The sequence below is a fragment of the Chelon labrosus genome, assembly GCF_963514085.1.
Source record: "Chelon labrosus genome assembly, chromosome: 24".
In the NCBI taxonomy this organism is placed as follows: domain Eukaryota; kingdom Metazoa; phylum Chordata; class Actinopteri; order Mugiliformes; family Mugilidae; genus Chelon; species Chelon labrosus.
Window position 1 is genome coordinate 13,910,354 of NC_140357.1, and position 144,179 is coordinate 14,054,532.

The 144,179-nt window shown below is 44.1% G+C and overlaps 3 protein-coding genes across 5 annotated transcripts in view; all 3 read left to right on the forward strand.

The window, feature by feature from the left end:
* Positions 1 to 5,331: 5,331 nt before the first annotated feature.
* Positions 5,332 to 72,891, forward strand: LOC311509578 (NACHT, LRR and PYD domains-containing protein 14-like; the record flags this gene model as incomplete). The annotated part of the gene is made up of 10 exons (XM_084574810.1): positions 5,332 to 5,461; positions 14,222 to 14,302; positions 14,395 to 14,679; positions 14,885 to 16,682; positions 16,764 to 16,937; positions 32,699 to 32,867; positions 34,026 to 35,117; positions 40,162 to 40,325; positions 68,451 to 68,627; positions 72,714 to 72,891. 10 exons carry the CDS (start codon positions 5,332 to 5,334, stop codon positions 72,889 to 72,891), a joined length of 4,248 nt encoding a protein of 1,415 aa, XP_084430936.1.
* A 9,080-nt stretch (positions 72,892 to 81,971) lies between these two features.
* Positions 81,972 to 141,113, forward strand: LOC311509579 (NACHT, LRR and PYD domains-containing protein 12-like). Its single transcript, XM_084574811.1, has 12 exons — positions 81,972 to 82,291; positions 83,395 to 83,480; positions 85,906 to 86,243; positions 86,398 to 88,196; positions 88,278 to 88,451; positions 105,986 to 106,159; positions 106,418 to 106,594; positions 108,653 to 108,826; positions 111,355 to 111,531; positions 113,899 to 114,075; positions 139,793 to 139,966; positions 140,425 to 141,113. The coding sequence occupies exons 1-12, from the start codon at positions 82,218 to 82,220 to the stop codon at positions 140,432 to 140,434; spliced, it is 3,534 nt and encodes a 1,177-aa protein (XP_084430937.1). The 5' UTR covers positions 81,972 to 82,217; the 3' UTR covers positions 140,435 to 141,113.
* Positions 141,114 to 143,885: 2,772 nt separating this feature from the next.
* Positions 143,886 to 144,179, forward strand: part of fbxo3 (F-box protein 3) — a 5,546-nt gene continuing 5,252 nt past the window's right edge. For all 3 annotated transcript variants that reach the window (XR_014699826.1, XM_084574545.1, XM_084574546.1), the window contains exon 1: positions 143,886 to 144,179. This exon is cut by the window's right edge and continues 111 nt beyond it. The gene's annotated coding sequence lies outside the window, so the exon portion shown is untranslated.

The following is a 144,179-nucleotide window of genomic DNA, read 5'->3' on the forward strand; positions in this document are numbered from 1 at the left end:
TTCATTGTGTCGGCTAAGAGACTGAAATGAGAGCTGAGAAAGACGGAGATAAAGAAGCTCAGGGAGACGGACACATTTAGTTTGAGTATGGATTAAAGGAGCAGTTTCTCTTTTAAAATTAAAAATTATTTAAAATAAATAATGTACTCAAAAAGTGATGTCATTGATTAAAAAGAAATTAGACTCAATTTGCAGACGTCTCACACTTTATTTTAATTTGTAGATGGCTAAATACTTGTATTTTAGATTAGATTGGATTAATTTGAATTCCAGTTTCTTCATCCCAACTGGGTCTTAAAGATAAAAGAAAAAGTCATAACATGACACTTTATTGATCTCTACATTAGCAGAGATGGATAAAGAATTAGAGGTACAGATACAATAAAACAATAAAAGCATGATACTGAATATTTGAATATACAAATGATCAGAAATAACTATACATGAAAGATAAGTACAAAAAGGTATGATGTTGAGCAGAATACATAATCAAAAACAGCTCCAGGTTTTACTCTAAAGATGTAAACATAATTCAGAATGGCATGAGTAGCAGTGATTGCATGACCAAATAACATCAGGTAGCATTGAGAAGATGGCATAAATATGATCAAATATATTTAGATGTAGAAAAATCACGATGACGAAAAAACAAAATGTCATAGTATAGTATGTCTAAAAATTAAAGTCATATTTTATTGAAATATTTAATTGGCAGGAAAATTATGTGTGTTTTAATATTTACAGATAGACAGGCCATTCAATATTTACTGTTTTTTTTAGTGTTCATAGTATAGTAAAAAAAGCCATGTTGAAAAATTGAAAAAAATGTCACAATAAAAAAACATAGTATTGTATGTCAAATGTTCTTTAAAAAAGTCATATTTTATGATTTAAGTATTGAAGTAGAAAATTATGTGTGGTTTGATATTAGCAGATAGACAGGCCATTAAATATTTGCATATTTTTCTGTCGATAGTATAGAATGTTCAAAAACTCATTTTTTTTTAAATTTTTTTTTTTTTTTAAAGTCATAGGATAGTATGTCCAGGGGAAAAGAGTCATAGTATAGTATGTCGAAAAATGAAGTAAAAAGTCATCGTATTGTATGTTGAAAATTTTGAAAAAAAAAAAATCATGGTATAGTATGTCGGAAAATTTTAATAAAAGTCATAGTATAGTATGTTGAAAAATTTGAAAAAAAAAATCATAGAATATTATGTGGGAAGAAAACAAAAACTCAAAGTATATGTCAGAAAGTGGATAAAGAAATAGTATAGTACGTTGACAAATTTAAATATATCATAGTATAGTATGTCAAAAAATTAAATAAAAAGTCATAGTATAGTATGTTGAAAAACTAGAAAAAAGTCGTATAGTATTTCGAAAACTTAAAGAAATGGTTATACTATGTCGAAAAGTTTGAAAAAAAAATCATAGTATAGTATGTAGGAAGATTTTAATAAAAGTCATAGTGTAGTATGTCAAAAACTCTGAAAAAAGTCATAGTATAGTATGTCGAACAAAACGTCATGGTATAGTATGTCGAAAAAAGTCATAAAAAATGTCAGTGTAGTATGTTGAAAAAAGTCATGAAAAATGTCATAGTATAGTATGTCTAAAAAAAAACAACTAAAAAAGTCATAGTATAGTATGTCGAAAAAACGTCATAGTATAGTATGTCGAACAAAACGTCATGGTATAGTATGTCGAAAAAAGTCATAAAAAATGTCAGTATAGTATGTTGAAAAAAGTCATGAAAAATGTCATAGTATAGTATGTCTAAAAAACAACAACTAAAAAAGTCATAGTATAGTATGTCGAAAAAAATGTCATAGTATAGTATGTTAAAAAAGTCATAGCATAGTATTTCAATAGAACTCAGAAAAACAAGTCATACTATAGCATGTCGAAAAAATCACATAGTCGAAAAAATGTATGTCGAAAAATTAAATGAAAAGTCATAGTAAAGTATGTTGAAAAATTTAGAAAAAAGGTCATCGTATAGTATGTAGAAAATTAAAATGAATGCCATCGTATAGTATGTCGAACAATTTGAAAAAAAAAATTGAAAAATCATAGTATACTATGTCAAAAAATCTGTACAGTATGTCAAAAAAAAGTCATAGTATATTATGTTGAAAATTGAAATAAAAGTCATTGTATAGTATGTCAAGAAATTTGAAAAAAAAAATCATAGTATAGTATGTTGAAAAATTAAATAAAAAGTCATAGTATAGTCCGTCGAAAAATTTAAATAAAAGTCATAGTATAGCATGTCGAAAAATTTAAACAAGTCATAGTAGAAAAACAACAACACCGTATAGTATATCCAAAAAAGGCAACTGGACTTGTAGAGTTTTTTGAGAAGACGTTTCACCACTCATCCGAGTAGCTTCTTCAGTTCTAGGGGACTGGTGGGTAGTCTGAGGTTTAAATAGGAACTCCTCCTGAAACTTGGTCCTATTTAAACCTCAGACTTCCCACCAGTCCCCGAGAACTGAAGAAGCTACTCGGATGAGTGGAACAATGAAAAAGTCATAGTATAGTATAGTATGTCATATAGTTATAGTATTACTAGTATAACTATAGTTATTGAAGACAATGTCATCTGAGTTGAGTTGAGTCTCTAACGTGTTTGTTCTGAGAATTTTATTGAACGAAACTGGGTCTGATTATTTTTCTGAGCTGGTGTCTCAGTAATGAACAGAAGAGATGAACTCGTGTTACGTGGATGTTAACTTGGATGTTAATGAGGCCGCTGAGCTCTGGATTCAGAGAAGTCAACAGCCACGTTAACCCCTGGACGTAGAGACGTTTGATGGAGCGCCTAGCGCCGGCCTCCCCTCGCCGTGGATCCAACATCATTAGCCAGGAGAGAGACAGTATGCTACGGCCCACACCGCCGCTAATGAGCCCTTCCCCATCATCCCTCACACCGTAATTAGCAGTGGGGCCCGGCACTTGGGTCCTCTGCTCCCCGCTCCTCTGCTCCCCGCTCCCCTGCTCCTCTGCTCCCCGCTCCTCAGCTCCCCTGCTCCTCCGCTCCCCTGCTCCCCGCTCCTCACTAATGGAGTGAACAAGGCAGAAAACGAGCGCTATTAAGGCTGGACCCTTGGAACATAATCGTCTTCTTCCTCTGGACTGCTGCCTCTCGTCTCAAACCAGGACGGATTGACATCTGGGAGACTTCAAACCTAAATCGCTTCACAGAGGATGACATCTGATCATCTGTTGTATTTATTTTTAAAATAATTTAATTATGCTTCATCCTCCAGCTGATGTAGAGGTCAGAGGTCAGAGCTGGAAACGACGGGGGCATGCTGGGAACGCCAGTAACGGCAGCGAGCTGTTTGATTTGTCCACGGGTGTCGCCTGTGTGATGAGCGACGGGGGGGCGGGGACGTGTAATGGCAGCAGGTTGGCAAGGTCAGGGAGGCGATTGGTCACATGATCAGAGGGTGGGGTGGGTCAAGGCCGGCGCTGATGATGATGAAGATGATGGAGAGTTGCTGGCGTATATGTTTACATATAAAAATAAAACTAGTCTATTTTCCTTTAACATCTGGATCAATTAGTGAGTGTGTGGGGGGCGGGGGGTGTCAGCAATTAGCCAGCTGGCTTTTATGAAACAAGAGTAATTAATATTTTGGTAAGTCGGATTTTGAGCGATTCTGGATTTAATTAATGAGACTGTAGAGCTTTAACAAATGTTTTTTGGATTAAATCGATATTTAAAGCAGATGAAATAAATAATTCATTAATGTTGAGCGCTATTTTCTTATTATGGTCATTTATGCTGCCTCCCTCTGGGGGTCAACCAGAGTCAGTATCTTGTTCTTTTCCCTGGAGTCAGATTGTTGTTAATCTGGAAGAAATAAAAGACAAAATGTAAAAACATGTACACATTAAGTCAGAGGCTCCGGGGCTGAGCCTTGAGGAACTCCACCATTTCTGGTTCAAAGCAGGAGAGGAGCTAAAGGTGAACTGGGTCTGGAAACAGGTGAAGGTGCCATTAAACGGCAGCTGTTGCCCCCCTCCTCAATTACAGCGTGGCCGGCGAAGGTCAGGGCATGCGGGGGCTAATCACAGACGTTGTTTATGACCTCCTCTGAAAACAGAAGCCCACAGAGCTGCCTTCACTACTCATCTTCACGTTCATCTAAAAATATTTAAACATCCTGTTGAAATAGCTTCTTGTTAGCAGCTCAGTTGAGGATTTTTGAGAAGTCGCCTAATTTCAATGGCAACAATCTGACAGAAGCTGAAGTTCAGTGAGCAAACTGCCTTTAGCAGCTCAGTTGAGGATTTTTGAGAAGTCGCCTAATTTCAATGGCAACAATCTGACAGAAGCTGAAGTTCAGTGAGCAAACTGCCTTTCTGCTCAATCAATGAAGAAGAAGAAGATCAACGTTAGAAGACGTTTCCAGCTGCTCGTCTCTGAGTAGATCTGTGACAGGTCAGTGCGTTCAGAGTCGACAGTAGATTCCTCTGAGGGTTCGTCCCCGAGGACTAGGACGGCCCTGGCTCTGAGGAATGTATAATCAGAGCGTTAAACCGTCGACCTGTTACAGAAACCTCCTTCAGCCTGAATCTGGAAAGAGTTTCCCTTCAGGGGTCAATAACGTTTCCCTGACACAGATACATACATGTTTGCTGCAGCTAATTATCACTTCATTTGTCTTGGTGCGTGTCCTCTGGGAACACGAGCCCAGCGCCGTCTTCTTGCTGACGGGCGTCTTCTTTCTTGGTGGAGGAAGGCGGCAGCCTGGACACTTTGGGAATTAATTGGATTAACGGCGAGGAGCAGAGGAGGTGACGGCAGCGTTTGTTCCGCTGTGTGGGTCCACCTGGACTGAGCTTCCACGCCGTTTATTCTGTAAACCAAGGATTCAGACAGAAAGTCAAACGAGACATTAAATAAAAACAGTCTTTCTTGCTCTGATAGAACAGGAGGGATGTGTGCTGTGGTGCGTTCACTTACTCTCACACTGTTTGTAGTACATCTGAAATGGTGACGCATTCATGTGTCGCAGGTGAATTTAAACCTGTTAATGCCGTCTTTCAGTAGTGATGCGTTCGCTTGTTGTCTTTCAGTAGTTCATATAGTGTTGAGACACATATATACAGTATATGTAGAGGCAGATCGCCCTCCAGTGGTTGTAGATATAAATGACAGTGATTGTTTTTCTTCACAAATGTTTGAGCTGAAGCAATTTGAAGACCATCAGGAGGTGAGTCATTCATCCATTCATCAGTCACACATTAGAAGAGGAAGTGAAACCTTTGAGTGACTGTGATGCGTTCCCTTGTTGTTGTCGTCCTTCAGTAGTGATGCTATCACCAGCTGAGGGACGCTGCCCCTGCCCTCCTTGGTACTCTCAGTGTCTGGCTCCTGAAGATGCTGCCCCGGGACCCCTGATCCACCCAACCACAGAGTCCATCTCCTGCCAAGACTGGCCTGGTAAACGATTAATATCAGTCTATTTCCCATGCTACCTATAAAGGTGTGTCCTAAATAATAATAATAATAATAATAATAATACATTATATTTGTGGGAACCTTTCAGACACTCAGGTAAGTGTTTCAGGTAGGTGTCATAAAAACTATGATTCAAAATGGCCACTTCCTCTTCCTGTTTTTCCTTGGATATGTTGTGTCTCCTCCTCCAGCAGCTCTCAGACTGTTTCCTGGTTTCACCTGGATCTTGTCCCAGGTGATTTTCTCTGTCAACCTCCATCTGAAGGTAATGAAGTAGTTTTTAATGTTTTCTTCTTTAAGAGTCAGAGCTGAACGTGAAAATATTTTGATGGTGAAGAGGTGAAGGTGTGTTCTGTCACTAGTTGTAGCTCCACAGTCTGTTTCCCTGAGTCGGAGCTCAGAGTCGTCTGGATGAAGGAGGTTAATGATTAATAAGCAGCAGTGCTTGTTTCTGACAGAGGTGTATAAAGTACTTGAAAAAACTAACTAAGTAAAAGTACAAATACCATAACTAAAAATGACTTGACGGTAAAAGTTAGTCATCCATAAGAAAATCACTTGAGTAAAAGTCTTAAAGTAGCTCAAAACAACCAAAAATGGTTCTCCCCTTGTTCTCTTTATTTCACTTTCAGTTGAATGAAATAGATGTGGTATTATAAAACTAAAACTAAAAAACACCTGTAGAGTGAATCAAGTGTCTCGTGTCTGCCTGAGAACACAATAAAATGCCTCCTACCTCCTCGTCACAGGTGACTGTCGTCTTTTACTGAAGGAGATGCTGTGAGTGTGGTAACGTCCTCTGTGTCTTCCTCATCAGCGTTAACTGCAGAGGTAGCCATTTTGATGTCCTCACCCCGCACATCCCGTCCTGGCCTCTAAACCTCGTGACAGTACCGTACGTTGTTCCTCTCGCCCTCTCTGACACGCCCATTCCAATAATCCTTCAATGATTAATTATATTTCTATTTTAATTTGTAACAAGGTGGCAAACGTCACAGTAACAGAGTAAAAGTATATTTTTTACTTTTCAATGTAGTAGAGTAAAAGTAAAAGTCCTGATTTGAAAAAAAACTCAAGGAAAGCACAGATCCTCAAAAAAACTACTTCAGTAGTGTAACGAAGTACATCTACTTTGTTACTATACACCTCTGGTTTCTGATAACTGAGGCCTGAGCTCTGACTGTCTGTGTCTTTATGTGGACAGCAGCTTCATTAAATACACATGGAGACAGACTGAGGGTCAGTGAAGGCATCATGTGTGTCCTCCATGGCTCCATCTAGTGGACTGATAGTAGAAGCTTCAAGCAGAGAAGAGGAGCAGCTGAGATGGTTTCAGTGGATGTTCAGATGAATGATGTGTGTTTCCTCTGCAGGTGAGGACAAAGTGTGAGCTGATGTGAATTCAGCAGCATGGACCGGAGTGAGGACAGACAGGAGGGAGTCCGTCCCTCTACAACCACTCTGAACCAGAGCAAAGCTCAGAGGTGAGAGGACCATCTCTAAGTGTTGTGAGTTAAAGACGTCACTCCAAGACACCAGGACACTGGACAGAAAGGTTAAGAGTCCAGGACTATATTCAAGCTTCATAAGCCTTGAGCAGCAGCCTGATGTTGAACTGTGAGCAGTGACATCCAGCTGAATAACCACAGCCTGCTCACACCAGGATTATCTTTCTGTGCATGGTGTAGTTACAGCTCAGTGTTTGAGGATTTCATTCATAGTCCACTAGTTTGACTTCTTCTACAGCACATTCAAGTCCATTCAAGTCCTGTTTATTGTCACTTCCACAAGATGTTGATGAAAACATGCAGAGGTGTCAGATCCTGTTTGTCCTGGTCCCACTGTGCGACATACACAATAACTACTAGAAGAGCAACTACTGCTGCTCTACTGCAACATGTTGCCACTAAACAGAAGATCAACACAATCTACAAGTGGAACGTTGAACTAACCAGTGAATGTCCACTGTTACTGAGATCTACAACTACACAGGATAGCTGCAAGTCAAATGAATGAGCAGCGCTACTGATAGGTGTACAGGCTAACTGTAGCTACTAGATTTAACTAGAGTACTGAGCCTTCTTGACAGCGCTGCTACTCAGCCATACTTTTTAATACTTTGGTACTGTACGTACTTAATGTCTGCTCTGATCCTGTGTGCTACTGTTCTATCCACTGTGGATCAATAACGGACCATCTCATCTGAAACTAACTCTGAAGAAGATCACTCTGTCTATAAAGTCTGTTTCAGCTGAGAGAACGTCAGAGATGAGACCAACAACAGAAACTAGAGAGCATGTTGTGATGGGACGTTGATCTCAAACAGTTTCATGTGAGGTTAAAGGTCAGCCGCTCCCTGCAGAAGTAACCAGCTGCTTATCATGAACATAGATCATTGTCCAAGGTTCAAGGGCCCAACAAGCTGTTCTAAGAGCCTCCATAAGCACAAAGTACCTGAGAATGAAACGTCTGTGGCTTCAGACAGCGTGCTCACATTATGTCAGAGTTTATGATGACTGAGTTCTCAGAAACCTCTACACAGACCTGTCAGTCATTCATCAGTAAAACCATCTCCCCCATCTCTCTGCAGCCTTCAGCCCCTCAGACCTGCCCATGTGGTCTCTGGGGACCAGGCTGAACTCCCACCATTGGACAATGAAGCCGTCGTTACAGCAGGTATGTTTTTACTGTGTTACCTTGAGTTGAACCTGAAGCTCAGGTGAGATGTAGAGATGGTTCACAGCAGATGGTTGGATGAACTGATTAAAATAAAATGTTCCAACGAGGAACCGGAAAACAAGAACTGTTTGTACATCAGTTAGTATTCAGGGGTGGGATGAAAAGGGTCAGAAAGGATGGGATGAAAAGGGTCGGAGGGGTGGGATCAAAAAGGTTGAGGGAATGGGAACAAAAGGGTCAGAGGGGAAGGGATGACAAGCATTGAGAATATGGGATGAAAAGAGTTAAGGTGATTAAAATGGTCAGAAGAGATGGGATCACAAGGGTCAGAGGGGATGGGATGAAAAGGGCAGAGGAATGGGATGAAAAGGGTCGGAGAGAATGGGATGAAAACAGTTGGAGATGGGATGAAAAGAGTCTGAGAGGATGTAATGAAAAGGTTTGGAGCAAAGACATGAAAAGGAAGGAATGTGTAGATGGATGATGGTAGAGGAACCTGAAGGACCAGGGAGTGTGAGGGTGGGGGATCATCTCAGGAAGCTCTTTGTTCCAGTAATGAAAGATGGAAGAGGAAGAAACGAAAAAAGAGGGATGGGGAGGGTGGGGGTTGAGAACTGAGACGAACAGACAAAGAAAGGTTTAGGACACACCTTTATCCACCTTATTCCTGGGGGCGCTGATGTAGAAACGATTATGGGTCCAACTTCCGGTGACACACCGGAAGTAGCAGTGAGCCATTGGTTGCTAGCGGTTTTCGTTTCCCATAGCGGTTTATTTGGAAATTTACTGGTCTTTACTGTTATTTACTAAACGATTATCAGCTGTTCGCGGTTGTACTAATAACCAGGCGAAGTTGAATCTGTGGCAACAAGAGCAGTGTTTTGAACATGCACCCCAGACGAAGAGGGAATGTTGTTGTGAGAATCGGTACAGTTTCCACCGCCTACCGAGGGATGAGGAACTCAGAAGGATGTGGCTGAAACAACTCAACTTGAAAAAAAAGAAAAAACACCGAAAACATTGTATGTGTGCTCGTTTCATTTTATTGACGAAACACCCGTACTCTACTTGTGGTTGGGAGAGACCACCGGAGAAGAGACGCCGGGTGCTAAAGAGGACTGACAGCAGTGTCACAAGAATAACAGTGTATAATATATACAGTACCAGTCAAAGGTTTGGACACACCCTCTCATTTAATAGTTTTTTTTTATTTTCATGATTATTTACATTGTAGATTCTCACTGAAGACGTCAAAACTATGAATGAACACATATGGAATTATGTAGTAAACAAAAAATTGTAAAATAACTCCAAATATGATTCTTGAAAATAGCCACCCTTGATTACTGCTTTACACACTCTTGGCTTTCTCTGGATGAGCTTCATGAGGTTGTCACCTGAAATGGTTTTCCAACAGTCTTAAGAATAATAATAATAAGAATAAGAAAACCTTTATTAGTCCCGCAATGGGGAAATTGCAGTTCACAACAGCTTACAGAAACAATAAAAGAATAGCAAGAGCAAAAAAAAAAAGGGTAGCTATAAAGATAAGGATAAATAGTGGAACAGATATTGCACTGGAATATTGCACAGATTGAGTTGTAAAAATGTTTTTATACTTATGGTGTAATACTATTGCACATATTAAGAGTGTTCGTTGTGGAGCCTAACAGCAGCAGGAAGGAAAGACCTTCTGTATCTTTCCTTCACACATCGAGGGTGAAGCAGTCTGTCACTGAAGCTGCTCCTCAGTCCTGTCAGATCACCATGCAGGGGGTGGGACTCATTGTCCAGCATGGAGGACAGTTTAGCCAGGACTCTCCTGTCACCCACCTCCCTCACTGAGTCCAGAGGGCAGCCCAGGACAGAGCTGGACTTCCTGATGATCTTATCCAGCTTCTTCCTCTCCCTCTCTGTGATGCCACTGTTCCAGCAGACCACTCCGTACAGGATGGCTGATGCCACTACTGGGTCAAAGAAGGTCTTCAGGAGTGCCCCTTTCACTCCAAAAGACCTCAGTCTCCTCAGAAGGTAGAGCCTGCTCTGTCCCTTCCTGTAGAGTGTGTCAGTGTGGTGAGTCCAGTCCAGTTTGGTGTTGAGGTGAACACCCAGGTACTTATAAGAGTCCACTTGCTCAGTGTCCATTTCCTGGATGTTCACTGGTGAGGGGAGGGCAGAACGTCGTCTACGAAAATCCACCACCATCTCCTTGGTCTTCCCCGCGTTGATCAGGAGGTGGTTTCGTTGACACCATTCTACAAAGTTCCCCGTCAGTCCTCTGTACTCTGCGTCATCATCATCTCTGATGAGGCCTACCATCGCAGAGTCATCAGAGAACTTCTGCAGTACACAGCTGTCTGTGTTGTGTCTGAAGTCTGCTGTGTAGAGGGTGAAAAGAAAGGGGCCCAGGACAGTCCCCTGGGGGACACCCATGCTACTGGTGAGCAGGTCAGACACACAGTTCCTGTTTCTCACAAACTGTGGTCGGTCTGTGAGGTAGTCCAGGATCCATGTAGACAGCTGGTGGTCCACACCCATCCTCTCCAGTTTGTCCCTCAGAATCAGCGGCTGCATGGTGTTGAACGCACTGGAGAAATCAAAAGGTGATTCTCACAGTGCTGCCGGGCTCTTCTAGGTGAGAGAGAGCTCGGTGTAGCAGGAAGATAACGGCGTTCTCCACTCCAACATTAGGACGGTAGGCAAACTGTAGTGGGTCCATGGAGGGGCCCACCTTAGAGCGGAGATGTCCCAGTATCAGTCTGTCCAGTGTCTTCATCAGGTGGGATGTTAGAGCCACTGGTATGTAGCTGCTGAGGTCTTTAGGGTGCAATGTTTTGGGCAGCGGTACCACACACGAGGTCTTCCAAATCTGTGGTACCACTCTCAGCTCAAGGCTCAGGTTGAAGACGTGCTCCATAACTCCACACAGTTCGTTTGCACAGGACTTAAGGAGCCTGGAGCTGATACCATCCGGTCCAGCTGCTTTCCTCGCTTTTATCTTCCTGAGCTCTTTTCTCACCTGGTCTGCTGTGAAGGACAAGGGTGGGGGATGAGTGGCTCCATCTTGGTGTGAAGTGGTTGTATTGTCCGATGAGCCAGAGGTGTGAGGGGCTGGGTGAGGAGGGCATAAGCCAGGTGACAGCAAGTGAGGGAGCGGCTGCATGGGGGGAGGAGTGGGTGCTTGATCAAACCTGTTGAAATGTAGATTTAGATCATTGACCCACTGCTGATCCCCCTCAACCTGTGCATGGGGTGTTCTGTAGCCTGAGGTGGTTTCCAGGCTTCTCCACACCCCTCTGATGTTCTTCCTCTGCAGCTGCTCCTCCATCTTCCTCCTGTAGCTGGCCTTTCCCTCCCTGATCTTCTTTCTCAGCTCCTTCTGCACAGTCCTCAGCTCCTCCTTATTCCCTGATCTGAAAGCTCTCTTCTTCTCCTTCAGCAGAGCTTTAATATCAGGGTTAATCCACGGCTTGTTATTTGAGAAGCACCGTACCACCCTGGAGGGAACAGTGTTCTCAAAGCAGAAGTTAATGTTGTCTGTAATGCAGTCTGTCATGGCTTTGATGTCCTCCCCATGTGGATCACAGAGTTCTGTCCACACAGTGGTGTTGAAGCAGTCCCTGAGAGCTGCCTCGCTCTCCACAGTCCACCTCTTCACCGTGCATCGGACCACAGGCTGCAGGTGAACAATGTTGTGGTCAGCTCTTCCTAGGGGAGGGAGGGGGGATGCAGAATATGCCTCTTTGGTGTTGGCATAAAACCAGTCCAGTGTCTTCTTGTCTCTTGTGGGGCAGGTGACATACTGAGTGTATGTGGGCAGAACAGATGAGGGAGAAGCGTGGTTGAAGTCTCCAGAGATGAGGAAGAGGACCTGTGGGTGCTGTGTCTGCAGCTTGTTGGTTACTGAGAGCAGGGCATCAGAAGCTGTCTCTGTCTTAGCAGATGGGGGAACATACACTGCTATCACAATAACATGTGAAAACTCCCGTGGCAGATAGTATGGCCTCATGCTAACTGCTAACAGTTCAATGTCCTTACTACACAGTTGTGCTTTAACAGAGCAGTGTGTAGATTTACACCACCTCTCGTTCAGGAACACAGCCAGGCCTCCTCCTTTCCCCTTACCACTGTCAGCTGTCCTGTCCACCCTCAGAAGGTGAAAGTTGTCCATCATAACAGTGGCGTCCGGGATGCTCGGTGTAAGCCAGGTCTCCGTGAAAAGAAGGACGCTGCTCTCTCTGTACTCCCGCTGGTATCGTGTCAGAGCTTCCAGCTCGTCCGTCTTGTTGGGTAGAGATCTCACGTTTCCATGGTGACGGAGGGAAGAACAGGTCTGAAGCGTCTCTTCTTTTCGCGACGCTGTTTTCCTGCACGGCATTCGCGGCGGGTCTTACGGAGTAGCTCCAGGGGAATCTCGTGTCTGTCCCGAGGGAACACTACAGCGCTACGCAGCGCGATCAGCTGTTCCCTCCTGTAAACAAAGCACACGCCGGCCGCTTCGTGCATTGTTACACCGGCCAGTCTGAAAGTTGTTAAAATACTCCGAAAAGACTCAAAAAAGTCAAAAAGTGCAGAGCTGTCTTAAAAGTATATACAAAGTAAAAAGCTAAGCAAAAAGTGAAATACATTAGAGAAAAAAATGAGGAAAAAGAGAGAACGAGTAAGAGCTGTTGCAAGCAGCTGCCGGCTTCGACCTGCGCCGGAAGTTACATTGAAGGAGTTCCCAGAGATGAAGAGCATTTCTCATTACTTAGCTGATTGATTCTTGCCATAATGTGAATTCTACCAGTTGTCAAATAGAGCTGTCAGCTGTGTACCAACCTGACTTCTGTACAACACAACTGATGGTCCCAACCCCATTAAGAAGGCAAGAAATTCCACAAATGAACCCTGACAAGGCACACCTGTGAAGTGAAAACCATTTCAGGTGACTACATCATGAAGCTAATTGGGTTTGCAGTGCTGTCAACAAAGCAAAGGGTGGCTACTTTGAGGAATTTAAAATATGAATCATATTTAGTTATTTCACACTTTTTTGTTTACTACATAATTCCATATGTGTTCATTCATAGTTTTGACGTCTTCAGTAAGAATCTACAATGTAAACAATCGTGAAAATAAATAAAAATGACAGGGTGTGTCCGAACTTTTGACTGGTAGTGTAATATTTTGTTCAATAATATAATATAATATAATAATTCCACTTTCTCTGTGCATCAGTGCATGATGTCCCTGTCTTTCCTGTCTCACAGCATTCTCAATCTGATTTGAAAATAAGTTAAAGATTCATTCGTTCATTCATATCTATTTATTCTATTCATAGATTTAATACATTATATTGCTTCCCCGTCCAAAGCGGCACAGTTAAAGTGGCTAACTATGCCACTGTATGTTATTTTAGGCCACTTCTTCATGTCATCCTCCCACCCCTCTATATTATTAGGCAGCAGGATTGTAATGTCTTGTTTGAGCTGTGACAGCTGGTGTTTCCATATGGTTTACGTGTCGAAGTAGTCGGAGAAAGTGGATTCGCGCTGACAGCTAGTAAGTAAAAACGTGGCTTCCGGTTCGTACCGGAAGTCTCACCCATAATTCACGCAAGGGCTCATGGGAGCTAGGAATAAGGTGGATAGGTAAGCATGACAACTGGAATGATAGTGGGTGTGGTCAAGTCCTAAAACTTAAGTTATAGTAACTTAGTTTCTCTGACAAAGACCAGGCATTAATTGATGCAAATAAGTTTATTAATAGACAGGTCATGAGAGAAATGGATGTAGGGATGAGAAGGGTCAAAGGAGATGAGATTAAAGAGTTGGAGGGGAAGGGATGAAATAGGTCACAGGAAAAGAGATAAAAAGGGGTCAGGGGAATGTGATGAAAAGAGGGGATGGGATGAAAACAATTGGAGGAGGTGGGATGAAAATAGTCGGGGGATGGGATGAAAACTGACAAAGTGAAGACATGAAAATGAAGAATGTGCAGATAGATGATGGTAGAGGAACCCAGGGAGTGGGAGGGTGGGGGCTCATCTCAGGAAGCTTTACATCCTTGTTCCTCCAAAAGAGTTTCAAATTGATTCCATCAAAACCAAGCGCCTGCTCTTCAGATTACCATCTTTAGATATCTGTAGACTTCACGTGGCAGGTAAGACTGAGGGATCCCTGCAGGGAACAGAGGAAATATGACTTCTCTGAAAGTGACAGAATGTCTGAATGGACGTGTCCTTGTTCCTGTAGAGGAGTTGGTTGCCAGCGTGCGGAGTGACTTGGTGGAAAGGGTGACGATAGAAGTCCTTACACAGCTCCTTGAGGCCCTCGTAACAGACGGTGTCTTGACTGAGTTGGAGAAAGAATCGATATCAGAGAAGAACCCAGTCAGAGCAGACAAGGTACGCCACTTCATTGACACTGTGAAGAAAAAGGGAGAGAAGGCCTGCAGGAAGATGATCCAACGTCTTCAGTCCATAGATCCTGCCCTTTCCGGTCACCTGAAATTGTCCTGTGATCAACCTGCTCAGAAAGGTGAGGCCACGTGTTTCTCTGGTGATGGTTGTGTTAACGTTTGCTTGAGCAGAGTAACTCAGAAGATCTGACCAGATGTGAGGATACGTTTATGTATAAATGCAGATAGTTCCAAAGAGTCCAGTTAGTCTTTCTTGATGCCCTATACAGTAAACTGATCTACAACACATCAGATGATCTGATTGTCTGTTGTTTTATCATTCAGAGGCTCTTGACAGGTGTCAACGTGAACTTAAATCTACTCTGAAGGAGAAGTTCCAGTCTGTGTTTAAGGGGATTGCTAAAGCAGGAAACTCAACTCTTCTGAATGAGATCTACACAGAGCTCTACATCACAGAGGGAGGGACTGCAGGGGTCAATGATGAACATGAGGTCAGACAGATTGAAACAGCATCCAGGAAACCACACAGACCAGAAACAAGCATCAGACAAGAAGACCTCTTTAAAGCCTCACCTGGAAGACATAAACCAATCAGAAGAGTGTTGACAAAGGGAGTGGCTGGCATTGGGAAAACAGTCTTAACACAGAAGTTCACTCTGGACTGGGCTGAAGACAAAGCCAACCAGGACATCCTCTTCATGTTTCCATTCACTTTCAGACAGCTGAATGTGGTGAAAGAGAGAAAGTTCAGCTTGGTGGAACTTGTTCATCACTTCTTTACTGAAACCAAAGAAGCAGGAATCTGCAGCTTTGGAAAGTTCCAGGTTGTGTTCATCTTTGACGGTCTGGATGAGTGTCGACTTCCTCTGGACTTCCACAACACTGAGACCCTGACTGATGTTACAGAGTCCACCTCAGTGGATGTGCTGCTGACAAACCTCATCAGGGGGAAACTGCTTCCCTCTGCTCGCCTCTGGATAACCACACGACCTGCAGCAGCCAATCAGATCCCTCCTGAGTGTGTTGACATGGTGACAGAGGTCAGAGGGTTCACTGACCCCCAGAAGGAGGAGTACTTCAGGAAGAGATTCAGAGATGAGGAGCAGGCCAGCAGGATCATCTCCCACATCAAGACATCACAAAGCCTCAACATCATGTGTCACATCCCAGTCTTCTGCTGGATCACTGCTGCAGTTCTGGAGGATGTGTTGAAAACCAGAGAGGGAGGAGAGCTGCCCAAGACCCTGACTGAGATGTACATCCACTTCCTGGTGGTTCAGACCAACGTGAAGAAGGTCAAGTATGATGGAGGAGCTGAGACAGATCCACACTGGAGTCCAGAGAGCAGGAAGATGATTGAGTCTCTGGGAAAACTGGCTTTTGATCAGCTGCAGAAAGGAAACCTGATCTTCTATGAATCAGACCTGGAAGACAGTAGCATTGATATCAGAGCAGCCTCAATGTACTCAGGAGTGTTGACAAAGACCTTTATAGTGAAGAAAAGGATGTACATTATCGAGGTGTTCAGTTTCATCCATCTGAGCGTTCAGGAGTTTCTGGCTGCTCTTCATGTCCATCAGACCTTCTCCAACTCTGATGTCAACCTGCTGGAAGAGAAAAAAAAAAATCTGTTGTCTAAACTCTTTAGTATCAAACCTAAACTAACACATTTCTACCAGAGTGCTGTGGACAAGGCCTTACAGAGTCCAAATGGACACCTGGACTTGGTCCTCCGCTTCCTCCTGGGTCTTTCACTGGAGACCAATCAGACTTGTCTACGATGCCTGCTTCCACAGACAGGAAGTAGCTCAGAGACCAATCAGGAAACAGTCCAGTACATCAAGAAGAAGATCAGAGGGAATCTTTCTGCAGAGAGAAGCATCAATCTGTTCCACTGTCTGAATGAAATGAATGATGGTTCTCTAGTGGAGGAGATCCAACAGACTCTGAGATCAGGAGGTCTCTCCACAGCTAAACTGTCTCCTGCTCAGTGGTCAGCTCTGGGCTTCATCGTACTGTCATCAGGAGAAGATCTGGACGTGTTTAACCTGAAGAAATACTCTGCTTCAGAGGAGGTTCTTCTGAGGCTGCTGCCAGTGGTCAAAGCCTCCAACATAGCTCTGTAAGTACATCATCAATAAATACACAGCAACCTGTCAGCTGGTCACAAAAGTTAAAGTCTTTTCTGTCATTGTCTTTTCAGACTGAATAACTGTAGACTCTCAGAGAGAAGCTGTGAAGCTCTGTCTTCAGTTCTCAGCTCCCAGTCCTCTAATCTGAAATATCTGGACCTCAGTGACAACAAACTGAAGGATTCAGGAGTGAAGCATCTGTCTGCTGGACTGAAGAGTCCAAACTGTAAACTGGAGACTCTGAGGTCAGTTTTCATTTATTTTCTTATCAGGCTTCTGAAGAATGGAGATCCAGTTTAAATGAGGTCTCTTGTCAGGACTGTCAGATAGAAAAGGAGTTGTTGGAAGACACACTTGAACATGTCAGCTTCTCCTTTAACATTTGAATGACACAAACCTCCTGAGACACCAAATCCAGGAAGAAGAAGGTCCTGGAATCAAAGAACTAATCAACAGTTTGTAGTCCAACATGTGTGAGGAGGAGATATTGATCCTGTAATGAGGTCAGCAGCATCTTATTTATTTATTTATTTATTTATGTATTTGATAGGGACAGTGAACATTAATGAACATCTATTTAGACAGCAATAGACGTAAATATGCCGGTTTATAGCAACAATGCTAATTTGCATCCACAGTCCCTAGGCAGGTAACACAAAAACATGGTAAGACATAGGACAGGACAATAGATGACAATAAGAGGACATCACAAGACAGTACATTAGTAAGAAGATAAAAGTCAATGGTTTCAAGACTGGTTTAATTTCAACCACTGCTTGAGGTGAGTTTTGAAGGTTTGTAATGTGGGACACTCCCTTATGGACAGTGGAAGACTGTTCCAGATCTTACTGGTCTTTACAGAAAGAGCATTTTGTCCAAAGGCTGTTTTTCTGTGTGGGACCTCACAGTCCCCTCTAGAGGAGGCCCTGGTCCTGAGACCACTGTGAGACCTTTTTTAACAAAGTCACACATGGGAGGTGGGGCAAGTCCGTGAACCACCTTGTACTTCAAACAAGCAAATTTAAGATTTTTAAAATTCTCAAGGCTCAGTAAGTTGTGCTTTTTTTTAAAGACATTACAAACATGAAATGACATTTAAAGACTTTTAAAGATTTTTTATAGAGTGATTCAATGATTTTGCATGTATTTACACCTGCCAGCAACCAACATGTAATACAATATTTAATGTGTGACAGAATCATTGAATTTAAAAACATTGTAGCAGCATGAAAGGGCATATTTGTTTAAAATTTTTCAAGTTGAATTTCACTCTATTAGATATTCTTTTAATGTGGCTCCAGAAACATAGTGTGGAATCAAGGGTCACACCAAGGTACTTGAATTCGGAAACAATTTCTACTTCCAAATTGCATTGGATGCAAAGGAGAGTGGCCTTTATTTAAATGTTCATTCATAATTTTTGCTACCTACCTCTCAGCAACTTTAGAAACTACAGGGAGGATACTGATTGGCCGATAGTTGACTATATTTGAACTGTCACCAGATGTAAAGATTGGGGTGACTGTAGCCGTTTTCCAAGACGATGGGACAACTTTTTGTTTAAATGATAAGTTGACCATACATGTTATTGGTGATAGAAGGGATTCTCTGCATAATTTGAGGACATCTGTATCCAGCCCATGAACATCCTTGGCTTTAGAAGTGTTTAGTGAGCCAATGATGTTAGTGACTTCCACCTCTGTTATTTCTCGTAGAGAAAAAACAGGCTGTGCAGGATTAATAAGAATAAGAAAAACCTTTATTAGTCCCGTGATGGAGAAATTGCTGTTCACAACAGCTTACAGAGTAAAAAAAAAAATAAAAAAAAAATAACGAGAGCAAAAAGAGTAGCTATAAAAGATAAATAATGAAATAGAATCGGATAGAAATATTGCACGGGTTGAATTTTAAAATATTGCATAGACTGGTGTCAAGCTGTTGTTTGGAGTTTTTACACTTATGGTGTAATACTATTGCACATATGATGGAGTAATACTGCACATATATCAGGTGTGTTGGTTGTGGAGCCTAACAGCAGCAGGAAGGAAAGACCTTCTGTATCTTTCCTTCACACATCGAGGGTGAAGCAGTCTGTCACTGAAGCTGCTCCTCACTCCTGTCAGGTCTCCATGCAGGGAGTGGGACTCATTGTCCAGCATGGATAACAGTTTAGCCAGGACTCTCCTGTCACCCACCTCCCCCACTGAGTCCAGAGGGCAGCCCAGGACAGAGCTGGACTTCCTGATGATCTTATCCAGCTTCTTCCTGTCCCTCTCTGTGATGCCACTGTTCCAGCAGACCACTCCGTACAGGATGGCTGATGCCACTACAGAGTCCTAGAAGATCTTCAGGAGTGCCCCTTTCACTCCAAAAGACCTCAGTCTCCTCAGAAGGTAGAGTCTGCTCTGTCCCTTCCTGTAGACTGGCTCAGTGTGGTGAGACCAGTCCAGTTTGGTGTTGAGGTGAACACCCAGGTACTTATAAGAGTCCACTTGCTCAATGTCCATTCCCTGGATGTTCACTGGTGAGGGGAGGGCAGAACGACGTCTACGGAAATCCACCACCATCTCCTTGGTTTTCCCCGCGTTGATCAGGAGGTGGTTTCACTGACACCAGTCCACAAAGTTCCCCGTCAGTCCTCTGTACTCTGCATCGTCATCATTATCTCTGATGAGGCCGACAATCGCAGAGTCATCAGAGAACTTCAGCAGTACACAGCTGTCTGTGTTGTGTCTGAAGTCTGCTGTCCCCTGTCCCCTGGGGGACACCTGTGCTGCTGATGAGTCAAAAGTCAATGTCAAGTCAAAGTCAGCTTTATTGTCAATTCTGACATGTGCAACACATAACAGGATTGAAATTTCTTTCCTCAAAGTTCCTACGGTGCAGCAACTTAAACACAAAATGTACAAATATGAAATGTAAAAATATAAGATATATATATATCTATGTATCTATATATACATACATATACATATACACATATATATACTACTACTACAGGTCAGACACACAGTTCCTGTTTCTCACAAACTGGTCTAATAGTTCTGGCAGCAAGAATAGATGGTGGGAACATTTCTGTTATCTCCCTGACTGAGTTAAGTTAAAAATGTTAAATTCATTAGCTATGACGGTTGGATTACTTACCATTGCATTGTTAAATTTCAGCTCAATATTTTTGTTTGAGTCTTTCATTTCTTTGCCAATTAATTGGTTAAGATTTTGCCAGATCTTTTTAGCATTTCCCTTTGCTTCGACAATTATATCCAAGAAGAATTTTGCTTTAGCCTTTCACAGACTTTGAGTGACTTTATTTCTTAATGTGAACTTTTGTCTGTCTATAGTGAGACCAGTTTTCAATGATTTTTTAAGTTGTTCATCTCGGTCATTATTTTCCTGCATTCATCATTTAACTAAGGTAATGAATTTCCTTTTTTCTTATGTTGGTTACCCTTTCTGGTGAAGTTTAACATTACTTCATTAATTTTTGTAAAGAACAAATTGCTAGAAATCTCTATGTCCTTGTTTTCTAATGTTTCACTCCAGTCAGTCCTTTGTAGAGCTGCTTCCAGATTTTGCATTTGATTTTTTGGAAAACAACACAACTGTGGGTCTATGTGAGTCATGAAGACTTTTTTTTTTTTCATACTTTTATTTATTGTTTTTTGCTTTTATATGAACATAAAAGAGGGATGAGGTCTGGCATTTATACATATACAGAGCAAGGGCAGGTACAAGTGCAGGTCACTGAAAAGTCTAGTTACAAAAGTAAAGATAAAAGGATTACAGTATACATATACATTATAAATCCACATGGTTATAACAGTCCCATTTTTTCCAATATTTGTCTCCCTTCTGCTTTTGTAAGCGAATAGTGAAGGTCATTTTCTCCATAATGCATATAGAGTTGATTATGTTGATAAGAAGGATGATGGTCGGAGGGTTCCTCTGGAGCCAACATTTTGTATGTATGAGTCACTCTTACTGTCCAAGGTACATTGAGGTAAAAGAAAAGTCAAGTCTCAGATCCAGGACCTCTGAAACCAATCGGCCCACTGCTTTCCAAAAAGGCACAATATAAGGGCATGACCAAAAAATGTGAGCATGATCTGCTGGAACCGACCCACACCCCCCCTAGCAGGAGCACTGAGACTCACTCAGTTTAGATTTTTGGTTAGGGGTAATAAAAGTACGTCGTCCGCGTATAAGCAGATTTTGTTTTCTATTCCCTTTATAGAAATACCCTCCAGGGCTGACTCCTCCCTGATAGCCTGGGCCAGAGGTTTGATAAAGAAGTTGAAAAGTGATGGGCTGAGCGGGCAGCCCTGTCTACATCCTTGTTGTAGCATTATCGGGTTTGAGAGACTCTCATTAATTTTTATCCTTGCTGATGGGGAGGAGTAAAGTGTTTTTATACTTTGTATAAAAAATTCACAGCAGCCAAATCTTCTCATAACTTGGAAAATGAAGTCCCATCCAACCGAATCAAAGGCCTTCTCTGCGTCAAGGCTGAGAAGAACCGCACTCAATTTTGTATCAGAGATGTGGTTAATAATATGGAGGACTCTCCTTATTAGGGTTCAAGCAGCGAATCGCCTTAATCGGGACAAGTGTGCTATGACTTTTCTAAGCGATTCTTCCAACGGGGCGAGAATAATCGGCAAAAAGCGGGCGTTTCGGCCCATTGAAACGAATGGAGAAGCCCGAAAAAATCGCCAACATTCCAAAAATTGCTTGGAAGTTTGTACGAGGCACGGGAAGTGTAGCTTTCTCTTCCTGAAAATGGCGTTTCGATACCTTTTGGTCAGGGTTTGGTCAGGGTCGCAGTTTACGTTTTGGGGAAATTTTGGAAAAAAAATTAAAAATCAGCGTTTATAATGGATCTCTATGAGCACACTCTAGCGCTCACTCTAACTTCAGAGTTTCGTCGAAATTCTGAAAAAAAAAAGGTTCAATCTTATTTGTGTGGGACGTACGGTTTGGGCTCGAGGCTCCTCCGAGCGAGGAGTGCGCCGATCAGTTTTCGATTTTTCCCCAGTTTTTTTGGACCTCCTTCTCACTCAGGCAGAGGTGAGAGGCAGAAGGAGACTCCAGCAGCAGGTGGCCCTGGTAGCCATGACAACCGGACCCTAACGAGCTTACACACGCAGCAGAAGAGGAGCACATTCACACAGACACAGAGTGCCAAAACATTATGACCAATCCTGACGAGCAGACTCAGCACAGGTGCACACAGATAGTGGAGGGAAAAGGGTTCTGAGTGGATAACAGGATCTGCCACAACATTAAAACCCCTCAAACCATTACTGCAGTACTGTAGGGGGCCAGAACCTGACACTATGACCCCCCCCACTCCAACCCCCCCATCTCCCCTCCCACTATAGCATTACAGACACAGACTGACAAAACATTAGGGACTCTCAGACTGTTACAGTAGGGAGGCAGAACACTCCATGCCCCCCTCTCCTTCCCTCCCTCCCCCTCCCCCCTCTCCCTCCCCCTCCCTCCAGTCCTCTCTATCCCTCCCTCCCCCCCTCCTACCTCCCCTCTCCTTCCCTACCCCCCACGCCCCCCCCCCAACATGCATGACATCAAACTCACACCCATCCAGTCACTTTGTTGCCGAGTGAAGTGATATACTACGATGATTTACCACGCACACTTGAAACTGGCAGTATCATCGGCACAGTCAAAATTTCCACAGGGATTTTCTAGTAATAATTAAAGCTATAAGCAGCATTGAAGGGGCCAAGCAGAAAGTTCAGCAGTCCAGATTTGCCATGTAACTCAATGCAGTTGCATCAGACACATAGCATTAGTCACAGCAGGTTTCAAGGCAAAAAACCCAGGATTGGTTGAGATATAAGGTCACTGCCTGTTTGACGGCTTTGCCGCCGATTTCGATAGGCTGTTACGGGTGAACGCTTTTGCCAATTGTCCCAGAAAGCAATGCATCGATAAGGCATGGTCTGAAGATGGCCTGTGCCAATTTTGATGAAGATCTGATGAAATTTGTGACCTGTGAAAATGTTTTGATGTTTCTGATTAAATCCAATATGGCGGCCGAATCAATTACGATGACATCACAAGTTGGCGTGGGTCGGCCTAAGGACGTCTAACAGTATTACCAGACACCATTAGTACATTTTAATTCCAAACACATCAACAGCAACAGGCCAAAAGGCATCTTACTTAATTCCAGCGCCCCCTAGAGGTCAAAGGTCGCCAAAATTTCTTGAGCGTCCCCCTGATCGGGTCCTGAGTCCATGCACCAAGTTTGGCTTTGATACATGCAAGGGTTGCTGAGATATGAGCTCACTTCCTGTTAGGGGCTTTGCCGCAAATTTTGATTGGCTGTTACGGGCGAACGGTTTTAGTTCCGAAGACAAAAAGTAATACATTAATGAAGCACGGTCCGTAGATGACGTGTGTGAAGTTTGGTGTCGATCGGACAAAATTTGTGACCTGTGAAAACTTTTAAGTGTTTTTGATAAAATCCAAAATGGCGGAGAATCCAATAGGGCGAAATTAACATCATAGGTATCGTTGATCTCGGCATGATCCAAGGAGTCCAACAGTACCAAGTTTTTGAATATCAGGCATACGGGTCAAGAGTTATAAGCAAAAACGCAATTTCGCTAATTACAGCGCCCCCTAGTGGCCGAATGACACCAAATTTTTATTACGCACTTCTAATGGAGTGTCGAAGCGCGTGACCAAGTTTGGTCTTCGGAAGTCAAAAGCGTCACCGAGATATAAGAAAACATCCTGTTTGGCGGCTTTGCCGCCGACTGCGATTGGCTAGCATGAAAAGTTGGCATGAACTGTCACTGGGGCAACCCACGGTATCTGCGGATATCACAATTTCATTTCAAATAAAAACGCGTCAAGAGGTATGAGCAAAAACAATGTTTTGCTAAGTATAGCGCCCCCTAGTGGCCACAAGACACCAGATTTTTGTCGTGCACTTGGGACAACATCTGGAAGGGTGGTACCAAATTTGGTTTCATTGCACCAAAGCGTTGCCGAGATACGAGCTCAAATGGAAAACAGTGCCGTCGCCGCAAATTTTGGTTGGCTGTTACGGGCGAACGGTTTTAGTTCCGAAGAATAAAAATACTATTTTAATGAAGGATGGTCTGTAGATGAGGTGCGCGAAGTTTGGCGTCGATCAGACAAAATTTGTGACCTGTGAAAACTTTTAAAGGTTTTTGATGAAATCCAAAATGGCGGAAAATCCATCATGGCGGAAATTGACGCCATATGGTGCGTTGAACCCGGCGTGGTCCAAGGATGCCGAGGATAACTTGTTTTCAAAAATCGGACATACGGTTCAAAAGTTACATGCACAAATGTACTTTAAACTTTGACCCGTTGGTGGCGCTAGAGCGTGGTTAGTGCTTACATGAAACTCTGTCAAAGTAATGTTGAGACTGTCCTTAATGGGCTGCCATAGACTCCCATGGCGGAATAATAATAATAGGGAAGAAAACGTACAATCACAATAGGTGTCCTACGCAGCTTCGCTGCTTGGCCACCAACTAGAAAATTCCCGCAGGAAATTTTGAGAGTGACTCGAGGGCTGCTGCCGGGGTTATTAAAAAAAGAAAAGGAAAAAGATGTTAGCATTACCATTACTAATGTTGGCATTACCATTACTGTTGCTGACGCACTAAACTAGGCTAAGGCTAGAGATTAGCACAGTCCACACACACAATAGAAAACATTCAGCTCAGATGTACACACAGAGCAAGCAGAGTGACAGTCACCTCAAAAAATGTCTTGCTTTACCTCTCTGTTACTGCCTGTCTGTCTTTTACCCTCTCTCTGTCTCTTTCTTTGTTATTTACTTAAATAAACTGAAATTAACTGCCAAGGACTACAAAAATGGCTGCAGCTGTGGCCCTGTCCCGAGGCTGCCATGGTGACTCTGCTGGTTGCCATGACTACTCACAGACACAGGGGAGGAGAAGGAAGAAATTTAGATTTTTTGCCCTCTGACAGTCCTCGCATTTGGGCTCACTGAGGCAAAACCAAAGCTCACATCAGAAAAAAAAACAGACAGTGATTGGCAGGAGAAGTTCCCGAACACACTGATGTAATTTTGGTGTCTCTGGAGTAAATATTGTGGAAACTGTGGCGAGTATAAGAAGAGGGTGGATTCAGCTTTCCTCGAAAATCAGCTTCAAATTTTGAATGGGAGTTCATGGGCAGTTGGAGCGGGACACTCCTCACTCTGGGGCACGCCATTCAAATTCAGAAAATGTCTCGAGACACGACTCCCCATATAGCTTAGCTATATGGGGAGTCGTGTCTCGTGCGTAGCCTCGAGTCACTAATAAAACTGCAAAGAAACACGCAGAAGATTAATAGCGCCTTGTGCCATAGGCTCCCATAGCTGCTAGCAGCGTGTCATAGGCACTCGGCACTAACTAGAAAATTCCCGCGGAAATTTTTGAAGTGCCTGTATTGATTCTGTATTGAAAAAGCACACCTCAAATGTATATGTATATTTGTGTAAATATATATTTTTTGTGTAAATGTATATTTTACACACATGAGCCACTAATTCTAGCATTAGCTGTTACTGTTAGCAATTAGCATGATGCGCTAGCCACTAATTTTAGCATTGGCTTAGTGTGGTATAGCTTCAAAATAACCACAAAATACATTCTGTACAACAAGTAAAATCAAATGGCTTCAACTGAAATAACGAGCATATCATAATAACTGATCATTAAACATAATCATTTTAATAATAAAAGTCATTGCTGCCATCTTAGTCCAGCTCTTCCGTCTGTCTGGATCAGCTGGTGGAAAACTATACACAGACAAATAGACATGTCAAATAATGTTATGTAATATCCATAATATAATTCTTATGAGTGTTCAACAGCTCATTATTTATTTAATTAAAAACATATTATATTAAATTACTCCAATTATATATATATATATATATATATATATATATATATATATACTGTCATTAATGTTGTTAGAAGCCATAAACATTTCCTAATTTATGTGGTTTGATGACTGTGATAAGCTCCCGCTAGCAACGCGGCGAATTAGCCGGCGGCTAACCCCACTAGCCTCCGCGTTAGCTCGCGGCTAACTTCGCGGTTGAGTCCGCTGCGGTTAGCTCGCGGCTAACATCCGTGTTAGCCGCTGCTAGCTCGCGTCTAACCTCCGTGTTAGCCGCCGCTAGCTCGCTAACATACATGAGCTATGCTGGAAGGCTAGTCGTCAGCTAAATCACTGGGCGGCTAGTAGTTAGCGTCTGTTAGCAGTTGAGCTATTCACTGACCTAATAAGGTGAAGGAAACGGGTCAGGGAGAGAGGGAGGGAGGGGGGGTTCATGGGGTGTTCTGCCTCCCTACTGTAGTGAATGTAATGCTGTGAGAGTCCCTAATGTTTTGTCAGTCTGTGTCTGTAATGCTATAGTGGGAGGGGAGGTGGGAGGTTTGGAGTGGGGGGGTCATAATGTCAGGTTCTGGCCCCCTACAGTACTGCAGTAATGGTTTGGGGGGGTTTTAATGTTTTGGCAGATACTGTTTTCCACTGAGAGCTCTTTTCCCGCCTCTGGTCCCCTTCTGCTGCGTGTGTAAGCTGGTTGGGGTCTGGTTGTCATGGCTACCAGGGTCAACTGCTGCTGAAGTCTCCCTCTCACCTCTGCCTGAGTCAGAGGGAAAGTGCAAACTAGGATTTGCCCTCCGAACAAATGCTTGTATCTCAAGAACTACAAGTGCTATCGAGAAAACAAACACATCGTTAGCGTCAGCCAAGGGTTTTCTACAATTTAGTGTTGTTGCCACGCGCGTACTGCCAAAATTGGGGCCGCAGTCGCTTTGGAAAGAAAGTATGCGACACGAAAAATCGTCGAGAAATCCCTCTCGATTTCCACATACACACACATGGGGAAAAATTCGAAAAGCTGTCGCCGCACTCCTCGCTCAGAGGAGCCTCCAGTCCAAACCGTACGTCCCACACAAATCAAACCAACACCATCTTAAAGCCAACAAAAATCCCTACGTTTTTATGTATTTTTTATCTCTGTACCTCAAAAACTGTGGCCACAGGATCAGAGAGAACCTTTTTTTTTTAGAAAATCTGAAGTTAGTGTCGGTTAGAGTGTGCCCATAGAGCCCCATTATAAACGCTGATTTTTAATCTTTTTCCCCAAATTTCACCAAACGTAAACTGCGACCCTGACCAAACCGTAAAAGGTATCGAAACGCCGTTTTCAGGAAGAGAAAGCTACACTTCCCGTGCCTCGTACAAACTTCCAAGCAAGTTTCTACTACAAAGCATGGCTGAGTAATCGCTCGACAAAGCCAAGCTGGACATTTTGGAATGTTGCCACTTTTTTCGGGCTTCTCCATTCATTTCAATGAGAAATGTTTCGCATTTTTTCGTGAAAAATTCGTGGATTCCTTATAAAAGTAATAGCACACCGATCCCGATAAAGGCGCACGTTTTGATGTAATTTTTGTCGGTGTCGCCCCAAAATTGCGGGGCGAGTTTGAAATCGAAAAAAGGTACGGAAGATGAATAATAATATAGAAGCTTAGAGCTGTATGGGGAGTCGTGTCTCGTGCGTAGCCTTAAGTCAATAATAAAACTGCAAAGAAACACGCAGAAGATCAATAGTGCCTCGTGCCTATGTTACTGGTCCATAGTTACTGGTGGCACATTCTCAGCCACTGGTGAGGGCAAGCTCAGTGGAAGTGCCTCAACATCTCCTCGCCATTCTCTGATACCAGCTCTTCCATCAGTCCATACGCAGAGAACAGGTGTGTCAGCACTTCAGTGGTATTGTGAGAGGTGATGGAAGACATGGGAAAAACTTCCAACCACTTTGAATGGTTATCGATGACCACCAGGAAATACTGCTTGTCCTTCCCCAAATCAATGTGAATTCTCTGCCACACTCTTTCCGGCCATCTCCAGGGGTGCAGCGCTGCGACTGCTGGCATTTTCTGGACAGCTTGGCAGATAGAGCAACCTTTCACCAGCTCTTCAATGTCCCCATCACAGCCAGGCCACCACATGTAGCTGCGGGCGAGAGCTTTCATGCGGCAGATACCTGGGTGCACATGATGAAGGTCTTCCAGTAATCGTTGTTGATAACCTGGGGGTATGATGACTCGCTGGCCCCAAAGACAGTGGCGGTTCTAGACCAGTTTCACTGAGGGGGCCTGGCTGGGGCCAGGGGTTTTGTCAGAGGGGCCCATTCAACCCGGGACAAAAAAAAAGACAAAGATTCAAAATCTTATTTAATTTATTTTTATTTTATAAAAGTAGTGATTAACCATTGTAACCAATAGTTCCAATAGAATAATTCAAATCAAACATAACATTTGAGACACAAGTATAGAAAAAATGATAATAACATATCATAGAATGTATTGACTGATGAACTGATAATGAAAATTACTGTTAGCCTTGTTTCAGTTTCTCAGTTAATTATAATCAATTATATGCAGTTATCAATTATATATACAAAGAACTATAGACATAAGTGGAGAGAAATACACAATAGGGTTGCCAACCGTCCCTTGAAAAACGGAATCGTCCCGTATTTAGAAACAAAAGCACGCATCCCGTATTGAGCTGAAACAGGACGCACTTTGTCCCGTATTACCGTGAGATTCAAAAATAGTGAGTGTCAGTGAAAGTAATAAATAACAGGGCGCTTTATATTAACATTTACGGTAAACTTATCCCAGTCCATCTCCAATGAGCTGACAGCGGGAATACCGCTCGGTACTGTCGCTTGCGAAGAAGAAACAACTTTTCCTCACACTTTCTGTTTGCACTTTTTTTAGCACTATGACAAGAAGAATGTTCTGCTTTCTATTGTTTTATATTAATTTATACAGTTTTAAGTTAAGCAGGACAGGTTTCTGTTGAAGAAATATTTATTTTATTCTGTAAATTTTGTTATTTTATAAACTGTTGAATAATAATTTGTTTTTCATGATTAATTAAATTCAGGTTTGAGTCAAATAGTTAAAAAAATAAATAAAAATCGTTTCACACACAAATAAGGGCTGAAACAATCCACCACGCCGGGAAGGGTGAAGGCATTCGGGTCGGCCGGCCCTGCCAATGAGGTGTCCCTTATTTATTTTTCAGGGAGTTGGTAACCCTTTACACAACACTTCAACAGCCCAGTATATAAATAACATTTATTACAATAGGCTACTGTTGCGAGCTTGTTTTTTGTTGTTGTGGTAAGGTTTAACTAACGTTATAAGCATGCAATCAACTCAAGCTGACATTAACACCTGGTCTGACAGGCTGGTATAATTCATAAAGTTAGCCAACAACATTTCTTGACCAGAAGTCTTACCTTATAACAACACAATATTGTAATCGTTTCACTGCCTCTCGTCGGGTTGATGGTATCGAAACTGACCGCCGTTTTCGGTGGTGTAACGCACTAAAGGATCCGACTAGAATGTTGACCCACGCGCATTAGTTCCGCTTTTTGCGTCGGGGCAATATCACAATTTTACTGTATAATCTTTGTTCGGAGGGGGGGCCACAGGGGGGTCCAGACTCAGTGTTACGGGGGCACTGGCCCCTGTTGGCCCCCCCTTAAAACCGCCACTGCCCAAAGAATGCAGCCTTGTTCCGCTGACAACTCCTGCCTACGTATGAAATGAGGCCGCAGTGCTTCATCGTGCACATAACTGGGCCATCCATTCATTGTGTAGCTCCACACCTTGTTCAGTGTAGAATCTTTTAAAGTGGCTCTCTCACTGTGTTTTGCACACACTGGTAGTTCCTCCAAGTGTGAGAAGTAAAATATACCTCCCTGTTCTCCTGTGTTGTCAACTGAGGCTCTGGGTAGGCGAGAAAAAGCATCAGCGTTTGCATGATCAGCTGATCTCCTGTACTCAATATCGTAGCTATACGCCATGAGGATGAGAGCCTAGCGTTGCATCCTTAATGCTGCTAAAGTTGGAACAGCTGACTTTGGTCCCAGGATAGTTAACAGCGGTTTGTGATCTGTGTGAATTCCCTCCCATACAAATACTTATGGAATTTCTTTACTCCAAAGATGATGGCGAGTGCCTTCTTTTCTATTTGGGCGTATTTTTTTTCAGCCTCAGTTAAAGTCCTTAAAGATGCAAAAGCCACGGGCCGTTCCTCTCCATTTTCCATGACATGAGAAATTACAGCCCCTACTCCATAACACCTTATTCTGCTTTAATAGCTGCTGCATCTTCAAATGCCTTAGCACACTCAGAAGTCCAAACCCACTTAGCCTCTTTTCTCAACAGGTTGTGTAGAGGGTGGAGGATGGTGGAGGAGTTTTGCAGGAAACGGCTGTAGTAATTAAGAAGACCGAAGAAGGACTTCAGCTCTGTGACATTTGTTGGCTCGGGCGCCTTGTTTATGGCTGCAACCTTTCCATCGGTGGGATGTAGGTCATCCCGGTCAATGCGATGTCCCAGATACTCCAAACTGCTCTGAAAAAACTGACATTTAGACAGTTTCACTCGGACACCATGTTTTTCCAGCCGTGTGAGCACTTCATCCAGTCTTTTTAAGTGCTTCTCCTCCGATGAAGCAGTGATGAGAATATCATCCAAGAAACATGTCACATGGTCCAGTCCTTGTAGAATCTGGTCCATAACAGACTGAAAAATTGCAGGTGCGCTGGAAACACCATAGCTGAGACGATGAAATTTGTACAGGCCCTTATGAGTGTTGATCGTCAAGTAGTTCTCTGACTCCTCATCTAAAAGCAGCTGCTGGTAGGCATGAGAGAGGTCAAGCTTACTGAATGATGTTCCTCCTGCTAAGGTAGCGAACAAATCTTCTGTGTTAGGTAATGGGTATGTCTGCTCTTCCATACACTGATTTATACTGACCTTGTTGTCACCACAAATCCTAATTGTTTTATCTGCTTTTGGCACGGTGACTATTGGAGAGGCCCACTCACTTTTCTCAGTCTTTGAAATCACTTTCATTTTTTCCAACCTGTCCAGCTCCTTCTCTGCTGCTTTCTTTAATGCGTAAGGGACTGGGCGAGCTTTGCAGAGGATCGGTGTGGTGCCTGGTTTTACGGGGATGTTGGCTTTAAAACCCTCTATGCAGCCTTGGTTCTCTGAGAACACTGCCTAGTGGCGCTGTAAGACCTCGTTGACTCTTGGGGTCCACTCTGCCTGTGTTAGCACCCGGTGTACAGTGAAAATCTGTTTCCAGTTCAGTTGTAGTTCCTTTAGCCAGTTCCGACCAATCAGAGCTGGTGTACTTCCTTTCACAGTGACAAGAGGTAGAGTGACTTTCTGTGTCTCGTACTGTACTGGTATCACGATGTATCCTTGAACAGCGATACTTTGGCCTGAATATGATTTCAGCTTTAACCTAGGGGCTGGTTTTAAAAGATAACTGTACAGATTTTTCTGGTAATAATCCTCAGATACCACTGACACAGCTGACCCTGTGTCCAGTAGCATTGTTGTGCTCTTATCACAGAGTGCGACATCAACTGTGTACCCCTTCTCACAGCTTGAGGTGCAGTATATTGCATACACTCCAAAAAGTTCAGTTTCTTCATCTCTTCTGGATGTACTTCCCTCAGCTTCTACATACTGAGTTTGAGAAGTGGCTTTTCCCTTTCTACATGCACAGGCTATGTGTCCAATTTTGGAGCAGGTATGACACTTTTCATTTTTAAATCTGCAGTTACGTGCTGAGTGTCTTCCCCCACGTCTGTAGCATGTCTGTTGTGTCCCAAAGTTATTTTTTACTCCCTTTGGCCTTTGTTTTGTGCTTTGTTATTGTTCTCTCGTCTAAGCTTGTAATGCGTGATCAGTACTCTCACCAGATCAGGATACTGCATACTACTCGGGACTGTCGGCGACACCAGATTCTTCAGCAGCTTATAAGCATCAGCCCCAATCACCGAGAGAAACACGCACACCTTTTCATCCTTGATCTCATTTGCCAAAATCCACTGCTCCAAACGTTCCAGATATGACTCAAAATCCTCCTTTGCGTCATTGTATTCATCCACACGACCGATTTGCAGAGCCATGGCAGATTTTTCTGATGCTAACTGCTAGTCCAACTCGTGCCTGGTTCCTCCACGAAAAAAAAAAAGATACTCCGTTTCCTGGACTACGACCAGCTGGCAGATGATGTGATCCAGCTAGCAGTGGAGGTGGTCCAGCTAGCAGCTGATGTGATCCAGCTAGCAATGGTGTTAGCCCAGCTAGCAGTGGAGGTGGTCCAGTTAGCAGTGGTGTTAGTCCAGTTAGCAATGGTGGTGACCTCGTTAGCTGTAGTTGTAGTCCATCATGGTATGTAGCCCAGTTAGCTGCAGTTGTAGCCAAGACTGGTGTGGATGCAGCCCAGCTAGCTGTAGGCCCAGTTTTAATCCAGATAGCTGTGATTGTAAAGCATCCAGGGAATTTGTGTTTACAGATTGAGGACCAGGGTTTAGTTCAACATCACCGACCAGGACCAGTATAAGCAAGAGATTAAGATGGTCAGTAATGGTCGATTTGTAACAGACATTTCGGGTTTACCTGGGGGTGGCCTGGCATGGCCATAGTTCAGTACTCTTGTGAATAGGAGGTGCTGACTCTATTTGGCTGGATACAGGGTTAGATTATCCCTTTGTCTGAGACATGTTGAACTCAATAGAAGATAGAAAGTTATACAGACAATAGAGAAGTATGTTGATAGCATAATCTGCAGTCTTTTCTCTCTTTAAATGACTTTTAGAGCAAACACACAGGACCTGGCAAACTGTGTGACCACACCTCGGCGGCCATCTTGATGTGTGTTGACATGAATAGTTGTCTGAATGTTGTGCTGACGTTTGGATGATGTCTGTAGAAGGCTGACATGATGAAGATCCACAATAACACAAGGACAAAGTCACTCTACTCATTTTAGAGAACAGCTGATTGATCAGGACACATTTCAGACCTCAACACATCTGATTGATCATCAATCATTTCATCTTTTATTCTGTATTCAGGTTGATGAACTGCAGTTTGTCAGAGATCAGCTGTGATTCTCTGGGACCAGCTCTGAAGTCCAACCCCTCCCATCTGAAACATCTGGACCTGAGTAACAACAAAGACCTGAAGGATTCAGGAGTGAAGCAGCTGTGTGGTTTTCTGGAGAGTCCAGACTGTAGACTGGAGACTCTGAGGTCAGTTCACTGTCTGTTACTGTTGTAGATATGTTTAATCACCAACTGAATCAACTCAACTTTATTCATAGAGCACTTTAAAAACAACCACAGCTGAAACAAAGTGCTGTACATAGGTAAGAATAAGAACAGAAGACATAAGACAAACAATTAAAAACAATAAAAACACTAAAAGCACTAAACTAGAGCAGGGTCTCGTGCTGGGTTGAAAGCCAAGGAATAAAAATGGGTTTTAAGACAAGTTTTAAAAATGGACAGTGAGGGGTCTTGTCTGATGTGCAGTGGTAGATGGTTCTATAGTTTGGGAGCAGCAACAGAAAAAGCTCTGTCCCCTCTGAGCTTAGACCTCAGTACCTCTAGGAGCAGCTGAGCAGCTGACCTGAGACATCCAGCAGAAGTGTAAGGATGGAGAAGCTCAGAGAGGTAAGGTGGAGCCAGACCATTTAAAGATTTAAAGGCAAATAAAAGAATCTTCAAATGAACTCTAAAATGAACAGGCAGCCAGTGGAGGGAGGCCAGAATGGGAGTTATGTGCTCCCTCTTACGTCCTCCAGTTAAGAGACCAGCAGCAGCATTCTGGACCAACTGGAGACGTACGAGGGACGACTGGCTGAGCCCAAAATAAAGAAGGTTACAGTAATCCAGCTGAGATGTGATGAAGGCATGGATTACTGTCTCAAAGTGCTGATGAGTCAGAAAGGGCTTCACCTTTACCAGCCTCCTAAGGTGAAAAAAGCTGGACTTAACCACTGCACCAATTCGTTGATCCACTTTAAAATCACTGTCCATCTTAAAACCCAAGTTTGAGACTGCTGGCTTTACATAAGATGACAAGGGGCCCAAATCAACAGGGAGGGGTTCACAAAAGCCACTGGGACCAAACACCATCACCATACTTCCGGCGCCAGCGCGAGCAGGACGCCGATCCAGTAGCTCCGTCCGTGTCGTGTCGTTTTTAGTGCTTAAAGTGTGTTTTTTTTCAACTTTTTTTCTTTTTTTAACTACACGTGCTGTGTAACTTATATATCCTATGGATACAATGTCTTTTTACCGGCAACACAGCGGTGGACAACTTGTTTATTCAAGGGAGAAGCTGCTTTTACTCCAAACAACGGGACGAGCCGGCATTGTTCACCCCATACCTGAGGAGCTGAGGAGGAGGCGACGAGGCCGCAGAGCCGGGGCGAAGGTGAAGGCTAGGCTAGAGGCTAAGCGGTGGAAGTACAAGCCCTCGGTTCCTTCGATCATCATGGGGAATGTTAACTGTCTCACCAACAAGACGGACGAGCTGGCGGCCCTTGTGAGGACCGACAGGACATTCAGGGAGAGCAGTTTACTGTGTCTCTCTGAAACTTGGCTCACTCAGAACACACCGGACGCTAATGTGGATGTACCTGGATTCACGACGGTGAGAGCGGACAGGGACTGCAGGCGCAGCGGCAAACGCAAAGGTGGAGGACTCGGACTGTTTATTAACATCAGGTGGTGCAACCCGGGGCATGTTACGGTGAAGGAGATTGTGTGCAACAGAGACATCGAGTTGCTGGCGGTAGGTCTCAGACCGTATTACATGCCCAGAGAGTTCTCCCACGCCATTGTTGTTTGTGTTTACATCCCTCCGCGTGCACACGCCGAGACCGCGTGTGACGTCATCCACTCCACCGTAGCGGGACTGCAAACGCAACACCCAGACGCCTTCATCGCCATCTCTGGGGATTTTAACCATGTCACACTGGACTCCACACTACCAGACTTTCACCAGTTTGTAAGCTGCCCCACCAGGAAGAACAGGACGTTAGACCTCCTGTATGCCAACGTGAAGGAAGCTTACACTGCCACTCCTCTGCCACCACTGGGAAAGTCTGACCATAACCTGGTCCTGCTCACACCACACTACAAGGCAAAGATCCAGAGACAGTCCACAACCACACGCTCCTTCAGGAAGTGGTCTCCTGAGGCAGTGGAGGCTCTGAGGGACTGCTTTGAATCTACTGACTGGAACGTCCTGCAGGACGCACATGGTGAGGACATCGAGGGGGTCACCCACTGCACTACTGACTACCTGAACTTCTGTATGGATGTTGTGGTCCCCATTAGGACTGTACGCTGCTTCCCGAACAACAAGCCCTGGATCACCAGTGATGTCAAGGACATCCTTAACAGGAAGAAGAGGGCATTCAAGGATGGTGACCGAGACGAGCTGAAGCGTGTACAGGGGGAACTCAAGGTCCAGCTGAGAGAGGCAAAGGAGGAGTACAGAAGGAAGGTGGAACAGAAGCTGCAGCACAACAACATGAGGGAGGTCTGGGATGGCATGAAAACCATCACAGGCTGCAAGAAGAAGGGCAGCAGCACAGAAGAGGGGGATGCTGAGAGAGCAAACCAGCTGAACCTGTTTTTTAACAGATTTGATACTCCAGCTCCCACAGACAGTGACTGCCCACTCCACACCCCCATCACGTCCATCATCACCTCGGACTGCAGAGCTCTCCCACCTACCTCCCCCACAGACAGTTCAAACCACCTCCCCCTCCCCACCACCACCCCCACAGACAGTTCAAACCACCTCCCCCTCCCCACCACCACCACGGACAGTTCAACCCCCCTCCCCACCACCCCTACAGACAGTTCAACCCACCTCCCCCTCCCCACCACCACCACGGACAGTTCAACCCCCCTCCCCTTCACCATCACCAAGGATCAGGTGAGCAGAGAGCTGAGGAGGCTGCGCCCAAGGAAAGCAGCGGGCCCAGACAAAGTGTGTCCAAGGATGCTCAAGGCCTGCTCTGCTGAATTGGGGGAGCCGCTTCAGCATGTCTTCAACCTGAGCCTGCAGCTGGGGAGGGTCCCCGTGCTCTGGAAGACTTCATGTCTCATCCCAGTTCCCAAAACAAAACACCCCAGGGAGCCAGGTGACTTCAGACCAGTTGCATTAACATCCCACATCATGAAGACTTTTGAACGGCTGCTGCTCCATCTCCTCAGACCCCAGGTCCACCACGCACAGGATCCACTGCAGTTTGGATACCAGGAGAAGGTGGGCGTGGAGGATGCCATCCTCTATCTGTTACACAGGGCTTATTCTCATCTGGACAAGGAGAGCGGCGCTGTGAGAATCATGTTTTTTGATTTTTCCAGCGCCTTCAACACCATCCGGCCCTTCCTGCTGAGAGACAAGCTGACAGAGATGAGGGTGGACTCACACCTGGTGAGATGGATTACAGACTACCTCACAGAGAGACCACAGTATGTCAGACTGAAGGACTGCACGTCGGACACTGTGGTCAGCAGCACCGGAGCACCACAGGGGACCGTGCTCTCTCCCGTCCTCTTCACCTTGTACACATCTGACTTCCAGTACAACTCTGAGCTCTGCCACATGCAGAAATACTCAGATGACACTGCGATAGTTGGCTGTATCAAGGATGGACGGGTGGAGGAGTACAGGAGCCTGGTCGCGGACTTCATGAGGTGGTGCAGGTCCAACCATCTGCAGCTGAACACCTCCAAGACCAAGGAGATGGTGGTGGACTTCAGAAGGAAGAAATCACATCTCCAACCTGTGTCCATCAACGGGGTCGATGTGGAGGTGGTCCGGACTTACAAATATCTGGGGCTGCAGCTGGACGACAGGCTGGACTGGACTACAAACATGGACACACTCCACAGGAAAGGACAGAGCCGTCTGTACTTCCTGAGAAGGCTGGGGTCCTTCAACGTCTGCAAAAAACTGCTGCAGATGTTTTACCAGTCTGTGGTGGCCAGCGTCCTCTTCTATGCTGTGGTTTGCTGGGGAGGAAGCAGCAAGAAGAGGGACGCTGCTCGACTGGACAGACTGGTGAGGAGGGCTGGCTCAGTGGTGGGCACAGAGCTGGACTCTCTGGTGACAGTGGCAGAGAGAAGGACCCTGGACAAACTGCTGTCCATACTGGACAACGCCCACCACCCTCTGCACAACACCTTCATCAGGCAGAGGAGTGTGTTCAGTGGCAGGCTGCTGTCTCAGTCCTGCTCCACCAACAGACTGAAAAACTCTTTCGTCCCCCTGGCCATCAGGCTGTACAACAGCTCTCAGTGATGGCAGGAGACACAATAGACAATGGACAAATCTTTTGCACCTACTTACTGGACACTCTGTCATTTACCATGTCTGTCTACCTCTGCTACATCTGGTGACTGTGATTTTCATTCATTTTCTCCCATTTGTAGCTCTCATATTTATAAAAAAAAAAAAAAAAAACCCTTCTACTTCTACTGGTCACTTTATATTTATATTTCTAACAGGTCACTTTATATTTATATTTCTAACAGGTCACTTTATATTTTTAACATAGTTTATAGTTGTATAAACATTTTATTTCTAGTCACTTTCTATTTTTTATATAGCTTTTGTATTTTATGTTCAATGTTTGTAACTGCTATTTTATGTTCAATGTTTGTAACTGCTACTGGATGCTTGAATTTCCCTTGGGATTAATAAAGTATCTATCTATCTCTATCTATCTATCTATCACTTCTGTTTTATTTTCATTAACATTTAAAAAGTTCAAGACCATCCAGGTTTCAATGTCTTCAAGACACAACAGGAGTGGTTTGAGTGAGAAGGCATCCTTCTTCTTTAGTGGCACATATATCTGACTATCGTCAGCATAACAGTGAAAGGAGATACCATGCTTTCTAAAGATGGAACCCAGAGGCAGTAGATGCAGTGAAAAAAGCAGGGGCCCTAAAACTGAACCCTGTGGAACCCCATATGACAGCGGAGCAGAGCAGGACTCAGAACCACCAAGGCTGACACACATAGTCCTGTCTGCCAGATAAGACCTGAGCCAATCCAGAGCACTACCACAAATGTCCAATAGGTGTTGTAACTGAGCCACTAAGATGTTATGGTCCACAGGGTCAAAGGCTGCTGTCAGGTCCAGCAGGACAAGAATAACAAAGTCACCAGAGTCATTTACCAGGAGGATGTCATTAAAAACTCTTAACAAAGCTGACTCAGTGCTATGCAGTGTTTAAAACCAGACTGAAAGACCTCCAAGACATCATGCTCATCCAGAAAGGATTTGAACTGAGCATCAACAACTTTCTCCAAGATATTTGAGATAAAAGGCAGCTTGGAGATGGGTCTGAAATTGACCAGCACACTGAGATGGAGGCCAGGTTTCTTAATCAGGGGTTGAACCACTGCATGTTTAAAACTAAGGGGAACAACACCAGAGGACAGACTGCTGTTAATAATGGACAGAACTGACTGCCCTATACTTGGAAAGACCTCTTTAAAAAGTGAGGAGGGACAGTGTCACAGGGAGATCCTGATGGCTTAATATGGGCAACCACATCTTCTAAAAACAACAGAGACACCAACTCAAACTTCTCAAACACAGCAGAGCAAGGAACAGGGTCAGAAGGGTCAGATGTAGGAGCTGAGATGAGAGACCTCACAGTAGCAACCTTATCAGTGAAAAAGTTCAGGAAGCTATTGAACATTTCAGGGGATGTCTCAGTGCAAACAGGCTGTGGGGCATTAAGAACAGTGTCAATGGTTTTAAATAACACACCTGGGTTGTGATGGTTGGACTCCATCAGTTTTACCAAGTGTTCCCTTTTGGCCTCTTTAACAGTGTTCTGGTAATGGCTCCAACAGTCCTTCAGGATCTGGAAAGAAACCTGCAGAAAGACCATGAGAGAGAACAAGGTCTAATGTGGGACCAGACACACACTGCACCAAATTAAAAGAGTCAATAATGTTTAAAAAGTCCTTCACCAACGGCTTATCAGGACAAACACGAATATTAAAATCTCCAATAAAAAGGACACCATCATACTTAGGCATCATTTCAGACAGAAGATCAGAAAAGTCATTAATGAAGTCCTTATTGTATTTGGGGGGTCGGTAAATGACAGCGTACAGCACCGGGTCAGAGCGACCCACCTCAAATAAGGTGGCTTCAAAGCTGGAGATTGAAGATGAGACAGAACGCTGTTTCCATTTAAAAGCATTGATGTAAACAGTAGCTGTTCCTCCACCACGACCCCATGTCTATGGGGAGTTGAAATAAGAACAACCTGTCGCTAAAAGTTCAACCGAGCGCTGCAGTCACCGGCACCCATCCAAGTCCCTGTCACACAGAGGAAATCCAGGCCATGGGAGCTGTAGAAATCCATCAGGATAAAGGTTTGGTTCACCAGTCATCTGGGCCTCATCTACTAAGAGTTGCGTAGATTTCCTTCTAAATCGTTACGTAAGTTCAGATTTAGAAGCATTTCGAAGCACATTTCCTTTGTACATCCCGATTGAGCGTACCCGACTCCTCCCTGTCCACGCCCCTTTTAAATATGCAACTCCCCATCCACGCCCATTTTAAATAAGCAAATTATATTTAAATTGACCCTGCACCTGAGATTCCCCTCTCTGGAGACGCTACTCACTGGAGTGGAGATGTGCAACAATGTCCTCTTTGGCACGCTGCCACAATGTTGGTTACTTGCATTTGCGAATCACGTATGATCTGTACACTGATTGAATGAAAATGTTTCGTGTTGACATTTACAAATTCATGCGATGGCGCTTTTATAGCAATGTGTGTGCAGTCGATAGCTCCGATTACATTCAGAAAACCGTCTCTATCTGCAAATTGCTCTTTAATGTTGACCTGTTCAGATGCATTGTATGGGAATCTGATATACCTGGCTGACATACGGATAACTCCGTCCCACACTGCTAGCATGGCTCTGCCTAGGGTCGACCAGCACAGTCCCGATCGGTCGGAGTAATAGTTTTCACATTGATGACAGTTTCCCGGCATCACCTCTAAGTGTCGCCAAAGGATCGACATCTGTAGAATCCAGCGTACGCCAGCCACGTCGTTGGCGTAGGGACGTACAAAATTCCCGGACATTTCACTCTTGATACATCTGAACTTTTACGTGAGCGAGTACTTACGTAACATTTTTGTACTTAAGCAACGTTCGTACATGAGGCCCCTGGTGTTCACCAGGTCAGTCCTGGCAGGAGCTGGAGTCTGTGGTTCAGTGGATCAGGGGTCCTGGGACAGCGTCTTATTGATGTGTGTTGACATGAATAGTTGTCTGAATGTTGTGCTGACGTTTGGATGATGTCTGTAGAAGGCTGACATGATGAAGATCCACAATAACACAAGGACAAAGTCACTCTACTCAGTTTAGAGAACAGCTGATTGATCAGGACACATTTCAGACCTCAACACATCTGATTGATCATCAATCATTTCATCTTTTATTCTTTATTCAGATTGGAAAGCTGCAGTTTGTCAGAGATCTGCTGTGATTCTCTGGTCTCAGCTCTGAAGTCCAACCCCTCCCATCTGAAACATCTGGACCTGAGTGGAAACTACAACCTGCAGGATTCAGGAGTGAAGCAGCTGTGTGGTTTTCTGGAGAGTCCAGACTGTAGACTGGAGACTCTGAGGTCAGTTCACTGTCTGTTACTGTTGTAGATCTGATATGTTTAATCACTAACTGAATCAACTCAGCTCAACTTTATTTATAGAGCACTTTAAAAACAACCACAGCTGAAACAAAGTGCTGTACATAGGTAAGAATAAGAACAGAAGACATAAGACAAACAATTAAAAACAATAAAAACACTAAAAGCACTAAACTAGAGCAGGGTCTCATGCTGGGTTGAAAGGCAAGGAATAAAAATGGGTCTTAAGACAAGTTTTAAAAATGGACAGTGAGGGGTCTTGTCAGATGTGCAGTGGTAGATGGTTCTATAGTTTGGGAGCAGCAACAGAAAAAGCTCTGTCCCCTCTGAGCTTAGACCTCAGTACCTCTAGGAGCAGCTGATCAGCTGACCTGAGACACCCAGCAGAAGTGTAAGGATGGAGAAGCTCAGAGAGGTAAGGTGGAGCCAGACCATTTAAAGATTTAAAGGCAAATAAAAGAATCTTCAAATGAACTGTAAAATGCACAGGCAGCCAGTGGAGGGAGGCCAGAATGGGAGTTATGTGGTCCCTCTTACGTCCTCCAGTTAAGAGACCAGCAGCAGCAATCTGGACCAACTGGAGACGTACGAGGGACGACTGGCTGAGCCCAAAATAAAGAGGGTTACAGTAATCCAGCTGAGATGTGATGAAGGCATGGATTACTGTCTCAAAGTGCTGATGAGTCAGAAAGGGCTTCACCTTTACCAGCCTCCTAAGGTGAAAAAAGCTGGACTTAACCACTGCACCAATTTGTTGATCCACTTTAAAATCACTGTCCATCTTAAAACCCAAGTTTGAGACTGCTGGCTTTACATAAGATGACACGGGGCCCAAATCAACAGGGAGGGGTTCACAAAAGCCACTGGGACCAAACACCATCACTTCTGTTTTATTTTCATTAACATTTAAAAAGTTCAAGACCATCCAGGTTTTAATGTCTTCAAGACACAAAAGGAGTGGTTTGAGTGAGAAGGCATCCTTCTTCTTTCGTGGCATATATATCTGACTATCGTCAGCATAACAGTGAAAGGAGATACCATGCTTTCTAAAGATGGAACCCAGAGGCAGTAGATACAATGAAAAAAAGCAGGGGCCCTAAAACTGAACCGTGTGGAACCCCATATGACAGCGGAGCAGAGCAGGACTCAGAACCACCAAGGCTGACACACATAGTCCTGTCTGCCAGATAAGACCTGAGCCAATCCAGAGCACTACCTCAAATGTCCACGAGGTATTGTAACTGAGCCACTAAGATGTTATGGTCCACATGGTCAAAGGCTGCTGTCAGGTCCAGCAGGACAAGAATAACAAAGTCACCAGAGTCATTTACCATGAGGATGTCATTTAAAAACTCTTAACAAAGCTGACTCAGTGCCAAAGCAGTGTTTAAAACCAGACTGAAAGACCTCCAAGACATCATGCTCATCCAGAAAAGATTTGAACTGAGCATCAACAACTTTCTCCAAGATATTTGAGATAAAAAGCAGTTTGGAAATGGGTCTGAAATTGGCCAGGACACTGAGATGGAGGCCAGGTTTCTTAATCAGGGGTTGTACCACTGCATGTTTAAAACTAAGGGGAACAACACCAGAGGACAGACTGCTGTTAATAATGGACACAACTGACTGCCCTATACTTGGAAAGACCTCTTTAAAAAGTGAGGAGGGACAGTGTCACAGGGAGATCCTGATGGCTTAATATGGGCAACCACATCTTCTAAAAACAACAGAGACACAGACTCAAACTTCTCAAACACAGCAGAGCAAGGAACAGGATCAGAAGGGTCAGATGTAGGAGCTGAGATGAGAGACCTCACAGTAGCAACCATATCAATAAAAAAGTTCAGGAAGCTATTGAACATTTCAGGGGATGTCTCAGTGCAAACAGGCTGTGGGGCATTAAGAACAGTGTCAATGGTTTTAAATAACACACCTGGGTTGTGATGGTTGGACTCCATCAGTTTTACCAAGTGTTCCCTTTTGGCCTCTTTAACAGTGTTCTGGTAATGGCTCCAACAGTCCTTCAGGATCTGGAAAGAAACCTGCAGAAAGACCGTGAGAGAGAACAAGGTCTAATGTGGGACCAGACACACACTGCACCAACTTAAAAGAGTCAATAATGTTTAAAAAGTCCTCCACCAACGGCTTATCAGGACAACACACATGAATATTAAAATCTCCAATAAAAAGGACACCATCATACTTAGGCATCATTTCAGCCAGAAGATCAGAAAAGTCATTAATGAAGTCCTTATTGTATTTGGGGGGTCGGTAAATGACAGCGTACAGCACCGGGTCAGAGCGACCCACCTCAAATAAGGTGGCTTCAAAGCTGGAGATTGAAGATGAGACAGAACGCTGCTTCCATTTAAAAGCATTGATGTAAACAGTAGCTGTTCCTCCACCACGACCCCATGTCTGTGGGGAGTTGAAATAAGAACAACCTGTCGCTAAAAGTTCAACCAGAGCGCTGCAGTCACCGGCACCCATCCAAGTCTCTGTCACACAGAGGAAATCCAGGCCACGGGAGCTGTAGAAATCCATCAGGATAAAGGTTTTGTTCACCAGTCATCTGGTGTTCACCAGGTCAATCCTGGCAGGAGCTGGAGTCTATGGTTCAGTGGATCAGGGGTCCTGGGACAGCGTCTTATTGATGTGTGTTGACATGAATAGTTGTCTGAATGTTGTTCTGACGTTTGGATGATGTCTGTAGAAGGCTGACATGATGAAGATCCACAATAACACAAGGACAAAGTCACTCTACTCATTTTAGAGAACAGCTGATTGATCAGGACACATTTCAGACCTCAACACATCTGATTGATCATCAATCATTTCATCTTTTATTCTTTCTTCAGGTTGAGGAGCTGGAGTTTCTTAGAGATCAGCTGTGATTCTCTGGTCTCAGCTCTGAAGTCCAACCCCTCCCATCTGAAACATCTGGACCTGAGTATGAACACCCTAAAGGATTCAGGAGTGAAGCAGCTGTGTGGTTTTTTAGAGAGTCGAGACTGTAGACTGGAGACTCTGGGGTCAGTTCACTGTCTGTTACTGTTGTAGATCTGATATGTTTAATCACCAGCTGAATCTAATTCATGTTCATCCAGAACTTTCCTCCATAAATCTGTAAATGACCTTTAGTTCAAGACGAGTGTTTGTATGAGAAACTGTAGAAAATGTCCACTGTTAGTTGTTAAAGTCAATGAATGTTTCTGATTAGAACTGAAGAGTCACATATGGATCCAGAAGATCCTCTGAACTCACATTTGTTTCAACTGATAATCTGATTGATCATCAATCATTTCATCTTTTATTCTTTATTCAGACTGAGTTTGTGCAGGTTGTCAGAGATCAGCTGTGATTCTCTGGGACCAGCTCTGAAGTCCAACCCCTCCCATCTGAAACATCTGGACCTGAGTATGAACGACCCGAAGGATTCAGGAGTGAAGCATCTGTGTGGTTTTCTGGAGAGTCCAGACTGTAGACTGGAGACTCTGGAGTGAGTTCACTGTCTGTTACTGTTGTAGATTTGATATGTTTAATCCCCAACTGAATCAACTCAACTCAACTTTATTTGTAGAGCACTTTAAAAACCACAGCTGAAACAAAGTGCTGTACATAGGGAAGAATAAGAACAGAATACATAAGACAAACAATTAAAAACAATAAAAACACTAAAAGCACTAAACTAGAGCAGGGTCTCATGCTGGGTTTTAAGACAAGTTTTAAAAATGGACAGTGAGGGGTCTTGTCTGATGTGCAGTGGTAGATGGTTCTATAGTTTGGGAGCAGCAACAGAAAAAGCTCTGTCCCCTCTGAGCTTAGACCTCAGTACCTCTAGGAGCAGCTGATCAGCTGACCTGAGACACCCAGCAGAAGTGTAAGGATGGAGAAGCTCAGAGAGGTAAGGTGGAGCCAGACCATTTAAAGATTTAAAGGCAAATAAAAGAATCTTCAAATGAACTCTAAAATGCACAGGCAGCCAGTGGAGGGAGGCCAGAATGGGAGTTATGTGCTCCCTCTTACGTCCTCCAGTTAAGAGACCAGCAGCAGCATTCTGGACCAAGTAGAGACGTACGAGGGACGACTGGCTGAGCCCAAAATAAAGAGGGTTACAGTAATCTAGCTGAGATGTGATGAAGGCATGGATTACTGTCTCAAAGTGATGATGAGTCAGAAAGGGCTTCACCTTTACCAGCCTCCTAAGGTGAAAAAAGCTGGACTTAACCACTGCACCAATTTGTTGATCTACTTTAAAATCACTGTCCATCTTAAAACCCAAGTTTGAGACTGCTGGCTTTACATAAGATGACAAGGTGCCCAAATCAACAGGGAGGGGTTCACAAAAGCCACTGGGACCAAACACCATCACTTCTGTTTTAGTTTCATTAACATTTAAAAAGTTCAAGACCATCCAGGTTTTGCTTCAACAACTTTCTCCAAGATATTTGAGATAAAAGGCAGCTTGGAGATGGGTCTGAAATTGACCAGCACACTGAGATGGAGGCCAGGTTTCTTAATCAGGGGTTGAACCACTGCATGTTTAAAACTAAGGGGAATAATGTTGTGGCCTAGATATAAATATCCATCCATCCATCCATCCATCTTCTAAACCCGTTTAGTCCTGTTAAGGGTCACGGGGGTCTGCTGGAGCCTATCCCAGCTGTCATCGGGCGAGAGGCAGGGGTACACCCTGGACAGGTCGCCAGTCCATCGCAGGGCCACACACAGAGACAGACAACCATTCACACTCACATTCACACCTACGGCCACTGTGCCGCCCTAGATATAAATATTTTTATTTAAGGCAGTTTGTTATTTCAGTTGTATTTTAATTTTATTAGTGTGTTACATGACTTGGACTGAGGTCAGTGGTCAGGTGATGTCATCACCCGGAGGAGAGTAGGAGGGACAGTTTTTCATTTCTTTTATGTTTGTTTGTTTTACAAGCCTGTGTTTGCTAAAAAAGAAACGGATGTAGAACCAGGAAAAATAAAGTTACAGAAGTGTGAGACGATGTCTCTACTTGAGAGTGCAACATGAACTTGGTGTTTCCACCCGGTCCAAGTTTTTCTTCAGCGTGAAGCTAGCTGCTAACCAAGCCTGCGGACTTCAAAAGCCACAGACGGTGAAGGTCAACGTTTTCTATCATGTCAGAACTACAACAGATGTCACCTGAGTGGGAAAGTATCGTGGCAGAGGTAGAAGAAAAGTTACTGGATCTGACTGATGTGTGAGCAGCACTTAGCCTTACAGTGGATGAACGTGACAAAGACTTACCTCACCAGTTGAGAAGGCTCATTGTTCATTATATAGAAGGAGAAGATATTATCTCAAGGGAGGATGAAGGAATGTCTGTTTTGTTGAGGATAGCAATAAATCCCTGCCTCCAAGCGCAGTCCAAGAGCACAACCTGCTGGACAAAAATGAAACAGCATCTGATAATACAGATGCAAAGAGAAGGCGGTTCAAACCTGAATTCAACAGCTGCTGTAGATAGTCACAATATGTTTTTTGTCCCTCAGCTGTACAGGACTGTTGAAGGAGGAACTGTTCCCTCTCCTTCAGTCCAGGTTCTTTCTACCTATTGGAAAGGTTAGTCTGACTATGAATAGACCACCTGACAACTTCTCTCCAACTGACAGTTTATTTAGCAGCAGAGAATAGGTCCAGAGTCAGCGCTGAGACTTCAGCTTAACCACCTTATGGGTAGAAAAGGAGAAGCCCCCAACTATGTGTGCACACAAGTTTGATTCTATCTGGGCTCCACCCGAGGACAATAGGAGGAGCGCCGCCTTTAGTGGATCAGTAGTTTCCCATGTGTAGCTGAGGCCGGCTCTAACTGGTTTCTACAAGGTGAAATATTAGAGTGTGGTGCATCTTATCTAGTGAGCAAAGCTGCAGCAAAGTGGTCAACAAGCCCGTATCTGGTATGATAGAAGAAGAAGACTTCTTTCTGGTTCTGACCTCACATAACTCTTTAATATCCAACAGGACAGAGTTAAAAATAACTGGACAAATTGGGGAATCAGGGTTAGGTTTGGGGACAAAGAAGTAATCCTACTCATAAAGAGAAAGGTTACTATGCACAGGCACAGGTTGTATGTTTATGCAAGTTAAAGCAGGGTTAAATGTGCTCCTTTAACGGTGGGGTAAAATTAAAAGAATTTTAACAATATAGATCAGAATGAAAAATATGACAAATACAAATCCCAAATTATATTAAATATAGGGACCCTCAGGAAGAGTCAACATTAGGGTTAGGGTTAGAGACAATTTCAAAGGGCACTAAAGGAAGGATATGAGGAGGGAGAAGTTGTCGAAGCTGTTCTTCAAGCAATAACCCCAGGAACAAAACTCAAAAGTTATGTGAAGAGTAGAATAGATTCGACACTGTAAGCCTTCAGGCAAATTCTACGGAACAGACATAAAGCTATACTTACAAAAAACGCAAATTGAAGATGATGTCAATTAAAATGACAGCAACAACAATAAAACCACGTCGGATCACAGATCCCGTTTTCGCCGTTTTAACTGTGTTTTTAGTCTAAGATTCAATGGATCTTACTCTCTATTGTAGTTTCACTATCGCAGCTCTGCTGTATTCATAGAAATCGGTGCTTGTTAACTTATTTTCGTACGTTGTTTGATAAGGCCTGCACCGCCTGTGACCGGTGGCTCAACCAACTTAGCTGCGCCGACTCAGCTAAACACTACTAGTGCTCCGACCAGCTGACGACACCTCGCGAAGTTGCACCATCAAACTTCACCATCGGCTGGTGGAACAACAACTATAACCATCCGATCCACTTACCGAAGCAGAATCAACGCAGCAGGCCCAGAAATGGGCCAGAATCTACTAACCTCTGGACGAAGCATTATGCCGCCACTCACCTCATCTCCAGGATGCGATGGCTGTCTACACAAATCGCAGATCATCTCTGAGCTGGAAGGCAGAATCTCTGTTCTACATCAGATCATAAACGAAGAAGAATTCATGGACTCCATGTATGCTGGCGCAACTGCAATAACATCAAATGACTCTGTTGTCATCGTGGGCAAGAAGTCTGTTCCTGTTTCCACCGAGGAAGATAGATAGATAGAGTCTTTATTGTCCTATAAAGGATATTCTTCTTCACACATCATTTCATTCCATAAAAGAAAGACAGCAGCATTTGATGTTAACATCACAGTCTCATACAAAAAATCACACATCACATATAACATATGACATATAAAATGACACACCATACCCCCCCTCCCCTCTAGTTACCCTCCCTCCTCAACACAGTGCAAGCAAAAGTGGACAGTGCAGACAACATAAACACAAAAGAATAGAGGGGATGGATTATTGTCACTGGAGTTTGTTTAATGCAGTGATGGCTGAGTGTACAACTTGAAAAGACTGTCCCCGCCGCTGCCAATGGTGTACCTGCTGACCACTGGGATTACCTAGGAGCCAAGCCGAAGGTCCTTCTGGGACCTACCTCTACCCCTGGCGAATGGACCGTTGCCGGCAGGGGTAGACACGGTGGAAAACTCCTTAACCCCCCCCCAACCACCTAAAGCCTGAAGGTTGTCCACGTCCAACATGTTTTCCAGCCTAGAAGAGCAGGAGCCACCTCTGTCCCCATCATCTATGACCCTAGAATCTGCTGGTACTTCTGCGGCGCTTCCATTCCCCTCGGTCAGTCCCGGGTTTTCCCATCTCTCCTGCTGTCCGTTCTCGATGACGCTCCTCAGCAATAATATACTTTACTCCTTGCCCCAAAACTGTCTAAGCCTTTGTCATCTGAACGTGCAAAACCGCCCTCACAAAATCACCCACTGTCGGACATTAAACGCTCTTTTTCCCACGCCACTTTTCCTCCAGCGGCTGCCCCAACTCCTCTTTTCCCTCCTACGGCGCTGATTCTCGGCGACTCGCTGGTGAGAAACATCCGTTTCTTCAATGCCATTACCCACTGCATTCCCGGGGCCACAACTGTTGATATCCTGGACAAACTTCCCAGTCTCTTAACGTCACTTCCATCGTCCATCACAAAGATAATTGTTCATATTGACACATGTGACACAAATCGCCAGCACTCGGAGTTTACAAAAGCCAATTTTATCGGCCTGTTTGATCTCCTCATCAGCAGCGGAAAATCCATTTTCATTTCCGGCCCTATCCCCACGTCGGGCCGCAGCTCAGAGCGTTTCAGCCACCTTCTTTATCTTCACACCTGGCTGCAGTCAATGTGCGGCTCACTCAAGATGAACTTTATCCACAACTTCGACTCTTTTTGGTGCCGCCCCTCTCTTTTCTCACCTGACGGCCTCCACCTAAACAAGTCCGGAAGCCACTTGCTTGCAGCTAACACAGCATGCCGTCTCATACCAGCTACACCTCCGTGTGTGACCATTAACATCATTAGCATTAGGGATGCACCGATCCGACTTTTTCAGTCCCGATACCGATACCGATGCTTGGGCTTTGTATATCTGTCGTATTTGTTTTCATGCATTTGTTTTGTTAGTCAAATGTGACCAGTTTTCTTGCACACCGCTAATTAGCGTATAACGCTAGCCTTCGGGGCACACCTACACATAAAAAGAAATCGCTATTTCTATACCACTAACAAGGCTCACAATATCACCACACTTACACGGTAGCATAACTAGGGTCTCTACATGTAAACCCAAGCATTGAGAACTTTGCAAGTATACAGTCAGTTTATTAAAAAAGGAACACAGTACCGTTCATGTCTGGCTCGCATATCCAGGCGGGCGCCATCTTGGGGAAACTGAACTGTCTGTTGCCGGAAGAAAGCACTGAGAGCATAGGAAAGAGAGTTCAGTTTATCGGTTTGCAAGAAAACTGGTCACATTTGACTAACAAAACAAATGCATGAAAACAAATACCAGGGAATGGTCGAACTCGGTACACATGTGTTATTAACCCCAGGTTCATTTTGCGCTGGAGTTCCCCTTTAAATGCTCCAACTCGTTCTTCTTCTTCTTCTTCTGTTTAATGGCGGATCATATCTTCACGACATATACCGCCACCTACTGGACTACTACACAGGATCTCCAACTCGTTCCAGCATGCGACACACGTGCTGCTAACGAATGACGTAGGATCTGCTGCGACGGAGGAAAAAAAAAAAAAAAACTGCATCGGCCCGTGGATCTGTTAATTTTTCCGATCCCCGATCCAGCTATTTTGTCAATATCGGGGCCGATATCCGATCCCAATATCGGATCGGTGCACCCCTAATTATCATCACCTGGCCTTTCAGCGCTCCTACCCCAGTCCACACAATACAATCTAGCACTTTCAATTAGCGCTGATACCCTCTCGCGGAAAGGTGTTGGAACTACTCATCCTCCGTTCTTTCCTGGCTACTCTTCCTCACCCTCCTCTTTGTGTGAGTCAGCAGTTGCCACTGATCTCACCAGCTCCCCCCGTAGGCCATCCTGGTGCAGTCGCCAATCTCCACTCAGAGGCTCTGGTCGTATGTTCAACTACAACTTTTCAACTCCTGACTCTACCGCAAACCGCAACTTCCTCATTACATCATCACAACAAACGACATGTGCACCTATCAAATCTCCGCCCCCTTCCTCAGTCCTCACAACCTATCATGAAGCAACGTCACCTGAAACTGGCTCTGCTCAACACCCGCTCACTTAACAATAAAGGTCTCATTCTGAATGAATTTATAACTGACAATAACCTGGATTTCCTCTGCATCACTGAAACTTGGCACAAACCTCTGGACTACTTTTCTCTCAACCAGACCACACCGACCGGATACATCTATATGGACAAACCCCGATCTGAGGGGCGGGGAGGTGGTGTAGCAGCATTTTACAGGAAGGACATTAAAACATCCACCATCTCCATCCCTGCTGCTCGCTCCTTTGAACACCTCACATTCAAACTCTCTGGTCCCACTCCTCTGGTCACTGCCATCATCTACCGCCCTCCCAAACCAAACCCCTCCTTCCTCTCAGACTTTTCTGACTTCCTCACCCAGTTATCTGCCATCTCACCTTCCGTTCTTCTTCTGGGGGACTTCAACATCCACATTGACACTGACTGCAAATCTGCCACTGAATTCCTGGAACTGCTACACTGCTTCAACTTCACTCAACACGTCAACTTTCCCACCCACAGCCGTGGTCACATCCTGGACCTGGTCTGCTCCACTGGTCTCACCTTACATCACGTCTCCAGCTTCAACCTCAACATCTCTGACCACTTGGCAATCATCATGGACATCGACATCCCCATTCCCACCGCTAAGGATAAATGGACAATATCTTTCAGAAACCTCAAATCCATCTCCCCTTCAGCCCTTTCTGCCTCTCTTGCTAGTAAAATATTTGCCTCCCCCCTCCGTTAACTGACAATCCCTACGACCTCACCAAATTCTACAACGAAATACTCTCCTCCTGTCTCAATCAGCTAGCCCACATCAAAACTAAAACTGTCTCCTTCACCCATTCTGCCCCCTGGTACACTCCTGAACTACACAAAATGAAATCAGCTTGAAAGACTCCACAAGAAAACCGGTTTAACTGTCTATCTACAAGCCTATACAGATTACCTTCAGCAGTACAAGGATGCTCTCAGTACTGCCCGATCCACCTACTACTCTCACCTCATTCACTCTGGCTCCACCAACCCCAAGGCTCTGTTTTCTACAGTAAATAAACTCCTCAAGCCCAGCGACAATACCTCCAACTCATTCACCACTGACAAATGCAACTCCTTTCTCTCATTCCTCCAAACAAAAATCAACACCATTTATAACAACTTGTCCTCCTCTCCTGCCCCCACGGCCTGCACTCCCACTCCCTCACCTGCTCCTCCCCTCCTCACCTCTCCAGCCCAAAATCATGATAGGCATGAAAACCTCTTCATGTGTTCTGGATCCCATCCCGTCTCACCTCATTAAGGACTCTTTACCAGCCATCTCCACACTCATCACAGAAATCATCAACTCCTCCCTCAGGTCTGGCTCAGTCCCCCGTTCACTCAAACTGGCTGCTATCACCCCATCCTCAAAAAACCTGGACTCAACCCTGACATCTTGTTGAACTTCCGGCCCATCTCCAATCTCCCCTTTCTGTCCAAAATACTGGAGCGTATTGTCGCCACACAACTCAAAGCCCACCTCTGCTCAAATGACCTGTTCGAACCATTTCAATCTGGTTTCCGTTCCCAACACAGCACCGAAACAGCCCTCCTGAAAGTCACCAATGACATCCTCCTCTCCACAGACTCCGGCCACCTCACCATCCTAGAATAGAAGAAGAAATACAAATAGAAAACCTTTATTGTCATTATACACAGTACAATGAGATTTAAGCAGCTCCTTAAAAGTGCACCCAGCGCAATATAAATACGTAAATATAAAAATATAAAAAGAAACTATAACTATCAAACACTACTAAAGTACCCAGACAGACAAATAAAACAGAGGTAGTATAGAGGCAATTTCAGTGCAAATAATTATGTCAGATTTCAGTGTAAGTTTGAATTCAGAATGGTGACAGCTTTGGGGAAGAAACTGTCCCTGAGTCTGTTTGTTCTGGCAGATATGGACCTGTAACGCATGCCAGAAGGCAACAGGTTGAAGAGATAGAAACCGGGGTGAGTATTGTCCTTTAGAATGTTCCTGGCCCTGCTGAGACAGCGGGAGTTGTAGATGGAGGTTACGGAAGGCAAGGGGCAGCCGATGATTTTTTGTGCTGTGTTTGTCACCCTCTGCAGCCTCTTCCTGTCAGCCTCTGTGCAGCTGGAGTGCCACACTGACACAGCGTAGGTCAGCAGGCTCTCAATGGTGGCACGATAGAAGGTCACCAGCAGGCTTGTATGTAGTTGCTGCTTCCTGAGCACCCTCAGGAAGTGTAGTCATTGCTGGGCCTTTTTGACCAGAGCTGAGGTGTTGACTGACCAGGAGAGGTCTGCAGAGATGTGGACCCCGAGGAATTTGAAGGACTCCACTCGCTCCACACGTTCGCCGTTGATGTACAGGGGGGCAGGGGCGGCTCTGTTCCTCCGGAAGTCCAGGATGAGTTCCTTAGTCTTGGTGATATTCAGTGCCAGGTTGTTAGTTGCACACCATTCACCAAGTTTCAGGACCTCATCTCTGTAGGCCGCCTCGTTCCCCCCTGTTATCAGCCCCACCACCGTTGTGTCATCCTCCTGGACCTCACTGCAGCTTTCGACACCATAAATCACACCATTCTCCTCTTCCGCCTTGAGTCCTCCCTCGGCATCACTGGCACTGCACTCTCCTGGCTCAAATCATACCTCTCAGACCGACAACAATTCATCCACATCAACAACTGCACCTCCTCCACTGTTCCTCTGTCCCAAGGCGTCCCCCAGGGTTCGGTGCTTGGTCCTCTCCTCTTCATACTTTACCTGCTCCCCCTTGGCAACATCGTTCGCCACCACGGTCTCCATTTCCACTGTTATGCTGATGACGTCCAGCTTTATATCTCCACCAACTCCATCACTCCCGCCACTCTTTCCACTCTCTCCAATTGCCTCACTGACATCAAATCCTGGATGCAGATCAACCTCCTCAAACTAAATTGTGACAAGTCAGACCTAATCATTATCGGCCCCAAATCCCTCAACAACACCACAGACAGTTTCCGCCTCACCATCGACAACTCCACCCTGTCTCCATCCCCCTACAGTCGCAACCTCGGAGTCATCTTTGACAGTAACCTCTCCTTTGATCATCACATCAATCAAATCACCAGAACTGCCTTCTTCCACCTCAAGAACATTGCCCGACTCTGTCCATCACTCTCCTTCTCTGCTGCTGAAACCCTCATCCATGTCTTCATCACTTCCAGAATTGACTACTGCAACAGCATCCTCTATGGCACACCATCCAAAACTTTAAATAAACTACAGTAAATCCAAAATTCTGCTGCATGTCTCCTCACCCGCACCTGTGATCACATCACTCCTGTCCTCCAGAAACTCCACTGGCTCCCAGTTCCACAGCGTATTCAGTTCAAAATCCTCCTCTCCTATCTCACTGACCTGCTCCATCAACATAATCCATCCCGCAGCCTCCGTTCATCTGACGCAAACCTCCTTACTCCACCACTCAGGACCAAGCACCGAACCTGGGGCGACAGAGCCTTCTCTGCAGCTGCCCCCTCCCTCTGGAACTCTCTCCCCAAATACATCCGTGACTGTACCGACCTTCCTACCTTCAAATCTCTGTCAAAAACACACCTTTTTAAAATTGCTTTTAATGTTTAGCTCAGTCTATTGTGTTTTTAGTGTTCTATTTCACATTGTTTTACTGATTTGATGTTCTTTTTATGTAAAGTGTCTTTGAGTATCTTGAAAAGCGCTTTTTTTAAATAAAATGTATTATTATTATTATTATTATTATTATTAAGTCCTTCTGGAGAACATGACGGCTGTATACAGTCTGGAAATGGAAAGAAAGAGCAACCTTTCAACCACACCAAAAGCAAAAATGATCAGAGTGGAGGCAATTGGTGAAGAGAATGAACAAACTGAACATGCCTAACACGGCCTAAGACTGTCAATAGCAGACAATGTTAGAAATGTCAACAGTCCAAGTTGAAGTCCTGCAATGTCCCACTGAAAACAGAGAGAAAGCAGAGCTTTTCAGTCTAAGAGCACCTCTCACTGGTAAACAGCTGCAAACGGTGAAGCTGGTAGGAAAGAGACGTCTAGTTTGAGCCTCTTCAGGAGGAGTTGACACCATGATACTGTGGGACACTGGTTCATAGGTATCAATTGTGGGAACTAACAGGAAAACAAAGTACCTACCAGACGCTGAAGTGAGACCAGTGACTGAGCTGCTTGAAAATGGATCATTAGAGCTTTCAGCTGCAAATGGAACTGACATTCCATATAAGGGATGGATGGAAACTGATGTCACCTTATCCAAAGATGCTGTAGCTGGAATGAGTGACAAACCTGTCCTGGTAGCCATCCTGGTGGCCAACAGTGACACCGAACACCCGATCATCGATACTGAACAGAATTGTAGATCAGCCAACAAATCCACCAGTCATGACATACCCTGACCTAGAGAAACCCTTTGTGCTTCATGTGGATGCCTCTGAAGATGGTCTAGGTGCAGTTTTATACCAGTTTCAGGACTTTCTTTTCCACTCATCTCACTTTATAGTTTACAGTGACAATAATCCCCTGACTTATGTCACAAAACTGAATACAGCTGGACACCACTAGGTGGCAGAGTTAGCAGATTATAGGTTCACATTGAAATACAGGCCTGGAACAGCAAATAGAGATGCAGACTTCCTGTCACGCAGATCAAAACCCATTGAGGAGGTCATCCAAGAATGCTCTGAGGAATGCCAGCAGGAAACCGTCAAATGCATCGGGAAAGCCCTGGACGTAGACAAGACAGGAGAAGTGAACTGAATCTCTGCTGTTACCTGTAATGAAGATGTGCTGCCAGAAGGGCACAACATCTCAGAGCCAGTTCAGCCTCTTGCAGCAGATGACATAAAACCAGCCTAAAATACAGACCTGGTCATAAACACGAGTTCTCAATCACAACCATCTCAGAACTGGAAAGGAGAGTCTGCCGCTACCTAAGGAGATGGCTGGGACTCCCGCGGAGCTTAAGCAGCATCGCCCTTTACGGAAACACCTGCAAGTTGCAGCTCCCTCTAAAATCCACTGAAGAGGAGTTCAAGGTCCTGCGAGCAAGAGAGGTGCTGCAGCTCTGTGAGTCAGGGGACCCTAAAGTCTCCGGGGCAGGGGTAGAGGTCAAGACTGGCAGGAAATGGAGGGCAGAGGCAGCAGTAGACCAGGTAGAGTCACGGCTGCATCATTGTGTTCTGGTGGGAGCAGTGGCCAGAGGTAGGACTGGGCTAGGAACCTTTCAAGGGCCCCGGTTTGACAAGGCTTGGGGGAAGGAGCGGAGGCAGCTAGTTCAAGGCGAGGTGAGGGCAGCGGTGGAGGAGGAAAGGTCCACCAAAGCAGTGGCAATGTCACGTCAGGGTACCTGGACTAGATGGGAACAAGCTGTGGAGAGGAAGATCACTTGGGCGGACCTCTGGCGGGCAGAGCCACACCGCATCAAGTTCCTGGTGCAGGCAGTCTATGATGTCCTCCCCAGCCCATCCAACCTGCACACCTGGGGTTTGGCCGATACACCAGAATGTGCCCTGTGTAAGAGAAAGGGAACTCTTGAGCACATCTTGAGCTGTTGCCCAAGAGCTTTGGGGGAAGGCCGGTATCGCTGGCAGCATGACCAGGTGCTCAAAACAATTGCGGAGAGCATCCAGAATAACATCAGCAGCTGCCGGAGGTCAAAGCCCTCCAAGCTAACCATCAGCTTCATCAGGGCCGGAGAGAAGCCAGAAAGATCCTCCAGAGTAGCATTAGGGCTTCTGAACACCGCACAGGATTGGCAGCTGAAAGTGGACTTGGATAAACAGCTTAAGTTCCCCCAGCATGTCGTCAATACCACCCTGAGACCTGACATTGTCCTGGTATCTGAGGCAACGAAGAACCTGGTCATGTTGGAGCTCACTGTGCCATGGGAAGACCGAATGGAGGAAGCGTTTGAGCGGAAGAGGGAGAAATATGAATGCCTCGTCAGCAACTGCCACAACCGAGGCTGGAAGGCAAGGTGCTTACCGGTGGAGGTGGGGTGCAGAGGCTTTGCAGGGCAGTCCCTCTACAGGGCCTACACTGTACTCGGCATCACGGGTGAGAAAAGAAAAAGGGCTATCGGCAACAGCACAGAGGCTGCAGAGAAGGCTTCGAGGTGGCTCTGGATCAAAAGAGCGGATCCGTGGACAAATGCTGCTAGGGCACAAGCTGAGGCTTGTTCAACCTCAGCTGGGTCACCTGAAGGAGGGTGTCTGATGTTTCGAAAGACCCGAAACACCCAATGAGATCAGGAACATCACTGATGATGTGCCCTAGCTTAGCATCAGAAGATGTATCATTACAACTTCATTCATTCATCTTCTGTAACCTCTTGTCCTGTTAAGGGTCATGGGGGATCTGGAGCCTATCCCAGCTGTCATTGGTCTAGAGGGGGGTCCACCCTGGACAGGTCTCCAGTCTATCCCAGCTGTCATTGGTCTAGAAGGGGGTCCACCCTGGACAGGTCTCCAGTCTATCCCAGCTGTCATTGGTCTAGAGGGGGGGGTCCACCCTGGACAGGTCTCCAGTCTATCACAGGGCTAACACAGAGAGACACTCACACCTTCGGCCAATTTAGAATCACCAATGAACCTAACCAGCATGTCTTTGGACGGTGGGAGGAAGCTGGAGAACCTGGAGAGAACCCACGCAGACACAGGACGGGGCCACTCCCTGAGAAGTTGTCAAACTACACACAGAAAGGAACCAGTCGACCTGGATTAAAACCCAGAACCTTCTGGCTGTGAGGCATCAGTGCTGACCACCACACCACTGTGCCGCCCCATAAACAGAATTGTCCACCTGAAACATAAAGACAAGTTGACGAGACCAAAGGCGTCCGACAACTTCTCAGGGAGTGGCCCTGTCTACACATAGATGGTGATGGCATCCTCCAAAGAGAGACTAGTTGTTCCTGAGTCTCTGAAACACCTACATGAGGAAATGGGACACTTAGGTGCAGATAGAATAGTGGCTCCAGCAGGAGAATCCTTCTTTTGGCCTAAGATGAGACAAGAGATGGAACATTATGTTACCAAAGTGTGTCGCTGCATCAAGAGGAAGAAACCACAGAGTATAGAGACTTCTGCACTGTTTGAGATGATTTCCATTGATTACTTACATCTGGACAAGTGTAAGGGAGGTGAGGAATACATACTTGTAGTTGTTGATCATTTTACTAAATATACACAGGCATATGCAACAAGAGACAAGTCTGGGAAGACAGCAGCCTGAAAGCTTTTTGATGATTTATCATGTGTTTTGGTTTCCCATCCAAAACACCACGACCAGGGAAAGAGTTTGAAAACACTCTCTTCCACAAGCTCCAAGATTTACTGTGGTATTCGTCACTCCCACACTTCCCCATATCACCCTCAAGCTAATCCGGCAGAGCGCTTCAATAGAACACTGCCCACATAGCAAAACTGGTGTGGCCCACCTCTGGGCCACACCTCCCACTTGCACTCGGCCCACATGCCTGAAAGAATTCCGGCCCTTATGTAGCCCACATCCGGCATCCAACACGTGGGCCACATAAGGCCCACATCTCAGCCACACTGCAACCAGAGCTGGCCCTAATCTGGCCCTAAGGTGGGCCAAACCATTTTCGGAAGTGGTTCCTGATGTCAGCCAGGGGCGATTCTAGGGTCAGAGCTTTAGGGGTGCTGAGCACCCCCCACCAAAGATTGGAAAGACAACAATAAATGGGAGAACACATCGTCCTCTAATGTCAAACAAAACTGTGTCACAAAGCTATCATTTGCTTTAAAAAATAAAGAAAAGAAATTGCATTTAAATGATGAGGTAGGAACAATCTTAGGCAGTATTAGTCTTAAACCTCTTAAACCTAAGTCTGGTTAAGGCTTAGAGTTGAGCAGGCTGATGTCATGTGGATAGAAACCATTCTTCAGCCTTTCAGTCTTTGTCCTCAGGCATCGGAAACGCAGACCTGATGGCAGCAGGGGGAAAACTGGACTCTCCCCACTCTCAGCACGAGTTTAAGATATGGTGCTGTCCATTTCTTGCTTTCTCTTCATCCTCTTCAGTCTGCCACCATCTCTACCTGGAGAGAGATGTAAACATATTTTGATGGTCCAGTCTATTTCCTGGTCTGTGGCCCCAGATGTTAGTCAGTTACGCCAACAGCAGCTGAAACATACACACAAAGCACAAATGATTGGAAATTAACATTTATGTATCATTAGGTAATATGGCTACTGTAATTATATTAAAACTGATAGTGATGACAATATTCAGATAAGTGTTTTCCTACATCTACTTGGTTTAATTTATGTACAAAACAAGGACTTAGTGTTACACAAACTGGGAGTAGTCAGTATCAGTATGTAATCAATAAAAATAACTCTAAGATTCTTGAAAATAGAGTCCGTAGGTTTGTAAACACAACATTCAAACCGACCCGTTTTATGGTTGTTAACAAACAATAGTTTCAGTCTAAGTTCCTAAACCTCAAACTTCCCACCAGTCCCCTAGAACTGAAGAAGCTACTCGGATGAGTTGTGAAGCGTCTTCTCAAAAAAATAAAATAAAAACACATAACACATACATATATGAAACTCTACGAGTCTACAGTTGCCTTTTTAAACGCTATTTTTGTGTTGAAGCACGATGTATCTGCAATTGCCAGGCCAGAGGGAAAAAAAATGCCAACGGTCAGCTAGCAGAAGCTATGGTAGTAGCACTAATGTTTAACTAGCTGGAAAAAACGTGAAAAAAGAAAACGACCCCTTCGGCAAAATATCCGCTGTGTTAAGTTCGTCTATATCATTTATTCAAAACGAATAAACAAGTTTAACAGCAAAACAGAGCAGTTCATCCTTTCCTGAGCCGCATTTTAGGCTAACGGTAATCATTAGCTAACGCTAACGACGCGTTAGCCACATAGCTAACCGTTAGCCACATAGCTAACCGTTAGCGCCCCTTGTTAACATTCAGGCTAGACTCTAGACAGGAATTGTCTTTGTATACCAACTGCTAACACATTGTCTCAAAAACACATGTTGTCGTAAACATAAACTGATGCATTTCACTCACCACGTTTTTGTTGTCCGTCTCACCGGAGTGCACGAGCAGCCATTAGCTCTGGCCACATTGACGTTGGTCGCGTGAGTCACCTGGACGGTTACGTTACTTCCGTTGAGTTGCTGATGAATTTAAAACGTGGATAGCTGGCTGACCGTTGAAAGGCCGCTGTTGCAAGGTTTAACTTTAAAATTTCAGATCAACTGTGATATCTGTCCTGTTTCGACAAGAACGATATTGTGATAGTTGACATTGATTGACATCGACAATATATCATAATAATATTTTATTTATTTATTTATTTTTATTAAATCTGTGATGTTAAACAACAACTCACTCAAAAATATCGAAAAATAACTTTAAGGGTGGCATGAGTCCGGCCTCACATATGTGGCCCAGAGGTCTAAGCTGGTATGTGGGCCGAACTCGGCACTCCACAAGTGGCCCACATCTGTCTGCCGGAGTCAAGACAGTGCCGCCTTTGCCGCATCTGGGCCATGTCTGGCTCACATGCCGTATGCCAGTGCCGAGTGAACGCCACCTGTGCCGGCTTCAAGCCAGATCTGGCCCACATGTCTCTGCTATGTGGGTGCTGGGAATGCTGCAACGCTGGAGGAGTCTCAGAATTCAACGTGGAAAGACAAAGTGGTCCATGCCTATAACTCAACTGAGCATGAAGCAACAGGATTTTCTCCATTCTTCCTTCTCTTTGGCCGTGAACCAACACTACCAGTAGACCTAATGTTCCCCAGGAAATGAGGAGAGAAACCAGTCACAGACTGGCCATGCAGAGAAGTGGAGAGAAGTCATGTAAGAAGTCTGTGTCATTGTAAGGCAGGATGTGAAGAAAAGTGTGTGAAGAGGACAGAGAAACTACTATCAGCGTGCATGGAGATCCACCCTTGAGTCAGGTGATCACAAACCTCACCCAGAGGCAGCACCAGAAAACTGTGCAGTTACTGGGAGAATCAGACCACGTCATGATCCACCTGATTCCAGCTAACAGGTAGAAACTTAAACTCTGTAAACCTGCTGTGAGGACATCAAAGATGTGGACCAGTGAAGACATGTTTGGACTGCCCTGACTGGGACACTTTCAAGGAGGCGACAAACAGTTTGGATGAGTACACAGAAGCAGTGACGTCATACACTACCGGTCATAAGTTTTAGAACACCAGGCTTTTTCCATTTTTTTTACTGAAAATTATTCAGTTCAGTGTCTCATTACACTCTGAAATGAAAGCATAGAACAAATAAACAATTTGAGTGGAAAAAGAAATCATGGAATCAATTTATAGACCAAAAGGTTTTCTAAACCTTGGACTCATCAGAGCAGCCACCTTTGGCAGATATAACAGCTGAAAACAATCGTGGCTTTCTTTCTCCAATAGAAATCAAATATTCTTCAGAAAGTTCTTCCCAAGTCTGTTGCAGAAGTTCCCATAAATGTTTGGCACTTGTAGGTTGCTTGGCTTTCACTCTTTTGTCCAGTTCATCCCAAACCAGCTCCATGGGGTTTAAGTCTGGAGACTGTGCTGGTCACTCCATGTTTTCAAGCTGACCATCTGGTTCTTTTCTCCTGAGGTAGTTCTGGCATAGCTTGGACTTGTGTGTTGGGTCATTATCTTGATGTAGGATGAACCTCTGACCAACTAGGCTCATACCAGAGGGTACTGCATGGCGCTGCAGAATGCTGTGGTAGCCATTTTGGTTCAGGGTGCCTCTCACTCTGTACAAGTCACTGACCCTGGATCCAGCAGAACAGCCCCAGACCATCACACTTCCTCCTCCATGTTTGACAGTTGATGTCACACACTGTGGAACCATCCTCTCACCTACTCGACAGCGTACAAAGATCCTGCATGATGAACTGAAGATTAGAAATGTTGATTCATCAGTCCATAATACCTTCTTCCAGTCTTCAGTAGTCCAGTGGTGGTGTTTCATGGCCCAGACAAGCCTCTTTGTCTTAGTCTGACATCTTAGCAACAGCTTTCTTGCTGCAACTCGTTCTGTCAAACCTGCAGCTCCAAGTCTTCTCTTCACAGTTGAAACTGAGACTTGTTTACTACGACCACTATTAAGCTGAGCTTGAAGCTGTTGTCCTGTGAGCCGCCTATCAAGCTGTTACCTCTCAGAAACCTGTCCTCTGATTCAGTTGTGTCTTTGGGTCTGTTAAACCTCTTCCTGTCAGAGTTTCCTCCAGTTCCTGTAGGACAGACCTACATTTAGTGTTATGATGGTCTGTCTCTCTTCATTGTTAATTGCCTTTTTCTCTCCATCTTTGTAGCAACACACTACTTTCTGCAGTGCAATACTGTTCACCTGATGCTCTGATGAGGGTCCGGTACCACAGTGTGTTCCAACACTGCTTTCATGCAGACAGAGGAGGTTGTAAGGAACCAAGAAAAGTTGGAACACCTGTAGGAATTAGTAGCACCAGCTTTCAAGGCTGATTCAACCTTCATTGCTGCAGAACAGCTTTAAATTGTTAACCCACTTCATGTTCCCTGAAAGAGGCCTGTTTGTATAATTCTGAAATGTACATTATTTTTCAGTTTTGGGTAACCAAACCTTTTTTTTTTGTTTAACCTCTGGCTGTTCACGCCTGGCCAACAACCTGAATGAATACTTCTGCCACTTTGAAAGACAATGGGACAGTATGACGACCACCACCCCCCACGATGACGCCTCTCCCACCAGCACTGGTATCTGTGAAACCTCACAGGCCCTCACACTAGTGCCCCCCTCCTCCCCGACAACAACAATGGCCAAGGCTCCTTCACAGCCGGTGGACTCAGAGCCTCCCTCCTCCATCTCACCTCTCACCATCCTGGAGAAGGACGTGAAGAGGCTGTTTACGAGGCAGAACCCCCGCAAGGCTGCTGGACCAGACACTGTGGCCTCGTCCACACGTACGAAAACGATCCCTCTCCGTTTTCGATCATCGTTTCAAGAAATATCCGCGTCCACACGGATCCGTTTCAGCACGACCGAAAACGCTACTTCATATTCCAGGCCTATAGATGGCGCTTTTTCAGTTTCAGAAATTTACCAAAAACGGAGAGGAAGAGGCGGAGCATGCGCACAAATCTTGAGCGCTGTTTACAAATTGCCTTTTTTGCTCAGCGTGGTGGCACAGGAGCATGATATTTTGCCCTAGTAACCCTAACAGGCTCAATATCGTCTCCAGCATGAAAACTAGCATGTAGTCCGCCATTGTTGTTGATGTTGTTACGAGACGTCTCGCGGGATGTGGAAGGCTGCTCGGGAGTGTGGCGATGACGTCATTGTTTTCCCTGTTTTCGCCGTCCACATGAAAACGCAAGAGCTGCGTTTTCGAATTTCTCCACCCTGGGAACCATGTTCAGAAAAGTGTGTTTTAGGGCTATGCGTTTACAGGATACATGTGGACGAAAGGCCAAAACGATGAAAAACTTCTGCGTTTTTGCGTTTCCGTGTGGACGGGCCCTGTGTCTCCATCCACCTTGAAGCACTGTGCTGATCAAATGTCTTCAGTGTTCACGGATATATTCAACATCTCACTGAAGTCATGACACGTGCCAGCTTGCTTCAAGGCCTCCACCATCATCCCAGTCCCCAAAAAGCCAAGGACGACTGGTCTCCATGACGACCGCCCTGTTGCCCTGACATCGGTTGTGATGAAGTCTTTTGAGCGCCTTGTGCTTTCTCACCTCAAGGATTTAACAGACCCATTCCTGGACCCCCTGCAGTTCGCCTACAGATCAAACAGATCTGTGGATGACGCCGTCAACCTGTCCCTCCACCTCATCCTCCAGCACCTGGACTCCCCCAGATCATATGCCAGGGTCCTGTTTGTGGATTTCAGCTCAGCCTTCAACACGGTCGTTCCGTCTGTGCTACAGGACAAACTCTCCCAGCTGACCGTGCCTGACTCCATCTGCAGGTGGATCACAGACTTCCTGTCTGACAGGAGGCAGCTTGTGAGGCTGGAAAACACATCTCAGACTCCCGTACCATCAGCACGGGTTCCCCTCAAGGCTGTGTCCTTTCTCCTCTGCTCTTCTCCCTGTACACCAACAGCTGCACCTCCAGTCACGAGTCTGTCAAGCTCCTGAAGTTTGCGGATGACACCACCCTCATTGGGCTCATCTCAGGTGGAGATGAGAGCGCCTACAGATTGGAGATTGACTGTTTGGTGACTTGGTGCAGCTGCCACAACCTGGAGCTGAACGCCTCCAAGACAGTGGAGATGATCGTGGACTACAGGAAGAACACAGCCCCACACCTCCCCATCATCCTCTCTGACTCTACAGTCAACACTGTGGACTCCTTCTGTTTCCTGGGCACCATCATGTCCCAGGACCTCAAATGGGAGCTGAACATCAGCGCCCTAATTAAAAAAGCACAGCAGAGGATGTACTTCCTGCAGCAGCTGAAGAAATTCAACCTGCCAAAAACAATGATGGTTGACTTGTCCACTGCCATCATTGAGTCCATCACCAACTCCATCACCACCTGGTACGCTGCAGCCTCTGCTAAGGACAAGAGCAGACTGCAGCGTGTCATTCACTCTGCAGAGAAGGTGATTGGCTGCAGTCTGACGTCTCTAGACCAGCTGTACGCTTCCAGGACTCTGAAGCAGCTAAGATTGTGTCTGATCCCTCTCACCCTGGACACAGACTATTTAACAGACTCTCCTCTGGCAGACGGCTGAGATCCATCGAGTGTAGGACCACTCACATGACATTATTTTTTTATTTTATGCGTAATGGGTGCAACAGCAGCAAAACAAATTCCTTGTATGTACAAACATGCTTGGCAATAAAGTCTTTTCTGATTCTGAATTAGTACTGTGTACAGTTACAGAATAGACTTACTGGGAACATGGCTATCAAATGTGTTGACACACAGTTCTGGGTGTAGATGGAAATTTCCTTGTCTCATTTGTGAAGATTTGGGGGGCCCAGCAATGCTTCTATGGACTATACACCCTTCAATACTTATGGACTGTGGACATTTGATCCTGTACTGTGGCCATGAGAGACTTTAGTAAAGAAAGAAACAGAATAGATTATCAAGATAGTACAACCTCATCATCCTGTAAAATAACTAAATGTGATGTGTGTCATACATAGCTGTTTACTTAGCCTTTCATCAAGTGTTCAACAGTTGAGAGTAAGAAAATGTTTGGCAACATTTCTTTTAGTGTGGGAGGGTCTTGGCCTAGATATAAATATTGTTATTTCATTTACATCTTAATAGTTTTCATTTTCATTTAGAAGCCAGAGAGCCAAGGCAGTATGTTATTTAAGTTGTATTTTAATTTTATTTATATTTTGCGTGACTTGGATTGAGGTCAGAGGTCAGGTGATGTCACTGCCAGGCAGAGAGTAGAAGGGGCAGATATTTGTTTGTTTTATGTTTGTGTGCTTCACAAGAATGTGTATGGTAAAAAAAGAAACGGATGTAGAGCCAGGAAAAATAAAGTTACAGAACAGAGACGATATCTCTACTTGAGAGTGAGACAACAACACCAGAGGACAGACTGCTGTTAATAATGGACAGAATTGACTGCCCTATACTTGGAAAGACCTCTTTAAAAAGTGAGGAGGGACAGCGTCACAGGGAGATCCTGATGGCTTAATATGGGCAACCACATCTTCTAAAAACAACAGAGACACCGACTCAAACTTCTCAAACACAGCAGAGCAAGGAACAGGGTCAGAAGGGTCAGATGTAGGAGCTGAGATGAGAGACCTCACAGTAGCAACCTTATCAGTGAAAAAGTTCAGTTCAAGTTTGCTATTGAACATTTCAGGGGATGTCTCAGTGCAAACAGGCTGTGGGCCATTAAGAACAGTGTTAATGGTTTTAAATAACACACCTGGGTTGTGATGGTTGGACTCCATCAGTTTTACCAAGTGTTCCCTTTTGGCCTCTTTAACAGTGTTCTGGTAATGTCTCCAACAGTCCTTCAGGATCTGGAAAGAAACCTGCAGAAAGACCGTGAGAGAGAGCAAGGTCTAATGTGGGACCAGACACACCTGTCGCTAAAAGTTCAACCAGAGCGCTGCAGTCACCGGCACCCATCCAAGTCTCTGTCACACAGAGGAAATCCAGGCCACGGGAGCTGTAGAAATCCATCAGGATAAAGGTTTTGTTCACCAGTCATCTGGTGTTCACCAGGTCAATCCTGGCAGGAGCTGGAGTCTGTGGTTCAGTGGATCAGGGGTCCTGGGACAGCGTCTTATTGATGTGTGTTGACATGAATAGTTGTCTGAATGTTGTGCTGACGTTTGGATGATGTCTGTAGAAGGCTGACATGATGAAGATCCACAATAACACAAGGACAAAGTCACTCTACTCATTTTAGAGAACAGCTGATTGATCAGGACACATTTCAGACCTCAACACATCTGATTGATCATCAATCATTTCATCTTTTATTCTTTATTCAGATTGAGTCACTGCAGTTTGTCAGAGATCAGCTGTGATTATCTGGTCCCAGCTCTGAAGTCCAACCCCTCCCATCTGAAACATCTGGACCTGAGTGGAAACAAAGACCTGAAGGATTCAGGAGTGAAACAGCTGTGTGGTTTTCTGGAGAGTCCAGTCTGTAGACTGGAGACTCTGAGGTCAGTTCACTGTCTGTTACTGTTGTAGATCTGGTATGTTTAATCACCAACTGAATCAACTCAACTCAACTTTATTTATAGAGCACTTTAAAAACAACCACAGCTGAAACAAAGTGCTGTACATAGGTAAGAATAAGAACAGAAGACATAAGACAAACAATTAAAAACAATAAAAACACTAAAAGCACTAAACTAGAGCAGGGTCTCATGCTGGGTTGAAAGACAACGAATAAAAATGGGTTTTTAGACAAGTTTTAAAAATGGACAGTGAGGGGTCTTGTCTGATGTGCAGTGGTAGATGGTTCTATAGTTTGGGAGCAGCAACAGAAAAAGCTCTGTCCCCTCTGAGCTTAGACCTCAGTACCTCTAGGAGCAGCTGATCAGCTGACCTGAGACACCCAGCAGAAGTGTAAGGATGGAGAAGCTCAGAGAGGTAAGGTGGAGCCAGACCATTTAAAGATTCAAAGGCAAATAAAAGAATCTTCAAATGAACTCTAAAATGCACAGGCAGCCAGTGGAGGGAGGCCAGAATGGGAGTTATGTGCTCCCTCTTACGTCCTCCAGTTAAGAGACCAGCAGCAGCATTCTGGACCAACTGGAGACGTACGAGGGACGACTGGCTGAGCCCAAAATAAAGAAGGTTACAGTAATCCAGCTGAGATGTGATGAAGGCATGGATTACTGTCTCAAAGTGCTGATGAGTCAGAAAGGGCTTCACCTTTACCAGCCTCCTAAGGTGAAAAAAGCTGGACTTAACCACTGCACCAATTTGTTGATCCACTTTAAAATCACTGTCCATCTTAAAACCCAAGTTTGAGACTGCTGGCTTTACATAAGATGACAAGGGGCCCAAATCAACAGGGAGGGGTTCACAAAAGCCACTGGGACCAAACACCATCACTTCTGTTTTATTTTCATTAACATTTAAAAAGTTCAAGACCATCCAGGTTTTAATGTCTTCAAGACACAACAGGAGTGGTTTGAGTGAGAAGGCATCCTTCTTCTTTAGTGGCACATATATCTGACTATCGTCAGCATAACAGTGAAAGGAAATACCATGCTTTCTAAAGATGGAACCCAGAGGCAGTAGATACAATGAAAAAAGCAGGGGCCCTAAAACTGAACCCTGTGGAACCCCATATGACAGCGGAGCAGAGCAGGAATCAGAACCACCAAGGCTGACACACATAGTCCTGTCTGCCAGATAAGACCTGAGCCAATCCAGAGCACTACCACAAATGTCCACTAGGTGTTGTAACTGAGCCACTAAGATGTTATGGTCCACAGGGTCAAAGGCTGCTGTCAGGTCCAGCAGGACAAGAATAACAAAGTCACCAGAGTCATTTACCAGGAGGATGTCATTAAAAACTCTTAACAAAGCTGACTCTGTGCTATGCAGTGTTTAAAACCAGACTGAAAGACCTCCAAGACATCATGCTCATCCAGAAAAGATTTGAACTGAGCATCAACAACTTTCTCCAAGATATTTGAGATAAAAGGCAGCTTGGAGATGGGTCTGAAATTGACCAGCACACTGAGATGGAGGCCAGGTTTCTTAATCAGGGGTTGAACCACTGCATGTTTAAAACTGAGGGGAACAACACCAGAGGACAGACTGCTGTTAATAATGGACTGAACTGACTGCCCTATACTTGGAAAGACCTCTTTAAGAAGTGAGGAGGGACAGCGTCACAGGGAGATCCTGATGGCTTAATATGGGCAACCGCATCTTCTAAAAACAACAGAGACACAGACTCAAACTTCTCAAACACAGCAGAGCAAGGAACAGGGTCAGAAGGGTCAGATGTAGGAGCTGAGATGAGAGACCTCACAGTAGCAACCTTATCAATAAAAAAGTTCAGGAAGCTATTGAACATTTCAGGGGATGTCTCAGTGCAAACAGGCTGTGGGGCATTAAGAACAGTGTCAATGGTTTTAAATAACACACCTGGGTTGTGATGGTTGGACTCCATCAGTTTTACCAAGTGTTCCCTTTTGGCCTCTTTAACAGTGTTCTGGTAATGTCTCCAACAGTCCTTCAGGATCTGGAAAGAAACCTGCAGAAAGACCGTGAGAGAGAACAAGGTCTAATGTGGGACCAGACACACGCTGCACCAAATTAAAAGAGTCAATAATGTTTAAAAAGTCCTTCACCAACGGCTTATCAGGACAACACACATGAATATTAAAATCTCCAATAAAAAGGACACCATCATACTTAGGCATCATTTCAGCCAGAAGATCAGAAAAGTCATTAATGAAGTCCTTATTGTATTTGGGGGGTCGGTAAATGACAGCGTACAGCACCGGGTCAGAGCGACCCACCTCAAATAAGGTGGCTTCAAAGCTGGAGATTGAAGATGAGACAGAACGCTGCTTCCATTTAAAAGCATTGATGTAAACAGTAGCTGTTCCTCCACCACGACCCCATGTCTATGGGGAGTTGAAATAAGAACAACCTGTCGCTAAAAGTTCAACCAGAGCGCTGCAGTCACCGGCACCCATCCAAGTCTCTGTCACACAGAGGAAATCCAGGCCACGGGAGCTGTAGAAATCCATCAGGATAAATGTTTTGTTCACCAGTCATCTGGTGTTCACCAGGTCAATCCTGGCAGGAGCTGGAGTCTGTGGTTCAGTGGATCAGGGGTCCTGGGACAGCGTCTTATTGATGTGTGTTGACATGAATAGTTGTCTGAATGTTGTGCTGACGTTTGGATGATGTCTGTAGAAGGCTGACATCTTTTATTCTTTATTCAGGTTGGGTTACTGCAGTTTCTCAGAGATCAGCTGTGATTCTCTGGGACCAGCTCTGAAGTCCAACCCCTCCCATCTGAAAAACCTGGACCTCAGTAGCAACTACGACCTGAAGGATTCAGGAGTGAAGCAGCTGTGTGGTTTTCTGGAGAGTCCAGACTGTAGACTGGAGATTCTGAGGTCAGTTCACTGTCTGTTACTGTTGTAGATCTGATATGTTTAATCACCAACTGAATCAACTCAGCTCAACTTTATTTATAGAGCACTTTAAAAACAACCACAGCTGAAACAAAGTACTGTACATAGGTAAGAATAAGAACAGAAGACATAAGACAAACAATTAAAAACAATAAAAACACTAAAAGCACTAAACTAGAGCAGGGTCTCTTGCTGGGTTGAAAGCCAAGGAATAAAAATGGGTTTTAAGAAAAGTTTTAAAAATGGACAGTGAGGGGCCTTGTCTGATGTGCAGTGGTAGATGGTTCTATATCAACTTTATTGCCAAGCATGTTGTACATACAGGTGCTGGTCATATAATTAGAATATCATGAAAAAGTTGATTTATTTCAGTAATTCCATTCAAAAAGTGAAACTTGTACAATGTATACATTCATTTCACACAGACTGATATATTTCAAGTGTTTATTTCTTTCAATTTTGATGATTATAAGTGACAACTAATGAAAACCCCAAATTCAGTATCTCAGAAAATTAGAATATTGTGAAAAGGTTCAATATTGAAGACACCTGGTGCCACACTCTAATCAGCTAATTAACTCAAAACACCTGCAAAGGCCTTTAAATGGTCTCTCAGTCTAGTTCTGCAGGCTACACAATCATGGGGAAGACTGCTGACTTGACAGTTGTCCAAAAGACGACCATTGACACTTTGCACAAGGAGGGCAAGACACAAAAGGTCATTGCTAAAGAGGCTGGCTGTTCACAGAGCTCTGTGTCCAAGCACATTAATAGACAGGCGAAGGGAAGGAAAAGATGTGGTAGAAAAAAGTGTACAAGCAATAGGGATAACCGCACCCTGGAGAGGATTGTGAAACAAAACCCATTCAAAAATGTGGGGGAGATTCACAAAGAGTGGACTGCAGCTGGAGTCAGTGCTTCAAGAACCACCACGCACAGACGTATGCAAGACATGGGTTTCAGCTGTCGCATTCCTTGTGTCAAGCCACTCTTGAACAAGACACAGCATCAGAAGCGTCTCGCCTGGGCTAAAGACAAAAAGGACTGGACTGCTGCTGACTGGTCCAAAGTTATGTTCTCCGATGAAAGTAAATTTTTGCATTTCTTTTGGAAATCAAGGTCCCAGAGTCTGGAGGAAGAGAGGAGAGGCACAGAATTCACGTTGCTTGAAGTCCAGTGTAAAGTATCCACAGTCAGTGATGGTTTGGGGTGCCATGTCATCTGCTGGTGTTGGTCCACTTTGTTTTCTGAGGTCCAAGGTCAACGCAGCCGTCTACCAGGAAGTTTTAGAGCACTTCATGCTTCCTGCTGCTGACCAACTTTATGGAGATGCAGATTTCATTTTCCAACAGGACTTGGCACCTGCACACAGTGCCAAAGCTACCAGTACCTGGTTTAAGGACCGTGGTATCCCTGTTCTTGATTGGCCAGCAAACTCGCCTGACCTTAACCCTATAGAAAATCTATGGGGTATTGTGAAGAGGAAGATGCGATATGCCAGACCCAACAATGCAGAAGAGCTGAAGGCCACTATCAGGGCAACCTGGGCACTCATAACACCTGAGCAGTGCCACAGACTGATCGACTCCATGCCACGCCGCATTGCTGCAGTAATTCAGGCAAAAGGAGCCCCAACTAAGTATTGAGTGCTGTACATGCTCATACTTTTCATGTTCATACTTTTCAGTTGGCCAACATTTCTAAAAATCCTTTTTTTGTATTGGTCTTAAGTAATATTCTAATTTTCTGAGATACTGAATTTGGGATTTTCATTAGTTGTCAGTTATAATCATCAAAATTAAAAGAAATAAACACTTGAAATATATCAGTCTGTGTGAAATGAATGTATACATTATACAAGTTTCACTTTTTGAATGGAATTACTGAATGGAATTACTGAAATAAATCAACAAGGAATTTGCTTTGGTCCTACAGAAAAGACCCTGTCACCATTATCGACAGGGTCTCTTGTTGATCCACTTTAAAATCACTGTCCATCTTAAAATCCAAGTTTGAGACTACTGGCTTTGCATAAGATGACAAGGGGGCCAAATCATCAGGGAGGGGTTCACAAAAGCCACTGGGACCAAACACCATCACTTCTGTTTTATTTTCATTAACATTTAAAAAGTTCAAGACCATCCAGGTTTTAATGTCTTCAAGACACAACAGGAGTGGTTTGAGTGAGAAGGCATCCTTCTTCTTTAGTGGCACATATATCTATCGTCAGCATAACAGTGAAAGGAGATACCATGCTTTCTAAAGATGGAACCCAGAGGCAGTAGATACAATGAAAAAAGCAGGGGCCCTAAAACTGAACCCTGTGGAACCCCATATGGCAGTGGAGCGGAACAGGACTCAGAACCACCAAGGCTGACACACATAGTCCTGTCTGCCAGATAAGACCTGAGCCAATCCAGAGCACTACCACAAATGTCCACTAGGTGTTGTAGCTGAGCCACTGAGATGTTATGGTCCACAGGGTCAAAGGCTGCTGTCAGGTCCAGCAGGACAAGAATAACAAAGTCACCAGAGTCATTTACCAGGAGGATGTCATTAAAAACTCTTAACAAAGCTGACTCTGTGCTATGCAGTGTTTAAAACCAGACTGAAAGACCTCCAAGACATCATGCTCATCCAGAAAAGATTTGAACTGAGCATCAACAACTTTCTCCAAGATATTTGAGATAAAAGGCAGCTTGGAGATGGGTCTGAAATTGACCAGCACACTGAGATGGAGGCCAGGTTTCTTAATCAGGGGTTGAACCACTGCATGTTTAAAACTAAGGGGAACAACACCAGAGGACAGACTGCTGTTAATAATGGACAGAACTGACTGCCCTATACTTGGAAAGACCTCTTTAAAAAGTGAGGAGGGACAGCGTCACAGGGAGATCCTGATGGCTTAATATGGGCAACCACATCTTCTAAAAACAACAGAGACACCGACTCAAACTTCTCAAACACAGCAGAGCAAGGAACAGGGTCAGAAGGGTCAGATGTAGGAGCTGAGATGAGAGACCTCACAGTAGCAACCTTATCAGTGAAAAAGTTCAGGAAGCTATTGAACATTTCAGGGGATGTCTCAGTGCAAACAGGCTGTGGGGCATTAAGAACAGTGTCAATGGTTTTAAATAACACACCTGGGTTGTGATGGTTGGACTCCATCAGTTTTACCAAGTGTTCCCTTTTGGCCTCTTTAACAGTGTTCTGGTAATGTCTCCAACAGTCCTTCAGGATCTGGAAAGAAACCTGCAGAAAGACCATGAGAGAGAACAAGGTCTAATGTGGGACCAGACACACACTGCACCAAATTAAAAGAGTCAATAATGTTTAAAAAGTCCTTCACCAACGGCTTATCAGGACAATACACATGAATATTAAAATCTCCAATAAAAAGGACACCATCATACTTAGGCATCATTTCAGCCAGAAGATCAGAAAAGTCATTAATGAAGTCCTTATTGTATTTGGGGGGTTGGTAAATGACAGCGTACAGCACCGGGTCAGAGCGACCCACCTCAAATAAGGTGGCTTCAAAGCTGGAGATTGAAGATGAGACAGTACGCTGCTTCCATTTAAAAGCATTGATGTAAACAGTAGCTGTTCCTCCACCACAACCCCATGTCTGTGGGGAGTTGAAATAAGAACAACCTGTCGCTAAAAGTTCAACCAGAGCGCTGCAGTCACCGGCACCCATCCAAGTCTCTGTCACACAGAGGAAATCCAGGCCACGGGAGCTGTAGAAATCCATCAGGATAAAGGTTTGGTTCACCAGTCATCTGGTGTTCACCAGGTCAATCCTGGCAGGAGCTGGAGTCTGTGGTTCAGTGGATCAGGGGTCCTGGGACAGCGTCTTATTGATGTGTGTTGACATGAATAGTTGTCTGAATGTTGTGCTGACGTTTGGATGATGTCTGTAGAAGGCTGACATGATGAAGATCCACAATAACACAAGGACAAAGTCACTCTACTCATTTTAGAGAACAGCTGATTGATCAGGACACATTTCAGACCTCAACACATCTGATTGATCATCAATCATTTCATCTTTTATTCTTTATTCAGGTTGACTTGGTGCGGTCTGTCAAAGATCAGCTGTGATTATCTGGTCTCAGCTCTGAAGTCCAACCCCTCCCATCTGAAACATCTGGACCTGATTGGAAACAACCTGAAGGATTCAGGAGTGAAGCAGCTTCTTGATCTTGTGAAGAGTCCAGACTATAAACTGGAGACTCTGGAGTGAGTAGAGGGTTCCAGTCAGTCCATGCTGCTTTCATCAGTATTGTCCTAAACACAGTTAGTATCAAAGATCCAGTGTTTCCTGTAAACCTGCAGCTTCTCAGTGAAGCTGTGAGAGGAGAATGGAGACAGGCTTCAGGATTGGACAGAAAGACAGAGAGAGAGACAACAGTCAGCCAATCAGATGAGCCAGAAGCTTGTTGTGATCATGTGTTTGAGTTGATGTGAAGACGACTGTTGTTGTTGTGTTGATGTGTCCAGGAAATAAAGCTGGATTCCAGCTGACAGCCTTCCAAGATGTATAGAGACAGTGGTGGTCATTCATCAGATCTGATCAACAACTGATCACAGCTCTGAGATCAGTCTGACTGAAGCCTGCACATCACAGAACCAGCATTACATTTAGTAACCATGAGCAGAGTCATCACATGTGTCATTAGTTTGATCAGATCTCTTCAATGACAGCCTCCATGTTTATTAGTCAGCTGATCTTTGTTTAAATGGAGCAGCAGTAAATCCATCACTAAAGTGTTGGTGCAGTAATGAAGCGTTCAGGACTCTCAGCAGTTTATTAGTCAAATCTGCAGAGGAAACAGACTTGATGCTAAAAGTCTCTGCAGGTCTGTGTGTGTTCACTCCAACACGTTAACATGAAGCTGAAAGGAAGCTGGCTGAGCTCCACAGCTGCTCCACTGCTGCTCTGAACAGGACTGAAGTCCCTGCTGCTCTTTCTACTGGATGTGATGATGAAGGGAGACTCTGGAAACACTCCTTCACCTCCTCTCTTCTTTCTCCTCCTCTCTACAGGTGGAGGTTATAACACTAAACAGGGCAGTGTGTGTTGTGAGAGGATGAGCTGTGTCCTGGTGAAGCAGCAGCAGCAGCTTCTGTGTTCAGAGAGGATGAGAATCAGACCCATGAACAACTCTGCAAGCAAAATTCTTTCATTTGGTACAGCAACGTGGGGCTGGATTATTCTGGACAATATTTGTCATCATGTTGCTGTTATATTTCTTCACTACCATGCTGAGCAGTGTCCTTAAAACTTTAAATTTAAAATGGTGTTTACATCTGTAGGAGCCATAATTTGATTTACTTATTGATTATTCTGAGTTTGATTTGTTTGGTCTGGTTGCCACGGTGATGTGTGGGTTGTTGGGTCACTTAGGCTATATATGGGTTGGATGACAGGTACTCGGGTGGAGAGAGGTGAGTTTAGGTAGCTGTAATTTTTCTTGACCGCTTTTTGTTTGATTGTTTTGTTACACATCCACAAACAGTACACGTTTCACATCTTATGTGTGTGTGTAACCGAGAAGCCGTTTGAGTAGCTGTTCGTTTCATTTTTTTTGCTTACTAAATAGTTTGAAACTTACTTGGGACTCAGCGTGCTTTGTTTGACAAGCAGCAGCGCGTCGCACATATACAGGACCTATCTACCTCTCAAGCGACTTCAGAAGGACAGGAAAGTCACTATAACATCTACTGTCTTGACTTTAGACTAAATTGTGGTAAAATAGTTGATTAATATAAATGTTTCTGAAACATTAATAAACCTGCAGATGTCCTGTTCCTCCGTGTGTCAGATGATCGTCTCCTTTGAATAATCCTCTAATAAACTTTTACAATGTACATTGCATACTGATTATTTTTACAGTGTATCTTATTATTCCTCATTTTTTAAAGTGTACGTCCTGGCTTAGAATTTCAGTGTATCCTCTACTCTACTCACTTTTTAAAGCGTATCACATTGTCAGTAATTTTTGGCCTGGTGAAAATTTAATTGAATTAATATCAGTCTATTTCCCATGCTTACGTATAAAGGTGTGTCCTAAATAATAATAATAATAATAATAATAATACATTATATTTGTGGGCGCCTTTCAAACACTCAAGGTCACCTTACATAAAACGACATAAGAATAAAACGTAGAATGCCTGGTTGCAAGGTGATTGGTTTGGGCTGAGTGAACCACACAGTCCCATGCTTGTCCATCTTCTCTGGCCAACCGTCTCATATTCTTCTGAGAGGACAGGGTGTATGGTCAATGTTTGTAGGAATCGTTCTCCTGCTTGGTTTTTCCAGGACTCAGCCATCTTTTTCACCAGCTGGGTGTTTGTTCCTACCAGCACAGCAATGTCACCCTCTCTTGGAGGGTCAGGGTATAGCAATGTTAAAGTGTCGGATGTCTGAGGCACTCCAGTGACAGAAGCTGTGAACTCAAGTTGTATAGACAGGTAACCATCATATGGGTATTCATCAGGGCTCAAACCCCATATCTGCAGGTCTTCAAGTGGTTGTACAGGTAAGTGTTTCAGGTAGGTGTCATAAAAACTGTGATTCAAAATGGCCACTTGAGAACCACTGTTGAGGACAGCTCTTGCATACTCTCCTTCTATTTGTACTGGTACATCTGAGATGGGCCCCACCAACCCTGCTGGTAACTGTTTGGTGCTTTGTTTTGTTTGGAATGAACACTGAGTGGAACGTACTCCACACGGAACCGAGGGCCGTTCCTTTACCTGGTCCCCCGGAAGTTTCCCTGCTGTCTGCTGGCTTTGATCAGCTTATGATTCATTTTCCTCAGATCCTCAGGGTTGTTGCACTCTCTCCTGGTATGACCATCTTGTCCACAATTATAGTAAAAGATCCCTGCCGGTAGTGGTCTAGACGATCTCACTCTGGGTGATGCACCTCCTATTATCTGTCGTACAGAACCAGTCTTGACTGTGGTACGTTGCACAAACTATTAAGCTCAGATGTAACTGAGGACTGGGGTACAGTAACATCCAGTTTTCTTCTTCTCTTATATCACACATCAACTGAGAAAATGAAGTGGGATATTCCATTGAGTGGCTCATCCTGACCCACATCTCAACCAACTCTAGGGTGAGTGCACCCTTGATGAACTGTTCTATGCGTGATCAATTCATGTCTGCAGCTCTAATTCCTCCCTTTAAGAGAACATGATGAAGGAGTTTATGGAGGTGATATAGAAAAGCAGAGAGTTTTTCTCCTTCATTCTGATATGTGTGTCTGCTCCACTCTCTGTAGTGCCAAAGGATATGTCAAGAGCTGATCAATAGTCTGTGGCTGTGGGGGTCAATATCAGCTGCAGGCCCTCTTAAGCTCTCCACTATCCGCTGTCTCTTAGCGTCATCACTGCGTTGCCATTCACTAATCATTTGAGTCACTTGTTCCATCTAGACATCGTACTCTTCCTCACCTGGAGGAACAAGTTTCAGACCAGGAAACAGTCTCAACTTTCTGTAGTGAGTCACGTCAGCAGGCTCTTGATTGCGCTTGTCCACTAGTTTACCAATAGCATTCACTAGGTCAAGGTTCACATCTACTTTAGGAGCTCAGTATTCAGCTACAATAGCCAATAGTTCTGCCTTCCTGATGTAGTAGCAAAAACAGCTTTTGGCTGTAGCAGTCTGTGAGGATCCATGAGCAGGTAGGTGATGTAGCAGGATGACCATGATGCTGATAATTGTCCATGATCACACAGGTCCAGCACGCTGAGTCCAGTCCATCCTTACAGGTGATGCAGATCCAGATCTGCATCAAACTTCAGTTGCTCCTCTTTTCCTCCTTCGTCCTTAGTGACAGCCAACACCTGGTGTTTTCAGCTAACCGTTTCCTGGCCAAGACGTTCACGTTTAAAAGTCCATTAAACACTTTTCTACTTTTCAAAAACTAAAAACAAACGTGTGTCACCTGACTGCAGGATGAGAGAGGACTACACGGTAACTTGAACAGAATAAACAAATCACCAAATAGCACTTGCACCACTACGTTAAAGTATCTAAGTCAGTAAAATGCTTCAACACCACGTTAGAACACTTTTCCACCGTACCACAGCACACACCGTTCATCACACACAGGTGAGTCCACAGGTGAGTCCACTCTCACTCACTTTAACTTGAGTCCCACCCACAAAGTCACTTCTGATTGGCCCAGAGTCCATCACTCAACCAAACTTAAAATACGTTAGGCGTGTTCGACTTCATGCAAATCTGTGCAGATCTGACTTGAAGTGATGCATGCTGGGTTGAACAAGTTCATTTTAACCAATCATATTCGAGGTCTATGAGCATGAACAACCCAGCATGCATCACGTCAAGTCAGATCTGCACAGATCTGCATGAAGTCGAACGAGCCTATTGGCTCCTTCTACGGGAAACGGAAAAACGACAATAAAGCAAAGGATTCTGGGACATGTAGTCTTGATTTACTCAGAATCAAAACTCCACTTTACTCTTCCTTACGTCCTCATATTTTTAAGGTCCCCACACATGTTTTGAATGTCAGGTGGGAGAATGTTCCAAAGGCGTGGAGCTGAGTGATTGATTGTCTAGAACCCATGGTGGACAGTCAGGTAGGAGGTGAAATAAGTTGGATGGCTGAGGAGGATCTGGGAGTACGTGAGGGTTTGTATAGTTGGAGACGTTCAGACAGATATGATGGAGCTTGGTTGTGAAGGGTCTTGAAGGTAAGTAGCAGGATCTTGAATTCAATGAGAGATTTTATTAGTAGCCAGTGGAGCTGCTGAAGAACTGGGGTGATGTGGTCCATGGAGGGAGTTCTGGTGATGATACGGGCTGCAGTGTTTTGGACCAGTTGAAGTTTGAGGAGACACTTGGACGATAAACTAAAAATAACAGAGTTGCAGTAGTTGATGTGTGAGGTGACGAGGGCGTGGACAAGAATGGAGGTGGTGTCCTGTGTTAGGGACGAAGACGATTGATGTTGTGGAGGTGGAAGTAAGCGGACCGAGTCACGTTGTCTTCTGACAGATTTCTGCTGACTGACGCTCGTTACCGCGGCAACTTAACCCCACACAACGGTCACTGTCAGTAACTACAACTGTCCACATCCCATAATAGTGACCTTCATTGGCTGCAGTACTTTTTCTATTGGTTGGTGACAGGATGATGTTGTAAAGTGTGAGTCTGCTCTGGGTCAATGTTTATTGTTTATTGATTCATCTGAATATTTTACAGGCTTCTAATGTCGTCACGTAGGTTTTTAGTCTTTGTTGATTAGTTGTGATTGACAACTGGGACGTGCTCTGCCAGCCCCATGGGAATGACATTGACAGCATGACAGACTGCATCACGGACTATATTAACTTCTGTGAGGATACAGTAATCCCTACAAGGACTGTCCGCTGTTATCCGAACAACAAGCCCTGGATCACCAGCCAGCTGAAGGATCTGCTGAACAAGAAGAAGCAGGCCTTCAGATCTGGAGATAAGGACGAGTTGAAGAGGATACAGTGGCAACTCAAGGTCCAGCTGAAGGAGTGTAAGGACGCCTACAGGAGGAAGTTGGAGGTCAAGCTCCAGCAGAACAACACCCGGGACGTGTGGAGGGGCATGAAGCTGATCACTGGCTTCAACATCAAAGCCAAACAACAGGACGGTGGCCCAGACAGAGCCAACGAGCTTAATGTCTTCTTCAATAGATTCACCACTGGACCCCCTGCTGGCCCTCCACCCCCCACCACTCCAGTCTTTACACCCCCCCAGACGGCCAATCAACAACTCACCACTGATCCCTTCCTGCCTATCACCTCTGCTCTCCCCCCTACTCCCACCCCCACTGAGAAGACCAGCCCTATGACTGTGACGCCTGGCCAGGTGAGAAGACAGCTGGAGAGAGTCAAACAAGGCAAGACAGCAGGCCCCGATCGTGTCAACCCCCGGGTCCTGAGGACTTGCGCTTCACAGCTGTCTGGCATCCTGCACTTCATCTTCAACCTGAGTCTGAAGCTGGAAAGGATACCGGTGCTGTGGAAAACATCCTGCATAGTGCCGGTGCCCAAGAAGCCCATCCCATCTGGCCTCAACGACTTCAGACCGGTTGCACTGACGTCACATGTCATGAAGGTCCTGGAGAGACTCGTCCTGGCTCAGCTGAGACCCCTGGTGACCCCTGTCTTGGACCCTCTTCAGTTTGCGTATCAGCCTCATGTTGGTGTGGATGATGCTGTCATCTACCTGCTGCACCGTGCTCACTCTCACCTGGATGGTGGAAAGGGCTCTGTGAGGATCATGTTCTTTGATTTCTCCAGTGCTTTTAACACCATTCAGCCCTTTCTGATGAGTGAGAAGCTGCTCAGGATGGGTGTCAGCTCTTCCATTGTTTCCTGGATTACTGATTACTTGTCTGACAGGCCCCAGTTTGTGCGGCTGGGGGGCTCCCTGTCTGATACTGTTGTCAGTAATGTGGGGGCACCACAGGGGACTGTCCTGTCTCCATTTCTGTTCACTCTCTACACCTCTGATTTCCAGTACAGCTCTGGGTCCTGCCACCTGCAGAAGTTCTCTGATGACTCTGCAGTGGTTGGGTGTATTAGAGATGGACGGGAGGTGGAGTACAGGACACTGATCGCAGACTTTGTGGAGTGGTCCCAGACAAACCACCTACTCCTGAATGTGGACAAGACCAAGGAGCTGGTCATTGACTTCAGGAAGAAGAGGACACCAGTGGAGCCCATCTCCATCCAGGGTCTGGAGGTGGAAGTAGTGGACCATTATAAGTACCTGGGAGTCCACATGAACAGCAGACTGGACTGGAGGGACAACAGTGATGCTGTGTACAAGAAAGGACTGAGTAGACTCTACTTCCTGAGGAAGCTTAGGTCTTTTAACGTGTGCAGCAAGTTGCTGGAGATGTTCTACCAGTCTGTTGTTGAGAGTGCCCTGTACTTTGCTGTGGTTTGTTGGGGGAGCAGCACCAGCAAAAAGGACATAAGTAGGATCGACAAATTGATCCGAAAGGCTGGTCATGTGATTGGCAGTAAGTTGGAGACGTTTGTCTCAGTGAGGGACAGGAGGACACTGGACAAACTGCTCTCCATCATGGACAATCCGTCACATCCACTACACCAGACAATAGAGGGGCAGCGGAGCTCATTCTCCAACAGGCTGATCCAGCTCCGCTCCCACACTGAACGCTACAGGACTACTTTCATACCATTCTCTGTCCAGTTGTACAACAACTCACCTTTCTGTGACAGATAACTCATTGTTATTAATGTTAATGGATACTACTGCACCTTACACCTTACCCTGTATATATAATTTATATTTATATTCTTCCATTTCTTGTACATTTGTTCATATTCTAATATGATAATTTGTACATTTTGGCTTATACTATTTCTATTTTATGTTACTAGATCTTATTCTACTTATTTTTTATTTCTATTTTATTTAACTTAATCTTTTCTTTTTATCTGAGGTTCTTAAGAGTGTGTTTTTTATGACAACTAAGCTACTGTAACCAAGCAATTTCCCTTGTGGATCAATAAAGTTTATCTAAGTCTAAGTCTAAGTCAACTGTGGTTCTATTCACTACTTTAACTTCCTCTTCCTGTTTGTCTTTGGGTATATATTGTGTCTCCTCCTCCAGCAGCTCTCAGAGTGTTTCATGGTTTCACCAGGATCGTGTCTCAGATGATTTTCTCCGTGTCAACCTCCATCTGAAGGTAATGAAGTAGTTTTTAATGTTTTCTTCTTTAAGAGTCAGAGCTGAACGTTTAGAGTCCAGGTGAAGGAGTCTGAACCAGGTTAGAGGCTGGTGATGGTGGTTGAAGGGAAGGTTTAGTTGTTTTAGTGACTGATAGAAATAAAGGCTGTGGACGTCGACAGATGAAAGAAATCAGTCAAACTAAACGGAACGAGACGTTTTTACTCTTCTCTTAAAATGAAACCTGAAAAAGAAATTACTGCCAGCTCATGTGACTATGAACTGATCTATGAAGGAGTGACAGCAGCTACATGTCAGATCAGTTCAGACTGAGGGGGCTCTGCACCAACACTGTGGTTACTTCATGTTTCCTGTTTGTTTCTGAAGCAGGAAGTTTAAATGACCCCACTTCATCCCACAGACCTTCAGCTACCGTTCTCTACTGTATAACAGCTGCTGTCAGATTTACTGTAATGTACTGGATTAAGTGTTTAAATGTTTGACTCTGACCGGTCTGACAGAATATTTTCATGGTGAAGAGATGAAGGTTTTGATGAAAGACAAGACTCTACATGCAGAACATAACTGAACACAATGATTTCACACAGAAACTCCCACTATCAACATCATCCTGTCACCAACAAACAGAAAAAGAGTTAGAGTCAGACTGATGAAATACTACAGTCAATGAATATCATCCATTCATTCATTCATCTTCTGCAACCTCTTGTCCTGTGAAGGGTCATGGGGGTCTGGAGCCTATCCCAGCTGTCATTGGTCTGGAGGGGGGGTCCACCCCGGACAGGTCTCCAGTCTATCCCAGCTGTCATTGGTCTAGAGGGGGGGGGTCCACCCTGGACAGGTCTCCAGTCTATCCCAGCTGTCATTGGTCTAGAGGGGGGTCCACCCTGGACAGGTCTCCAGTCTATCCCAGCTGTCATTGGTCTAGAGGGGGGTGTCCACCCTGGACAGGTCTCCAGTCTATCCCAGCTGTCATTGGTCTAGAGGGGGGTCCACCCTGGACAAGTCTCCAGTCTATCCCAGCTGTCATTGGTCTAGAGGGGGGGTCCACCCTGGACAGGTCTCCAGTCTATCCCAGCTGTCATTGGTCTAGAGGGGGGGTCCACCCTGGACAGGTCTCCAGTCTATCACAGGGCTAACACAGAGAGACACTCACACCTACGGCCAATTTAGAATCACCAATGAACCTAACCAGCATGTCTTTGGACGGTGGGAGGAAGCTGGAGAACCTGGAGAGAACCCACGCAGACACAGGGAGAACATGCAGACTACACACAGAAAGGAACCAGTCGGTCTATGAATATCACTATTATGGGATGTGGACAGCTGTAGTTACTAACAGTGACCACCAGAGGGCAGTGATCATCATAGTAAACTGACTTCATTCAGTTCATTGCTTCATCACCAGCCAACCTGGACATCCTCTTCATGTTTCCAAAGCTCTTCCTGTGAAACATTTGTGCAGGGCTCAGTTGCCATGGTAATGAGCGTCAGTCAGCAGAAGTTTGATTTCAGGAAAATCAATCTAGAACAGGATTTTCCAGTTTCCTCTTTAACTGGTCACAGTTCATGTTGATGGTGAAATTTAAATCAAGTCAGTGTCTGTGTCTTTATGTGGACAGCAGCTTCATTAAATACACATGGAGACAGACTGAGGGTCAGTGAAGGCATCATGTGTGTCCTCCATGGCTCCATCTAGTGGACTGATAGTAGAAGCTTCAAGCAGAGAAGAGGAGCAGCTGAGATGGTTTCAGTGGATGTTCAGATGAATGATGTGTGTTTCCTCTGCAGGTGAAGGACAAAGTGTGAGCTGATGTGAATTCAGCAGCATGGACCAGAGTGAGGACAGACAGGAGGGAGTCCGTCCCTCTACAACCACTCTGAACCAGAGCAAAGCTCAGAGGTGAGAGGACCATTTCTAAGTGTTGTGAGTTAAAGACGTCACTCCAAGACATCAGGACACTGGACAGAAAGGTTAAGAGTCCAGGACTATATTCAAGCTTCATAAGCCTTGAGCAGCAGCCTGATGTTGAACTGTGAGCAGTGACATCCAGCTGAATAACCACAGCCTGCTCACACCAGGATTATCTTTCTGTGCATGGTGTAGTTACAGCTCAGTATTTGAGGATTTCATTCATAGTCCACTAGTTTGACTTCTTCTACAGCACATTCAAGTCCATTCAAGTCCTGTTTATTGTCACTTCCACAAGATGTTGATGAAAACATGCAGAGGTGTCAGATCCTGTTTGTCCTGGTCCCACTGTGCTACATACACAATAACTACTAGAAGAGCAACTACTGCTGCTCTACTGCAACATGTTGCCACTAAACAGAAGATCAACACAATCTACAAGTGGAACTTTGAACTAACCAGTGAATGTCCACTGTTACTGAGATCTACAACTACACAGGATAGCTGCAAGTCAAATGAATGAGCAGCGCTACTGATAGGTGTACAGGCTAACTGTAGCTACTAGATTTAACTAGAGTACTGAGCCTTCTTGACAGCGCTGCTACTCAGCCATACTTAATACTTTGGTACTGTACGCACTTAATGTCTGCTCTGATCCTGTGTGCTACTGTTCTATCCACTGTGGATCAATAACGGACCATCTCATCTGAAACTAACTCTGAAGAAGATCACTCTGTCTATAAAGTCTGTTTCAGCTGAGAGAACGTCAGAGATGAGACCAACAACAGAAACTAGAGAGCATGTTGTGATGCGACGTTGATCTCAAACAGTTTCATGTGAGGTTAAAGGTCGGCCGCTCCCTGCAGAAGTAACCAGCTGCTCATCATGAACATAGATCATTGTCCAAGGTTCAAGGGCCCAACAAGCTGTTCTAAGAGCCTCCATAAGCACAAAGTACCTGAGAATGAAACGTCTGTGGCTTCAGACAGCGTGCTCACATTATGTCAGAGTTTATGATGACTGAGTTCTCAGAAACCTCTACACAGACCTGTCAGTCATTCATCAGTAAAACCATCTCCCCCATCTCTCTGCAGCCTTCAGCCCCTCAGACCTGCCCATGTGGTCTCTGGGGACCAGGCTGAACTCCCACCATTGGACAATGAAGCCGTCGTTACAGCAGGTATGTTTTTACTGTGCTACCTTGAGTTGAACCTGAAGCTCAGGTGAGATGTAGAGACGGTTCACAGCAGATGGTTGGATGAACTGATTAAAATAAAATGTTCCAACGAGGAACCGGAAAACGAGAACTGTTTGTACATCAGTTAGTATTCAGGGGTGGGATGAAAAGGGTCAGAGAAGATGGGATGAAAAGAGTCAGAAAGGATGGGATGAAAATGGTTTGAGGGTTGGGATGAAAAGGGTCAGAGAGGATGGGATGAAAAGGATCAGAGGGGAAGGGATTAACCCTCGTATCGTCTTCGCGTTTACTACACACCTTTTGTCCTCCTGGGTCAATTTGACCCGGGCTGTTTTGACTGCTTATAAAACATGATTGTTACGTCCCGGTCTAGGGGTTTGAAGAAGCAACATAAATATCATTGGACGAAGAACGATTGTGACAAAAGTGACCCTTTTATTCTCTCCACACACACAAGTGAACAAGTGAATACACAATTTATATACAAAAAGAAAATGAAGCTTGTCTTCAGGGTGAACTAAGGCCAAAACATCAAACAAAAAACCCAGCTACCTGGTTCTCAAAGTCTAACTTAAAACCTAAATGCAAATAAAAACGAACAAAAAGACATTCTCTAAACCTAACTACCAAACTTAACAAAAACAGGAGAAAACGGTTTCGAAAATAAAATGGCAGTTCACCCTTACTGCTTCCTAAAATAAATCACTAACAAAAGAAAAATAGCCTCACAGGAATTACACATCTGTGAGGGACGCACTCACAAAACCACTCTAAGGATAGCTACAAAGTATAAGCAACAAAATGTCACACAGCCACAGCTCTCTCTAGTCGGAAATCACGATCTTTTGGGTGGCGGAGATGCAGGACATTTAAATCGGCCTAGCCTCCCCGAACAGCCAATCCCGGGCTCCAGCCAATCTACATCGGCCACCGCTTCTGAACAAAGATGCTCTCAGGCTGATGTCTCACTCCTGAACAAAAAAACAGCACTGTTCGTAACAATGATGTATATTTTTTTTCTTTTTTTCACCTTTTAATTGAACTTTTTTCCAACACAGTAACATAAATTTTATATTTAGTTTTGTAGTTTATGGTACGATACACCTAATTTACTAAAAAGTACAACTCGTTTTTGAGTAAAAAAAAAAATAAAATTCACTATGCTTATGATTAAAGGCATATGTGTTGATCCATTATCACAGGCTGGTATATGTCAATGTTCAGTTGGTTTCAATGTAAATGTGTAAAATGATTACACCATTCTGTGTTACATTTTTTTGGCCTACTTTATGACATGTCATTGCCACACATTTTTAACTTCTTTTAGACATGTTTTATGAAAATAAACCTAATATAGAAGATATTATAAGTTATTTGGCATAACTACTGATTTGTATATGTAAACCATTAGTCAGGCTACCCTAAGGTCAACATTTACTGATGCACTTGTTTTCATAAATAAGAGAGTAAAGCAATATAATTTGCAAAGTGCAGCATTTATTTTAAAAACTCTTTCTTTGATCTTCTTTATAAAATGATAAACACAGAAATACAGTGCAATTATAGTGTATTTCTAATCTCAGTTTGGCTGTGTGGATGGGTGGGTGTGTGTGGGTGATTGTATGTTTGTGCGTGTGTTAATTGTGCTGAAAAACACAATAGTGTGACCCATTGCTCCACTAAATATGACTGGGTCAAATTGACCCGGGAAGACAACCAGTGTTATAAATTTTGATAAAACACACATAATTTAACAAATATAGTCATAATTAATTTGAGCTGTAAAGACCATAGCAGGGGACCATCCATGTCATTTTCAGGGAATTATATGGAAGAAAACCAAAGTTGTGACAGTTTATATTTTGAAAAGACAACAGGAGGGTTAAAATGGTTGGAAGAGATGGGATCACAAAAGTCAGAGGGGATGGGATGAAAAGGGCCGATGGATGGGATGAGAAGGGTTGGAGACGATGGGATGAAAAGGGTTGAGGGATGGGATGAAAAGCGTTAAGGAGATGGGATGAAAAGAGTTAAGCTGATTAGAACAGTCGAAAGAGATGGGATGAAAATGGTTGAAGGGGATGGGATGAAAACAATCGGAGGAGGTGGGATGAAAATGACAAAGTGAAGACATGAAAAGAAAGAATGTGTAGACGGATGATGGTAGAGGAACCCAGGGAGTGAGAGAGTGGGGGCTCATCTCAGGAAGCTTTACATCCTTGTTCCTCCAAAAGACTTTCAAATTGATTCCATCAAAACCAAGCGACTGCTCTTCAGATAACCATCTTTAGATATCTGTAGACTTCACATGGCAGGTAAGACTGAGGGATCCCTGCAGGGAACAGAGGAAATATGACTTCTTTGAAAGTTGCAGAATATCTGAATGGACGTGTCCTTGTTCCTGTAGAGGTGTGGGTTGCCAAAATGCGGACAGAGTTGGTGAAAAGGATCTCGATAGAAGTCCTTACACAGCTCCTTGAGGCCCTCGTAACAGACAGTGTCTTGACTGAGTTGGAGAAAGCATCAATATCTGAGAAGAACCCAGTCACAGCAGACAAAGTACGCCACTTCACTGACACTGTGAAGAAAAAGGGAGAGAAGGCCTGCAGGAAGATGATCCAACGTCTTCAGTCCATAGATCCTGCTCTTTCCTGTCACCTGGGTTTGTCCTCTGATCAACCTGCTCAGAAAGGTGAGGCCAAGTGTTTCTCTGGTGATGGTTGTGTTAACGTTTGCTTGAGCAGAGTAACTCAGAAGACCTGACCAGATGTGAGGATACGTTTATGTATAAATGCAGATAGTTCCAAAGGGTCCAGTTAGTCTTTCTTGATGTCGTATACAGTAAACTGATCTACAACACATCAGATGATCTGATTGTCTGTTGTTTTATCACTCAGAGGCTCTTGACAGGTGTCAACGTGAACTTAAATCTGCTCTGAAGGAGAAGTTCCAGTCTGTGTTTGAGGGGATTGCTAAAGCAGGAAAGTCAACCCTTCTGAATGAGATCTACACAGAGCTCTACATCACAGAGGGAGGGACTGCAGAGGTCAATGATGAACATGAGGTCAGACACATTGAGACAGTATCCAGGAAACCACACAGACCAGAAACAACTATCAGACAAGAAGACCTCTTTAAAGCCTCACCTGGAAGACATAAACCAACCAAAAGAGTGATGACAATGGGAGTGGCTGGCATTGGGAAAACAGTCTTAACACAGAAGTTCACTCTGGACTGGGCTGAAGACAAAGCCAACCAGGACATCCTCTTCATGTTTCCATTGACTTTCAGACAGCTGAATGTGTTGAAAGAGAGAAAGTTCAGCTTGGTGGAACTTGTTCATCACTTCTTTACTGAAACCAAAGAAGCAGGAATCTGCAGCTTTGAAGAGTTCCAGGTTGTGTTCATCTTTGATGGTCTGGATGAGTGTCGACTTCCTCTGGACTTTCACAACACTGAGATCCTGACTGATGTTACAGAGTCCACCTCAGTGGATGTGCTGCTGACAAACCTCATCAGGGGGGACCTGCTTCCCTCTGCTTGCCTCTGGATAACCACACGACCTGCAGCAGCCAATCAGATCCCTCCTGAGTGTGTTGACATGGTGACAGAGGTCAGAGGGTTCACTGACTCCCAGAAGGAGGAGTACTTCAAGAAGAGATTCAGAGATGAGGAGCAGGCCAGCAGGATCATCTCCCACATCAAGACATCACAAAGCCTCCACATCATGTGTCACATCCCAGTCTTCTGCTGGATCTCTGCTACAGTTCTGGAGGATGTGTTGGAAACCGGAGAGGAAGGAGAGCTGCCCAAGACCCTGACTGAGATGTACATCCACTTCCTGGTGGTTCAGACCAAAGTGAAGAAGGTCAAGTTTGATGGAGGAGTTGGGACAGATCCACACTGGAATAAAACGAGCAGGAAGATGATTGAGTCTCTGGGAAAACTGGCTTTTGATCAGCTGCTGAAAGGAAACCTGATCTTCTATGAATCAGACCTGACAGAGTGTGACATCGATATCAGAGCAGCCTCAGTGTACTCAGGAGTGTTGACACAGATCTTTAAAGAGGAGAAAGGACTGTACCAGGACAAGGTGTTCTGCTTCGTCCATCTGAGCGTTCAGGAGTTTCTGGCTGCTCTTCATGTCCATCTGACCTTCATCAACTCTGATGTCAACCTGATGGAAGAGAAAAAAGAATCATCTCTGTTGTCTAAACTCTTTAGTAACAAACCTAAACTAACACGTCTCCATCAGAGTGCTGTGGACAAGGCCTTACAGAGTCCAAATGGACACCTGGACTTGTTCCTCCGATTCCTCCTGGGTCTTTCGCTGCAGACCAATCAGGCTCTCCTACGAGGCCTACTGCCACAGACAGGAAGTAGCTCACAGACCAATCAGGAAACAGTCAAGTACATCAAGAAGAAGATCAGAGGGAATCTTTCTGCAGAGAGAAGCATCAATCTGTTCCACTGTCTGAATGAAATGAATGATGGTTCTCTAGTGGAGGAGATCCAACAGTCCCTGAGATCAGGAGGTCTCTCCACAGATAAACTGTCTCCTGCTCAGTGGTCAGCTCTCGTCTTCATCTTACTGTCATCAGAAGAAGATCTGGATGAGTTTGACCTGAAGAAATACTGTGATTCAGAGGAGGCTCTTCTGAGGCTGCTGCCAGTGGTCAAAGCCTCCAACACAGCTCTGTAAGTACATTATCAATAAATGCACAGCAACCTGTCAGCTGGTCACAAAAGTTAAAGGGTTTTCTGTCATTGTCTTTTCAGACTGAGTAACTGTAACCTCTCAAAGAGAAGCTGTAAAGCTCTGTCTTCAGTTCTCAGCTCCCAGTCCTCTAATCTCAAACATCTGGACCTGAGTCACAACAACCTGAGGGGTTCAGGAGTGAAGCTGCTGTCTGCTGGACTGGAGAGTCCAAACTGTAAACTGGAGACTCTGAGGTCAGTTTTCATTTATTTTTTTATCAGGCTTCTGAAGAATGGAGATCCAGTTTAGATGAGTTCTCTTGTCAGGACTGTCAGATAGAAAAGGAGTTGTTGGAAGACACACTTGAACATGTCAACTTCTCCTTTAACATTTGAATGACACAAACCTCCTGAGACACCAAATCCAGGAAGAAGAAGGTCCTGGAATCAAAGAACTAATCAACAGTTTGTAGTCCAACATGTGTGAGGAGGAGATATTGATCCTGTAATGAGGTCTGCAGCATCTTATTTATTTATTTATTTGATAGGGACAGTGAACATTAATGAACATCTATTCAGACAGCAATAGACGCAAATATGCCGGATTATAGCAACAATGCTAATTTGCATCCGCAGTCCCTAGGCAGGTAACACAAAAACATGATAAGACATAGGACAGGACAACAGGTGACAATAAGAGGACATCACAAGACAGTACATTGCTAAGAAGATAAAAGTCAATGGTTTCAAGACTGGTTTAATTTCAACCACTGCTTGAGGTGAGTTTTGAAGGTTTGTAATGTGTGACACTCCCTTATGGACAGTGGAAGACTGTTCCAGATCTTACTGGTCTTTACAGAAAGAGCATTTTGTCCAAAGGCTGTTTTTCTGTGTGGCTACCTCACAGTTCCCTCTAGAGGAGGCCCTGGTCCTGAGACCACTGTGAGATCTTTTTTAACAAAGTCAGACATGGGAGGTGGGGCAAGTCCGTGAACCACCTTGTACTTTAAACAAGCAAATTTAAGATTTTTAAAATTCTCAAGGCTCAGTAAGTTGTGCTTTTTTTAAGACATTACAAACGTTAAATTACATTTCTATCAAAGACCTTGAAAGATTTCTTATAGAGTGATTCAATGATTTTGCATGTATTTATCAGAATCAGAATACTTTATTAATCCTTCAAGGAAATTGTTTTGTTGCTGTTGCTCCCATAAAGTGACAGTTGCTAGTTAACAGAGCAAATACAATAGAATAAAAGTTGTACAAAAATATATAAAAAATAAGTAAGATGTATTTACACCTGCCAGTGATCAACATGTAATACAATATTCAATGTGTGACAGAATGATTGAATTTAAAAACATTCGACCAGCACCAAGTGTTATGAAAGGGCGTATTTGTTTAAAATTTTTGAAATTGAATTTCTCTGTTTTAGAATTCCTTTAATGTGGCTCCAGAAACATAGTGTGGAATCAAGGGTCACACCAAGGTACTTGAATTCGGAAACAGTTTCTACTTCCTGTCCTCCCAAAAATACACCTGAATGTTTGATGTCCCATGGTTGCTTTGTGAACATCATACAAACAGTTTTAGTTGTGTTTAGTAGCAGGCAAGATTTATGAAGCCACTCATTTACAGGAACCATAGCTGAAGTAAGAACAGAGGCTGCACTAGTGAAGACCACAGCGTCGTCAGCGTACATTTGAAATCAACATTTACACATGAATTTGGCAGGTCATTAATATACATAGAAAAAAACAGAGGGCCAAGTATTGACCCCTGAGGTAGACCAACAGGGCCGTCTAGAAAAGCTGATTTGACACTGTTGATGCAGACACACTGTTTCCTGAATTCTAAATATGATTTTATCCACTGAATTGCCTCCAAAGAAAAATTAAAATATGTTAATTTAGACAGAAGAATTTCATGATTTACGGTGTCAAATGCCTTTCTCAGATCTAGAAATACAGCTCCAACGCAAGCATTAGTGTCCAACATGTGTTTTCTTTTCTATAAACAGACAGTTTATAGATGCATACAGTGCCACTACCCTGCCCCCACTGGGACGGTCTGATCACAACTTGGTGTTGTTAACACCTGAGTATGTCCCTGCAGTGAAGAGACAGCCTGTCTCCACGAGGACAGTTAGGAGGTGGAGTGGGGAGGCTCGTGACGCTCTGCAGGACTGCTTTGATACCACCAACTGGGATGTGCTCTGCCAGCCCCACGGGAATGAGATAGACAGCATGACAGACTGCATCACAGACTATATAAACTTCTGTGAGGATACAGTAATCCCTACAAGGACTGTCCACTGTTATCCTAACAACAAGCCCTGGATCACCAGCCAGCTGAAGGATCTGCTGAACAAGAAGAAGCAGGCCTACAGATCTGGAGATAAGGACGAGTTGAAGAGGACACAGTGGCAACTCAAGGTCCAGCTGAAGGAGTGTAAGGACGCCTACAGGATGAAGCTGGAGGCCAAGCTCCAGCAGAACAGCACCCGGGACGTGTGGAGGGGCATGATGCTGATCACTGGCTTCAACATCAAAGCCAAACAACAGGACGGTGGACCAGACAGAGCCAACGAGCTATCCCCCCTACTCCCACCCCCACTGAGAAGACCAGCCCTATGACTGTGATGCCTGGCCAGGTGAGAAGACAGCTGGAGAGAGTCAAGCAAGGCAAGACAGCAGGCCCAGATCGTGTCAACCCCCGGGTCCTGAGGACTTGCGCTTCACAGCTGTCTGGCATCCTGCACTTCATCTTCAACCTGAGTCTGAAGCTGGAAAGGATACCGGTGCTATGGAAAACATCCTGTGTAGTGCCGGTGCCCAAGAAGCCCATCCCATCTGGCCTCAACGACTTCAGACCGGTTGCACTGATGTCACATGTCATGACGGTCCTGGAGAGACTCATCCTGGCTCAGCTGAGACCCCAGGTGACCCCTGTCTTGGACCCTCTTCAGTTTGCGTATCAGCCTCATGTTGGTGTGGATGATGCTGTCATCTACCTGCTGCACCGTGCTCACTCTCACCTGGATGGTGGAAAGGGCTCTGTGAGGATCATGTTCTTTGATTTCTCCAGTGCTTTTAACACCATTCAGTCCTTTCTGATGAGTGAGAAGCTGCTCAGGATGGGTGTCAGCTCTTCCATTGTTTCCTGGATTACTGATTACTTGTCTGACAGGCCCCAGTTTGTGCGGCTGGGGGGCTCCCTGTCTGATACTGTTGTCAGTAATGTGGGGGCACCACAGGGGACTGTCCTGTCTCCATTTCTGTTCACTCTCTACACCTCTGATTTCCAGTACAGCTCTGGGTCCTGCCACCTGCAGAAGTTCTCTGATGACTCTGCAGTGGTTGGGTGTATTAGAGATGGACGGGAGGTGGAGTACAGGACACTAGAGGTGGGCGGATCGATCCAAATATCGATAATATCGATACCAACGTTGGTATCGAGATTGATCGATACCAATGTAATGAGATCGATACTTAAGTTTCAGTTTCTCTCGTTTCATTAAAGAAGCGACCCGACTCTGTTTGTCTAGACGCCGCTGCTGTCACAGAGCAGATCAGGCTCGTTTTGCTCCTCCTCCCCCTCGCGTGTGTTTGTTGTACCATCATGTGACTCCGCAGCGCCAGGTGACCGAACACCGCCCACCGCTACCAGCCAGGCTCGGCCAGCAGCAACGCATTACACACAACGAGAGAAAGAATAGGTCTGTTTGGTTATATTTTCGGGCCGAAAATGAAACGATAGCAAGTCGTGCTATTTGTAAAAAGGTGGTAAGATACAGTGGTAACACAACAAACTTGTAAAAGCATATAGAAATTTTTAAAATCCCCGCCCACTTGGCCCCTACAGATCGCTGATACGACGAAAAAAAGTGCACTAAAGGGGAGAAATGTTGTCTTATTTTTGTGTTGTATTGTACTTCCTAAACACGTCCTTACATTATTTATAATATTTGTTGTGGAGTGATAATTTTCTACACTTTGTTTATTTAAGAAAAGAAAATCCAGAAAGAAGTTCAATGAAGGGAGAGATTAAGTTTTTATTGTAGTTTCTGAACATGCCTGAAAAATAATTTGTTTTTATTTGTCCTCAAGTGATCATTTTGTGTTGTTTCTGAACAAAAACTTTTATTGTGATAAAGTATTTTCTATTTACTTATAAACCAAATTCTGTACTGAACTTTAATTGATTAATAATCCAAAAGGCAAATCACGAAAACACTTAAAATGTCATGAGAATTAATTCAGATTTAGATTGATTCAGACTGATGGTGCATCCACCTTAATTTTTAAAAAGTATCGATATCGGTATCGGTATCGGCGATACTGGCCCAGTATTTACTTGGTATCGGATCGATACCAAATCTAGCGGTATCGCACACCTCTACAGGACACTGATCGCGGACTTTGTGGAGTGGTCCCAGACTAACCACCTACTCCTGAATGTGGACAAGACCAAGGAGCTGGTCATGGACTTCAGGAAGAAGAGGACACCAGTGGAGCCCATCACCATCCAGGGTCTGGAGGTTGAAGTAGTGGACCATTATAAGTACCTGGGAGTCCACATGAACAGCAGACTGGACTGGAGGGACAACAGTGATGCTGTGTACAAGAAGGGACTGAGTAGACTCTACTTCCTGAGGACGCTCAGGTCTTTTAACGTATGCAGCAAGTTGCTGGAGATGTTTCTGTTGTTGAGAGTGCCCTGTACTTTGCTGTGGTTTGTTGGGGTAGCAGCACCAGCAAAAAGGACATAAGTAGGATTGACAAATTGATCCGAAAGGCTGGTCATGTGATTGGCAGTAAGTTGGAGACGTTTGTCTCAGTGAGGGACAGGAGGACACTGGACAAACTGCTCTCCATCATGGACAATCCGTCACATCCACTCCACCAGACAATAGAGGGGCAGCGGAGCTCATTCTCCAACAGACTGATCCAGCTCCGCTCCCACACTGAACGCTACAGGACTACTTTCATACCATTCTCTGTCCAGTTGTACAACAACTCACCTTTCTGTGACAGATAACTCAGTGTTATTAATGTCAATGGACACTACTGCACCTTATACCTTACCCTGTATATATAATTTATATATATAATTTATATTCTTCCATTTCTTGTACATTTGTTCATATGCTAATATGATAATTTGTACATTTTGGCTTATACTATTTCTATTTTATGTTACTTGATTTTTATTCTACTTATTTTTTATTTCTATTTTATTTAATTTAATCTTTTGTTTTATCTGTGTGTGTTTTTTATGGACAACTAAGCTACTGTAACCAAGCAATTTCCCTTGTGGATCAATAAAGTTTATCTAAGTCTAAGTCTAAGTCAATATATGTCACCCTATAAGTACATATTCGAAATTGGCAACTTTCTTATATTTCCTACATATAAGTACATATATTTAAATATATTGCACTAAGAAGCATGGTCACGTGACGCCTGATGACAATTGGTCACATGACCGATATATGTCAGACCTATATTTCTCACATATATTCTCATATATTCTTTAAATGGAGTTCACATTCTACTATTGTTTATTATTTTCAACATTTATTGGTATTTCATTACTGTGTTTACTTAACATTAACCATAATATCAATATAAAGAGGAAGAAACACACAACACTTCTGCTTTCTTTTACTGAATTTTAATTAATTTTATTTCTATTTTGAAATCTGAGCTCTGTGAGCTTGGCATTAATCGCCTGCCCCAACAATCCAGCCTGAGTCCCTTGGAATTTCTTCTGGGTGGCCTCTGGAAACATATAAAAACAGAGCATGCAAAATATTAGTGACAAGCACAGATGCTAAAGTGTTGTGTATCACAATAATTGGAGAGAAATACAAAGCCAGTTGGAGAGAAAGACATGCAAATAGAATAAAATAAACTCATCCATTATGGCCTTGTTATATTATATTATTTGCTTATAACAAGACATTTTTACACTTTAAGTTTATTTTGACTTTGTGTAAGTGAAAATCTTTTTGTATTGACAAATCTTGGAAGACAATTTAGTTTATTTTCCACAAAACAAGAAACTTTCATTTGCAGGATTTGCCAATATAACAAGTACTAAGTATAAGTATAACAAGTACATAATAAGGTCAAAAAGGCGTACATCAAGTGCAGAAATATCTTAAAAGCTCTTGTTATATGCAAATAATAAACAAAATGATTCATACCCCTGGAAATATTGATTTCCCCTTGACCAATGTTTCTTCTGACTGAAAATGACAATGCCACATGGCAAAAAGTTGTAAGACCATGTACCAGAAACAAGGAACCAGAAAAGGTGTTTTCATTATTCAGGTGTTTGTTTTTTGTTTTTTGTTTTTTAAACATTTTTATGAAAAATGGCTCGTGGCAGTGCTATATTCAGTCAGAACAAACATATTGGTCAAAAGAAAATCAACATTAAATTGATATCTGCCAAAGGGAATTAATGACTTCTGTTTAGACCCCCATGTTTAAAAGAACACTCCACGGTTTTTTCATATTAAACTATGTTATTCGCTTAAGTAAGACGAGTTGATACATACCTCTCGCGTCTCAATGCGTGCACTCAAGCGCCCTGGCGCGAGGCGCCACTTGGCTAGCACTTACGTAGTTCAAGCACCTGAAAAGCAGGCGAACATTTTTACAGGTTTTTTTAACAGTTTTTTAACGCACACAAATCGATTCTGACAGGAATTAAAACGTTATCTCCGCTGCTGGTGCCAGCCTACCAGTTTGCATCCGCCGCCAGCTCGCACCCCCCCAACCCCACCGGCAATATACATACCCGACAAATGCTTGTTCAATCCACATTTACGTTTCAAATGCATTAAATAACTGCCGACACATTCAATGCATAAAATAAAAGACGATGTTACAATGAGGTTGCAAACATTAGGTAACTCACCAAAGAGATGCACTCAAAGAGAAGAATAAAGTAATGGCGGTCAGTGCAGCTGAGCGGGTTGACAAAATCACATTTCACCTCAATATTCACTAATGTTAGCAGTCTAGCGACGAAAAATATCTCTTTAACTGCCTAAACTTAATAACATAAGTTGTTCCATGGGTTGAATATTTGCCAAGCAGGTTGAGAAAACTGCTGCATGCTACCACATTTCTCCGCTAACAATTTACCAACAGTCCCACGGGATACATTTTTTTAATAATCTTTATCCGTTTCAACGTCGAAATATCGAAGTAATTCACAAGCTGAAAACTTTTCTCCGCATTTCCCGTTCACAGCGAGCAACGTGTATGTATATAATGTTATAGGTGTATATGTTTTTTTTTGTGTGTAAAGCACTTTGTAACTGTTTTTTTTAAAAACAAAACAAAAAAAATCTAACTTCTATAGTTAAATAAAGCCTTAATTACTCAAGGAACTTACCGTTATGTCGGACTTTTCTCTTGCACTATAGTCTGCTCGTGTTTGCTGCTGCTGAAGAAGCACGTACGCACCGTCGGCTTGCGCGGGCTGAAGAAGCACGTACGCACGTACGTGACGTCACATATAACGGTCGAATTGTTTGAGTACAATGACAAAAAAGAATCAAATTGGTTGAGCACTATGTACATTAATTCAAAAATCAGTTATAATAACTTAGAACATTTGTGGTAAAATAACTTTTTTAAAAATTCGAGTTAATACAACCCGTTTTCTTTAACACACTTGTACTGTTCGGGTTTACAGTGTACAAGCAACCATTTTGTCACCCCCTGTAAACCCCCACCCCCATCAATGTCTATGCAAATAAGTCTATTCAGTGAATATATTCAGCACATAGACTTTCATATAAGATATCCACATATATGTTACAGTGCTGGGTTCCACATATACTTGCATCTATTCAGTGAATATATTCAGCGCATAGACTTTCATATAAGATATCCACATATATGTTACAGTGCAGGGTTCAACATATACTTGCATATATACATACTTGTACTATATATGTATTCAATATATTGTAGCCATCTATTTAAACATAAGTTGGATGCAGCTGCATATATGTAAATATATTTTTTCCCTTGATTTTTCTGTATGGGCTTCTGTCCTTGAGGAAGCGACAGCCTTTATTCACCAACAACTATGACATAAACTGTACATTTATTGCTAAATTCCCTAATAGCTGTGCTAACCAGTCTCGCTGTTACTTCCATTCACCGGCGCACTCGCTCTACTCTCGCTCTACCACCCGTACACGTTACGGTCGCACATGTGCACTGTACTACCCCCTTAAAGGAGCCACGCTACTCTTATAACAATAATGAAACAAAGTTACGCACAAGCTCCACTTTTAAGAGCAAAGAGGATGGTGACAGGCTCAGAGGCAGAAAGCAGAGAAGTTCGGGGAAATATGGATAATATTTTCAGCCGAACTGAACAAAAATTGCAGCAACTGTAAATGACCGTGGAGCTAACACAACGACGTCATCATAACACAGCGGTTATGGAAATACAATTAGAACGCCAGTAATTTTAACTAAATTGTAATAAAGTTACACAAGACCCACAACATAAATAACAAAGAGCATAGGCTCAGGAACAGATATAAAAAATGAGGATCCATCTGACGATTTTCAAGAGCAGCGCAGCTGGCTCTGTTAGTTGCGCATACACGGTGCGTAGAAGAATAGCTTCTTCTCCGCCATTGCATTTTTCATCTCGCGCCCCCCTTAGAGGCAGTTCACGCACCCCCAGGGGTGCGCGCACCACACTTTGGGAATCCCTGTATTAGCCTATTTGTGCACTGCACGAATGCTGTTTGTAATGTCAAAGATGTTAAAGTTTGATCGATTGATTTTTTGTTTGATTGATCGAAAGATTTATGTTTGTCAAAAGTAAATAAATGGGACGCTTTGCGTTTCCAAACAGTCATTTCTGTCCCGACACTCCCCTCCGTGGTAGAAGAAACCCTTACGGTAATTAAACATTAAAACACCAGCGGTTTATAGTCGGGTGCGGCTTATATATGGAACAATCTGTATTTTCCCCCAAATTTAGCTGGTGCGGCTTATATTCAGGTGCGCCTTATAGTCCGGAAAATATGGTAATTATTATATTCTGAGTTTGCCACGTTTTGCCTAAATAATCAGACAGATAGCTTGCAGACAAGCAGCCCATTATCACACAGCCTAGGCTATTTTTTAGGCATTAGGCAAACTAAGCTACATGTCTGCTGGTAGTTAGTTTCTCATTTCGTTTTAGCAAGAAGAATGAATGATGGAAGTAATGCATCACATTAATTATTTTATTCAAAATGGTTAAATCCTATCACTATTTTTGGTATTGGTAAGTTTTGGTAAGTTTTCATGTTTAGTATGTAAATTTGGAGAAACCTACAGTATCAGTGACTTGATAGGATATTGACAGGGATATTGATGTAGGGATTTTCATGACTCAAGGCATGTTTTTCTGTGTTATTATTAGTAGTAGTTAAGGTGATTGAGTGCTGTATTTCAGTTCATATAGCCCGTGAGTTATTTTTTTTTTGGGGGGGGGGGCCCTATGTTGGGCCCAACATGTGCCCAACATAGCTGAACTGTTAATAGAAGTTAACTACTAGCCGCCCAATGTTTTAGCCTTAGGCTAGTCTTCCAGCATAGTTCATGTATGTTAGCGAGCTAGCGGAGCTAGCCTCGAGTTAACCGCGATCTAACCGGGACTTAACCGCGAGCTAACCGGGACTTAACCGCGGACCCGCGGGAGTTAGCCGCGAGCTAACGCGGAGGCTAGTGGGGTTAGCCGTCGGCTAATTCGCCGCGTTGCTAGCGGGAGCTTACCCAGATAGCAAAATTTGATCGGCCCACCTCTGGCCCACTACCTTGCCTCAGGGTTGCCTGGGTGTCGGCCCAGTTCTGGCTGGGCCTCCGGCCCAACAATGGCCCAGTCACTGATAAATGACACAAAAAATTTGCTCTGGCCCAGATGTGGCCCACACTGTAAAATGACTCTTATTGTTTCTGTCGGCCCAGGTCTGGCCCACACACTGTAAAATGACTCTTATTGTTTCTGTCGGCCCAGGTCTGGCCCACACACTGTAAAATGACTCTTATTGTTTCTGTTGGCCCAGGTGTGGACCACACCCTGTAAAATGACTGTCATGCATTCTGTTGGCCCAGGTCTGGCCCACACACTATATAACTGAGTGTCGGCTGAGTGTCGGCTGGGCCTCTGGGCCTGTACTGGCCCACACACTGTAAAACTGATATGATTGAGTGTTGGCTGAGTGTCGGCTGGGCCCCCGGGCCTGTACTGGCCCACACACTACATAACTGGTGTAGCCGAGTGTTGGCTGAGTGTCGGCTGGGCCCCCGGGCCTGTACTGGCCCACACACTACATAACTGGTGTAGCTGAGTGACGGCTGGGCTTGTATTGGCCCAGAAATGGTCAAACATCAATAAAGACAATAAACTGAAATTCATTAAAAAACTTGTATTAACAGCAACAATGATTAAGATAAAAATGATTAAGACAGACAATAATAATTTAAAAAACACTGATTACAAATTGATAACACACTTTGAACACACACACACACACATAATAACAGACACAATAAAAAAAATGATTACAAATTGATAACAAATTGATTACAAGTAGGAACAAACTAACAGTGTAACAGTGTCATGGCTGCAGATATTTATAACAATCGTTTTAACAATCTAATTAATCTTATAATTATAAACTCAACATTAGCCATGACAGCCAAGGCTATCTTTATGCTAAGCAAACACAATGCGCCACAAGGGCCACATTCAAAAGCAGTAACTGCTAACTGTAATTTCAGGTCAAGTCACTGCATTTGGAGGTGGTCTTTGAGGCACATAGCTAAAGTATTTAAAAACATATCATTTCCCCTAGGTGTGAAATGAACTCCATCTGCCAAAAATAACCCTGGACTGTCATGCCTAATGTGAGGGTGCTCAATCATGGCACCATTTATGCTACAAACAAATGCAGCCATGACACTGTTGACAAATTTCCTGGCTTTGTCAATCTTCCTGGGATTGGAGACTGCTTTCCACCGGCACCTTTGTGTCAGCGCTGAGATAAGGATTTTCATCCCAGGGTGTCGGCCATGAAGTTCTTGGAGGTCTTCCTTCATATGTCCGACCAGTTTCACACTGCTGACTGCCCCCAGGTCGTTCCCACCACAGTGAACCACGAGGAGGTCAGGAGCTGCTCTTCCTCGCAGTGAGTGGTTAAAAAAGGGGAGAAGACCGCTCCACCGTAGTCCACCCCAGCCAAACCAGGAAATGTGGACTTCCGGCAGGCAAAGGTTGCTTCCTGTGGTGGTGGCAGCTCTCTGGGCCCCACGCCGGATATGGCTGTCACCAATTATCCACACTGTATCTATGGAAGGGAAAAAACTATAAGTTAATGAAACTATTATGTCACATTTGAAGGGTTAAATGGAAAAAAAATAATACCAGTACTTTAAATACATGTTTGTCCTTTAAAGACACTAATACCAGTCAAATATTAAGCCAAGATGATACTTACATTTCCTGCTATGTTTAGCAGGCATGGAAGGGCGATCAAGGGTAGCCATGACTTTAACTGGTTACTGAAAGAGAATCATCTTGTAATAAATATAAATGTACCTGTCTTTTTCAGATCATAATGTCATTTATGGTAAGAACTTTAAACAGCAACCAGCACACCTAACGTTGTTTATTAACGATAATAAACATATTCAAGGACCATCCAGTCCACTAAATTGTGTAAATTATGAATTCAATAATAAAAATATAACTTAAAAGTTTAAATGTAAAGTTATTTGATTCAGGTCCGTTGGTAGAAGCTGTAGACGTGTATTGAGTAAATGTTTTATGACAACTTTTCCTGCGCTGTCTCCCTGCGCTACAGTGTGAGAGCAAGTTATTTGGAAGTTTCACGAGACTGTCCTGCCAGGTACGGCGAATAAATCAACGAAAACAGTGGTTCGGTCTCTGTTGGTCTTAATAAACACAACGCACGAACACGACCGCACCTACCGCTGTTTTGCGGTAGGTGTAAGCTTCTTTCGCCTTAACTTTCTCCATTGCTTTACTTTATTACTTTTCTTGTATTCGTAGATCTGTCCCGCCGAAATAATAAACGCACAAAAATTAAAGAGCTCTGGAATGTTCAGTCGTGCCTCTGCTAAGTTCTGAAGGCGTTGCCCCTGGCAACCGATAGAGTCTCCTACCATCATGGCCGACCGGCTCAGACCCCGCCCAAATCAACCCAAATCGGCACGTGACTCCTCACTCTCAATGGTTCTAACGCAGTGGAATTATGATAGAGCAGCAGTGCGCATAATTGTCGAGTAATGCTACCCATATCAGAAGACTTTGACAATATTTGGGAAAGACTCTTGAAAATGGAGTCTTTTAATTAATTCCCCACATTCAAGCTTTAATGTTATTCAAAATACTACAGACTCTTTCCCAAATCTTGTCAAAGTCTTCTGGTGTAAGGATGGCTGATTTAGCACAGATAAAAGAGATTCGATTTGAAGAGTTAAGCAAAATCCAAAAGATGATCATTAACGTTACCCACGATAATTGAAAATGTGCGTCAATGAATGAATGAGCTGAATGAACCAATTCTGAAATGCTAACGTTAGCTCAAGGGGCCTAAATCTTAATACCGGCAGCTGTCAAATAGGCTATTAGCTAAGTTTACTAACTTTAAACAACGTTAGCACTACATATCACGATATTTCGATTTTGCGTAGACTATGCGGGCATTTAATATTTTACTATGCATTTAATGGGCAGAGCATGATCTATGTAGCCTATGCTACTAACCTAGATGGCCCTTATTAACTTTAATTGCGGGGAGAATCCTATTTACATCATAAATCAGACGTCTTGTAAGTAATATGCATATATTTTAAAAGGCCCTCGTTGAATGTTTAGGCTATTTCTATGACCCTTTACACTCATTACATTCATGATTAAGCAAGTAAAATCTCAGAGGTGTCACTTACCAGATCGGTGTCCGAGAAATGAGACAGATTCGCGCCGCCTTGGCTCCGTGGGGCCGTTGAAAGTCGGCCTGTGGCCGTTCCATAGGTAACGGGCCGATAGCCACTTAATGGAATCGGGCCGTCTCCTGTATAATGCTCATCCACCATACAATAGTGTTTTTTTGCCGCGAACATGGATTAGGCTGTTTTATGGAGTGTGATAGGCTACTTTCAGATGTTAGGCTACAGAAAAAAATGACAGGTGTAGACTAATATAATTGCTTTGATATAGGCTACTAGGCTATTTTGTTTGTTGTTCGTCAACTGTCTACAGAAATAAATCCCCCGATTTGTAAGCCTTTGACATCGCCTAACATTAATTAATGGAGTGTGTTCTGGGAAAAAAACATATTAGCTGATGAAGTCGCATATATTGGATCTGCTGATAAACGTTGCTCTACCTCTCTTCCACATAATGGGCCGACAGTCATTTTGCAGAATTGGGCCATATACGTTTAGTGTCCGCCTACAGCTTCATATTTCATTTTTGCCGCGATACTGATCAATGTCCGTTCTTCAAGTATCGGGCCACACACTGTATGAGATCCGTCTGCCGAACTTGCTTTGAACTCTGGCAGTAGCCCATCAAACCTCTATCGGGCCAAGTAAAGAAACAAAGTAGTCGGCCCAGCTACTGCGTGTCAGTGTCGGCCCATTCAACGGGGGACAGTGCCTCAGTCGTATGGAACTCTGCCGACAGTGGCAGCGCTCAGCCAAGATCGGGCCGACTGTGTTTGCTGTGGTTCAGCCGACACGGACCTCTGCCGACACTGCCGGCACTCAGCCAGAATCGGGCCGACTAGGCTTGCTATCTGGGTATCATCAAACCGGCACTGAAGTTAAAACATATTGTTGAAGTTTTACAATTTAAAGGGAAGATATTTTTAAATAAAACTGTGTCAAACTGAAAAATATATTATTCCACCACATAAAGTAGGAAACGTTTGTGGCTTGTAACAACATTAATGACAGTATATATATAGTTGGAGTAATTTAATATAATATGATGTTTTTAAATATATAATGAGCTGCTGAACACTCATAAGAGTTATATTAAGTATGTTACATGACATTATGTGGGTATTGTGAAGCTATCTAGTAGCTGTACTGTGTTGTTTGAAGTCTGGGGATCCTAGTGAGGACAGCCCTCTTAAAGGTGGGGGTGTGACGATCCCTCCCACTCTCTTCCTTATTTGATGCTGGCTTTCAGGTGGAGCTGGGAGGGGTCTGCTGCCTGTACCTGCCCTTCAGTTTGTAGAAGGGCATAAAGGACGACCCTTCTCAGTGTCTCTCTCTCACCCAGGCCTACTGCATCCTCGTCATCCACTTTGGTTTGTTGTACCCTGCATGACATCAAACTCACACCCATCCAGTCACTTTGTTGCCGGGTTGCTGAGTTTAATAATGTGATATAGTATGATGATTTTCCTTATAAAATGATTTAGCACGCACACTTTTCAACTGGACGGCAGCATCATCGGCACAGTCAAAATTTCCGCAGGAATTTTCTAGTTATTCTTATTCCTCATATCTATTGTGCATTGTTTAATAGGAATATACTATTGTAAGTGTTACAAAAACATAACACAGCAACTAACGGCTTTTGTAGTAATGATCGACAATGTGACAACCTCAATTGTAAATCACTTCAATCTATCACAGTCAAAGTTGGACTTGCAGAGTAGATGTTCCAGCTCTTCACCTTTAGGTGCCATACTACGTATATTTAAATGTCCACCCAGTAGCCTCTTTGGTTTGGCTTGTGGATCCCTAATTGTTCTGGCCTGGTTTACAGTATGAAAAATCGTTGTAGGTCTGTGTCTTCTCAGCACCGGATTTCTAGTTCTGTTTATTATTACTTGAGAAGTGGGTGAAAGAGGTGATATACAGTGGGGAAAATAAGTATTTGATACTCTGCCGATTTTGCAAGTTTCCCCCCTTATAAAGAATGGAGAGGTCTGTAATTTTCATCATAGGTACACTTCAACTGTGAGAGACAGAATCTAAAATAAAAATCCAGAAAATCACATTGTATGATTTTTAAATAATTCATTTGTATTTTATTGCATGAAATAAGTATTTGATCCCCTACCAACCAGCAAGGATTCTGGCTCTCACAGACCTGTTAGTTGGTCTTTAAGAAGCCCTCCTATCCTCCACTCGTTACCTGTATTAATTGCACCAGTTTGAACTCGTTATCTGTATAAAAGACACCTGTCCACACACATAATTGATCACACTCCAACCGCTCCACCATGGCCAAGACCATAGAGCTGTCTAGGGACACCAGAGACAAAATTGTAGACCTGCACATGGCTGGGATAGGCTACAGGACAATAGGCAAGCAGCTTGGTGAGAAGGCAACAACTGTTGGTGCAATTATTAGAAAATGGAAGGGACTCAATATGACTGTCAGTCTCCATCGGACTGGGGCGCCATGCAAGATCTCGCCTTGTGGAGTGTCAATGATCATGAGAAAGGTAAGGGATCAGCCCAGAACTACAAAGGAGGACCTGGTCTATGACTTGAAGAGAGCTGGGACCACAGTCTGAATGGCTACCATTAGTAACACACTACGCTGCCATGGATTAAAATCCTGCAGCACATGCAAGGTCTTCCTGCTCAAGCCAGCACATGTCCAGGCCCGTCTGAAGTTTGCCAATGGCCATCTGGATGATCCCGAGGAGGCATGGGAGAAGGTCATGTGGTCAGATGAGACCAAAAGTTAACTTTTTGGTATAAACTCCACTCGCCGTGTTTGGAGGAAAAAGAAGGATGAGTACAATCCCAAGAACACCATCCCAACTGTGAAGCATGAGGGTAGAAACATAATGCTTTGGGGGTACTTTTCTGAGAAGGGACCAGGACGAGTGCACCGTATTGAGGAGAGGATGGATGGGGCCATGTATTGCGAGATTTGGGCAACAACCTCCTTCTCTCAGTAAGAGCATTGAAGATGGGTCGTGGCTGGGTCTTCCAGCATGACAATGACCTGAAACACACAGCCATGGCAACTAAGGAGTGGCTCCGTAAGAAGCATTTCAAGGTCCTGGAGTGGTCTAGTCAGTCTCTAGACTTAAACCCAATAGAAAATCTTTGGAGGGAGATGAAACTCCGTGTTGCCCAGCTACAGCCTCAAAACCTGAAAGATCTGGAGGAGATCTGTATGGAGGAGTGGGCCAAAATCCCTGCTGCAGTGTGTGCAAACCTGGTCAAGAACTATAGGAAATGTTTGATCTCTGTAATTGGATCTGTACTAAATATTAAGTTCTGTTTTTCTAGTGTATCAAATACTTATTTCATGCAATATAATGCAAATTAATTATTTAAAAATCATACAATGTGATTTTCTGGATTTTTATTTTAGATTCTGTCTCTCACTGTTGAAGTGTACCTATGATGAAAATTACAGACCTCTCCATTCTTTATAAGGGAGGAAACTTGCAAAATCTGCGGTGTATCAAATACTTATTTTCCCCACTGTACAACACTCACCAGCGGATGTTCCCATAGTGTGATCATTTGATTGTGCCTCTGCTGAACATGGTGTTAGCCCAGTTAGCAGTGTAGGCGGTCCAGCTAGCAGTGGTGTTAGCCCAGCTGGCAGTGGTGGTGACCTGGTTAGCTGTAGCTGTAGTCCATCCTGGTATGGTTGTAGCCCAGTTAGCTGCAGTTGTAGCCAAGACTGGTGTGGATGCAGCCCAGCTAGCTGTAGGCCCAGTTTTAATCCAGTTGGCTGTGATTGCAAAGCATCCAGGACATTTGTGTTTACAGATTGAGGACCAGGGTTTAGTTCAACATCACCAGCCAGGACCAGAATAAGCAAGAGATTAAGATGCTCAGGAATAGTCTATTTGTAACAGACTTTTCTGGTTTACCTGGGGGTGGCCTGACATGGCCATAGTTCAGTACTCTTGTGAATAGCAGGTGCTGACTCTTTTTGGCTGGATACAGGGTTAGATTGTCCCTTCCTATTGGACATGTTGAACTCAATAGAAGAGAGAAAGTTACACAGACAATAGACAAGTATGTTGATAGCATAATCTGCAGTCTTTTCTCTCTTTAAATGACTTTTTGAAAAAAAACACAGGACCTGCCAAACTGTGTGTTTGTACCTTGGCGGCCATCTTGATGTGTGTTGACATGAATAGTTGTCTAACTGTTGTGCTGACGTTTGGATGATGTCTGTAGAAGGCTGACATGATGAAGATCCACAATAACACAAGTGTAGGAGCCATTCACGACATTTATGATTAAGTTGATTTAATGACCCCTGCTGGCGAAACATGACCTTGTGAGCTTTGAAGGCCTTTGCACCGAAAGGGTTAATTTACTCACCTGTGCCAATTAGAGGCGCAAAAGGTAGACAAAGAGTGTTCGTTTGGAACAGTTTAGAAAGGGTCATTGGAATTGTATGGACGCCAGCAGGCACATGGTTTTCAATCTAGTCTAGTTTCTAGGTACTAGTCGTCATTTTATTTTGAGTCTAGTTGTCGATCTAGTCCGTTTTATTTGCGAGTTTATTTATCAGTTTATTTAGCAGTACTTTGTTTTAGTGACGTTGGAATAAACGAACACTTTATTGAAACCCCTGAGGCGTCCGAAGTGACTTACTGAAAGGCACTACAACAAGGACAAAGTCACTCTACTCATTTTAGAGAACAGCTGATTGATCAGGACACATTTCAGACCTCAGCACATCTGATTGATCATCAATCATTTCATCTTTTATTCTTTATTCAGGTTGGAGAGCTGCAGTTTGTCAGAGATCAGCTGTGATTCTCTGGTCTCAGCTCTGAAGTCCAACCCCTCCCATCTGAAACATCTGGACCTGAGTGGAAACAACCTGAAGGATTCAGGACTGAAGCAGCTGTGTGGTTTTCTGGAGAGTCCAGACTGTAGACTGGAGACTCTGGGGTCAGTTCACTGTCTGTTCTGACTGAATCTAATTCATGTTCATCAAGAACTTTCCTCCATAAATCTGTAATTGTCCTTTAGTTCAAGACGAGTGTTTGTATCAGAAACTGTAGAAAATGTCCACTGTTAAAGTCAATGAATGTTTCTGATTAGAGCTGAAGAGTCACATCTGGATCCAGAAGATCCTCTGAACTCAGATTTCTTTCATCTGATAATCTGACTGATCATCAATCATTTCATCTTTTATTCTTTATTCAGGTTGGAGGGCTGCAGTTTCTCAGAGATCAGCTGTGATTCTCTGGGACCAGCTCTGAAGTCCAACCCCTCCCATCTGAAACACCTGGACCTGAGTAGAAACAAAGACCTGAAGGATTCAGGAGTGAAGCAGCTGTGTGGTTTTCTGGAGAGTCCAGAGTGTAGACTGGAGACTCTGATGTGAGTTCACTGTCTGTTACTGTTGTAGATCTGATATGTTTAATCACCAACTGAATCAGCTCAACTCAACTTTATTTATAGAGCACTTTAAAAAACAACCACAGCTGAAACAAAGTGCTGTACATAGGTAAGAATAAGAACAGAAGACATAAGACAAACAATGAAAAACAATAAAAACACTAAAAGCACTAAACTAGAGCAGGGTCTCATGTTGGGTTGAAAGCCAAGGAATAAAAATGGGTTTTAAGACAAGTTTTAAAAATGGACAGTGAGGGGTCTTGTCTGATGTGCAGTGGTAGATGGTTCTATAGTTTGGGAGCAGCAACAGAAAAAGTGCCAGTACCTCTAGGAGCAGCTGATCAGCTGACCTGAGACACCCAGCAGAAGTGTAAGGATGGAGAAGCTCAGAGAGGTAAGGTGGAGCCAGACCATTTAAAGATTTAAAGGCAAATAAAAGAATCTTCAAATGAACTCTAAAATGCACAGGCAGCCAGTGGAGGGAGGCCAGAATGGGAGTTATGTGCTCCCTCTTACGTCCTCCAGTTAAGAGACCAGCAGCAGCATTCTGGACCAACTGGAGACGTACGAGGGACGACTGCCTGAGCCCAAAATGAAGAGGGTTACAGTAATCCAGCTGAGATGTGATGAAGGCATGGATTACTGTCTCAAAGTGCTGATGAGTCAGAAAGGGCTTCAGCTTGGAGATGGGCCTGAAATTGACCAGCACACTGAGATGGAGGCCAGGTTTCTTAATCAGGGGTTGAACCACTGCACGTTTAAAACTAAGGGGAACAACACCAGAGGACAGACTGCTGTTAATAATGGACACAACTGACTGCCCTATACTTGGAAAGACCTCTTTAAAAAGTCAGGAGGGACAGCGTCACAGGGAGATCCTGATGGCTTAATATGGGCACCCACATCTTCTAAAAACAACAGAGACACCGACTCAAACTTCTCAAACACAGCAGAGCAAGGAACAGGGTCAGAAGGGTCAGATGTAGGAGCTGAGATGAGAGACCTCACAGTAGCAACCTTATCAATAAAAAAGTTCAGGAAGCTATTGAACATTTCAGGGGATGTCTCAGTGCAAACAGGCTGTGGGCCATTAAGAACAGTGTCAATGGTTTTAGATAACACACCTGGGTTGTGATGGTTGGACTCCATCAGTTTTACCAAGTGTTCCCTTTTGGCCTCTTTAACAGTGTTCTGGTAATGGCTCCAACAGTCCTTCAGGATCTGGAAAGAAACCTGCAGAAAGACCGTGAGAGAGAACAAGGTCTAATGTGGGACCAGACACACACTGCACCAAATTAAAAGAGTCAATAATGTTTAAAAAGTCCTTCACCAATGCCTTATCAGGACAACACACATGAAGATTAAAATCTCCAATAAAAAGGACACCATCATACTCGGGTATCATTTCAGCCAGAAGATCAGAAAAGTCATTAATGAAGTCCTTATTGTATTTGGGGGTCGGTAAATGACAGCGTACAGCACCGGGTCAGAGCGACCCACCTCAAATAAGGTGGCTTCAAAGCTGGAGATTGAAGATGAGACAGAACGCTGCTTCCATTTAAAAGCATTGATGTAAACAGTAGCTGTTCCTCCACCACGACCCCATGTCTGTGGGGAGTTGAAATAAGAACAACCTGGCGCTAAAAGTTCAACCAGAGCGCTGCAGTCACCGGCACCCATCCAAGTCTCTGTCACACAGAGGAAATCCAGGCCACGGGAGCTGTAGAAATCCATCAGGATAAAGGTTTTGTTCACCAGTCATCTGGTGTTCACCAGGTCAATCCTGGCAGGAGCTGGAGTCTGTGGATCAGGGGTCCTGGGACAGCGTCTTATTGATGTGTGTTGACATGAATAGTTGTCTGAATGTTGTGCTGACGTTTGGATGATGTCTGTAGAAGGCTGACATGATCAAGATCCACAGTAACACAAGGACAAAGTCACTCTACTCATTTTAGAGAACAGCTGATTGATCAGGACACATTTCAGACCTCAACACATCTGATTGATCATCAATCATTTCATCTTTTATTCTTTATTCAGATTGAGGAGCTGCAGTTTGTCAGAGATCAGCTGTGATTCTCTGGGACCAGCTCTGAAGTCCAACCCCTCCCATCTGAAACATCTGGACCTGAGTGAAAACAAGCTGAAGGATTCAGGAGTGAAGCAGCTGTGTGGTTTTCTGGAGAGTCCAGACTGTAGACTGGAGACTCTGAGGTCAGATCACTGTCTGTTACTGTTGTAGATCTGATATGTTTAATCACCAACTGAATCAACTCAACTCAACTTTATTTATAGAGCACTTTAAAAACATCCACGGCTGAAACAAAGTGCTGTAAATAGGTAAGAATAAGAACAGAAGACATAAGACAAACAATTAAAAACAATAAAAACACTAAAAGCACTAAACTAGAGCAGGGTCTCATGCTGGGTTGAAAGCCAAGGAATAAAAATGGGTTTTAAGACAAGTTTTAAAAATGGACAGTGAGGGGTCTTGTCTGATGTGCAGTGGTAGATGGTTCTATAGTTTGGGAGCAGCAACAGAAAAAGCTCTGTCCCCTCTGAGCTTAGACCTCAGTACCTCTAGGAGCAGCTGATCAGCTGACCTGAGACACCCAGCAGAAGTGTAAGGATGGAGAAGCTCAGAGAGGTAAGGTGGAGCCAGACCATTTAAAGATTTAAAGGCAAATAAAAGAATCTTCAAATGAACTGTAAAATGCACAGGCAGCCAGTGGAGGGAGGCCAGAATGGGAGTTATGTGTTCCCTCTTACGTCCTCCACTTAAGAGACCAGCAGCAGCATTCTGGACCAACTGGAGACGTACGAGGGACGACTGGCTGAGCCCAAAATAAAGAGGGTTACAGTTATCCAACTGAGATGTGATGAAGGCATGGATTACTGTCTCAAAGTGCTGATGAGTCAGAAAGGGCTTCACCTTTACCAGCCTCCTAAAGTGCAAAAAGCTGGACTTAACCACTGCACCAATTTGTTGATCCACTTTAAAATCACTGTCCATCTTAAAACCCAAGTTTGAGACTGCTGGCTTTACATCTGCAATTTCCCCATGGAGGGACTAATAAAGGGTTTTCTTATTTTTTCTTATTCATATAAGATGACAAGGGGCCAAAATCAACAGGGAGGGGTTCACAAAAGCCACTGGGACCAAACATCATCACTTCTGTTTTATTTTCATTAACATTTAACAAGTTCAAGACCATCCAGGTTTTACTGTCTTCAAGACACAACAGGAGTGGTTTGAGTGAGAAGGCATCCTTCTTCTTTAGTGGCACATATATCTGACTATCGTCAGCATAACGGTGAAAGGAGATACCATGCTTTCTAAAGATGGAACCCAGAGGCAGTAGATACAATGAAAAAAGCAGGGGCCCTAAAACTGAACCCTGTGGAAACCCATATGACAGCGGAGCAGATCAGGGGTTGCACCACTGCATGTTTAAAACTAAGGGGAACAACACCAGAGGACAGACTGCTGTTAATAATGGACACAACTGACTGCCCTATACTTGGAAAGACCTCTTTAAAAAGTGAGGAGGGACAGTGTCACAGGGAGATCCTGATGGCTTAATATGGGCAACCACATCTTCTAAAAACAACAGAGACACCGACTCAAACTTCTCAAACACAGCAGAGCAAGGAACAGGGCCAGAAGGGTCAGATGTAGGAGCTGAGATGAGAGACCTCACAGTAGCAACCTTATCAATAACAAAGTTCAGGAAGCTATTGAACATTTCAGGGGATGTCTCAGTGCAAACAGGCTGTGGGGCATTAAGAACAGTGTCAATGGTTTTAAATGACACACCTGGGTTGTGATGGTTGGACTCCATCAGTTTTACCAAGTGTTCCCTTTTGGCCTCTTTAACAGTGTTCTGGTAATGGCTCCAACAGTCCTTCAGGATCTGGAAAGAAACCTGCAGAAAGACCGTGAGAGAGAACAAGGTCTAATGTGGGACCAGACACACACTGCACCAAATTAAAAGAGTCAATAATGTTTAAAAAGTCCTTCACCAACGGCTTATCAGGACAACACACATGAATATTAAAATCTCCAATAAAACGGACACCATCATACTTAGGCATCATTTCAACCAGAAGATCAGAAAAGTCATTAATGAAGTCATTAATGTATTTGGGGGGTCGGTAAATGACAGCGTACAGCACCGGGTCAGAGCGACCCACCTCAAATAAGGTGGCTTCAAAGCTGGAGATTGAAGATGAGACAGAACGCTGCTTCCATTTAAAAGCATTGATGTAAACAGTAGCTGTTCCTCCACCACGACCCCATGTCTGTGCGGAGTTGAAATAAGAACAACCTGTCACTAAAAGTTCAACCAGAGCGCTGCAGTCACCGGCACCCATCCAAGTCTCTGTCATACAAAGGAAATCCAGGCCACGGAAGCTGTAGAAATCCATCAGGATAAAGGTTTTCTTCACCAGTCATCTGGTGTTCACCAGGTCAATCCTGGCAGGAGCTGGAGTCTGTGGTTCAGTGGATCAGGGGTCCTGGGACAGCGTCTTATTGATGTGTGTTGACATGAATAGTTGTCTGAATGTTGTGCTGACGTTTGGATGATGTCTGTAGAAGGCTGACATGATGAAGATCCACAATAACACAAGGACAAAGTCACTCTACTCATTTTAGAGAACAGCTGATTGATCAGGACACATTTCAGACCTCAACACATCTGATTGATCATCAATCATTTCATCTTTTATTCTTTATTCAGATTGGGGGGCTGCAGTTTGTCAGAGATCAGCTGTGATTCTCTGGGACCAGCTCTGAAGTCCAGCCCCTCCCATCTGAAACATCTGGACCTGAGCTTCAACAAAAACCTGAAGGATTCAGGAGTGAAGCATCTGTGTGGTTTTCTGAAGAGTCCAGACTGTAGACTGGAGACTCTGAGGTCAGTTCACTCTCTGTTACTGTTGTAGATCTGATATGTTTAATCACCAACTGAATCAACTCAACTCAACTTTATTTATAGAGCACTTTAAAAACAACCACAGCTGAAACAAAGTGCTGTACATAGGTAAGAATAAGAACAGAAGACATAAGACAAACAGTTAAAAACAATAAAACCACTAAAAGCACTAAACTAGAGCAGGGTCTCATGCTGGGTTGAAAGCCAAGGAATAAAAATGGGTTTTAAGACAAGTTTTAAAAATGGACAGTGAGGGGTCTTGTCTGATGTGCAGTGGTAGATGGTTCTATAGTTTGGGAGCAGCAACAGAAAAAGCTCTGTCCCCTCTGAGCTTAGACCTCAGTACCTCTAGGAGCAGCTGATCAGCTGACCTGAGACACCCAGCAGAAGTGTAAGGATGGAGAAGCTCAGAGAGGTAAGGTGGAGCCAGACCATTTAAAGATTTAAAGGCAAATAAAAGAATCTTCAAATGAACTGTAAAATGCACAGGCAGCCAGTGGAGGGAGGCCAGAATGGGAGTTATGTGCTCCCTCTTACGTCCTCCACTTAAGAGACCAGCAGCAGCATTCTGGACCAACTGGAGACGTACGAGGGACGACTGGCTGAGCCCAAAATAAAGAGGGTTACAGTAATCCAGCTGAGATGTGATGAAGGCATGGATTACTGTCTCAAAGTGCTGATGAGTCTGAAAGGGCTTCACCTTTACCAGCCTCCTAAGGTGCAAAAAGCTGGACTTAACCACTGCACCAATTTGTTGATCCACTTTACAATCACTGTCCATCTTAAAACCCAAGTTTGAGACTGCTGGCTTTACATAAGATGACAAGGGGCCCAAATCAACAGGGAGGGGTTCACAAAAGCCACTGGGACCAAACACCATCACTTCTGTTTTATTTTCATTAACATTTAAAAAGTTCAAGACCATCCAGGTTTTAATGTCTTCAACAACTTTCTCAAAGATGTTTGAGATAAAAGGCAGCTTGGAGATGGATCTGAAATTGACCAGCACACTGAGATGGAGGCCAGGTTTCTTAATCAGGGGTTGCACCACTGCATGTTTAAAACTAAGGGGAACAACACCAGAGGACAGACTGCTGTTAATAATGGACACAACTGACTGCCCTATACTTGGAAAGACCTCTTTAAAAAGTCAGGAGGGACAGCGTCACAGGGAGATCCTGATGGCTTAATATGGGCACCCACATCTTCTAAAAACAACAGAGACACCGACTCAAACTTCTTAAACACAGCAGAGCAAGGAACAGGGTCAGAAGGGTCAGATGTAGGAGCTGAGATGAGAGACCTCACAGTAGCAACCTTATCAGTTAAAAAGTTCAGGAAGCTATTGAACATTTCAGGGGATGTCTCAGTGCAAACAGGCTGTGGGGCATTAAGAACAGTGTCAATGGTTTTAGATAACACACCTGGGTTGTGATGGTTGGACTCCATCAGTTTTACCAAGTGTTCCCTTTTGGCCTCTTTAACAGTTTTCTGGTAATGGCTCCAACAGTCCTTCAGGATCTGGAAAGAAACCTGCAGAAAGACCGTGAGAGAGAACAAGGTCTAATGTGGGACCAGACACACACTGCACCAAATTAAAAGAGTCAATAATGTTTAAAAAGTCCTTCACCAACGGTTTATCAGGACAACACACATGAATATTAAAATCTCCAATAAAAAGGACACCATCATACTTAGGCATCATTTCAGCCAGAATATCAGAAAAGTCATTAATGAAGTCCTTATTGTATTTGGGGGGTCGGTAAATGACAGCGTACAGCACCGGGTCAGAGCGACCCACCTCAAATAAGGTGGCTTCAAAGCTGGAGATTGAAGATGAGACAGAACGCTGCTTCCATTTAAAAGCATTGATGTAAACAGTAGCTGTTCCTACACCACGACCCCATGTCTGTGGGGAGTTGACATAAGAACAAGCTGTCGCTAAAAGTTCAACCAGAGCGCTGCAGTCACCGGCACCCATCCAAGTCTCTGTCACACAGAGGAAATCCAGGCCACGGGAGCTGTAGAAATCCATCAGGATAAAGGTTTGGTTCACCAGTCATCTGGTGTTCACCAGGCTAATCCTGGCAGGAGCTGGAGTCTGTGGTTCAGTGGATCAGGGGTCCTGGGACAGCGTCTTATTGATGTGTGTTGACATGAATAGTTGTCTGAATGTTGTGCTGACGTTTGGATGATGTCTGTAGAAGGCTGACATGATGAAGATCCACAATAACACAAGGACAAAGTCACTCTACTCATTTTAGAGAACAGCTGATTGATCAGGACACATTTCAGACATCAACACATCTGATTGATCATCAATCATTTCATCTTTTATTCTTTATTCAGATTGGGTGGCTGCAGTTTGTCAGAGATCAGCTGTGATTCTCTGGGACCAGCTCTGAAGTCCAACCCCTCCCATCTGAAACTTCTGGACCTGAGCTTCAACAACAACCTGAAGGATTCAGGAGTGAAGCAGCTGTGTGGTTTTCTGGAGAGTCCAGACTGTAGACTGGAGACTCTGAGGTCAGTTCACTGTCTGTTACTGTTGTAGATCTGATATGTTTAATCACCAACTGAATCAACTCAACTCAACTTTATTTATAGAGCACTTTAAAAACAACCACAGCTGAAACAAAGTGCTGTACATAGGTAAGAATATGAACAGAAGACATAAGACAAACAATTAAAAACAATAAAAACACTAAAAGCACTAAACTAGAGCAGGGTCTCATGCTGGGTTGAAAGCCAAGGAATAAAAATGGGTTTTAAGACAAGTTTTAAAAATGGACAGTGAGGGGTCTTGTCTGATGTGCAGTGGTAGATGGTTCTATAGTTTGGGAGCAGCAACAGAAAAAGCTCTGTCCCCTCTGAGCTTAGACCTCAGTACCTCTAGGAGCAGCTGATCAGCTGACCTGAGACACCCAGCAGAAGTGTAAGGATGGAGAAGCTCAGAGAGGTAAGGTGGAGCCAGACCATTTAAAGATTTAAAGGCAAATAAAAGAATCTTCAAATGAACTCTAAAATGCACAGGCAGCCAGTGGAGGGAGGCCAGAATGGGAGTTATGTGCTCCCTCTTACGTCCTCCAGTTAAGAGACCAGCAGCAGCATTCTGGACCAACTGGAGACGTACGAGGGACGACTGGCTGAGCCCAAAATAAAGAGGGTTACAGTAATCCAGCTGAGATGTGATGAAGGCATGGATTACTGTCTCAAAGTGCTGATGAGTCAGAAAGGGATTCACCTTTACCAGCCTCCTAAGGTGAAAACAGCTGGACTTAACCACTGCACCAATTTGTTGATCCACTTTAAAATCACTGTCCATCTTAAAACCCAAGTTTGAGACTGCTGGCTTTACATAAGATGACAAGGGGCCCAAATCAACAGGGAGGGGTTCCCAAAAGCCACTGGGACCAAACACCATCACTTCTGTTTTATTTTCATTAACATTTAAAAAGTTCAAGACCATCCAGGTTTTAATGTCTTCAAGACACAACAGGAGTGGTTTGAGTGAGAAGGCATCCTTCTTCTTTAGTGACACATATATCTGACTATCGTCAGCATAACAGTGAAAGGAGATACCATGCTTTCTAAAGATGGAACCCAGAGGCAGTAGATACAATGAAAAAAGCAGGGGCCCTAAAACTGAATGCTGTGGAACCCCATATGACAGCGGAGCAGATCAGGGGTTGCACCACTGCATGTTTAAAACTAAGGGGAACAACACCAGAGGACAGACTGCTGTTAATAATGGACACAACTGACTGCCCTATACTTGGAAAGACCTCTTTAAAAAGTCAGGAGGGACAGCGTCACAGGGAGATCCTGATGGCTTAATATGGGCAACCACATCTTCTAAAAACAACAGAGACACCAAATCAAACTTCTCAAACACAGCAGAGCAAGGAACAGGGTCAGAAGGGTCAGATGTAGGAGCTGAGATGAGAGACCTCACAGTAGCAACCTTATCAATAAAAAAGTTCAGGAAGCTATTGAACATTTCAGGGGATGTCTCAGTGCAAACAGGCTGTGGGGCATTAAGAACAGTGTCAATGGTTTTAAATAACACACCTGGGTTGTGATGGTTGGACTCCATCAGTTTTACCAAGTGTTCCCTTTTGGCCTCTTTAACAGTGTTCTGGTAATGGCTCCAACAGTCCTTCAGGATCTGGAAAGAAACCTGCAGAAAGACCGTGAGAGAGAACAAGGTCTACTGTGGGACCACACACACACTGCACCAAATTAAAAGAGTCAATAATGTTTAAAAAGTCCTTCACCAACGGCTTATCAGGACAACACACATGAATATTAAAATCTCCAATAAAACGGACACCATCATACTTAGGCATCATTTCAGCCAGAAGATCAGAAAAGTCATTAATGAAGTCATTAATGTATTTGGGGGGTCGGTAAATGACAGCGTACAGCACCGGGTCAGAGCGACCCACCTCAAATAAGGTGGCTTCAAAGCTGGAGACAGAACGCTGCTTCCATTTAAAAGCATTGATGTAAACAGTAGCTGTTCCTCCACCACGACCCCATGTCTGTGGGGAGTTGAAATAAGAACAACCTGTCGCTAAAAGTTCAACCAGAGCGCTGCAGTCACTGGCACCCATCCAAGTCTCTGTCACACAGAGGAAATCCAGGCCACGGGAGCTGTAGAAATCCATCAGGATAAAGGTTTGGTCCACCAGTCATCTGGTGTTCACCAGGTCAATCCTGGCAGGAGCTGGAGTCTGTGGTTCAGTGGATCAGGGGTCCTGGGACAGCGTCTTATTGATGTGTGTTGACATGGATAGTTGTCTGAATGTTGTGCTGACGTTTGGATGATGTCTGTAGAAGGCTGACATGATGAAGATCCACAATAACACAATGACAAAGTCACTCTACTCATTTTAGAGAACAGCTGATTGATCAGGACACATTTCAGACCTCAACACATCTGATTGATCATCAATCATTTCATCTTTTATTCTTTATTCAGGTTGAGGAGCTGCAGTTTGTCAGAGATCAACTGTGATTCTCTGGGACCAGCTCTGAAGTCCAACCCCTCCCATCTGAAACATCTGGACCTGAGTAACAACAACCTGAAGGATTCAGGAGTGAAGCATCTGTGTGGTTTTCTGGAGAGTCCAGACTGTAGACTGGAGACTCTGAGGTCAGTTCACTGTCTGTTACTGTTGTAGATCTGATATGTTTAATCACCAACTGAATCAACTCAACTCAACTTTATGTATAGAGCACTTTAAAAACAACCACAGCTGAAACAAAGTGCTGTACATAGGTAAGAATAAGAACAGAAGACATAAGACAAACAATTAAAAACAATAAAAACACTAAACTAGAGCAGGGTCTCATGCTGGGTTGAAAGCCAAGGAATAAAAATGGGTTTTAAGACAAGTTTTAAAAATCGACAGTGAGGGGTCTTGACTGATGTGCAGTGGTAGATGGTTCTATAGTTTGGGAGCAGCAACAGAAAAAGCTCTGTCCCCTCTGAGTTTAGACCTCAGTACCTCTAGGAGCAGCTGATCAGCTGACCTGAGACACCCAGCAGAAGTGTAAGGATGGAGAAGCTCAGAGAGGTAAGGTGGAGCCAGACCATTTAAAGATTTAAAGGCAAATAAAAGAATCTTCAAATGAACTCTAAAATGCACAGGCAGCCAGTGGAGGGAGGCCAGAATGGGAGTTATGTGCTCCCTCTTACGTCCTCCAGTTAAGAGACCAGCAGCAGCATTCTGGACCAACTGGAGACGTACGAGGGACGACTGGCTGAGCCCAAAATGAAGAGGGTTACAGTAATCCAGCTGAGATGTGATGAAGGCATGGATTACTGTCTCAAAGTGCTGATGAGTCAGAAAGGGCTTCACCTTTACCAGCCTCCTAAGGTGCAAAAAGCTGGACTTAACCACTGCACAAATTTGTTGATCCACTTTAAAATCACTGTCCATCTTAAAACCCAAGTTTGAAACTGCTGGCTTTACATAAGATGACAAGGGGCCCAAATCAACAGGGAGGGGTTCACAAAAGCCACTGGGACCAAACACCATCACTTCTGTTTCATTTTCATTAACATTTAAACAGTTCAAGACAATCCAGGTTTTAATGTCTTCAAGACACAACAGGAGTGGTTTGAGTGAGAAGGCATCCTTCTTCTTTAGTGGCACATATATCTGACTATCGTCAGCATAACAGTGAAAGGAGATACCATGCTTTCTTAAGATGGAACCCAGAGGCAGTAGATACAATGAAAAAAGCAGGGGCCCTAATACTGAACCCTGTGGAACCCCATATGACAGCGGAGCAGAGCAGGTGTTGTACCACTGCATGTTTAAAACTAAGGGGAACAACACCAGAGGACAGACTGCTGTTAATAATGGACACAACTGGACTTCCGGGGGCGGCGCGGAGCAAGATGGCAGCATAGAGCAGAGCTCCTGAGTCGATTAGACAATATTTTCCCCCAAACTACGAAAATATCGAGAATACGAATTCCAAACTGATAAATAATGAGTGGGGGACGAGGACAGAGAAGTTTGAGGAAAAAAACAATGTCCAAAGGCCAAGAAGAACACGAGTTTGAAGACGAGGCGGCAAGCGGGGAAAATGACGACTACACACAGGCACACACGTTACTCGAGGGACTCGCTAATATTACGAGAGAGATACGCAACCTAAAAAGGGAGATGAAACAAGATCTCACAACATTCAAAGACGAATTTAAAGAAGAGGTGAGGCGAGAGTTTGCCGGCTTTAAGGATGAAACTAACCGAAAATTGGCACAAAATGTCGCGGAAATACAAGAGCAGCGGAAGGACATCACTGAGGCACAGGAACGATTGGCGGAGTTGGAGGAGTGGAACATCGAGGCGAAGGAAGCCATCCTCACTCTATTGAAACAGCAGACAAAACTTCAAGAGAAGTTGACCGAAGTGGAGGGACACGGAAGACGTTGTAATTTGAGGATTTACAATGTGGCTGAACGGGACAATGAGTCTGTGACAGAGCTGGTGGAGGGACTACTCAGCCGAGAACTCGCGTTACCGGTTGGAACTGAACTTCATATTCAACACGCGCACAGAAGTCTCGGTAAGAAACCGCCACCAGGAGCATCCCCGAGGTCTATTGTGGTCAATTTTCTTAAATATGAGACTAAAGAGAGCATTCTTGCTAAAGCCTGGAAAGAGAAAATAATAGTCAAGGGGAGGCAGATATTTTTCGACCACGACTACCCCACCGAGGTGTTGAAAAAACGTAAATCCTACTCCGAAATGAAAAAGATTCTGAAAGACAAAAAGATACGCTTCCAGACACCTCTGAGTAGGATAAGGATTCACTGGTCAGACGAGCCCAAGATCTACAACAACGCTGAAGACACAGAATAAGAATAAGAATAAGAATAAGAAAACCTTTATTAGTCCCGCAATGGGGAAATTGCAGTTCACAACAGCTTACAGAAAGATGCAGAATAAAAGAAAAATAGCAAGAGCAAAAGGGTAGCTATAAAAGATAAATAGTGGAACATGATCAGGTAAAAATATTGCACATATTGAGTTTTAATATTGCACGGGTTGAATTGTAAAAAATGTTTTTACACTTATGGTGTAATACTATTGCACGTATTAAGATTGTTCATTGTGGAGTCTAACAGCAGCAGGAAGGAAAGACCTTCTGTATCTTTCCTTCACACATCGAGGGTGAAGCAGTCTGTCACTGAAGCTGCTCCTCAGTCCTGTCAGATCACCATGCAGGGGGTGGGACTCATTGTCCAGCATGGATGACAGTTTAGCCAGAACTCTCCTGTCACCCACCTCCCCCACTGAGTCCAGAGGGCAGCCCAGGACAGAGCTGGACTTCCTGATGATCTTATCCAGCTTCTTCCTGTCCCTCTCTGTGATGCCACTGTTCCAGCAGACCACTCCGTACAGGATGGCTGATGCCACTACAGAGTCATAGAAGGTCTTCAGGAGTGCCCCTTTCACTCCAAAAGACCTCAGTCTCCTCAGAAGGTAGAGCCTGCTCTGTCCCTTCCTGTAGAGTGCGTCGGTGTGGTTAGTCCAGTCCAATTTGGTGTTGAGGTGAACACCCAGGTACTTATAAGAGTCCACTTGCTCAATGTCCATTCCCTGGATGTTCACTGGTGAGGGGGGGGCAGAACGACGTCTACGGAAATCCACCACCATCTCCTTGGTCTTCCCAGCGTTGATCAGGAGGTGGTTTCGTTGACACCATTCCACAAAGTTCCCCGTCAGTCCTCTGTACTCTGCATCGTCGTCACCTCTGATGAGGCCAACAATCGCAGAGTCGTCTGAGAACTTCTGCAGTACACAGCCGTCTGTGTTGTGTCTGAAGTCTGCTGTGTAGAGGGTGAAAAGAAAGGGGGTCAGAACAGTCCCCTGGGGGGCACCCGTGCTACTGGTGAGCAGGTCAGACACACAGTTCCTGTTTTTCACAAACTGTGGTCGGTCTGTGAGATAGTCCAGGATCCATGTGGACAGCTGGTGGTCCACACCCATCCTCTCCAGTTTGTCCCTCAGAATCACCGGCTGGATGGTGTTGAACGCACTGGAGAAATCAAAGAAGGTGATTCTCACAGTGCTGCCGGGCTCTTCCAGGTGAGAGAGAGCTCGGTGTAGCAGGAAGATAACGGCGTCCTCCACTCCAACATTAGGACGGTAGGCAAACTGTAGTGGGTCCATGGAGGGGCCCACCTCAGAGCGGAGATGTCCCAGTATCAGTCTCTGCAGTGTCTTCATCAGGTGGGATGTTAGAGCCACCGGTCTGTAGCTGCTGAGGTCTTTCGGGTGCGATGTTTTGGGCACCGGTACCACACACGAGGTCTTCCAAATCTGTGGTACCACTCTCAGCTCAAGGCTCAGGTTGAAGACATGCTCCATAACTCCAGACAGTTCATCTGCACATGACTTAAGGAGCCTGGAGCTGATACCGTCCGGTCCAGCTGCTTTCCTCGCCTTTATCTTCCTGAGCTCCTTTCTCACCTGGTCTGCTGTGAAGGACAGGGGTGGGGGACATGCGGGAAAGGGGGCTCGAGATGGGTGAGCAGCATGTCAACGAACCCTCACTGGCGGAACGGATCCAGAGAGCTTCACCATGGCAACGCGTCGGAGAGAGGCAGGTGATAAAGCAAGGGCCCGGTGCAACCAAGGATGCTGGTCATGACGCAGCGAACCGAGCGAGAACAAAGCTGCAAGAATTTCGAAGATGAGGAGACAATGAAGACGGAGAATGGGGGGGCGGGGGTTCCTGGGTAACCCAGACTAAATGCCTCCTGTTTTTAAGTTAAAGACTTCACTTTGGCTGGGTAAGCAAATAGAGCCAGAAAAATTGTAGGCTATAGATAATAAGTGCCCCATCTTCCTTTGTTTTTTGTATTTCTTGTTTTGTTTGGTTGTTTGTTTTGATGGGTAAACTGGAGGTTTTTTTATTTTTGTTAGGCTACAACAAGAAGGGTACCACTAAGGAAGACTTGAAATGGGGAATTTTGGGGTCACCCCCCCCCCCCCCCTTACAAATGAGACTTCTCTAATGTTTATGTTTACATGTGAATCGACGGAGAGAGCTATTAAGTTAGTGACTGTTGGACTTATCTAGTGGTATGGGAAGGCCTATCTTAGGTACACCCCAAACCACTAGGGGGGGCCTTCTGTTGAGAAAAAGTTACCCCCCACTCCCACCAACAGGGAGACAGGGCCCATGGGGAGTGAGGTCCTTTTTTGCTGGGGAGTTCAGTTTTTGTGTTCGTTCATACTTTGTTCATGAGAAAACGTTGGTTAACAACTTTACAGTGGAGGGACTAGGCACTATTCCAAGGGATATAAACAATGCAACATAATGATATAATGGTGGTGTCACTGAATATTAACGGCTTAAACAATATCAAAAAAAGAAATAAAACTTTATCTAAATTTAGGAGAGAGAAAATGCAGGTTATCTTTCTTCAAGAAACTCACCTATCACAGGAGGAACATGTAAAGTTTAAAAAGTTGGGCTACAGGAACTCATTCTCCAGTTCCTTTGGGCATAATCACAAGAGGGGCGTGATGATACTGATCTCTAACACAGTAAACTTTGAATTGATCAAAGAAATCAATGACAAGAAAGGAAGATATATCACGATAAAGGGTAAATTAGAAAACCAATTGGTGACACTGCTCAATGTGTATGCTCCTCCAGAGAGTGGAAAAGCATTTTATGAAAAAGTTTTTGATCTTATAAATTTGGAAACAGATGGGACATTAGTGTGTGGTGGGGATTTTAATGTGGTACTGAATTATGGGTTAAACACTACAAGTATGAGGACAAACAAAAAACAAATTAATAGGTATATGAATACAATGATGCCAGAAATGGATATACAGGATGTATGGCGAGAACTCCACCCACTTGACCGGGATTATACCTACTATTCAGCGCCACATGCCATGTACTCCAGAATTGATTATTTCTTAATGAGTAAAGGAGATATACACAAAGTGAGGGAATGTAAAATAGGAGTGGCCGATGTGTCAGATCACAGTGCAATTTATTTAAAAATTCATTTGAATGACAAGAGGAAAAATACAGTATGGAGACTCAACGAAGGCATACTGAACAATGAGAGATTTGTTAAAGAAATAAAAGGGGAAATAATTAGATACCGGGAGGAAAATGACAATGGGGAAGTTGATCCGGCAATCTTATGGGATGCCCTGAAGGCAGTGATTAGAGGGAGGCTGATTTCTCACACAGCATTTTTAAAGAAGGTCAGACTAGAAACATATCAGAAACAAATTGAAAAATTAAAGGAACTGGAACAGCAACACAAGCAATCAAAAGATTCAGACATACTGAATCAGATTAAAGAAGTTAGGGAAAAAATAGATGATATATTGTTGGAAGAGGTGGAAAGGAAAGCAAGGTTTACAAAACAGACTTACTATGAGGGAGGATCTAAAGCCACTAAAGTCATGGCTAGACGCATTAGGAAACAACAAGCAATAACTAATATACATAAAATAAGGGACGTTGCGACTAATAAAACTCTGCATGAACCAGAAGAAATAGAAAAGGTATTTGAGAAATATTACTATAACTTATATTCACAACCTACTTCTGTAGGTGAAGAACACCTGACAGAGATTCTAGACAACTTGGATTTGCCGACAATAGGCACAAAACAGAATGCAATATTGACTTCAGAGATTACAGTAGAAGAGATTAAAGAGGCAATTAGTCGGGCAAAATCAGGAAAGTCACCAGGAGCTGATGGAATGGGAGCTTCCTTCTATAAAACATTCAAGGAAGAGTTAATCCCACTACTCCAGGACTCATTTAATTATAGTCTCAGATCAGGCAAGATCCCTCCCTCATGGAAGGAAGCCATTATTTCCATTATTCCAAAGGTAGGGAAAGACAAAGAATATTGCTGTAACTACAGACCCATATCGCTTTTAAATGTGGATTATAAACTTTGCACCTCAATTATAGCTAAAAGATTGGAGACATTTATGCAGGATTTGATTGACGAGGACTAGACTGGTTTTGTTAAAGAAAGACAAACACAAGATAACATAATAAGGAGTTGACATGTTATAGAAAATATACAGAGCAAGGGGGAAAGTGCAGTTTTGGTAAGCATGGATGCCGAAAAGGCTTTCGATAGTGTGAGTTGGGTATTTCTATACAAGGTATTGGAAAAATTTGGTTTTAATAAGGATTCTGTGAATTGCATTAAGTCGTTATATCAGGAGCCTATGGCAAGGATTAGAATAAATGGTAGTTTGACAAAAAGTTTCACTCTGGAAAGGGGGACAAGACAGGGGTGCGGCCTCTCTCCGAGTCTATTCGCGTTATTTATCGAACCGCTAGCCCAAATGATCAGGCAGGAGGAAGAAATTAAAGGGGTGAAAATAGGAAGGGAGGAACATAAGATAGGATTATTTGCGGATGACATATTGATTTTTTTAAAGCAACCCAACAAAAGTTTCCCAAAACTCATTAGGCTACTGGAGAATTATGGAAAATATTCGGGTTACAAAATCAATGTTACAAAAACACAGATCTTGTCAATAAACCACTCCCCGGCCCAAGAGATAAAGGATACATATAAACTCAATTGGAATGCCAAATCAATAAAGTACTTGGGAGTAAATGTTACAAAAGGAATAGACAAGCTATATGATGCAAATTACACTAAAATAAATCAAGAAATTCGGAGAGACTTGGAGAGATGGTCTGCTATTTTTTTTTACTTCAGCTCAAGGATAGAAATAATTAAGATAAGTGTCTTACCGAGACTCTTATACTTATTTCAGTCTCTGCCAGTAAAGATTCCTCCGAAGCAGTTTACTGAATGGGATAGGTGGATATCAAGGTTTGTGTGGGGAGGAAAGAAACCTAGGACCAGATACAAAACTCTGCAGCTCCCCAAAGGTGAGGGAGGACTGGCTCTGCCGAACCTCGAGGAGTACTTCTATGCCGCACAAATCAGACCCTTGATATGTTGGTGTAACAATGATTATCTTTCAAGATGGAAAAGTATAGAAATAGAGCAGGCGGGCGTTGAAGTACGAAACTTGATAGCATATAAAGGCCTACTGGGAAAAATAGGTAACCAATTGAATGTAATAACCAAAAATACAATTGAAATATGGAATACCGTTGTTGAGGGGTATGAACTAGAGAAAGAGGTAAAGAATTTGAGCTGGTTTGCATTTGACGATAGGTTTATGCCTGGGATAAATGACAAAGGGTTTAAACAATGGGCAAAAAAAGGGATCACAGCAATGTGTACAATGGTTGAACGGGGTAAGCTGCTGAGTTTTGAGAAGTTGAGGGATAGATTTGGATTAGATGAACATGAACAATATCGCTACCTGCAAATAAAGGATTATTGTGAGAAAGAGATAAAGACTGATGCTGATAACAAGGTTGGTGAGGTATTTCGGAGAGCTTATGAGGGTAGGGAATGCGGAGTGGTCTCAGTCCTTTATAAAGGTTTGATGTCATGTGGAAAGTCTTCCTTTGTGTCGGGGAAAGGTGGGAAAGGGAATTGGGGGAGCGAATAGCAGAGGAAGAGTGGTGTAGTGTTTGTGGGGCACGGTGCGCGTCCACTGGCTCCGGGATCTGGGGAGAGTTCAACTGGAGGAATGTGGTCAGATTTTTTATAGCACCCAGGGTTGAGGGGGGGGCGGTGTCTGTTCCGCGGTCGTGCTGGGGGGCGTGTGGCCGCATGGATGTTGACCATGCACGTGGGTTCTGATCCTGCCGAGAGTTGAAAGGATGCTGAGACAAGGTGTGGAGGGGTTTGCAGAGAGTGGTGGGATGTGAGATACCGGGGGCGTGTGGGATGCTCTGCTTGGGGAGTCTGGCACGGGATGCGGTGCGAGGAGGGGATGGGTGTCTGGTTGGGGTGTTGTTGTCGGCCAGTGGAAGAACAGTTGCCAGAGTGTGGCGCGGGGTGGACCCCCCGAGGGGGGGGGGCGGTGGATGTGCACTGTGGAAGAGATTTTTGTGGTGGAGGGAGTCGCGCATGGACTGGGACTACAGGAGACACAATTTGAGGATGAGTGTAGGGGATGGACTGATTGCAGGGGACGAGGGGGGGACACACCATCATTGCCACTGAACAGTGGGGACTTTGATATGGGGATGGGTGTTTGGCTATGTGTGTGTGATGTGCCCTGACACTGTAGTTGTTGAAAGAAAATTTGAATAAAAAAAAATAAGTTAAATAAAAAAAAATAAAAAATAATGGACACAACTGACTACCCTATACTTGGAAAGACCTCTTTAAAAAGTGAGGAGGGACAGCGTCACAGGGAGATCCTGGTGGCTTAATATGGGAAACCACATCTTCTAAAAACAACAGAGACACACACTCAAACTTCTCAAACACAGCAGAGCAAGGAACAGGGTCAGAAGGGTCAGATGTAGGAGCTGAGATGAGAGACCTCACAGTAGCAACCTTATCAATAAAAAAGTTCAGGAAGCTATTGAACATTTCAGGGGATGTCTCAGTGCAAACAGGCTGTGGGGCATTAAGAACAGTGTCAATGGTTTTAAATAACACACCTGGGTTGTGATGGTTGGACTCCATCAGTTTTACCAAGTGTTCCCTTTTGGCCTCTTTAACAGTGTTCTGGTAATGGCTCCAACAGTCCTTCAGGATCTGGAAAGAAACCTGCAGAAAGACCGTGAGAGAGAACAAGATCTAATGTGGGACCAGACACACACTGCACCAAATTAAAAGAGTCAATAATGTTTAAAAAGTCCTTCACCAATGGCTTATCAAGACAACACACATGAATATTAAAATCTCCAATAAAAAGGACACCATGATACTTAGGCATCATTTCAGCCAGAAGATCAGAAAAGTCATTAATGAAGTCCTTATTGTATTTGGGGGGTCGGTAAATGACAGCGTACAGCACCGGGTCAGAGCGACCCACCTCAAATAAGGTGGCTTCAAAGCTGGAGATTGAAGATGAGACAGAACGCTGCTTCCATTTAAAAGCATTGATGTAAACAGTAGCTGTTCCTCCACCACGACCCCATGTCTGTGGGGAGTTGAAATAAGAACAACCTGTCGCTAAAAGTTCAACCAGAGCGCTGCAGTCACCGGCACCCATCCAAGTCTCTGTCACACAGAGGAAATCCAGGCCACGGGAGCTGTAGAAATCCATCAGGATAAAGGTTTGGTTCACCAGTCATCTGGTGTTCACCAGGTCAATCCTGGCAGGAGCTGGAGTCTGTGGTTCAGTGGATCAGGGGTCCTGGGACAGCATCTATCTATAAATCAAGAAGCGTCTGTGTGTCTGTCTGTCTGTGGCACGCATATCTCGCGAACCGTTGGCCCGATTGATTTGAAACGAAGAAGATGTGCACTGCTAAGTTTGACGTTGTTTGGATAAGAAATGTAAAATATATCGGTAAAATAGGTTTTCTCCGCTCTAATATTTCCACTACTCCAGTTGCCATGGCATCAAAAACAGCCACTTTCAGAAATTCACCAAAAACGGAGAGGATGCGCACAAATCTTGAGCACTGTTAACAAATCGGCTTTAGAAGAAACCAAACTCAAGGAGAAATTATATTTTGCCCTGGTAACCCTAATAGGCTCAATATCTTCTCCAGCAGGAAAACTAGCATGTAGTCTGCCATCTATCTATAAATCAAGAAGCGTCTGTGTGTGTGTGTGTGTGTGTGTGTGTGTGTGTGTGTGTGTGTGTGTGTGTGTGTGTGTGTGTGTGTGTGTGTGTGTGTGTGTGTGTGTGTGTGTGTGTGTGTGTGTGTGTGTCTGTCCGTCCGTCCGTCCGTCTGTGGCACGCATATCTCGCGAACCGTTGGCCCGATTGATTTGAAACTGGCCAGGTGTCTCGCTACGGGCACGAAGATGTGCACTGCTAAGTTTGACGTTGTTTGGATAAGAAATGTAAAATATATCGGTAAAATAGGTTTTCTCCACTCTAATATTTCCACTAATCCTCATACACAGCACCTGTAGGCTCCCACTATAGGAATACATACTTCCGACGGGCACTGCACTAGTCTTATTGATGTGTGTTGACATGAATAGTTGTCTGAATGTTGTGCTGACGTTTGGATGATGTCTGTAGAAGGCTGACATGATGAAGATCCACAATAACACAAGGACAAAGTCACTCTACTCATTTTAGAGAACAGCTGATTGATCAGGACACATTTCAGACCTCAACACATCTGATTGATCATCAATCATTTGATCTTTTATTCTTTATTCAGGTTGGAGGACTGCAGTTTGTCAGAGATCAGCTGTGATTCTCTGGGACCAGCTCTGAAGTCCAGCCCCTCCCATCTGAAACTTCTGGACCTGAGATACAACAACCTGAAGGATTCAGGAGTGAAGCATCTGTGTGGTTTTCTGGAGAGTCCAGACTGTAGACTGGAGACTCTGAGGTCAGTTCACTGTCTGTTACTGTTGTAGATATGTTTAATCACCAACTGAATCAACTCAACTCAACTTTATTTATAGAGCACTTTAAAAACAACCACAGCTGAAACAAAGTGCTGTACATAGGTAAGAATATGAACAGAAGACATAAGACAAACAATTAAAAACAATAAAAGCACTAAAAGCACTAAACTAGAGCAGGGTCTCATGCTGGGTTGAAAGCCAAGGAATAAAAATGGGTTTTAAGACAAGTTTTAAAAATGGACAGTGAGGGGTCTTGTCTGATGTGCAGTGGTAGATGGTTCTATAGTTTGGGAGCAGCAACAGAAAAAGCTCTGTCCCCTCTGAGCTTAGACCTCAGTACCTCTAGGAGCAGCTGATCAGCTGACCTGAGACACCCAGCAGAAGTGTAAGGATGGAGAAGCTCAGAGAGGTAAGGTGGAGCCAGACCATTTAAAGATTTAAAGGCAAATAAAAGAATCTTCAAATGAACTCTTAAATGCACAGGCAGCCAGTGGAGGGAGGCCAGAATGGGAGTTATGTGCTCCCTCTTACGTCCTCCAGTTAAGAGACCAGCAGCAGCATTCTGGACCAACTGGAGACGTACGAGGGACGACTGGCTGAGCCCAAAATAAAGAGGGTTACAGTTATCCAGCTGAGATGTGATGAAGGCATGGATTACTGTCTCAAAGTGCTGATGAGTCAGAAAGGGCTTCACCTTTACCAGCCTCCTAAGGTGAAAAAAGCTGGACTTAACCACTGCACAAATTTGTTGATCCACTTTAAAATCACTGTCCATCTTAAAACCCAAGTTTGAGACTGCTGGCTTTACATAAGATGACAAGGGGCCCAAATCAACAGGGAGGGGTTCCCAAAAGCCACTGGGACCAAACACCATCACTTCTGTTTTATTTTCATTAACATTTAAAAAGTTCAAGACCATCCAGGTTTTACTGTCTTCAAGACACAACAGGAGTGGTTTGAGTGAGAAGGCATCCTTCTTCATTAGTGACACATATATCTGACTATCGTCAGCATAACAGTGAAAGGAGATACCATGCTTTCTAAATATGGAACCCAGAGGCAGTAGATACAATGAAAAAAGCAGGGACCCTAAAACTGAACCCTGTGGAACCCCATATGACAGCGGAGCAGAGCAGGGGTTGCACCACTGCATGTTTAAAACTAAGGGGAACAACACCAGAGGACAGACTGCTGTTAATAATGGACACAACTGACTGCCCTATACTTGGAAAGACCTCTTTAAAAAGTCAGGAGGGACAGCGTCACAGGGAGATCCTGATGGCTTAATATGGGAAACCACATCTTCTAAAAACAACAGAGACACCAAATAAAACTTCTCAAACACAGCAGAGCAAGGAACAGGGTCAGAAGGGTCAGATGTAGGAGCTGAGATGAGAGACCTCACAGTAGCAACCTTATCAATAAAAAAGTTCAGGAAGCTATTGAACATTTCAGGGGATGTCTCAGTGCAAACAGGCTGTGGGGCATTAAGAACAGTGTCAATGGTTTTAAATAACACACCTGGGTTGTGATGGTTGGACTCAATCAGTTTTACCAAGTGTTCCCTTTTGGCCTCTTTAACAGTGTTCTGGTAATGGCTCCAACAGTCCTTCAGGATCTGGAAAGAAACCTGCAGAAAGACCGTGAGAGAGAACAAGGTCTAATGTGGGACCAGACACGCACTGCACCAAATTAAAAGAGTCAATAATGTTTAAAAAGTCCTTCACCAACGGCTTATCAGGACAACACACATGAATATTAAAATCTCCAATAAAAAGGACACCATCATACTTAGGCATCATTTCAGCCAGAAGATCAGAAAAGTCATTAATGAAGTCCTTATTGTATTTGGGGGGTCGGTAAATGACAGCGTACAGCACCGGGTCAGAGCGACCCACCTCAAATAAGGTGGCTTCAAAGCTGGAGATTGAAGATGAGACAGAACGCTGCTTCCATTTAAAAGCATTGATGTAAACAGTAGCTGTTCCTCCACCACGACCCCATGTCTGTGGGGAGTTGAAATAAGAACAACCTGTCGCTAAAAGTTCAACCAGAGCGCTGCAGTCACCGGCACCCATCCAAGTCTCTGTCACACAGAGGAAATCCAGGCCACGGGAGCTGTAGAAATCCATCAGGATAAAGGTTTTGTTCACCAGTCATCTGGTGTTCACCAGGTCAATCCTGGCAGGAGCTGGAGTCTGTGGTTCAGTGGATCAGGGGTCCTGGGACAGCGTCTTATTGATGTGTGTTGACATGAATAGTTGTCTGAATGTTGTGCTGACGTTTGGATGATGTCTGTAGAAGGCTGACATGATGAAGATCCACAATAACACAAGGACAAAGTTACTCTACTCATTTTAGAGAACAGCTGATTGATCAGGACACATTTCAGACCTCAACACATCTGATTGATCATCAATCATTTCATCTTTTATTCATTATTCAGATTGGAGAGCTGCAGTTTGTCAGAGATCAACTGTGATTCTCTGGGACCAGCTCTGAAGTCCAACCCCTCCCATCTGAAACATCTGGACCTGAGTAACAACAACCTGAAGGATTCAGGAGTGAAGCAACTGTGTGGTTTTCTGGAGAGTCCAGACTGTAGACTGGAGACTCTGAGGTCAGTTCACTGTCTGTTACTGTTGTAGATCTGATATGTTTAATCACCAACTGAATCAACTCAGCTCAACTTTATTTATAGAGCACTTTAAAAACAACCACGGCTGAAACAAAGTGCTGTACATAGGTAAGAATAAGAACAGAAGACATAAGACAAACAATTAAAAACAATAAAAACACTAAAAGCACTAAACTAGAGCAGGGTCTCATGCTGGGTTGAAAGCCAAGGAATAAAAATGGGTTTTAAGACAAGTTTTAAAAATGGACAGTGAGGGGTCTTGTCTGATGTGCAGTGGTAGATGGTTCTATAGTTTGGGAGCAGCAACAGAAAAAGCTCTGTCCCCTCTGAGCTTAGACCTCAGTACCTCTAGGAGCAGCTGATCAGCTGACCTGAGACACCCAGCAGAAGTGTAAGGATGGAGAAGCTCAGAGAGGTAAGGTGGAGCCAGACCATTTAAAGATTTAAAGGCAAATAAAAGAATCTTCAAATGAACTCTAAAATGCACAGGCAGCCAGTGGAGGGAGGCCAGAATGGGAGTTATGTGCTCCCTCTTACGTCCTCCAGTTAAGAGACCAGCAGCAGCATTCTGGACCAACTGGAGACGTACGAGGGACGACTGGCTGAGCCCAAAATGAAGAGGGTTACAGTAATCCAGCTGAGATGTGATGAAGGCATGGATTACTGTCTCAAAGTGCTGATGAGTCAGAAAGGGATTCACCTTTACCAGCCTCCTAAGGTGAAAAAAGCTGGACTTAACCACTGCACCAATTTGTTGATCCACTTTAAAATCACTGTCCATCTTAAAACCCAAATTTGAGACTGCTGGCTTTACATAAGATGACAAGGGGCCCAAATCAACAGGGAGGGGTTCCCAAAAGCCACTGGGACCAAACACCATCACTTCTGTTTTATTTTCATTAACATTTAAAAAGTTCAAGACCATCCAGGTTTTAATGTCTTCAAGACACAACAGGAGTGGTTTGAGTGAGAAGGCATCCTTCTTCTTTAGTGACACATATATCTGACTATCGTCAGCATAACAGTGAAAGGAGACACCATGCTTTCTAAAGATGGAACCCAGAGGCAGTAGATACAATGAAAAAAGCAGGGGCCCTAAAACTGAACCCTGTGGAACCCCATATGACAGCGGAGCAGATCAGGGGTTGTACCACTGCATGTTTAAAACTAAGGGGAACAACACCAGAGGACAGACTGCTGTTAATAATGGACACAACTGACTGCCCTATACTTGGAAAGACCTCTTTAAAAAGTCAGGAGGGACAGCGTCACAGGGAGATCCTGATGGCTTAATATGGGCAACCACATCTTCTAAAAACAACAGAGATACCGACTCAAACTTCTCAAACACAGCAGAGCAAGGAACAGGGTCAGAAGGGTCAGATGTAGGAGCTGAGATGAGAGACCTCACAGTAGCAACCTTATCAATACAAAAGTTCAGGAAGCTATTGAACATTTCAGGGGATGTCTCAGTGCAAACAGGCTGTGGGGCATTAAGAACAGTGTCAATGGTTTTAAATAACACACCTGGGTTGTGATGGTTGGACTCCATCAGTTTTACCAAGTGTTCCCTTTTGGCCTCTTTAACAGTGTTCTGGTAATGGCTCCAACAGTCCTTCAGGATCTGGAAAGAAACCTGCAGAAAGACCGTGAGAGAGAACAAGGTCTAATGTGGGACCAGACACGCACTGCACCAAATTAAAAGAGTCAATAATGTTTAAAAAGTCCTTCACCAACGGCTTATCAGGACAACACACATGAATATTAAAATCTCCAATAAAAAGACACCATCATACTTAGGCATCATTTTAGCCAGAAGATCAGAAAAGTCATTAATGAAGTCCTTATTGTATTTGGGGGGTCGGTAAATGACAGCGTACAGCACCGGGTCAGAGCGACCCACCTCAAATAAGGTGGCTTCAAAGCTGGAGATTGAAGATGAGACAGAACGCTGCTTCCATTTAAAAGCATTGATGTAAACAGTAGCTGTTCCTCCACCACGACCCCATGTCTGTGGGGAGTTGAAATAAGAACAACCTGTCGCTAAAAGTTCAACCAGAGCGCTGCAGTCACCGGCACCCATCCAAGTCTCTGTCACACAGAGGAAATCCAGGCCACGGGAGCTGTAGAAATCCATCAGGATAAAGGTTTTGTTCACCAGTCATCTGGTGTTCACCAGGTCAATCCTGGCAGGAGCTGGAGTCTGTGGTTCAGTGGATCAGGGGTCCTGGGACAGCGTCTTATTGATGTGTGTTGACATGAATAGTTGTCTGAATGTTGTGCTGACGTTTGGATGATGTCTGTAGAAGGCTGACATGATCAAGATCCACAATAACACAAGGACAAAGTTACTCTACTCATTTTAGAGAACAGCTGATTGATCAGGACACATTTCAGACCTCAACACATCTGATTGATCATCAATCATTTCATCTTTTATTCTTTATTCAGATTGGGGGGCTGCAGTTTGTCAGAGATCAGCTGTGATTCTCTGGGACCAGCTCTGAAGTCCAACCCCTCCCATCTGAAACATCTGGACTTGAGATACAACAACCTGAAGGATTCAGGAGTGAAGCAACTGTGTGGTTTTCTGGAGAGTCCAGACTGTAGACTGGAGACTCTGAGGTCAGTTCACTGTCTGTTACTGTTGTAGATCTGATATGTTTAATCACCAACTGAATCAACTCAACTCAACTTTATTTATAGAGCACTTTAAAAACAACCACGGCTGAAACAAAGTGCTGTACATAGGTAAGAATAAGAACAGAAGACATAAGACAAACAATTAAAAACAATAAAAGCACTAAAAGCACTAAACTAGAGCAGGGTCTCATGCTGGGTTGAAAGCCAAGGAATAAAAATGGGTTTTAAGACAAGTTTTAAAAATGGACAGTGAGGGGTCTTGTCTGATGTGCAGTGGTAGATGGTTCTATAGTTTGGGAGCAGCAACAGAAAAAGCTCTGTCCCCTCTGAGCTTAGACCTCAGTACCTCTAGGAGCAGCTGATCAGCTGACCTGAGACACCCAGCAGAAGTGTAAGGATGGAGAAGCTCAGAGAGGTAAGGTGGAGCCAGACCATTTAAAGATTTAAAGGCAAATAAAAGAATCTTCAAAATGAACTCTAAAATGCACAGGCAGCCAGTGGAGGGAGGCCAGAATGGGAGTTATGTGCTCCCTCTTACGTCCTCCAGTTACGAGACCAGCAGCAGCATTCTGGACCAACTGGAGACGTACGAGGGACGACTGGCTGAGCCCAAAATGAAGAGGGTTACAGTAATCCAGCTGAGATGTGATGAAGGCATGGATTACTGTCTCAAAGTGCTGATGAGTCAGAAAGGGCTTCACCTTTACCAGCCTCCTAAGGTGAAAAAAGCTGGACTTAACCACTGCACCAATTTGTTGATCCACTTTAAAATCACTGTCCATCTTAAAACCCAAGTTTGAGACTGCTGGCTTTACATAAGATGACAAGGGGCCCAAATCAACAGGGAGGGGTTCCCAAAAGCCACTGGGACCAAACACCATCACTTCTGTTTTATTTTCATTAACATTTAAAAAGTTCAAGACCATCCAGGTTTTAATGTCTTCAAGACACAACAGGAGTGGTTTGAGTGAGAAGGCATCCTTCTTCTTTAGTGGCACATATATCTGACTATCGTCAGCATAACAGTGAAAGGAGATACCATGCTTTCTAAAGATGGAACCCAGAGGCAGTAGATACAATGAAAAAAGCAGGGGCCCTAAAACTGAACACTGTGGAACCCCATATGACAGCGGAGCAGATCAAGGGTTGCACCACTGCATGTTTAAAACTAAGGGGAACAACACCAGAGGACAGACTGCTGTTAATAATGGACACAACTGACTGCCCTATACTTGGAAAGACCTCTTTAAAAAGTGAGGAGGGACAGCGTCACAGGGAGATCCTGATGGCTTAATATGGGCAACCACATCTTCTAAAAACAACAGAGACACCGACTCAAACTTCTCAAACACAGCAGAGCAAGGAACAGGGTCAGAAGGGTCAGATGTAGGAGCTGAGATGAGAGACCTCACAGTAGCAACCTTATCAATACAAAAGTTCAGGAAGCTATTGAACATTTCAGGGGATGTCTCAGTGCAAACAGGCTGTGGGGCATTAAGAACAGTGTCAATGGTTTTAAATAACACACCTGGGTTGTGATGGTTGGACTCCATCAATTTTACCAAGTGTTCCCTTTTGGCCTCTTTAACAGTGTTCTGGTAATGGCTCCAACAGTCCTTCAGGATCTGGAAAGAAACCTGCAGAAAGACCGTGAGAGAGAACAAGGTCTAATGTGGGACCAGACACACACTGCACCAAATTAAAAGAGTCAATAATGTTTAAAAAGTCCTTCACCAACGGCTTATCAGGACAACACACATGAATATTAAAATCTCCAATAAAAAGGACACCATCATACTTAGGCATCATTTCAGCCAGAAGATCAGAAAAGTCATTAATGAAGTCCTTATTGTATTTGGGGGGTCGGTAAATGACAGCGTACAGCACCGGGTCAGAGCGACCCACCTCAAATAAGGTGGCTTCAAAGCTGGAGATTGAAGATGAGAGAGAATGCTGCTTCCATTTAAAAGCATTGATGTAAACAGTAGCTGTTCCTACACCACGACCCCATGTCTGTGGGGAGTTGAAATAAGAACAACCTGTCGCTAAAAGTTCAACCAGAGCGCTGCAGTCACCGGCACCCATCCAAGTCTCTGTCACACAGAGGAAATCCAGGCCATGGGAGCTGTAGAAATCCATCAGGATAAAGGTTTTGTTCACCAATCATCTGGTGTTCACCAGGTCAATCCTGGCAGGAGCTGGAGTCTGTGGTTCAGTGGATCAGGGGTCCTGGGACAGCGTCTTATTGATGTGTGTTGACATGAATAGTTGTCTGAATGTTGTGCTGACGTTTGGATGATGTCTGTAGAAGGCTGATACGATGAAGATCCACAATAACACAAGGACAAAGTCACTCTGCTCATTTTAGAGAACAGCTGATTGATCAGGACACATTTCAGACCTCAACATATCTGATTGATCATCAATCATTTCATCTTTTATTCTTTATTCAGGTTGGGGAGTTGCAGTTTGTCAGAGATCAGCTGTGATTCTCTGGGACCAGCTCTGAAGTCCAACCCCTCCCATCTGAAACATCTGGACCTGGGCTTCAACAACCTGAAGGATTCAGGAATGAAGCAGCTGTGTGGTTTTCTGAAGAGTCCAGACTGTAGACTGGAGACTCTGAGGTCAGTTCACTGTCTGTTACTGTTGTAGATCTGATATGTTTAATCACCAACTGAATCAACTCAACTCAACTTTATTTATAGAGCACTTTAAAAACAACCACAGCTGAAACAAAGTGCTGTACATAGGTAAGAATAAGAACAGAAGACATAAGACAAACAATTAAAAACAATAAAACCACTAAAAGCACTAAACTAGAGCAGGGTCTCATGCTGGGTTGAAAGCCAAGGAATAAAAATGGGTTTTAAGACAAGTTTTAAAAATGGACAGTGAGGGGTCTTGTCTGATGTGCAGTGGTAGATGGTTCTATAGTTTGGGAGCAGCAACAGAAAAAGCTCTGTCCCCTCTGAGCTTAGACCTCAGTACCTCTAGGAGCAGCTGATCAGCTGACCTGAGACACCCAGCAGAAGTGTAAGGATGGAGAAGCTCAGAGAGGTAAGGTGGAGCCAGACCATTTAAAGATTTAAAGGCAAATAAAAGAATCTTCAAAATGAACTCTAAAATGCACAGGCAGCCAGTGGAGGGAGGCCAGAATGGGAGTTATGTGCTCCCTCTTACGTCCTCCAGTTAAGAGACCAGCAGCAGCATTCTGGACCAACTGGAGACGTACGAGGGACGACTGGCTGAGCCCAAAATGAAGAGGGTTACAGTAATCCAGCTGAGATGTGATGAAGGCATGGATTACTGTCTCAAAGTGCTGATGAGTCAGAAAGGGCTTCACCTTTACCAGCCTCCTAAGGTGAAAAAAGCTGGACTTAACCACTGCACCAATTTGTTGATCCACTTTAAAATCACTGTCCATCTTAAAACCCAAGTTTGAGACTGCTGGCTTTACATAAGATGACAAGGTGCCCAAATCAACAGGGAGGAGTTCACAAAAGCCACTGGGACCAAACACCATCACTTCTGTTTTATTTTCATTAACATTTAAAAAGTTCAAGACCATCCAGGTTTTAATGTCTTCAACAACTTTCTCCAAGATGTTTGAGATAAAAGGCAGTTTGGAGATGGGTCTGAAATTGACCAGCACACTGAGATGGAGGCCAGGTTTCTGAATCAGGGGTTGAACCACTGCATGTTTAAAACTAAGGGGAACAACACCAGAGGACAGACTGCTGTTAATAATGGACAGAACTGACTGCCCTATACTTGGAAAGACCTCTTTAAACGGGTGAGGAGGGACAGTGTCACAGGGAGATCCTGATGGCTTAATATGGGCAACCACATCTTCTAAAAACAACAGAGATACCGACTCAAACTTCTCAAACACAGCAGAGCAAGGAACAGGGTCAGAAGGGTCAGATGTAGGCGCTGAGATGAGAGACCTCACAGTTGCAACCTTATCAATGAACTAGAAAATTCCTGCAGAAATTTTGACTGTGCTGATGATGCTGCCGTCCAGTTTCAAGTGTGCGTGGTTAATCATTATACTATATCACATTACTCAACTCTTGGCTGGAAACAAAGCGACTGGATGGGTGTGAGTTTGATGTCATGCAGGGTACAACAATCCAAACAGGATGAGGAGGATGCAGTAGGCCTGGCTGAGAGAGAGAGACACTGAGAAGGGTCGTCCTTTACGCCCTTCTACAAACTGAAGGGCAGGTACAGGCAGCAGACCCCTCCCAGCTCCACCTGAAAGCCAGCATCAAATAAGGAAGAGAGTGGGAGGGATCGTCACACCCCCACCTTTAAGAGGGCTGTCCTCACTAGGATCCCCAGACAAAGAACGAGCAAATCGTAATAATTGATCGTTAATCATAATAATTTTAACAATAAAACTCATTACTCCTATCTAAGCAACAGTTTAACAGTTTACGGCACAGTCTCACATTTAGAAAAGCATCAATATTAAACTTAACACATCCAGGCTGTAACAAGGAATCAGCAATGAAGTGAAGACCTTCAAATTGTCCTGTTAGTCCAGCTGTTTGTCTCATGTTGGACGTCACTGCAGTCTGTCGAAGGAGGAATATTTTCCTTTCATTCAGCCCAGGTTCTTTATACCTATTGGAAAGGTTAGATCTCCTTCTTCCTCAGACGTCCATGTAACATCTCCCCAAGACCAGAAGACTGACGTGTCCACAGGAACCGACAATGAACCTGGGAATTCAAGTCTGATGTCAAAGTTCCTGTCCATGTTGTGGTGGTAACAGAAGACAACAGTGACGCCAAATAGTGAAGCCCTGAACCCAAACATGGAGGAGAAGCAAGAAAATGAGAACTAATGCTGAAGTATTTTGAAGAGGGAATTTGCAAAGGGAGCAAGCAGATAAGACAATATGTTACCTTCTACTAAAAGACTTGAAGCATCTACTCCGTCAGAGGAAATTTAAGGTTTATTTTATTTTATTTTATTTGACTTTACATTTTTGATTCCTGCAGCTCGTGTCCGTGCCATGTGATATTAAGGGATATATGTTAAACTCAAAGGAACACTATGAATGGTTTCATAGTGAGTATTTTAGACCATTAATGATGCACAATGTCCTCTGTTGATGCACTGGAAGACCACTGTTACAGCTCAGTGTAGAGAACGAGCAGAGGTACAGAGGATCAGTACTGCTGTTGGACCAACAATGATTGTGTAAAGTTGTATTTGTGTATTTATATGTGTTAGTTTTTTAAATGGTGCAGCAGCTGCTGGGTCATGAATTCCTCAACTGTCCACCAGAGGACGCCACTAGACTAATCATTTTCTGTAACCGCTTGTCCTCTGAGATTTGTTTCCTCAAATTTGTCTCGATACATTTATACATGTGTGTTGTTGTACTTTAAATACATGCTGGATATACAATACAATGCTGTGCCGCCTTCAAAGACCGTTGTTAAGGGAATTCATATAAAATGTCACATACAGTTATGTTAACAATAATATACTGAATAGATCACCTGACAACTTTTCTCCAATCAACAATTTATTTGACACGCAGAGAATAGGTACAGAGTCAGCGCTGAGACTTCAACTTTACCACCTTAAGGGTAGGAGAAGAGAAGCCCCCAACTAAGTGTACTCACAGGTTTTATTCTATCTGGGCTCCACCCGAGGACAATAGGAGGAGCGCGGCCTTTTGTGTATCAGTGGTCTTCTATGTGTGGCCGAGACCGGCCCTAACTGGTATCTTCAAGGTGAAATATGAGTGTGGTGCATCTTATCTAGTGAGCAAGCTGAAGTAAAGCAGTAAATAATCCTGTATCTGAACAGGACAAAAAGAAGAACACTTCTTTCTGACCTGTTCTGTTTCTTTCCATAACTCTTTTATATCTAACAAGTCTGTCTGGATCAGCTGGAGGAGAACAATAGGCGGACAAATAGACATGTCAAATAATGTTATGTAACATACTTAATATAACTCTTATGAGTGTTCAACAGCTCATTATTTATTTAATTAAAAACATCATATTATATTAAATTACTCCAATTATATATATATACTGTCATTAATGTTGTTGCAAGCCATAAACGTTTCCTACTTTATGTGGTGGTATAATATATTTTTCAGTTTGACACAGTTTAATTTAAAAATATCTTCCCTTTAAAATGTAAAACTTCAACATTATGTTTTAACTTCAGTGCCGGTTTGATGATTGTGATGAGCTCCCGCTAGCAACGCGGCGAATTAGCCGGCGGCTAACCCCACTGGTCTCGCGGGTCAGCTCGCTAACATACCAGAGCTATGCTGGAAGGCTAGCCTAAGGCTAAATCATTGGTCGGCTAATAGTTAACTTCTATTAACAGTTCAGCTATGTTGGGCACAAACACTTAACATATAAATAATTTTAGAAATTCACTTACCTAATAAAGTGAAGGAAACATGTCAGGGATGTTCTGTCAGGAGTTACAGGGTCATAATGTTTTGGCACTCTGTGTCTGTGTGAATGTGCTCCTCTTCTGCTGCGTGTGTGAGCTCGTTAGGGTCCGGTTGTCATGGCTACCAGGGCCACCTGCTGCTGAAGTCTCCTTGTGCCTCTCACCTCTGACTGAGTGAGAGGGAGGTCCAAAACAACTGGACCCTAGGATTAGGGGTCCCAACTAATGCTCAGAAATCAAAAACTACAAGTCCTATCGGGAAAATGAGCACATCGTCAGCGTCAGCCACTTGTCCTCTACGATTTTCTGTATTTCCACGCGCGTACTGTGAAAATTGTGGCCTCAGTCGATTGAGAAAGGCGAGGAGGGAAATTTATTTTGGACGAAAAACGGGTCTCGAATTCCACATACACACACATGGGGAAAAATTAGAAAACTGGCCGGCGCACTCCTCACTCAGAGGAACCTACCGTCCAAACCGTACGTCCCACACAAATCTAACCAACACCATCTGAAAGCCAACAAAACACATCTGATTGATCATCAATCATTTCATCTTTTATTCTTTATTCAGATTGGAGAGCTGCAGTTTGTCAAAGATCAGCTGTTATTCTCTGGTCTCAGCTCTGAAGTCCAACCCCTCCCATCTGAAACATCTGGACCTGAGTAACAACAACCTGAAGGATTCAGATGTGAAGCAGCTTCTTGATCTTGTGGAGAGTCCAGACTATAAACTGGAGACTCTGAGGTGAGTAGAGGGTTCCAGTCAGTCCATGCTACTTTCATCAGTATTGTCCTAAACACAGTTAGTATCAAAGATCCAGTGTTTCCTGTAAACCTGCAGCTTCTCAGTGAAACTGTGAGAGGAGAATGGAGACAGGCTTCAGGATTGGACAGAAAGACAGAGAGAGAGACAACAGTCAGCCAATCAGATGAGCCAGAAGCTTGTTGTGATCATGTGTTTGAGTTGATGTGAAGACGACTGTTGTTGTTGTGTTGATGTGTCCAGGAAATAAAGCTGGATTCCAGCTGACAGCCTTCCAAGATGTATAGAGACAGTGGTGGTCATTCATCAGATCTGATCAACAACTGATCACAGCTCTGAGATCAGTCTGACTGAAGCCTGCACATCACAGAACCAGCATTACATTTAGTAACCATGAGCAGAGTCATCACCTCCTCTCTTCTTTCTCCTCCTCTCTACAGGTGGGAGTAACAGTAAACAGGAGGGTGTGTGTTGTGAGAGGATGAGAATCAGACCCATGAACAACTCTGCCAGCAAACTTCTTTCTTTCATTTGGTACAGCAACGTGGGGCTGGATTATTCGTGTTGGACTCTTGCTGTTATATTTCTTCGCGATCATGCTGAGCAATGTCCTTAAAACTTTAAATTTAAAATGGTGTTTACATCTACTGTCTTGACTTTAGACTAAATCGTGGTAAAATAGTTGATTAATTTAAATGTTTCTGAAACATTAATAAACCTGCAGATGTCCTGCTCCTCCGTGTGTCAGATGATCGTCTCCTTTGAATAATCCTGTAATAAACTTTTACAATATACAATGCATACTGATTATTTTTACAGTGTATCTTATTATTCCTCATTTTTTAAAGTGTACGTTCTGGCTTAGAATTTCAGCGTATCCTCTACTCACTTTTTAAAGCGTATCGCATTGTCAGTAATTTTATACAGCATAACTCCAGTAACTCATTTTTTACAGTATTTATTTTGATAGTCATTTTATACAGTGTATATTTTGGTAGTCTTTTGTTTACAGCATATGTCATGTTCGTCATTTGTTGCAGTGTATGTCCCTATAATGTTTTCAGTCCATTTTAACAGCCTGTCTCCTCTGGTGTAGCTGTGTAGCTTCAGTCCACGTTTGTGGCCACCAGAGGGCAGTCAACACTCATCAGTCTAAATGCAGTAGTTCCTGTCAGCGGCCACCAGAGGGCAGTCAACACTCATCAGTCTAAATGCAGTAGTTCCTGTATGTGGCCACCAGAGGGCAGTCAACACTCATCAGTCTAAATGCAGTAGTTCCTGTATGTGGCCACCAGAGGGCAGTCAACACTCATCAGTCTAAATGCAGTAGTTCCTGTCAGCGGCCACCAGAGGGCAGTCAACACTCATCAGTCTAAATGCAGTAGTTCCTGTATGTGGCCACCAGAGGGCAGTCAACACTCATCAGTCTAAATGCAGTAGTTCCTGACAGTGGCCACCAGAGGGCAGTCAACACTCATCAGTCTAAATGCAGTAGTTCCTGACAGCGGCCACCAGAGGGCAGTCAACACTCATCAGTCTAAATGCAGTAGTTCCTGTATGTGGCCACCAGAGGGCAGTCAACACTCATCAGTCTAAATGCAGTAGTTCCTGACAGCGGCCACCAGAGGGCAGTCAACACTCATCAGTCTAAATGCAGTAGTTCCTGTATGTGGCCACCAGAGGGCAGTCAACACTCATCAGTCTAAATGCAGTAGTTCCTGTATGTGGCCACCAGAGGGCAGTCAACACTCATCAGTCTAAATGTAGTAGTTCCTGACAGCGGCCACCAGAGGGCAGTCAACACTCATCAGTCTAAATGCAGTAGTTCCTGTATGTGGCCACCAGAGGGCAGTCAACACTCATCAGTCTAAATGCAGTAGTTCCTGTATGTGGCCACCAGAGGGCAGTCAACACTCATCAGTCTAAATGTAGTAGTTCCTGTATGTGGCCACCAGAGGGCAGTCAACACTCATCAGTCTAAATGCAGTAGTTCCTGACAGCGGCCACCAGAGGGCAGTCAACACTCATCAGTCTAAATGCAGTAGTTCCTGACAGCGGCCACCAGAGGGCAGTCAACACTCATCAGTCTAAATGCAGTAGTTCCTGACAGCGGCCACCAGAGGGCAGTCAACACTCATCAGTCTAAATGCAGTAGTTCCTGTCAGCGGCCACCAGAGGGCAGTCAACACTCATCAGTCTAAATGCAGTAGTTCCTGTCAGCGGCCACCAGAGGGCAGTCAACACTCATCAGTCTAAATGCAGTAGTTCCTGTATGTGGCCACCAGAGGGCAGTCAACACTCATCAGTCTAAATGCAGTAGTTCCTGTCAGCGGCCACCAGAGGGCAGTCAACACTCATCAGTCTAAATGTAGTAGTTCCTGTATGTGGCCACCAGAGGGCAGTCAACACTCATCAGTCTAAATGCAGTAGTTCCTGACAGCGGCCACCAGAGGGCAGTCAACACTCATCAGTCTAAATGCAGTAGTTCCTGTATGTGGCCACCAGAGGGCAGTCAACACTCATCAGTCTAAATGCAGTAGTTCCTGTCAGCGGCCACCAGAGGGCAGTCAACACTCATCAGTCTAAATGCAGTAGTTCCTGTCAGCGGCCACCAGAGGGCAGTCAACACTCATCAGTCTAAATGCAGTAGTTCCTGACAGTGGCCACCAGAGGGCAGTCAACACTCATCAGTCTAAATGCAGTAGTTCCTGACAGCGGCCACCAGAGGGCAGTCAACACTCATCAGTCTAAATGCAGTAGTTCCTGTATGTGGCCACCAGAGGGCAGTCAACACTCATCAGTCTAAATGCAGTAGTTCCTGACAGCGGCCACCAGAGGGCAGTCAACACTCATCAGTCTAAATGCAGTAGTTCCTGTCAGCGGCCACCAGAGGGCAGTCAACACTCATCAGTCTAAATGCAGTAGTTCCTGACAGTGGCCACCAGAGGGCAGTCAACACTCATCAGTCTAAATGCAGTAGTTCCTGACAGCGGCCACCAGAGGGCAGTCAACACTCATCAGTCTAAATGCAGTAGTTCCTGTATGTGGCCACCAGAGGGCAGTCAACACTCATCAGTCTAAATGCAGTAGTTCCTGACAGCGGCCACCAGAGGGCAGTCAACACTCATCAGTCTAAATGCAGTAGTTCCTGTATGTGGCCACCAGAGGGCAGTCAACACTCATCAGTCTAAATGCAGTAGTTCCTGTATGTGGCCACCAGAGGGCAGTCAACACTCATCAGTCTAAATGTAGTAGTTCCTGACAGCGGCCACCAGAGGGCAGTCAACACTCATCAGTCTAAATGCAGTAGTTCCTGTATGTGGCCACCAGAGGGCAGTCAACACTCATCAGTCTAAATGTAGTAGTTCCTGTATGTGGCCACCAGAGGGCAGTCAACACTCATCAGTCTAAATGCAGTAGTTCCTGACAGCGGCCACCAGAGGGCAGTCAACACTCATCAGTCTAAATGCAGTAGTTCCTGTCAGCGGCCACCAGAGGGCAGTCAACACTCATCAGTCTAAATGCAGTAGTTCCTGTCAGCGGCCACCAGAGGGCAGTCAACACTCATCAGTCTAAATGCAGTAGTTCCTGTATGTGGCCACCAGAGGGCAGTCAACACTCATCAGTCTAAATGCAGTAGTTCCTGTCAGCGGCCACCAGAGGGCAGTCAACACTCATCAGTCTAAATGCAGTAGTTCCTGTCAGCGGCCACCAGAGGGCAGTCAACACTCATCAGTCTAAATGCAGTAGTTCCTGTCAGCGGCCACCAGAGGGCAGTCAACACTCATCAGTCTAAATGCAGTAGTTCCTGTATGTGGCCACCAGAGGGCAGTCAACACTCATCAGTCTAAATGCAGTAGTTCCTGTCAGCGGCCACCAGAGGGCAGTGGTCACCATAGTAACCTGACTTGGTGCAGTTCGTCGCTTCACCACCAGATGGAGACAAAGCTCCACCAGTGAAGAGTCAGATTCCTTCATTCATCAAATCATTCAAAGCGCTGTTTCCTGTGAAACCTTTTCAAAATAAAATGGTTCGTGTGTCGGTGAGAATGTTTGATGTAGTGAAGGTTCGTGTCTCTTTGGTCCAGACGATGATAAAGTTGTTAAAGGACTTCACTACAACCCGCTGTGACCAGTAGGTGGCGCTGATCCACCGTGATGCAGCAGCAGCAGAAGAAGAAGAAGAAGAAGAAGA

Bases quoted from the DNA above. Each gene is read 5' to 3' on its own strand.
- LOC311509579 (XM_084574811.1), top strand. From the start codon at position 82,218: ATGGACCAGAGTGAGGACAGACAGGAGGGAGTCCGTCCCTCTACAACC. The intron at 88,452-105,985 runs GTCAGTTTTCAT...TTCTTTATTCAG, and splicing joins TGTAAACTGGAGACTCTGAG to GTTGGAGAGCTGCAGTTTGT. The intron at 108,827-111,354 runs GTCAGATCACTG...TTCTTTATTCAG, and splicing joins TGTAGACTGGAGACTCTGAG to ATTGGGGGGCTGCAGTTTGT.